General features: G+C 37.6%; 1 protein-coding gene across 5 annotated transcripts; it reads right to left on the minus strand.

Annotated features, from left to right (window-relative positions):
- Positions 1 to 1,511: 1,511 nt before the first annotated feature.
- Positions 1,512 to 116,971, minus strand: LOC149537243 (uncharacterized). Of its 5 annotated transcripts, none has more exons than XM_089807469.1 (8): positions 116,527 to 116,887; positions 99,807 to 99,919; positions 97,615 to 97,838; positions 93,355 to 93,431; positions 93,115 to 93,157; positions 92,848 to 92,905; positions 91,496 to 91,565; positions 1,512 to 2,883 (listed from the first exon to the last, which is right to left on the minus strand). In XM_089807469.1, the coding sequence occupies exons 3-8, from the start codon at positions 97,826 to 97,828 to the stop codon at positions 1,756 to 1,758; spliced, it is 1,590 nt and encodes a 529-aa protein (XP_089663595.1). In that variant the 5' UTR covers positions 97,829 to 97,838; positions 99,807 to 99,919; positions 116,527 to 116,887; the 3' UTR covers positions 1,512 to 1,755. The 5 variants fall into 5 exon arrangements, with proteins under 5 accessions (XP_089663595.1, XP_089663594.1, XP_089663592.1 ...); XM_089807468.1 differs by having other exon boundaries at positions 116,547 to 116,876; XM_089807466.1 differs by lacking the exon at positions 99,807 to 99,919 and having other exon boundaries at positions 116,527 to 116,971.
- Between the last annotated feature and the right edge of the window lie 27,208 nt (positions 116,972 to 144,179).

Raw genomic sequence — 144,179 nt, forward strand, 5'->3', positions numbered from 1 at the left:
AAGCTCTAACTGAATACATATAGATGGGCATGTCATTTGATTTGAAGATGGCAAGGTGCATCACCTTTAATTTCACGTTGAAGGAAAGTCCCCCTATACTCCTTGGATCCATCATAAACAAATAACACCTGCCCTCAGTCGGGGAGATTGATCCAATCCACCAGGAGGTATAAACCTGCTAATTTGCTCCGTGATCATGAAGACAGTTTTTTCTTTATTCAGTATTCAGTCATATTATGTAGTGGAAATGTTCTTTGATCAAGACCTCTAATTGAGTATTTGAATTATGTAAAAAAGCTTAGAATATTGTTCATTTTGTATCTCATGAAATATGTTCAATAGGCTAATGAAAACATAGTATAGTACCAGGAAACATTTGGGAACAAATTGAAGTGTACCTTGCTTCACTTGCTTAACTAAAACATGTCGGTACAAAAAAGGCTATTACCAATCTTGAAGATAATCCATGTAGAACCAATCAGTAAAACTCAATTATAGTACAAACTTGATATTTTCTACACTATTCTAATAGAAACATTTGGGAACAAATTGAAGTATACCTTGCTTCACTTGCTTAACTAAAACATGCTGGTACAATAAAGGCTATTACCAATCTTGAAGATAATCCATGTAGAACCAATCAGTAAAACTCAATTATAGTACAAACTTGATATTTTCTACACTATTCTGTAATTTTGGTCACAAAATAGAATATATCATCTTTGTAAATATCTTCATGTGTATGACAATTTAGCAATACTTTGGTGCTTATATAAATTATTTCAGTTTTATACTAAAATAAATTTTTAAAATTATCAAAAACTTCATGCAGTGTGTAAACTATCCACCGGAACTTGTGAAGTGTAATAAAAATGATTGTTTCCTCTAGAAAAACGGCTACAGTTTTCCTACTATGCCAAGAAAATGGTTTCAATATCCTCAAATAAACAAGGCAACAACACTGCCCTTAATGTTTTCTAGGAATTCAATGCAACTGTGCAGTTCCAAATTAACGACAAGAATAGCATTTTTTAACAAAATGGGAACTGAAAAACTAGAGTAACAAAGCCACATTGGTTATTCAATTCAGACATAAGTTGCCATTTCAAAAATTAATCCAAAGAAAGTAGCTGAGTTGTGAAATATGAACACTAACTTTTACTACGAAATAGCAGTGCTTCCCAGCTGTTAACTTGTTGCGTAATCCAACAAAACTGTGATAATGAACACGTGTGAGTGGACATTCTTCAAAGAAGCCTGAGATATTTTCCAGCTCCAATTAATCATCATTAAAACTGTAGGTTAAACTTTTAAGTTTCCACATTTCTAAAATAGGTCAGATGATTTTGATAGAAACTTGGATTAAAGATATCAGTTTTCCAAAATCCATAATGTTAATAGCTGATGTTTCTGGAAATGATTGTGTGTGTTTTGCATCAAGTTTTCAAATCACAGACTCTGATCAACCATCAAACAAATTTGGGATGCATGAATGCAAAACTCAAGGAGCATGAAAGTCAAGATTATCAACATAATATTTAAGTAATCAGATGTACAATATTTTACTTTGTAGCCATTAAGTCGGAAATCTTTTGCTATGAAATATAATAAATTTGCAGAAAAGGGCTGACTTTGGCTATATAATGGAACTATACTGCATTTTACACTATAATAGTACAACATGAACAAACATGTCCTCCGTACAATTGACAGACTAATTCACAGACAACAACCAGCATAATAAGGATTCTTGGATTAGGGCAAACTTCCCGGCTGATAGATAAGTGACCCAGAGCCAGGTTTAAGTTGTTGTCCATAGCTTTCTCTTATATCTATAGCTGGACAAAAGTGGTTATTTCCATCAAGTCTTCTAAATCCCATGTTCTGTGCGCCCAAATTATTATGGTTGTTACATCCAAATGATCCCTGATCCCAATGACAAACAAAACCAGTAGGATAAGAAGACATCATATTTCCTTCACCATCAGTTCCCTTAGAGCTTCCAAAGTTGCTTGGTTGAGAAATAAGTGATGCTAAAGATTCTGATTGACCTGTCGAATTTCCATCATTATAACTCGAGCTCAATTCTCTCTTGTGTGTTTCCTCAGCCATGCACTCATCAGGCAACATACAGCTACTAGGAGCCTGAATTGTCTGAACAGGCTGTATAAATTTTGCATGAGACTGCATAAGTGAATTGGAGGAACTATGCTTGACTCTAAGGGGTGCTTGAGAAAGCTGACTTTGATGGGGAAAAGCATGGGAGCTTTGAGATTGATGTGCACGCTGAGTTGAAAGTGGAAAGTCACTTTGCTGAAAACTCGATCCAGAAGGTGCTTGCTCATTCATGTCACTTGAAGGTACATTGGCGTTATCATAATTTACAGAATCATATCTGAAATTCTCAAGCTGCTCAAGATTAAGGCTGTCCATATGTGTCTGTTCAAAATGCTTACCTATTTGATTTGATGATGTGGACAAATTATCAATCCTCGCTTTCTTACATAAATGTTGCCCAGCCCTTGGGCTTTCTGAGGATGAACCATCACAACCTAAGGGTTCTGGTGAAATTTGATCTGGCTGAGGAGAAACTATTCGGGATTCATCATTACTACAGTTTTTACAATCACTGGTTACTGCTGCATTACCAACTATTTTCTCAACAGCCTCATGATGAGGATCTGCTGAAGTCTGAGCTATATGAGACCAGTCTTTCTTGATATCACAGACCTGTGTTGATATGTCCCCAGATGAAGGCATACTGGTTCCTGCTGCTGAAGGATCACAATTTTTCAATACACCACTGAGCTTCTGTTGCTCTTCAATGATCTTTTGCAGATACTTTCCCTGTGCTTCAATACGTAACTGCAAGTGCCTTTGTACCTATACAGAATTGAACTTCCATATAAGGTTCGTAGAATGGTTTGGTCTAAAATAGAAAATGATAGTGTCTGAGATTGTAAACACTTTGTAGATTTCTTGCTTCAAATCCTCAGACAATGAAACAGATCTTTTTGGGGGCATATATACATATTTTAATATTTAAAACTCCATTTCGTTGCCAAGTAAAGAAAAACATCATTTTTTAGCTAACAACAGCAAGATATAGAATTGATTAACTGCTTTTGGGAAACATGTTGACCAGAAACCACATTCCAGATTTAAATGATATCCGGCGTAGACGAACAGTATCAAAGATAAATGAACAGAAACAGAACATAATTGCTCAATGCACATGTATTATCGTAGCAATTAAATTCTGCAACACGTCTATAACTACATTATCTAACACACTCATTCCTTAAAACTAAAAAAGTAACAACTTATGATGTTTAACATGTATTTAAAATTCCATTTCTTGGCTAAAACTCATAAGATGCAGATTTGATCAACTCATTTAGGGAAACATGTTGATCATAACCCACATCCCAGATTTAAATGATATACAGTACTAATGAAATATTGTCAAAAAGCGACAAACAGAAACAGATCGCCACTACACAGAAAAAAGTGGGACAAGTAATCGTTGCCATGAAAATATATATCATATCCATGATTACAAAGTACAAACCAAACTAGACAACATATGATGTTTAAAACTATGTTCCACGGCATTTTCAGACTGGGATGGACAGTAAAGGATGCGTTCCCAGGGCATTTCCTGAAGAGCTAAAAATAGGAGACAGTAGCATACACATTAAATATATATTTGTAATGGCTTAAACTTTATAACCACATGGATGTGTGCCATTTGCACATCTTGTTCCCGTTTAGACTAAGAAACAATTCTGCAACATTCACCCTTTTATGTCACTTGCCAACCCAAACCTTTGCCTAAAATCCACACAAGAAAGCCTTGGCAGCCCCGGACATGTGCGCGCCATTTAGAAGTCCACACGGCGCACTCACGTCCGTGAGTCTGCAGACATGCAGAGAGCGATTTGGGCACTGCAAACCTGCCGCCCTGCAGTTTGTAATGCCCAAAATGATGGATTCCATTCAGGTCTGATAAAAACCCTTCTTGGACATCATTTTGCTCTCCCTACATTCTCTAACTATCTCTACAAGTCTCTAGTTCTTCTCTACAAGCTATGAATCTCACTCACTGTTATTCTAACTCCTCAAGCTCTCACTTTATTAACATTTTGCACTCCATACACCCATTTTGCTACAGGTCCATCTCCATAGCTCACATACTTGGCTCTACATCTTCTATCCACACCCACCTCGACGTTTCGGGGAGTTTTTCTCATTCTCTTTACTTGGTTTCACGTGTCTTTGAGCATATCGGAATTCTATTTCTCTTCTCTATTTACATTATCGCATTTCTAACATGCTATTTTCCCATAGCCATTTAAACTATATTTTAAGATACATCTAAAATCGTAACAGAATGATAAAGTGAAAGTTATAACAGCTACTTTATATGAAAGAGAAATTTAATGAACTCATTCAGATATTGCAATCCATCATTAAAGAATTTAGTAACGAACTTAATCTAATTAACATGAAATACACTTATAACTTCCATATCTATTTCCTTCCCATTTCTAATAAAACCTTTCAGATGATAACATAGGAAATAACAAACTTAAGTAACATGTTTTCATAATAATAATATGCCAAAACAATAAACGAAAAATACAAAAGAATCAAGTACCAGATATGAAGCAGATATCGGTTACTATGTTGAGCAAGCCTTGGCATCTAGTGGAGAGGAGAAGCATTGCCATGGCCTTAACCTCCCAACCACGGACTTTTATTTACCCCCACACAATCTCATCTGAGAAAGGCCCTCCCTACCCTAGAATTAGGCTTGAGGCACCATGGATCTACCACCTAAGCATCCCAGTGTTAGTATCGACTAGACAATAGACAAGGTTGTGGATATCCTCCATCAACTGTGGATATCCTTCATCAACCAACTGTAATATCCCCGTCATAAAATAAATTATTAATCAAACTTTTGTTAATGGGTCGATTGATTTAGTATATCTCGGACACATTTTTGTTTTAGTTTCCGTTCGTAAGTGTTGCCGTCGGCTATCTTTGTACACCCTCGGAAAGTTTTTTCCTAACGAGTATTTAAGCACAACATGTTTGTAGTCGTAGGTATGTGATTTTGATTATTTTCTTTGTACTGCAAATTCTTGTTGGAGTTCTCTGTTGTTCACCATTTCGGAAGTGAAAGATCTTCCCTAATTGGCTAATTCCGATTTCGGTGGGATTCAACCCTCACCCTATTCCATCGCCTGTAATACTTCACTTGGATTTGGCAAATCGGAGCACCATCATATTGCGAATTGGAGAAATCATTGTATTTAATTTGATCAACTCTCTTGTATTGAGTGATTCAATCTCTTTGTTTATCTACATTAAACTTCTCTGTTGTCACACCATCCGTACCACCCCGTTCTCCATTGGTATGCAATCACCGTACACCCCCAAATCTGTACATCACCATGTACGGCCTCCCACCGACATCCATTTTCAGCCACTACCAAGCCTACCATATGGCCTTAGCATCTCAACTCCATGTACGGCCTTAACCGTACAGCCTGCCTATCACCCTCATCACATACCTACGACCTTCAAGTTACTATACGGCCTCCTAGTTTTGACCTACGGCCTCCACATCATCCTCCCAGACACCGTACGACCATACTTATTACTGTATGGCCTCCCTGCAACCCCTTCTATATGGCCATTCAGCGTTCTATAACTTGTAATCAAATACATGGGATGAACAGAACATTACAGTGGTATCAGAGCTTCAATCTTGCCAGCCTATGGACAGTGAATGAAAGTTTATAGCCGGAAGAGAAGAAGATCCCATTCGGTTGATAGAATGGCGGCAGAATCAGAACCCACGGCTGCCGAACTCAAAGCGCTACTAAGAGAACTTGCAAGGAATCGGGCACAGATCAATGGTACTTAGCAACTCATGGAAGACCTCTCAAGAAATTGGCAAACAATAAAGTATTTAGTAAACAAAATGGTCATAGCGTGGCCTCAACGTCAGGTAAAGTAAACCCTCATCCAGCATGCTCACAACCTTCCATGCCGTCTTTTCCCCCACAGACAGAGGCACCACACAGATGAAAACAGCCAACCTTTGAGGAAGTTCAAGAACAGTTGAGAGAAGATTGGAATAATGCGAATTTTGAGGAAGATATATCTTTGTAGAATGTAAATACAAGTCAAGTTCACAGAGTAATGCAAATGATATAGAGTAATGTAATTGATATATACATGAAGCAAACATAGAAGGCACCTTAATACCACAATACCAATGGGCGACGAAATTGTTTAGTTATTGATTATTCATACCAAAAACATCATGAGTACATTGACAATATTCCAAGTACTTCCCTCACGTCCTAACTACCTAGTCCGACTAGCTTTAACAAGTACTAAACACAATAGTTAATTTATTCTGACTAAATCTATCCCCCCCAAACTAGAAGACGTCTTCCAAACGACTACTGAACATGAAAACAACAAAAAGAACTTTGACTTCAAGAAGGATGGGAGGACATCCCTGTGCTTGGGGCTCCCCGTAGCCGTTGCAACTCCCATTCAACTGTCTTTTATTTTGTTCGAACACCTTGCACTACCCTTAAACCATCCATCTTCATGGCTTCTACTATGGCAATCTTGCTTTCCAAGTCAATTTTCTCTATCCTCCCACCCTCCTCCATGGCAACTTTCTCTGCTTTCCATTAATCTTGAAGAGTTTTCCTTTCCAACTCCCATTCCTTAGCCAAGCTTTTTCCCTGTTGGAGTTCCAAGAAAGTCCTCCAAAAGGCAACTTTCATAATTGCAAAGGTCTTCATGAGAGGCGGAGGTTGTTCAAAGATTAGCATGATAATTATTTTATCTTTCTCGGCTGTGCACATCACCTTTTTCAAAGCATGATCCTCTTCCGCTTTCTCCAACCAAGTCTTGCATTCACTTCCTATCACACTTGCAAAAGTCATATTCTCAGTCGTGATTTTCTATGCCATTTTTCCCTTACCTTTTGTTCTCTTCCTTATCTCTTTTTGTGCTTTCAATGTGGCAGGCTTCTTTTTGGAATCAATAATGTTCCCTTTGCTAGGGTTTCCTGTACTTAATTTCACCATTATATGCTAATACCTCACTTCCCAACAAATTTCTTTTGTTTGTATGTGCCAAGTGTGCCAACCATTCGTGTGACGTGTCATTAGGCACCCTTCCGTATGGACCTCTTCCTACATCTGTACAGTTGTAGTGTCTGCCCGTACGGCCAAGGAGTAAATGTCTTTGTACCTGCTGACAATGAATAGTAAATACGGACCTGCTATGGAGTATGGGTTCCATACGGACTCCTTGCCTGGTGCCCTCCTTCGTACAGCCGTACGGAATGCTTGCCAGATGTCTTCCTTACGTACAACAATCTGAACCTCTTCCTTCTGTACGGCAATCTACAAATTTATTGCTCCATGTATGGCTTCCTCCATACACCTTCCTTCCAGGTCCGTACGAGCTAGTTTCATGTTGTTCTCCTTCGTACGGTTACCTGTTCTTCCTCCCGTATGGATACCTGTTTCTCCTCCCGTACAAATGCTTCTTCCTTTTGTGCGGATGCCCCCTCCTACCATACGGCTAGCTCCTCCTAGATTACTTCCTCCTGCCGTACGGATGCCTATTTCTCCTTACATACGGATGCTTGTTCCTTCTGTACAGATACTTCCTCCTGTCGTACGGCTAGCTTCTCCTGGATTGCCTCCTCATGCTATACGAATGCCTCTTCCTAACGCATGGCTACCTTCTCCTTCTATATAGCTATCCCTTTTGCTCCCTGGAACTGCCCTCGTATGACCACTTTTCCCTCTCTCTGTGCACATACGGTTGTTGCTTCTTCTGGGATGTGAAGTCTGCTGTGAATTATAATAGGTTGTGGAGCAACCTTTTTATAGGAATTAGAGTCAAAGTTTTCTTGCTAGTCACTTTTTCCTTTCCTTGTTTATTTCCTCCTTCTGTACTTCTAAAATAACTAGTTACTTGTTTATTCCTTTCTTCATATACTTTTTAACTTAGACCATTTACTAGGTCTCTAATAGGTTCACTCTCTAGAGTAGATAACTTTATTGCGCCATTCCCTTTATACTTTGTGTACCCCTCCGGGTAGCTTCCTTCCAACTGAGATTCTTGTATTTGCAGCATATTACATTCTTCATGGAAAACTTCATAGTCTCCCATTTGCCAGTGGAATAATCCATTACAGGAACTTGTGTCGTTGTTTGAGCATTCTCCTAGTCTGAGCACCCCTTCCTCATCTAATTTCATCCCTTCATAGTTTTCTCCTTCGGAGTTTGATGCCAAGTCCTGACCTACTGACTGGTTCTTGAGATCTATGATGTACTTTCTTCCTTCAGTCTCAATAGATATAGTGTTTTGTTTCCAGTTATGGGTAGCTTTTGCTACGACCAACCATCCCCTGCCTCATAAAGCATCGTACCCTTTCTTCTCTAAAGTGATAACCACAAAATCCAAAACAAATTGTTGTGTACTAACTATGACTTTTTGTCCCATCAAGGTTCCTATACTCTTGATTCCATGTCGTCCGGTTCCCACTTGTTGAAATGTCGATGGCCAAAGTGTAGGTTTCCCTATCTCCTTCCATGTTTCTTCTGATAAAACATTTACACTGGAACCTCCATCAACAATGGTATTTGAAAGCTTGCACCCTAATATCTCCATTCTACTACCACTGGTGTTTTTCCCATTTCATATAGTGAGTAGGGTATTGTCTTCTATCCGTACTTCTCCTTCCTTTCTTTTCTTTGAAGTTGTCCCTTTCAGGTTTGTCCCCTAAGTTAGCGCTACCTGCAATTGGGGTAGTGTTTCTAACAAATCAGAGATTCTTACTAGGATAGTGGCTTCTAGTACTTGCCTCACAATATTTGGTACACCCCTATTGGAAGTAGGCCTCATCTTTCCTTCCTCTCCCATGCTATCTTGAATGTCCTTTGCTTCCTGAAATCTTTCCGTCTCTATAGTAACATCTGGATAGGCTAATTTTCTAGCTTGCATCTTGGTGACTGCAAGAATCTCACATTTTGGATCTTCAATGTCTATCATATTTACCCCCTTCTATTTCGGGCAAGTCACATCCTCATGATTGCTTGGCCCACACTATTTACAAAGCATCCCTCCATTTTGTCCTCCTCCACTCTAGCAATCTCGTGCAAAATGTCCCCATTCAATGCATCTCCTACATTGGATCATAGGCATCCCCTTGGAATCATACTGGATTGGATGTCAAGGTGTGTTGTTATTGTTGTTGTTGTTGCTATTATTATTACTTCCTCTCCTATTATTTATGTATCCTTCTGGTGAGGCTTCCGTATTTGTATTCTTCGGAGGAGTGGAGGGTGTAGTTTGCTCCCCTTAGGTCAGGAATACTTGAGCACTCTGTGTTTCTAAATTGTAGGGGCAATCTTTAATTGCATGCTCCAGTACCTGACAAATCTTGCAAAATGCTTTCTTCGAGCATGCTCCTTTTGTATGTCCTTGTTTTTCACAGTCAGTGCACCAAAGTTCTCTCCCTTCTTTCTTTTCTTCTTTACTCCCTGCCACTGCCTTCATCAATCGCCTCAAGTCTTTTCTCAAGACTTGGATGGTTTTGGATTCTTCTTCGCTTTCTTCGGAACTTTCACTAGCGCTTCCATGCCTTCTTTCTTTGGAATTTTTGCTTTCACTTTCTATGTCCATCACGCGAGTACAAGCATCCCCAAAGGTTGCTGGTGGAACTATTTTCATCTTTTTCCTAAGGGACAGTGTTAATCCTTCAATGAACCATCTTTTCTTTAGTCCATATGTAGGCTTGTTGTCAAGTTTCCCTATTAGCTCTTTTAGCCTTCGACTATAGGTTTTAACGGATTCACTCTTTGCTTGTCTTGTGTTATAAATCTCCATTACTATTTCATCATCGTCCCTCAGGTGTCTGAATTCCTCCTCAAAGGCTGTGCTGATATTACTCCATGTGTTTTTCTTTGCTGCCTCCAGATCGTATACCAGTCAATAGCTATACCCCTTAGTGTGGCAAGGAAATCTTTTAGCCATTCAGCTGGGTCATTTTCTCCATTGGCTTGCCATATTGTTATGCATGTTTTTAAAGTGGCGAGCGGGATCCTCCGAGCCATCCCCTGTGAACTTTGGCAATTTTTGTTTGTCTATTGCCATTATGTGCGGCTTTTTCCCTCTTGTTGAAACACTTCCTCCCGATGGAACTCTTCCTCCCCATGGAACTCTTTGTCCCGACAGAACACTTCCTCCCGATGGAACAGTTCCTCCCGATGGAACTCTTCCTCCCTATGGAATACCTCCTCCCGATGGAACACTTCCTCCTGACGGAACACTTCCTCCCGATGGAACTCTTCCTCTTCCTCCCGATGGAACACTTCCTCCTGATGGAACTCTTCCTCCCGACAAAACACTTCCTCACAATGGAATACCTCATCCCAATGGAACACTTCCTCCCAACGAAGCACTTCCTCCCCATGGAACTCCTCCCAATGGAACACCTCCTCCTAACTGGAAGTTCCATTTCGACAAGGAGTCTGAGTCTGATTCTTGATTATTGGAAGTATCCTCTTCTTTGGAACTTTGCCCCTGTCGGAGGTCTCTTTGTGCAGGTGTCTCTGAATTTTTGTGCCCTAACTTCCTTCTTGGTGTCTCTGAGATGACCAAATTGGCTATACCTTTGATTGTATGCTCAATTAGCCCCTCTTGGATTCTGGTGGAATCCCCTTGTCCTCCCTTCAAGTTACAACGTCTCTCCTCCTGCTACTAGAGACGTAGTGTCCTCAAGGTGACTTCCTCCTTGGTTTCTTCTCCTAGTAACCGCCTCAAATATATGTTTGGAATCAAGGGCATGAATTGGTTTAGTGTCTTCTTTTTTTTGTCCCGGCTCTTTCTTCCTCCACACATAACCAGTTGCGTGCCAACAACAAAGGAATCTGTCCCAGTAGATTGTACACCGTTAGTGCCACCGAAAGTTCATCGCATACCATACCTTTAGGAACCGTTCTCTCACAGGCTCCCTTTGTACGTACTGTTCAACCGCAACTTCCCAGACTGTCATCAGATCGCGTGTCAACGATCTTCCCTAGTTATTTCCTCCTCTTCTATGTCACTATTTGTTACTTGTATACGTGGTAGAAAGGGCCTTCCCATTACTCCATCCTATTGACCTCTAGGTTCGGACTTAGGCAATGACACCAAAAATGTAGAATGGAAATACAACTCAAGTTCACAGATTAATGCAAATGATATAATGTAGTTGATATATACATGAAGCAAACATAGAAGGCACCTTAATAGCACAATACCAATGGGTGAGGAAATGGTTTATTTATTCATACCAAAAACATCGTGAGTACATTGACAATATTCCAAGTACTTATAGAAGGGTCGGTTGAAAACCAACCGACGCATTCCCTCACCTCCTAACTACCCAACCCAACTAGCTTTAACAAGTACTAAACACCATAGTTACTTTATTCTGACTACAATCTTACAAAGACTACGCAAATTTGAGAATGACATATTCAGGAGGCGGAAACCAAGGATATTTTAACGATGATCTCAAAAGGAAGTTGAGTAAAGTAAATTTGTCTCCATTTGACGGATCTGAATCCATATCTGCGCAAGCGTGGGTAATAAAGGTCGATACTTACTTCTAGCTTAATCCTATGCCAGAAGAAGAAGCAATTATATTTGCGGCATTACACTTGGAGGGAGTAGCGCATGAATGGTGGCATCACGGCACCATCACACTAGGGCATGAACAAATAAATACCTATGCGGAATTCACTAAGAGATTGATAGATCGATTTGATGGTAGAGATCCGGAACTTAATTTCAAAGAATTGGCACAACTGAAACAATTTGGATCAGTTGACCAGTACATTATGGAATTTGAGAAACTCTTTGTTTTGGTCATGGACATCTCCGAAAAAAAGACGGATAGTTCTTTTCACGGATGAACTAACAGAACCACTGAAGGGTTGGGTAAAAGGGTTCAATATTGCCACCCTCTCAGAGACCATCAAGAAGGCTTGGAGTATGGCATCATCATCGACATCATCCTCTCGAGGGTACTCACATTCCAAACTGCTGGTTTTTCTGAGGGACAAAGATAATAAACCTTTTCCGAAGAAGCCTTTGTTGGACAAAGCTACCAGACAGGAGAACCGAAGGAAGAAACTATGTTTCAATTGCAAGGGACTGTGGGAACCTCGGCACAGATGCCTTGAGAAAGGAAAAATTCACTACATTGAAGTCGTGTCCAATGATGAGGACAAACAGGAACAACTACGCTCTAAAGACAACCATCCCCACAAGGACACCAATATGGTTAATCTAAACTGTACGGAGAGAATTGCATCTTTGGTACAACGCAAAGGAACTATCGCCTTAGCTGGAAGCCCAAGGTGTACGGTGTTTCGTGTATGGGAAACCCTTCAAAGACAAAGGGTCATGGTAATGCTCAATAGCGGAGCCACTCTAAATTTCATAAACTCATCTTTGGTGAAACAAAGAGGTCTACCTACTAAGACGCATGCAAGATTCTAGGTCAAGATCGCCAGAAAGACACTTTTGCCCTATACGTACCTTGTTCCCCAACTGAGTATCACCATGGCGAACCACACTGTGACAGATGATTTCTTTATAGTACACCTAGATGATATGGAGGTTACTCTGGATATACAGTGGATGGAGACACTTGATGAGTACACTCAAAGCTTCAAACAAATGGACTTCACTTTTGTTGTCGATGGGAAGAAAGTTGCTCTTCGTCAAATGGCCAATGAGGGACCTAAGGAAATTTCAGCACATCGGATGGAGGCAATCTTTCAGCATGATGACATTGCATGGACTGCACACTATTTTGTTTCGGTAGAACCCATAAAAGGACAACGGACACCTCACCAAGAGGACAATCTTCAGAATATCTTGAGTGCTCATGATGAAGTTTTTATGGAATTTCCTCCTAGCATACCCCCCCCTCGTGGGTTTGAACATACTATCGAGTTCGAAGCAGAAGCCAAGCTAGTCATAACCATACCCTACTACCATCCCATGAAATTCAAAGATAAGATCAAAAAGACAATTCAAGAACTGCTTGAAAAAGGATGGATCTGTCCCAATTCTAGCCCTTTTGCATCATTAGTGATATTGGTTAAAAAGGACGGGACGATACGCATGTGGGTGGAGTCTATGGACTATTGTGCATTGAATAAAAAGACGATAAAAAATAGATATCCTATTTCGAGTATCAATGAGTTGTTGGATGAATTACATGATGCAGTTTATTTTTCAAAAATAGATCTTTGTTCCGGATACCATCAGATCCGCATGAGGGAAGAAGACGTGGAAAAGACAGTCTTTCGTTGTCACTACGGGCATTATGAGTTCCTAGTCATGCCATTTAGATTAACAAATGCATCCGCTACATTCCAATCATGCATGAATCGCATGTTCAACAAACAATTGCATAAGTACTTACTAGTATTCTTTGATGATATCCTTATTTATAGCAAGACATGGGAAGAGCACTTGAAGCGTCTGGATTAAGTTGTAAAGATCATGAAAGATCAGTCTTTGTTCACCAAGCGATCTAAGTGTGAAATCAGTATGATAGAAATATTGTACCTAGGGCACGTTGTCAGTAAATATGGAGTACAGGTTCATCAGGAGAAGATTTAGGCTATCCTTGATTGCCCCCCGCCCCCCCCCAATCACTTTTTGAGTTGCGAGGATTTTTTGGACTGTGCAGTTATTATCGGAGGTTTGTAAAAGGATTCTCTCAACTCAGCGCACCATTAATAGATCTAACAAAAAAGGATTCATTCTAGTGGAATGAAAAGATGCAACACACTTTTGATAAGTTGAAGGAAGTAATGAGCACATGTCCAGTACTTGCCTTACCTGACTTCACTCAACCATTCATTCTGGAGTGTGACGCATCCAAAGAAGGCATTGGCGCAGTACTGATGCAAGATTGACACCCCATAGCCTACAAGAGTCGAAAACTTACACAAGCAAGGCGTCTATATTCCATTTATGACAGAGATGTTGGCCATTGTTCATGCACTAACCAAGTTCCAACAGTATCTGGTGGGTGTCAAATTTGTCGTCCATACTAATCATAATAGCTTGAGATATTTTCTTGAGCAACAAGACTTGAACGAAAGACAACAAAAATGGGTGAGCAAGATTCAGGCTTTTGATTTTTCAATTGAATATGTGAAGGGAAAGAAAAATATGGTTGCAGATGCTTTGTCCAGGAAACCGACTCAAATTTCAGCTGACTGGAAAGTACATTTGTTGGTGGAATATTCCAAAAACACATTTGCCTATGAGCTAATGGATGGCAACACTCAGGATGATCGGTACAAAGTGGTGAATGACATCATTTACCATAAGGATCGGATAGTGCCTGAATACAAATTGAAGCAGAAAATCTTGAAGGAAGTACACAACTCAGCCTTGGCTAGGCACCCAGGCTTCCTCAAAACTTACAGACAACACAGGGAGAGGTTTTCATGGAAAGGTCGTAAAAGAGACCTATTATAGTATGTAAGAGAGTGTGCGGTCTACCAGCAAAACAAATCTAAACATACTCTACCCGTCGGGTTACTGCAACCTCTGCCTCAAGGTTACTAGGAGATTGGAGTACTTGGAGACCTTGGAGACTGGTACTGGTACTGGTACGGCTAATTTTCAAAAATAGGAGACGGGGGTACTTGGAGATGTTAATTGTTGTTTAATAAAGAAATAATTATACATCATTGACAAGTCTTTCTAGAGGCAATTAAGCAAATTGATTTGAAAACTATAGTGGCTATCATTATAATTACTAACATATATGATATAAGTAATAACAATTTTTTAAGGGGTGATGATAGAGGATAAGATTTAGGAGTTTTATGATGCCTTATGCTCAATATTTTTGGTGGGAGACATCAATTGTTGGTTGGGGGACTTTGGAGATGGCAACCAAAACCTTTTGCATCCAAACATTTTTGGGGACGTCTCCGGTACCTAGAGACGTGTCTCCGGTACTGGGGGTCTCCGAGACGCGTCTCCAGGTGTAGGAGACAGGTCTCCTGGTAACCATGCTCTGCCTATACCAAAACAAAAGTGAGAAATTATCTTGATGGACTTCATTACTAGACTCCCTAATGTGAACGAGAAGGACTGTATCTTCATGGTAGTTGATAGACTGATGAAGTATGCACATTTTTTGCCATCCCCTCAGATTGTCAAGTTGCACAGGTAGCCAATCTATTTTTCAAAGAGGTTTTTCGTCTACACGAGTTACCCTAAAACATTTTTAGTGATCGGGATGGACAATTTACCAATATCTTTTGGACAGAACTATTTTAGTTGGCAGGAACAAAATTGTCACCAAGTACTAGTTATCACCCTCAAACAAATGGACAAACGAAGATTGTGAACAAGTGGTTGAACAAGTGGTTAGAAGGCTACCTTCGGAACCACATTCCGACACAACAATGGTTGTGGGTCGAATGGATGCACCTTGGGGAATATTGTTACAATACCACCTACCACATGTCCATCAGAATGGCACCCTTCAAAGCACTATACTTTTATGAACGTCTTTCATTCATCGACACAGTATTGGGTGACAGTCGCACACCAAGGGTGAGAGACTGGCTTCAGGAGGGACAGGACATCCTAAGATGCTTGAAGGAAAACTTACAACAGGTCAAAATCAACAAAAGATGTATGTCGATAGACACCAAATCGATAGAAGTTTCAAAGTATACAAATCGGTCTATCGCAGACTTCAGCCATACTAGCAGTCCTCATTGAAGGAAAAGGGGAAAGAAAAACTGAAGACACGATTTTATGGTACTTATCGTGTAGTTCGCCGCATCAGTGAAGTCACCTATGAGTTGGAAATTCTAGAGGGGAGCTGTATTCATAACATTTTTCACATCTCCTACCTTAAGAAAGTTGTGGGACAAAACATCACAGTAGTTGCAGAACTTTTGCCGCTCAATGAAGAAGGGAAGCTCATATTGGAATCGGTCGAGATCATCAAAGTAGGTGAGAAGACCCTGCGAAACCTCACAATAAAGGAATATTTTGTATGTTGGAGACACTTGTTGTTGGACAACACGGCGTGCAAAGGCGAGCACATTCTACAGCATCCGGCATTGCATTTGCTTAACGACAAGCAAAATTTGGGACAGAAGGATTGTAATATCCCCGTCATAAAACAAATTATTAATCAAACTTTTGTTAATGGGCCGATTGATTTAGTATATCTCGGACCCATTTTTGTTTTAGTTTCCGTTGGTAAGTGTTGTCGTTGACTACCTTTATACACCCTCGGAAAGGTTTTTCCTGATGGGTATTTAAACACGGTTTGTAGGTAGTCGTACGTATGTGATTTTGATTATTTTCTTTGTACTGCGAATTCCTATTGGAGTTCTCTATTGTTTGCCATTTCCGAAGTGAAAGATCTTCCCTACTTGCCTAATTTCGATTTCGGTAGGATTCAACCCTCACTCTATTCTGTCGCCTATAATACTTCGCTCAAATCTAGCAAATCAAAGCACCATCATATTGCGAATTGGAGAAATCATTGTGTTTAATTTGATCAACTCTCTTATATTAGGTAATTCAATCTCTTTGTTTATCTGTATTAAATATCTTTGTTGTCACACCATCCATACCACCCCGTTCTCCATTGGTCTACAATCACCGTACACACCCAAATTCGTACATCACCCCGTACGGCCTCCTATCGGGGTCCATTTCCAACAACTACCAAGCGTATTGTACGATCCCCAAATACCGTACAACCTTAGCATTTCACCTCCACGTACAGCCTTAACCGTACGGCATGCCTGACACCCTCATCACATACCATACGACCTTCAAGTAAGTGTACGGCCTCCCAATTTTGACCTACGGCCTCCACATCATCCTCCCAGACACTATATGGCCATACTTATTGCCATACGGCCTCCTTGCAACCCCTTCCGTACAGCCATTCAGCATTTTGTAACTCACAATCAGATACACAGGACGAACGAAATATTACACCAACCCTCTGTCAACTAGAACTCTAACTTCTAGTGATCACAGTGACAAGCATGCCACTAACCTACCTTGGCCAAGAATTTTAGTGGGCTATTAATTATGCCTGATCATCCACCACTCGACTTGACAACAAGAGTTATATATGGGCAACCATGAGCTGACTCAACTATTATAAATTTGTATACATTCATTACTGATTTCATCTTTTTTTTGCAAGGATGTTCTCTCCTCCCACCCTTTATTTTGACCATTTCGATCCCTATGGGTCCTTCCTAGGAGATCCCTTGAGTAAATTCAGTTCCACTATCAATTTACATTCCAAAAACCAAATCATTGTACAAAATCTTTATCATGTCATCAAATGTTGTACTTATCTCAGAGGCATATTGCAACACCTCTATATAAGTTAGGGTGTCTTATCAACATGCGCAGTAAGTACTTTGGTGCTTGAAACATCACATGATAATGTAAAAATTTGGCTTAGCCCAAAATTCACCCAAGACCAAGGAACTCAAACACAAGCACAATAGTAGACCAAAGAGAGAGTATGATCAAGATGATGATATATTCATTCAATATGCCATGTGCAAGTACACTAGGAGTGCCTGTATATAAAGGCCTCTGGAGAGCTTCTAGAATGCATAGAAGTTAGCAATATGATAAGTCATACAACCAGGCACATGTCCACCAGATATGGGTTATCCTCCATTAAGCACAGAAGTAAGTGTGATGATGTGAGGATAAGCCTCCAATGGTGTAGCACACAAATCAGTGGTGTAGACAACATGTGCTAAATTAGGAGTGCGAATAACTGTGTTCTCTACATAACAACTCAGTGAATGATGCAAACTCCAGTGTTGTAGACACCATGTGCTGAAATAGAATTGCGTACTTCTGTGTTGTCAACATGACAACTCAAAAAGGTATACAAACTCCTAAATGTCTCACCTAAATAAATAATAACATAATGCAAAATAATAAAATAATGCATTAACCTAAGTAAACTTCAGTAAGTGTAAATAGTAAATACGTATTTACACCAACACCCCCACTTAAGTGCAACTTAGGGGAATGCCCTTAAGCTTACGAAATCTAGGATGCAATGAATGATGGGTTGCGGCTACTAGGCCATGTTAGGTACCCATGTACATAATGATATGCAATCTCTCATAAAGCGGAGAAAGAGGTAAAACCTCATGGGAAAAAACCTCCCTCAAAAAGAGAGATGAAAAACACATACGATGTATGGATGGATGGAGTAATCAAGACCTCCCCATTACGACATACATCCAGTGTATACATAAGAGAAAAATGAGATGAGGAAGAGAGACAAGATAGGCTCCCCCTCCAAAAAGAAGAATGCCTACCAATGACTGCTTAGATGAAGAAGCTGATCCAAGACTGCAAAATAGTGTTCCTCCCCTTAGGAAGAAACAAGGCCAAAGGTACAAATGAGACGCTTCCACTGTGTGTGGAAAGAGTCCCATAGGTAAGTGATGTCTTTGAAACCTATTCAACTAGCTAAAGAACCTGTCTCAAAGAATTGTTTGTTTGCTCAACTGATGAAGAACCCTTCTGCAACTACTGATCATAAGTACCACAATCACTTCAACCTGTAACCATTGATCATGTAGAGAATGAACAAGAGGGTCAAATGGAGCCCCCGTCACAACTAAAGAAGATATTGTTACATCAAGAAGAAGAGGCGATCATCAATACTGTCCCCCAAATTTGTCACTGAAGCTAGACCTGGAAGATTGGATGTACCCTGTTGTGTTGGACCTATCACTGTGGCGATATATGCATGTGGACTAGACTGATGTAGTGACCTCTCGCTACAACTGTCAATAGAACCCCACGTGTCTGAATCTGTTGAAGCACTATCGCTGGTGTCACTATCTTCCACATGGTATGATGTGCGAAGAGGATTAGAGGACAAGCTTGGTGAACTTGCCTCAGAGTGTACATCCTTCTCCACAAAGATCTATTGTGTCTCTGGATCCAATAGTTTGTATGCCTTCACACCATCTTCATAACCAATGAAAGTACAAAGCTGAGGTGACTGCGCCTTGCAACTCAAGGAAGATGTGTTTGCCCATGCAGGACAACCGAAGACTCTGAAGTGTGTCACAATAGGTTTTCTGCCGCACCATGCCTCAAAAGGAGTCTTGCCATCTAAGGCTGGATGAGGATATTGATTAAGAATGTGAGTGGCACTATTGATTGCTTCAACTTCTAATGTAAAATCAAGAGACTTGGCTTCTATCATGCAACTTGCCATAGATTTGAGAGTCCTAATCCTCAGTGTTGCAACATCGATCTTGTGCGGACTGAATGTTGGTGGATTCTGAAGATCAATTCCCTCATATATGCAAAAGTCTTTTAGTCTTTTGTTCACATACATGCTTCCATTGTCCATTCTTAGAACTTGGATGGGTTTCCTCGATTTTTGTTCAACATGAATCTTGAAGGCTAGAAACTTGTCCAACACTTCATTCTTGCGATGAAGAAAGTAAACCCACGTGTATCTTGAAAAGTCATCAACAAAAGTTAGTATCTAGCGACCTTGGCTGAATGCAAAAGGACCTACTAATATCATGTGAACCATCTAGAGAACAACTGGTGCTCTTGAAGACTTCCCTTTCTGTAACTTCCCTTCTAGATGCATATCCACTGAAGCTGTTGAACATTCATCATGGGAAAGCTTGATTTGAGGTAGACCTTTGACCATTCTATTTGTGCAAATTTGCTGAAGGTAGCGAAAGGAAAGATGTCCAAACTGCTGATGCCATAATTGCATGTTTGAATTGGATTGAGATAACGAGGCCTTTGAAGGAGACTTGGGTACAAAATGGGAGAAAGAGTACAACCTTTTGTTATGATTCACTTTCCCCACTGCAACCAATGAGTCATCTTTTAGACTGTGCACCTTTACTGAGTCTGGAAGGAACTCAACTCTGTGTCCACCTCCAAGGTGAGTGATTTGGTAGATTGATAAGAGATTTGAACTTAGGTTTGGAACATAGAGAACATCTTGAAACTCTCCATTTTCCATTTCCACATTTCCTTTCCCTTCAACTTCCATTTTGGTATCATCTCCCACGAAGATGTGTGGTAACTTTGACTGCTTCATTGAAGAAAAAACCTCCTTTGAAGAACCCATATGATATGAGGCACATGAATCAAGTATCCATTCCTTTGAAGAGTTTGAATTTTCCATGAGTGATTGCCCTTTGCCCTTTGAATCTGAAGAAGACCCTTTATCCTTATAAGCATTAGGCAGTGGAACGTTATGTTTCTTCATGATGTTAGTCAACTCATCAATCTTTTTAAGATAACACTCATGTTCTTCATGACCCATTTTCTTGCAATAGGCACACTTTTTCTTCTCCTTATTGTTGTCCCCCTTCTTGTTGGAATTTGAGGAAGACTTGCCTTGTTAATTCGATTGTGGTGTTGTCTTTTCTACATCCTCTAATTTGTCCTTCTTCCATTTCTTATTCTTACTTTTTCCTTTATTTGAAGACTATCCAGCTGAATTTTGAGAACCATCATTGTTGGCCACCAATGCTTTTGACTTAGGTGAATTGAGAATCCCCATTGATTTCAACTTCTTTTCTTTGGTATCCAACAGATCAGCATATTCATCAAAGGAGACTTTCTTATAGGCAGACCCTAATGTAGTCTTTGAGGTGTTAAAAGAAGAAACAAATGTGGAATACTCCGATGGCAGCTTGTTATGTATGAGATAGATCAATCTGTCATCGTTAATAGAGTTCCCACAATCCATAAGCTTTGTCCTTAGTTCATTCACCTTAATGATGAAATCCTGTATAGAATCAAATGACTTAGGATCTAAGGAGACAAGCTCATCTTCAATTTTGAAAACATCCTCTTCAGACACTTTACCATATAGGTTTTTGAGGGTATCCCAAGCTTCCTTGGATGTAAAACACTTCTTAATTTGATACATGATCTTATCATCAACCCCCAAACATATATCACCTAAGGTTTTCCTATCCATTGCTACCAAAGTTCAAATATCACTTGATGATACATTATCACCTACTGGTTTAGGAAGAGTACCATCTACATATTGAGAAACTCCATTGTGCATTAAATGATACCACATTTTGATGGACCAAGTAACATAGTTATGTGGAGTTAATTTTGGAAACTTAAAATTTCACATAATGCAGAAAATGAAAGAAAATTGCAGAAAAGAAGGAACACAACCCTAAGAACACCCCCCCCCCCCTTTTCACTAAATCAAGAAACCCCCCCAAAATAAATGCTTTTGGCACTTTATCAGTAGTGCGATTGCAATTGCCACTTGCCAATTTTGGCCTTCGTGGACTTCTAATTTTGCTTTTTACAACCTCCTAGTGGATTACAAATCTAGAACTTTACAATGTGCTACAATTTTGAAGCAATACAAAGCAAAGAAAGGTCCTATTTTTTAAAGTGACACTTTCGTCCAAACAACCCTACAATTTGACTACAGATCTAGAAAGTAGACGAAAAATAACGCACTTCCAAAAAAAATGGAACTTGTTTTCAATTCCAGATGTGCCAATACGGAGCATTTGAAGTTGCAAAATGCAAGATTATGCAAGTACAGTCGCTACAAACGCAATTTTTGAAAAGTCCATGCACCAAAACCGAAAAAGAGCTGCACCACTAAAAAGTTTAAAAAATTCTACCCAATTTCAAAAGGATGACTGAGATATGGCCTCTCAAAGTCGGACTACAAAATCAAAAATCACTCTAGAGAGGAGTTACATCAGCAAAAGACGAGGTTAAATTTGATGGTCATACGGCCATCGCAGCAATTCTAATTTGCCTTAAAATGACGGTTAGACAATCGTCAAATTTAGGCTCGTAGAATGATGACGTCAACATCCCTCAAGCCTGTGATGGCATCAGCATAACTACATGGTGACATCAGCATGTACGGAATGGTATGGCCGTACTGTACAGAATGTGCGGACAAGTATGGCAAAAATCGACCTATCTAGTACGCGTGTATGCTGACATGTGCTGATTGGATGTTGTGTCACTGCTGACTATGCAGGCGCTAATGTGGAAAGTCGCCATGTGGCTACACCAAAGGAAGTCCATGTGTCGTAGGTGGAGGCTATGCGCAGCGATCCGCGTGGGCCACTGTAATATCGCCACGTGGCGAAACTGGATTGGGCGCTCATGTCCTACGTGTCAAATGGTTGTCCCTCCACATGTCAGGACTGGATGTTGACAGCGTGGCTGGGCACAATGACGAAGCAGTCCACGTATGCAAGTTGCTAGAGGCTTCAGTGGGCGGAAGAAAATGCAGCAGCTGGAGTTGACTTTCATCACCGAGAAACTTTCGCGTGGCCAATTTTATATTTGGCGTCGACGGGTTTATGTTTTCGATCGTCGAAGAACTCTTATAAATTCCACATTGGTGGCGCAGGCTAACTCAACGGCAAATAAAAGCAACAACTCGCAAGTTGTGAATAAACAATCCCGCCAAAGGGTATTGTGGCCGGGCCAGTGATTGAGCACCGCCGGTTTGGTTCGGCTGTCGGAATTAGTGCTGGTAATGATGGTATGGCTTCCCGCTATGTGGCCAATTTATTTGAATACCGATCACCACTAGGTGTATTATTGATGTCCGCTAGAATAATGTGAATAATACCCTGCAAAATAAAGAATATTCCTTCGAAATTGCAGAGCCGAGGTGTAACTGCCCGGTTCTGCAGAAAAAAATTCTCTGCCTAGCCAACTAACCGGGAAAATTCCAAAAATAGAAATTTGAAATAATAATTGCAAAGATCAAATTAAATGCAAATCTGAAAAACAAATAATCAGATTGATTAAATAACTATACCCAGATTGCAAATCGGTGCTTTTGGGTGCCGGTTTGCAAAAAACATTTGCCTCACGATAAACTTTAGCCTAGCATAGGCAAATTTATAGTCGATCTTCACCGAATCGACATTTTGAAGGCAATGGCGAGGTCAAATCTAGCTCTAGACACTCCCAATTTCTACAGAACTCCAGATTCAGGTCAAGGTGTTGAAGCATAAACGGTCTCAAACAGCTATGTGTAAAGAATCTCCCCGAGCTCTGATACCATGTAAGAATTTGGCTTAGGCCAGAATTCACCCAAGACCAAGGAACTCAAACACAAGCACAACAATAGACCAAAGAGAGAGTATGATCCGAATGACAATATATTCATTCAATATGCAATGTGCAAGTACACTAGGAGTGCTTGTATATAAAGGCCTCTAGAGAGCTTCTAGAATGCATAGAAGTCAACAACATAATAAGTCATACAACCAGGCATATGTCCACCAAAAGTGGGTTATCCTCCATTAAACACAGAAGTAAGTGCGATGATGTGAAGATAAGCCTACAATGGTGTAGCATGCAAATCAGTGGTGTAGATAACATGTGCTAAATTAGGAGTGCGAATAACTGTGTTGTCTATATGACAACTCACTGAATGATGCAAACTTCAGTGTTGTAAACACCATGTGCTGAAATAAAGTTGCGTGCTTCTATGTTGTCAACATGACAACTCAGAAAGGTACACAAACTCCTAAGTGTCTCACCTAAATAAATAATAACATAATGCATTAACCTAAGTAAACTTAAGTGTAAATAGTAAATACGTATTTACACCAACACATAAACAGAATTTTGTAACATATGATGGGCGCATTACTTGCAGTAAAACATTGACAATGTAGGAAGTCATATCTATGATATCATCATTCGATTCCTTCTAATATAATATAAATGAAGGAATAATACAATGCATAACCTGATTGAAGAAAGAGCGATCTCAAGCTATCTTCGTCTAGTAGACGGAAAAGAAAGTCTGCAATAAATGGACTCAACGAGTCTGATATTACAGCGCGTACCTGTTAAAGAGTATGGAACTTGCACACTATACAAGCTGCTTCACTTGCCATAAATGGCTTTTGTCAATGTCGTAAGAATGAATAGGTCATAGAGCTTCAAAAATTGGAAGAGAAGAATGCTTGCAAGTTATGGCAAGAGATATATATAAAAGAGTTTGAATATGCACGCTTGATTACAAGAAAGGCCGAGGTGGCGAACACAGAGAGAGGCATTGGTTCCATAAAGAATTGTATTTTTATTGACTCATCAACAATAAATAAACTCCATCGGTTATAATATATGAAAAGAACATTTGAAGAATAAAAGGTGTTACATCCCAAATTTTTGCCCTAATTTTTAATTTGATCATAACTGTTGGTTTAACTAATTATTTCTTTTTCCTGATCATGTGAAATGAGGTAGTTATTTATATATGTTGTATCAACAGTTAACAAATTATTTCTTTTCATAATCATGTGAAACGAGTTAGTTATTTATATACGATGTACCAACTGATAACAAATTATTCCTTTTCATAATCATGTGAAATGAGTTAGTTATTATAAACGTTGATGAAATGATCAGTAATCTATAACTGATATTAGATAACTAGTAGTTGCTTGATTGAATTAATGATCAATATATTTTTGAATTAATGTTTTGGCGAGAATGTTTTGCTTGGGTCATTGTAGGAGAAGACTGAAGAGAGGGGAAGCATTGCTAAATAGGATCATCGAAATGGAATGGTCGTTTGGTTCAGTTATCAAGATCGACAAGTATGACCTAAAACTCCCTTGGAAAGGATACAAAGACTTGTCCATAGGTTACATTATGGGACCGCATGAGCTATTAGGGAAACAATATAATAAAAACATAAAATAATCTAAATTAAAATACAACTCATACCTCTAGAGAATTATTATTAAATTTTCTTGTTTTATCATTATAATAAACACTTAAATACGAACACATAAATATAAAAATGAAATGGCACCAATAAATTATAATAATATAATTTAATGATGTCACCTCATCAATATAATTATGTGAACGTATATAAGAGCATATTATAACAATAAAATAAGTTTAAAACTCTTCAATTCCTCCTTGTTCCTTCTCCCTCTTCATTTTCTTTTCAAATCGAAATTATGTTGTAACTGATTGGTCATCTTTGAAACCGATAGAAGCCGAGGAGTTTTGGCAAATTTTTATAACAAGTCGTGAATCAACCAATTGCTATGATTTCATTTTAAGCCGTGAGTCTCTTTCTTAGAAAAAGCTTCCATTCGGTATGCACCCATATCATTATGCTCTCTCTCTTGCTCCGCCAACACTTTGCATACCAAGTCTCAAAGTTAGCGAATAAAACAACTCGCCAACAGGGGTTCCGGCCAAGGACAGGAGGAGCCACGTCCAGACTGACTACAATCTCAACTCAAGTCATGGTTAAATGCCATAGTAATTATAGGAAATTCCTTCTTTATTGTGCATATGCCCGACTGTAGTCAGCTATGAGAAATATATTATATGCATTTATGATTCATAGTTCTTCCTTCTTGATTGTTGTCGAATACTTATCGATAAAGCTAAGAATAATGCAAATACTTTTTCATATACATAACTTCTTTCTTTCCTGAACTGAATGTTCAACCATAGCTGGCTATACATTGTTAGGTTGAGATTAGTCTATAATACCTTGCTGTTGATTCCCGGCTTTATATTGAGTTCATTGAAGATCTTCATCAAATCTCCTTGTGATTAACATCAATTATGAAATTCAAATGATAATTGTAAAAACTTGAATGTTTGAATGAACCAACATTGATGACCATGTTAATATAATCAAAATACTTATTGATTCTCTAACACCAAGGAACTCACCAGCAAGATGCCACAGAATGGTGAAGAGGTGTAAATAATATCAGAATGCTCATAATCTTACAACACCGAGGAATTCACCAGCAAATAAGCCATGGAATGGTGAAGAGGTGTAAATGATAACAGAATAATCATAATCTTGAAGCACCTAAGATTCATCAGCAAAGAAGCCATGGATGGTAAAGAGATGGAGTTAACCTGCAAGAACCAAGGATGAAATCAGATATGAATAACCATGTAATGAAAACACTTAATAGCTCATGCATGTCCTGATAATGAAATCTATTGTCAAGTCGAGTGGTGGTGATCGTGTTTACGAACCCAAATGGAAATACTTGGCCAAGGTAGTTATAGGCATATGTGCCAACCTTGAGATCATTTGTTTGTCCATAGATGTCAATTATATATGTATAATTGATAGGGCACTCAAACCACCGGGTAGCTCGAATGGCTGGACTTGAGAACATCCCAAGCCCAATCCCAAGGTAGGGAGGGTCATTCTACTAAGTTAGGATGTGTGGGGATAAGTATGGTCCGAGGTTGGGAGGTTAAGCCTATGTCGATGCTTCTTCTCTCACCAATGCTGAGGCTTGAACAACAAGATAAAGGGATTCCTCCGTTATTTTTGTATGTTTCTTTACACTTTTATCTTTAATCCTTAGTAGAATAATTAGATAGTTTAGTTTTCTATTAGCATAATTTGAATGAATATATTAGTTGATATAGAAGTTAATCGTTACTTTATTTTCAGCTGAATATGTTATCAGTTAGAAATGGTGAAAATGTTAGCATTGCATTTATTTATTTAGCTCATTATATCAGCTGATCATGAATTACAATTAGAATAGAAAGCAGTTACTTTATCATAGTTAATAGAAGTCATTGTCATGTGAAATGGAATCAATTACTTATTAAATCAGATTATTAGGTGTTTTAAATTGGTTATGAAAATTCTTTTGTTACAAAAGGCCCGATGGAAGGTTAGGCAATCGTTCAAATTCATTGGAAACAATAATAATGATAATTATAAAGGTTCTCCCTGCAAATGATTTTTAAATATATTACCATCACGGTCTCTTTGTCACCTCTATTTCTACGTACACATATACATACATGTGCGTAAATTTAATCATATATTTCTTTTGTATCATTATATTGATTTATGCACGCGCACACACACACACACTCATATATATATATATATCATGGTGTCAATATATGAAGTATAACACAAGACTCCACATTGATCTCAAATAGAAAAGGTAACAATTTATATTGTTATTTAAATGCTTAATGTTTTTCTTGATAAGTGTTATGAACTAACTGGTTAGCTCATGGTTGTCCAAGGCATACTCTTGCTTTCCTAGTTATTAAATCATTATCCAAGATGGTTAGAATCCATACCTAATGGCCTGTCAATGGACTTTTGCTGCCCCCAACCCTAGCTCCCATTTTGGCAATACTTTCCCCCCTTCGTCGTGTTCTGCAACAAAGAAGAATTTCCACGATAATAACATATTCCTTAATATAAATCAAGGTAACTATATTTGAAAATGAATTTTCTAATCATCATAACAGCTAACCACCATTTCAAATAAGCAACTAACTTTTCAACTTCTTTGAAATAATAAATATTCATTTTCTGTTAAAACTGTAACGAACAACTAACATGACACCTTCACATGAATTAAAACGAAAAACCATATTTCCATTTCACGTGATCATAATATTCAATTGATTTAACTAGCCAACTAACACACATGAATTACATAGCAGCTATATGATTATTTAATTCGGGAAAAAAATTGGGATGTAACATACCCTCCCTCTTGTGTTTCATCATACCCGATGAACTTTACAATATAAAAGAAACATAACATTCTAAATAAATAAAACAATACAAAGTTCTAGGTTGCATTCCATCAGAGTTTATTCATAGTTCAAGTCCTTGAGAAAAGATGAAATTTCTAGAAGATCTCATCATAGTCTTCCCAAGTAGCATTTTCTACAGTATACTGGTCCCACTGGACCTTGCACTGGGTTATGTCCTGATTTCGTAAGCAAAGCTTAGGCACCTCGAGTATTCTGAGAGGCTCTATTTCCACCATCCCCAGGACTCGTACCTGTAAGAGGTTCCAATCAATTACATGCTCATGATGGGTGATATATTTCTTAAGATATGATATGTTGAATGCATTATGCATTCTGGAAAGCGCTAGAGATGGTACAATTATGTAGGCTACCGGATTTACGACTTCTAACACCTCAAATCGTCCCACATATCTCGGAGCTAGTTTGGCATACTTCCCAAATTTGATAGTATTTTTCTGTGGTTTTACTTTCAGGAGAACTTTTTCTCCTACCAAAAACTCTCAGGGTATCCTTTTTGCATCTACATAACTTTTTTGTCAGTCATTTGCCTCCTTCAACCTTTGACGGATCTTAACTACCTGTTCTTCCATCTCTAAACGCATCTTGAGTCCGACAATGATTTTGTCTTCAATTTGGTTCCAACATACAGGGATTTTGCACTTACGTCTGTTGTTATAGGCAAACCCTACTAAGGAAAGATACATTTCCCACCGGTATTGTCGATCCATGCAATATACTCTTAGAATTTTTGATACCTGATTACCCTTTATGTCTAGCCCATGATAGGCAGAATTGATGTTTAATTTGGTTCCCAAAGCCGAGAACAAGGCTTGCCAAAATATGGATGTTATTCTAGCATCTCTATCGAATATAATTTTATTTGGTACTCCGTGGAGTCTAAAAGTCTCTCTCACAAACTTGTGGCCAATCTCTGGTGCTCCATCTGTTAGATTACCTAGTATAAAATGAGCCACCTTGGTTGGTCTATCCACAACCACTAGGATTGTATTATGTCTGTTCTGGGTCATGGGTAACCCTTGAATAAAATCCATGTAATTATCTGTCACTTCCATTCTGGAACCTCATTTGGATGCAATAGCCCAACTGGATAACGGTTCTCTACCTTGATCTTCAAACATTTGAGGCATCCTGCCATGTATTTTGTTATTTCTCTCTTCATCCCTTTCCAAAAGTAAAAAGGTTTCACATCAGCCAACATCTTAGTCACCCTAGGGTGTCCGGAATACAGAGCAGTGTGAATTTCTCCTAAAATCATCCTTCGACTTTCTAGATTCTTGGATATATACATCCTATCCTTGTATCTCAAGAGTTCATCCTCTTCTAGTTGGTAACCTCCATATCTGAGGTCTTAAGGGTCCTTTTGAAGTGCTTGACTAACCTCGTTATAGAAGTCATCACCAGGTAGACATTGTAGTACTTGTTCTCTAAGCCCAGTATTTATTGCCACCATAGTCGATATATGCCTCTATCGGCTCAAAGCGAAAGCTTGTGCTACCTTGTTTTCTTTACCTTTAATATAATTGATCTCGAAGTCATAGTCTACTAGAAACTCTAATCATCTTCTTTCACGAGAATTGAGGTTAGGCCGAGTAAATATATATTTCAGTCCATGATGGTTTGACCGAAGTTCGAATGATTTCCCTATTAGATAGTGTCTCCACATCTAGAGAGCATGAACAATGGCCCTATTAGATAATGCCTCCACATCTAGAGGGCATGAACAATGGTTGCTAATTCTAGGTCATGCAGGACATAATTTTGTTCATAATTTTTCAATTTTCTAGATTCATAGGCAATAACTTGATCTACTTGCATTAATACGCCTCCTAACCCCTCCACCGATGCATCTGTTATAACTGCGAATTGACCTTCTAGATTATGTGCTCTAATTATTGGAGTGGTAGTTAACTTTTCCTTTAGATATTCAAAGGCTACTTGGCATTTTTCAATCCAAATAAACTTCTTCCCTTCCCTTTGGAGTGAGATGATGGGATATGCAATTCTAGATAAATCTTTGAAAAACTTTTTGTAGAATCTAGCTAAGCCCATAAAGCTCCTAACCTCTGACACATTTTGAGGCATCAAGCAATCTTTGATTGCCTCGATCTTGGCGAGATCTACGGCTATTCCTTGAGCTGATATAATGTGCCCTAGGTACTGAATCTCCTTTTAATAAAAAGAGCACTTGGATAGTTTACCATATCGTTTATGTTCTCATAGTCTCTGCAAAACTATATCAAGATGCCTCTAGCATTCCTCATTTTGGGAATAGATGAGAATATCATCAATTAAAACCAGTGTTACACTAGTGCGGGGGTGTGGCGCTACGGGGGGACGTTAGGACGAGTTTTGGGTGCAGGAAAAAAAAGGGCCTCAATTTGGGGACGGCGGGGGTGTGGCGACGAGGTGCGAAGGGGGTGGGGGGGAGGGGGGGTAGGTTGCAGAGTATACATATATGACTAAAAATGCTAATTATGAAATAATACTTCAATATAACATACCAAATATAGTTGAATATAGAAAATTGAAATGCGATTCACAAACCATAAGTTCAAACTTGAAACTTGAAACTTCATAACCTTTACCAATGACCATTTAACTTAGGAAATTTATAAATAATAAAACTTTTTAACATAATAATGATAATGATAAATGAAAAATATAAACCATACATAGTATTGTGTACCATGTAAGTCAACCATTGACTATCAAATTATCAAATGACGAAAATGAAAGATTCAAAATTCATTGTTCAAATATGAATTAAAAAGGTTCCCATGCTTTTAAAAACAATAAAAAACAAAAGCAAAAAAAAAGATTTGTTATTTACTTTTCATCCAACACACCGCTGCACCCCTCGCATACCCGAGCACACACCCCTGCATTTGAGACGCACCCACGTCCCTGCATCCCACCCGGGTGCTTTGACCGGTGCGGCAGCGTTTTGGCCATGGTGGGGGTACTCGGGTACACGAAGTACCTACACTAAGGACATACGCGCACCCGATGGATGGGGTTTTTGACCCAGGTGCGGTAACACTGATAAAAACTAACACAAATTTGTCCAAACAATCCTGAAGGATGCTATTCATGAGATTCATGAAGGTTGTCGAGGCCTTGGTTAGCCCAAAAGTTAGTACCGTGAATTCATGGTTGACCATAACAAGTTCTCAAAGCAGTTTTCTAAATGTCCTTTCTTTGATCCGAAGCTGATGATAACCAGACCATGTCGATTTCAAAAAATATTGTACCTCCCCTCATCTAATCGAATAGATTCTCAATTTGGGGAAGTGGATACCTATTCTTAATGGTGACCTTGTTAAGCATCCTATAATCTATGCACAACCTCATAGTTCCATCCTTCTTCCTAACAAACAACACTAGAGATCTCCAAAGTGAGACATTAGGTCGATAAGTTTCTTATCTAGTAAGTCTTGCAACTGCACTTGTAGTTCCATTAGCTCAGTAGTGATCATTCAATAGGGCGTTCTTGATATGGGCTCTACCCCAAGCACCAACTCTTTAGTGAAGTCAAATATTCTAAAAGGGGGTTAAGTTGAGGAGTTCTTCTAGAAACACATTGTGAAACTTCTTAAGATATGGATACTTTTCCTCGAAGGATTCTTTTATTTTTTCTCTGATTTCCCTATCTTCAAAGATGTAGTCATTTTGATAAATGGTTTCTAGTGGTTCCCTCGAGTCTTCTATCTTTACAACGAAGATTTCACACCCTTTTCTTCTGCGTCTTTTAAGTTGCATGACTAAGATCTGGTGAGGTTTAACCTCATGTACACTTCCTTGGATGTTCAAAAGGTTTCCCTGATCATCTAGACACTACTGTCTTGGCAGGACAATCTACTTTTGCTTTATGCTCACTGAGCCAATTTATCCTCATAATGATGTCATAGGATCCTAAAGGTGCTACGTACAAATTTACCTATGTAGAGAAGTTCGCAAAGTCTACCCGCGCCTCAAACAAACACTGATCTACCTTAGCCCTTGTCTAGTTTGCATACTCAACAGTCCAAACTTTTGCCATAAATTCAATTCTATTAGGGAATCTACTCAACAGATTCGGGGAAATAAAACATTTTGTTACTTGAGTATCAATTAACATAGAAATAGGGTTTTCACAGATCTTACCCAAAGCTTCTATAGGGCCCAGTTGCTGCTCGGTCTGTCGGATGTTCAAGGCTGCATGTATCCTTTGTTAATATATGGCTTGTTGCAAAAGTAGTGGGGGTCGTGGCAGCTGGTTGGTATTTGGCTTGTTAGGGCACTTGTTGGCATAGTGGTCCCCACCACAAGTAAAACAACCTGACAGTGGTCCCTTCTTTTCATTCCCTTTGTTGCCTCCATTAAAACTAGAGTTACCCTTAAACTCCTTACCATTGTTTCCCTTGAGTTTTGGTTTGCTGGTCTTGAAGTTCTTAAAACTCCTTTTATGCGGCCCTGAATCTGAGCTAACGATGTTCCACTTAGTTTTCCTCTTATTATCTCGAATAGAATCATCCTTTTTGATTTTGTGCTCTTGTCTGATAGCCCTCTCGAGAGCTTCCTGCATGGTTCATTGAGCGAGGACATCCACAACTCCCTCAATTCTATTATTTTAGTCCATGACGAACTTTGTAACTTTTGAGTTTTTGTCTTGCAGATAAGAGGCAACGTACTTTAGCAATCAAGTGAACTTCTCCCAGTACTTGCGCACAAGTCAAGTCCCCTTGCTTAAGATTTTGGAAGTCTAATAGTTTCTAGTCATAGAAGGTCTAGGGCAGCCATCAGCTTTTGAAAATGGAGACGAACTTATCCCATTTGATTTTTGTTGTCTTAATGTTGAGCTCTATTTTGGTTTTTCCCCACCAAGTGGCTGCTTCTTTGAAGAGATGATATATTCCCCATACTGTCTTGGAGATCTCAGAAAAACTTCTGATTTCAAAATATTGTTCCATCCTCAGTTAACCAGGCCTCCGCATCTTCTCCAAACTCGAAGCCTGAGAACCTAGGAGGTTTGATCCTTTATATATTGGTGGATAAGTCCCAAACTATCTCTTGTTTCTTTTGTTTCTCAGTTTGGGTAGGTGAGGCTTGAGTGCCCCTTTCACTATGGCTAGAATCCTCAGGTTCAGTTCTTGGTGGAAGCAAGGAGTGAGTCTCCTCCTGACCTCGCCCAATCTGAGCTGCCATTTTATTCATTCTCTTTTCCATGTTTCTAACTTTGCTTGTGTATCTTGCAAAGCCTGGATCAATAGATCCGAGGAGTTTTGGGGGTTGGTATCGCTGGTCACCTCATTATCTACAGTGATTTCGTTGTTGGCCATGTTTCTAAGTTATAAAGTTTCCATATATATACAAGTGTTTCTTAATCAATCTCATGCTCGTTTACAAAAGTTTATGATTGCTTTAGAAAGATTAAATGCAACAAAAGAAGTATTGCCAATTGCTCATTTTATTATGTTCAACATTATTTGTTGATTGCAACTGCAACTACATTATTTACAAAAATTTCCTCTCCTGAGGACACAACAAAAGAATATCTTAATACAAATCAGACACCCTATTCCCGGGTCTTTTGTCAATTTTCATCTTTGGGCTTATCCTGCCCTTTACATGGTTTGCGATAGATCATAGGACGATTGGTTTGTTTATTGCATAGGGTAAGAAGTTCAACACATGCATAACACGATTCAATTCAAAATAGGTACTTTATTCATGTATGCACTTGCAGATTACAATCTGATTACAATGACTACAATGATCAATGATGATTCCAAAGTCCATCTCGGACGTGTACATATACCTTTCCGAAGGGGTGACTAAAGCATCACGCGCCCATTCGGATACTACTCTACCCGTCGGCTACTTTATACATTTACCGACAACATCACCCCCCCAAAAGAAAAGTCCTCTCCGGACAACAATTACAAAATATCTGAGACAAATTAACAACAAAATACATTAACTAACTACAACAAGATAGATCTATTTTTGTCACATCACTTTCACATTCATCTCATGCCTGCACCAAACTGGTCTCCAAACCACATTGCATCTGTAGCCTCTGCTAACACAATACTGTCTCCTTAGCTGACCTTGATAGCCACCTGTACTGCTTTCCCTGCTTCCAACTCCTGGGTACCCTAAACCAAGTGTCGTTGTACTGCCTTCAACTGGATGATTAGCTCCTCCCGAGCTCTCTACGCATCCACCAAGATAGCCTCATGCCCAAACACCTACTCCGAGTGCCACCTCTAACACACAGACACTCATGCCTACAGTCCCAACTCTAGGTCTCATCAACTGGTCATACTTCTCTTTGGCATCATGCATTACTCATTCCAAACTGTTTCAATCTATCGTTTTTTTTTTTGCTCTTCCACTTCCTCTTTCCTGCAGACTTGCTTCGTGAATCGGCTACAACAATTCCTCTTCCTTTCTTGATACCCTTTGTACGGCTGTCCCAGCTTCTCCCTTGCCATACGTTGTACGACCTTCTTCTTCCCTTTCCTTTGGTCACCAAATCCATACTAACATGTTGTACGGTCTTTTTGTTTCTGCTTTGTTACCGTACGCTATTCCTTACTTATGTTCTTTTTATTACGCCCGGTCACCGTACAGTCATCAATGATTCACCTGCATTTCGAACTTCCTTCCTTGAGACCGTACGGTCCTCCTTACAGCTTATTCCTTCTTTCTGCTTATTCCATACGGTCTTGCTTTTCCTCACCAAAGCCTCGAGGCCGTACAGTTATGTAAAACTTTACTCCGCTTTTCTTCATATTCAATATTTCATTTAATTTCAACATAAGTTCTTTTTGGGGCGTACGGCTATCTAGGGAAGCCGTATGGTCATCTAACCACTTTTCTTTTCAAGGTCATATGGCCTTTTTCTCCAAACTTTTCCCTATTTTATGACTCACTTTATTAATTTTGCTTCTCCTCTATATAGTCTCTGCTAAGGCCGTACGGCAGACTTCTGCTCCCGATTTTTTTTAAAATTTGCCTTTTAATACATTTACTTTATGCTTCATTTTATCACTTCATACTTTTATAGTTTATCACTTGACATTTTAAAACTATATTCGACTTTAGTATTATACATATATACATTATTTACATTATTTACAGACATCTTTTTTTCGTTCAATTATTTGCCCACGGAGGATCCTTCCTTTCCCTATATATTTTCAACTTTGGTCCATTTATGGCATCTGGTATTTCTTTCCTGTCTAATGTCCACAATTTAATTGCTCCGTTGTATCCAACTTCCCATATCTTGTATGGTCCAACCCATTTAACTTTAAATTTTCCAAGCCTTATTTCATTTCGTCCATTATACTTCAGTACCAATTGGCCGGGTTGAAAGTTGTTCAATTTTAGGTGCTTGTCATGCCACACCTTCCTCCTTGCTTGTGTAACTTCGATGGCCCACCGCGCCTACAACCACCGCTCATCGAGTTTGTTCAGATTTTACAGTCTCTCCCGTAAGCTCTCCATGTCGCCTAGTTTATTTTCGATCACTATCCTTAAACTTGACACCATGAACTTTGTTGGCTGCCCCTTCTGGCCGTCAATGACACCTCCACTCCGTACTGCTGCAACTTTTATTGAACCCTTCCTCTTTGTTTCCTGTGTAGACCGAATGATATGTCTTTCTTGCTGCAAGCACCTTTCTACTATATTGTGGTTCGATGTAACACTTTCTTTCTGCACAGTCATACGGTGGAATCTTTCCTTCTTCGAGGTTCATACTGTATATTCTTCCCTTCAGCTTCAGTCGTAACCGCCTTTCCTTCTTCCGCTTCTCTATATTCTTTCGGACATTCATTTCCTTCTTTCTTATCTTCATCAACCCTTAACATATTACAGCTCGGAAAGACCTCATAATCTTCCATTTGCCAATGTAGCAATCCGTTTACTGAATCTAGGTCGTCATCAATTGACCCTCCTTCTAATCTTAGCACCCCTTCATCATCTGGTTCCATCCTTTTTTTCCCTTTGTCGTCATTCTCGCCTTTGCCTTCTGAGTTCGACGATGCTACTTCTTCTCCTACCATTTGTGTATGCAAATCGATTATAAATCTCCTACCTCCTTTCTCCATGGGCAGGGTGTTCCTTTTCCAATCATGCTTTACCTTAGCTTGCACCAACCACCCCCATCCCAGGATGGCGTCGTACCCTCTTCTCTTTAGTGGTATGACCATGAAATCCAATAAAAATGGTTGTGTCCCAATTGTTACCGGCTGTGCCATCAGAGTGCCCATGGGTTTTATCCCATGTTGATCTGCTGTAAGTAACTGAAAGGTGGGTGACCATAGTGTTGGTTGTCCAAGTTTTTTCCAGATATCTTCCGGCAGCACGTTCACTCCTGATCCTCCATCTACTATTGTATCCGTTAGCACTGTACCCAGAATGCCCATCTCCACCACTGCTGGGTGTCTACCTGTCGTAAGTGCTAGTAACATCGGGTCTGTTGCTGCTGCCATGGTTGTTTCCTTACTATCCTTTGCTTCCTCCATCACTCTCGAGGACGGTGTCATATTTATAATGGTCGTACGCAACTGTGGCATGGTGAAAAGAACATCATTTAATTTAATTGGCACTTTCGTTTGCATTATCTGTTTCACCATGTTTTGTTCCGCCAAGTTTCTCTTCGGAGTTTCAGCAGTGTCTTTTACTTGTGACTTCTCCGCTTTCATCTGTTTCTCTATCTCTATTCAGGCTTTTTGTAACCTCTCCTTTTCTTCTTCCACATTCGGATATTCTGCTTTCCTCGCCTGCTCCCACATGATCACCAACACATTCTCATCACTTGTTTCAATACTTAATAAATTTACGCTTTGCTTTGGACATTTTGAATCTTCATGGTCCCCTGGACCACACCATTTGCACAGTAGCTGCGGCGCCTCCTTCGTAGTATAGTCCCTCGAGAAGTGACCCCAAAGATTACATGCTCGGCACTATATCATCGGCCATCACTCGCATCATATTGTATTCTACTTTGGCCTCCATTGTTATTGTTATTGTTTCCACCCCTTCCGCATCTATTATTATTTCGATAGCCACCTGAAGTTGCGTCATTGCCCGTGTTATTGCTATTGTTCGATGCTTCTTGTGTTAGTAACACCTGTTGGTGTCCTTTTGCTTTCAAGTTAAACGAGCACTCTTTCAAGGAATGCCCTGCCACTTGGCAGATGTCACAAAACTGCTTCTTCGAGCATGAACCCTTTGTATAGCCATCCTCCTTGCAATCTGTGCACCACAGTTCTCCTTTTACTGTATCCAGATTCTTTTTCAAATTTTTGAATTCTTTCATCATCTGAAGCATGTCTTTCTATAGTGCTTTCACGTTCTTGTTCGATTTCTCATCACTACTACTTTCCGAAGACGAATCAGAGGATTTATGCTTCTTCTTCTTACTCGTCTTTTGTTCGCTTTCCAAATCCATGGCACGAGTATACACATTAGTGTACGATGTCGATGGTACAATCTTCATTTTCTTTTTAAGAGCCAATTGTAGCCCCTCCACGAACCACCGTGTTTTCAACCCATTCGCTAGTTGACTCTCCATCTTTCCAATCAATTCTTTCAGTCGCCTGGCATAGGTTCGGACTGTCTCATTCTTTCCTTGTTTGGTGTTGTATATCTCTGCCACTATTTTATTATCATCTCGGAGCAATCGAAATTCTGCTATAAATTCTTTTTTAACATTCTCCCATGTATTAAGTTTCTAAGGACTAGTGTCAGAAAACCAATCTATTGCCACACCCCGTAAGGTTGTTGGAAATTGTCTTCCCCAATCATCCTCATCCGTCACACCATTTGCCGTCCATATGGTTTCACACGTTTTACAATGTCTGATAGGTTCTGTTGAACCATCACCGTGAAACTTGGGTAACTTTTCTTTAGGGCCTACCATCGTTACTTTCCTTTGATTCTGAGGTACTTGTGTACCCACGCTATTCTAAGCTCCCGCACTGTTCTGGACTCCCGTGCTGTTCTGTGCTCCCGCGCTGTTCTGGACTCCCGCACTGTTCTGGACTTCGGCGTTGTTCCGGATAACAATCTTGTTTCCAACAACTGCGTTGTCTGGTGAAAAGTCTTCAAGTGATTTTGTTCTATTTTTTGCCTATATCCGTTCGTCCGGTGTATCGGGAACGAAGAGATCACTTCACGCTCGTGCTCCCTCGGCACTCCGAGCCATGCGAGTTGTTTCCCTTCCGTTCGGACACTCTCCCCTCGGTGTATACAGGTTAAGGAACTCTTCCCTTGTTTACTCCACCAAATTCAAGCGTTGTCGAGTTTTTTCCAGTAATTCCTCGGCACTCCTCAGTCTACTAGGTGAGTGCACTCCCTCCGTCTATGCCTCTTCACCCCTTTGGTGCCCTTCGACAATCTGCTGAAGTCTCTGTCTGCGCTCTGCTTGTTGTGTTAAAATTAAAATTTGTTTTGTTGTACTTAGTTTATTTTTATCTTTTACCTTGTTCTAATCCTTGTTTGGAAAATTCGGCATTAATCCTCATTCCTTCATTCTAGGTATGTCTGGCAACAACGCCAAATGTTTACTGCATAGAGTAAGAAGTTCAACACATGTATAACACGATTCAATTCAGAACAGGTACTTTATTCATGTATGCACTTGTAGATTACAATCCGATTACAATGACTACAATGATCAATGATGATTCCAAAGTCCATCTACCCGTCGGCTACATTATACATTTACCGACAACATGGTTTGCCTAGGATTCCATACCTCAATTAGTTTGTTTGTCATTATTAACTTCCTAGAAAAAGTCCATCTGACCCTCTCTTTCTTGATTTGCTGTAATGCTTACACTAAAGTTTCATCATCTTTGGGTGTGAAGCAATAGGAATAGTCATGCTTCAGCATGTTCTTTATTAAATAGAAGAATATGGGATGCCGGGGTTTCTTGCAAAGAGTCATTTGGGTGTACATCCTGCTAACATTTAAATCTATATTTTCAGTTTTCCTAAATTGGATAAGTGTAATGAGCCCAAGGTTCAAAGTTGAACCCAGCGCTCTGATACCATATGTAACATGTTATTTTTTCGTAGTGATTTAAAACTATATTTTAAGATACATCTAAAGTCATAACAGGATGACAAAGTGATGGTTATAACAGCTACTTTATATGAAAGAGAAATTTAACGAACTTATTCAAATATTGCAATTCATCATTAAAGAATTTAGTAACGAACTTAATCTAATTCACATGAAATACACTTATAACTTCCATATCTATTTCCTTTCTATTTCTAATAAAAAATTTCAGATGATGACACAAGAAATAGCAAACTTAAGTAACACGCATTCGTAATAATAATAAGATGCCAAAATGATAAACGAAAAAATACAAAAGAATCAAGTACCAGATATGAAGCAAATAACGGTTACTGTATTCAGCAAGCCTCGGCATCTGGTGGAGAGGAGAAGCATTGTCATGGGCTTAACCTCCCAACCACGGACCTTTATTTATCTCAACACAATATCATCCGAGAAAGGCCCTCCCTACCCTAGGGTTAGGCTTGGGGCACCATGGTCAAGCCACCTAAGCATCCCAATGTTAGAATGTCAACTCAACATCAAACAAGGCTGTGCATATCATCCATCAACCAACCCTCTGTCAGCTAGCACCTGACCTCTAGTGATTGCGATGACAAACATGCCACTAACCTACTTGGCCAAGGATTTCAGTGGGCTTGTAATTATGCCCAAACACCCACCGCTCGACTTGACACCAAAAGTTATATATGGACAACCATGAGCTGACTCAGATATTTAATGCTGTTATAAATTTATATACATTCATTACTAATTTCATCTTTTTCTTGCAGGGATGTTCTCTCCTCCCACCCTTTATTTCGACCATTCTGGTCCTTATGGGTGCTTCCTACAAGATCCCCTGAGTAAATTCAGTTCTGGTATCAATTTACATTTCACAAACTAAATCATTGTACAGAATCTTTATCATAGCATCAAATGTTGTACTTATCTAAGAGGAATCTTGCCAACACCTCTATATAAGTCAGCGTATCTTATCAACATAAACAGTAAGTACTTTGGTGCTTGAAACATCACATCATAAACAGAATTTTGTAAAGTAACATATGACTGGCAGATTACTAGTAGTAAAACACTGACAATATAGGAAGTTCATATGTATGATATCATCATTCGATCCTTCTAATATAATATAAATGAAGAAATAATTTAATGCATAACCTGCTTGAAGAAAGAGCATTGTCAAGCTATCCTCGTCTGGTGGACGGAAAAGAAAGTCTGCAATAAATGGATGCTAGGCACTCGACGAGTCTGATATCACAGTGCCTAGCTCTTAAAGAGTATGGAACTTGCACACTATACAAGCTGCTGCACTTGCTGTAGATGGCTTATGTCAATGCCATAAGACTAAACAGAAAGCAGAGCTTCAAAAATTGGAAGAGAAGGGTGCTCGCAGGTTATGGCGAGAGATATATATATAAAAGAGTTTGCATATACATGCTCGGTTACAAGAAAGGCCGAGATGGCGGATACATAGCCAAGCATCGGTTCCGTAAAGAATTATATTTTCATAGACTCATCAACAATAAATAGACTCCATTGGTTATAATATATGAGAAAAACATTTGAAAAATAAACGGCCTGATGGAAGGTTAAGCAATTGTTCAAATTCATTGGAAACAATAATAATGATAATTATAAAGGTTCTCTCTCCAAATGATTTTTGAATATATTGGCATCATGGTATCATTGCCACCTATATTTCTACGTACACATATACATACATGTGCGTAAATTTAATCATACATTTCTTTTGTATCATTAAATTGATTTACGCACATAGATATATACATGTATGTGCAAGTATAGATGTCACAATATCATGATGTCAATATATGACGTATAACACAAGACTCCACAATGATCTCAGATTGAAAAGGTAACAATTTATATTATTATTTAAATGCTTAATGTTTTTGTTGATAAGTGTTATGAACTGAGTGGTTAACTCATGGTCGTCCAAGGTATACTCTTGCTTACGTAGTTATTAAATCCTTAGCCAAGATGGTTAGAATCCATACTTGATGGCCCGTCAATGGACTTTTGGTGCCCCCAACCCTAGCTCCCATTTTGGCAATGCTTCCCCACCTTCATCATGTTCTACAACCAAGAAGAATTTCCACGATAATAACATATTTCTTAATATAAATCAAGGTAACTGTATTTGAAAATCATTTTTCCAATCATCATAATGGCTAAAAACCATTTCAAATAAGCAACTAACTTTTCAAATTTCTTTGAAACAATAATATTTTTTTCTGTTAAAATTGTAACGAACAACTAATATGTCATCTTCACATGAATTAAAACGAACAACCATATTTCCATTTCACATGATTATAATATTCAACTGATTTAAACATCCAACTGACATTCACATGAATTGGGATGTAACAAATTTATCATTTTTATCATTGTCATCTCATTTTAATCTGATTATCTATCACCCATTATCATATCTTGTCATATCTCTTTGGCCGCTTGTGGAGGTGGAGACACCAAAACAGAGGTTTAACCAAGACAAGCCTCTTAAACGGCCCCAACACTTTCTCTCTTAATTGTGTGTAGGTTCAAGATTTTGTGGTAGCTCAAGAGGATAGCATCATCGACCACCAAATTAGGGTTTATACTCTCCCCTCTTTCCATTTCATCTCTCGTTATGCTTTTACAGTGAATCCATAATCTTTCATTTCATCATTTGTAAATCATCTATGTAGTGTTATTTCATTTTGTTATATCAGTTGTTATTCCCTTTTAGTCATTTTAGCATTAACGGTTGTCCCAGTTATTTTTGGTCCAAACTCGTGACTTTAGAACTCTGTCAGTACAGACTACATCGTGTTGCACATACATCCCTGAGGCACGTAGAAGTCCTCTAGACCCACACATCTATCTGAGAAAGAGCGCTAACCTTTTAGGGATTGATCTCTTCAACGTGTCTATTTGCCCTCTGTGACCAAAATATTCACATTTGTCCAGTAGCATCTTTCATTCAAATATGTACACCTCAAGAACACAAACCCCACATGCGTCCACTTTAACATATTAATTGCTAATTAATTGATCTTCACATAGTTGACTTAACTGAATCGATTTGATTACACACTCAATCAATTAACTTCACACATGTGCACTCCCACTCACTTTGTTGAATCTCTAAACCCGTGATTTTAGAACTTTGTCTGTGCAGTCTACAATGTGTCATGGATACATTCCCCCAGACACACAGAAATCCTCCAAACTCACGCATCTGTCTAAGACAAAGAGCTACCAGTTTTAGAGATTTATCTCTTAAACTTGTCCATTCGGCCTTTATGACCATAATATTCACATATATCCACTGGCATCTTTCATTTGCATATGTACACTTCAAAAACATTAAGACCCCACATACATCCACTTTAACATATTAATCGCTAATTAATTGGTCTTCACATAATTGACTTAACTAAATCAATTTAATTACACATCCGGTCAATTAATTTGACACGTGCACTCCCACTCGCTTTGTTGAATCTCTAAACATCAACTCGCACAAACACTTGTCCATATCTTCCCAACAATCCTACTCAGCTAAGTGAGGTGGTTAAAAGGGAATCACATATCCCTTTGAAACTTAAACCACTCTCTAGTGGTGCATTATTTTCTCCTACACCATTTTGGTGAACCTGATGTGAACAACTCTGTTAAAACCTAGGTGTGTTGAGGCTCTATGAGCTTCACGACTGGGACTATGACAGGATCAGTTGTACATAGGAGCCTCAAACATAGGGTTTGAATTCATCGATATAGTTCATCTAGACTAGGAACTATGTTCTCCAGTAATATGGATATAAATGATCTAAGTGGTTTGCATTTCTTTACAGGACACATCTTCGAACTCAATAAGGACCCAAAGCTAGGATCTAAACACACGACACCGGAAAAGTCTCCACCACAATCCCCTCCTACGATGAATCATGATTTAGCTCTCACAATGGATTTTGAGAAAGTGCAATCCTTAGATGACAACTTAAAGGACTTCAAGAAGTTTCTTAAGGAGAAAGGTGCTTGTCCTGAAGCAACGGACGCAATCTACAACCTAAGGGAGATGTTGATTGTTAATAAGCAAGGCCTGGAAGTTCTTTTTACTATACGGAAAATAGTGAAAGAGGAGGTCCCTCTTCTTCCCCCTCCTCATAGCACACTCTTTAGGCCTCTACAAAGAACATAATGATATGTTCATGCCTCGAGCTTCAATCTAAATGATGGAGCCATTGACGTCTATCTCCACCCCCAGTGCAATCATACCTAGCATATCCATCAACAAGAGCCTCTTTGGACAAGGTCAACCAAAACCTAGGGTGTGCTGGTAGCAAAGGAACTTCTATGGGCAGGACGGATGTCCCTCTTAATGGTCATGCTCATCATCCTCCTCCTCTACCTCCAAGTGATCTCATTCCCAATACTATATTGCACAACATGGGGCAATTGCAGCAACAATTGGTCAATTTGTAAACCGCGACTAATCAAAGCTCTTGTAATGTCCCTGTTTTTGGCAGGTCTTCGCAATTGATGGAGTTTGCTTGTCATAGCGACCCTCGTGAGTTGACAGGGTGTTTTGGGGGTCCAGTTGTAGATTTACTATTTTTAGTAGGTCTATTTTTTGCAATTGCTATTTTTGGCAGTGCAGTGGGTGGCTTCGGCAGTTGGTCGTCACTTGCAGTAAATAAAGTTAATAATTGCTTGAGCTCTTATTTATTCATTACTTATTAAGTTGCATTATTATAATAATGTTTATATTATTATAATAATGACATTAAGTGATATTTCTAAAAAGTGTGTTGGAAAGTTTCTAGTGTTGAGTTCTTTTGGGAAACTTCCACAATTTATGAAGTGGAGTTTTTTAGGAAACTTTGGCCAACGAAGGATTATAAATGAGAGCTCATTTCATTGGGAAAAGGACGCTTGAATATATATTTGCTTTTGTGCCTTTGTGGCTTTTTCCTGTTTTCTGAATTGTATGCCCTTGCTGAAGTATAAGGGTAAGTCTCAGTAGTTCTTGGCAATAGTTTGAAGAATACAATGGGCCAACATTCTCCTATTGTATTTTCTGTGGCTAGGAGAACAATCTAGAATAAAATATTTTCTTGCTCATATTATCTGGCTGAGGGTTTGAAGAATTATTGAGATCTTCTGGATAGTTGTGCTAAGATAAACAATTATCAAATTATCCTACTGTGCCTACTATAGCTAGAGATCCTGATCGTGAAGGTTGACGCATTGCTCAGATTTTGCACTGGTTTTGCTGGACAAAATTAATACTAGGAGATTTGCGAATTGCTAATAGCTGGCAGACGTGACTAATAGCAAGGACAAATTTCATTGTGAGAAAGGATGGCATTATCAAGGAACTCCTACGTCTTTCTCAGTCTAGCATTAGACGGCCGGTGTGAAGCCAACTGGGCCTGAGGTTTATTAATTCTCATATGGAAGACCAAGTCTAAGTCGTGAGTGGAAGTAAGGTCTACAAATTAGAGTCGGTAGCTGTTAGAATTGTTGTGGAGATCAATTTCACATCTGCAGAAGGGAATTGTGAATTTGTGAGTTGGTTAACGGTGCTATTGGAGAGTTTGGGAGCTATTTGAACCATACTTTGATGCCTATGTTCAAGCATGCTCTCCAGTGATTTGTTTTAGAATACCCGCATTTTGCAATGGAGGAGATAACTGCCAATGGACATTAGTACACTTCACACTATTCAGTTCAAGTTTCATTTGTTGTTTAGAATTGTATTGTAATTTTATGCATACTTGTCCATTTTCTCAAATTTAATAAAATTGGCAAGGGATTTTCGGAGAGTTTATGCTTATGCAACTTATGATAATTCAAAAGACAAAGGAACAGATATATGATCCCACAAAATACAACAAATTAGAGAACTATATAAAACAATCAGTTGTGCATCAATATTTAAATTGGGAGCTTGTTCGGGTTTTTATGGTGGTATCAGAGCGGTTTCCTGCCAGCCTGCAGGAATTGGGCTCATTATTATCGATGTTGACTTTGAAGATTTTCAGATTGATTTTGTGATTTGGTTGACAGCATTATGGATGGTGATAGAAGATTCATTCCAGGTGGATATTATACGCGCAAAAAGCATACTTCTTCCCCTAGGGATGCAATGGTAATGAGGGTAAGTGTGTGCGATGATATATCTACAGCTACTTCTGTGATAAATGAGTCATCTAGTGAGGCACTTAGCAGTAGTACGTTAGATGTTCAGGTGTGTGTTGTTAATAGTACTCATGTTATTGATTTCAAGGTTGACAATAATCACTCACCTAAGTGGAGCTAGGCTCAATTTACACCATCTGTAGATACAATTCAGTTTCCTATAGTGGTAATTGGTGGTGTTTTTATATTTGTCGATTCTATTGGGTGGATATTTTGCAACCGACGGTTTCGGGTAAAAATCTAGTCAGAAAATAGAATGACCAGCCACAGCATGTGAGACAAAGTCTCTCCCACTTTAAAAGGAAGGCTCCCCCTTCTCACCATTCCCTGGATCAACTCAAGGTAAGCAAGAAGTCAAGAGATTTTATAAAATGGGTGTTACCAATATCCTTTCTTATCTTTCAAGAAAGAATCCACTTACTCATGGAGCGAGTAATGGGCACAGTGAATCTCTAACTACACTTCTATCAAGCACTGGAAACAGTGATACCGATAAACCTTCACTACCTCGATGGCTAGATGAGAATGTACTAGTTTGGCTGTAAGTATGGTCGTACTTCTATATGAAAAGCTTTACAATTAGTGCGCTCCTTTATCTTGCATAAAGATAAAGATGATTTTTACAATGAGGGGGCACTCCTTTATATAGGCACAGGAGTTGAGAAAAAAGTGGAGGAAAAAGTGGGAGCTACTCAACCAACTTTGACCTAGTCTAACTAGAAGAGAAATTATAGGGTTACATGCAACTCGCATTATATCCTTTTACATACATGTATCTCGCATTACATGTAATTACACTTTTTCATGTAATGCATTCTTTTAAAACTACTAACATGAAATAAAAACAAAAACAACAATCTCAAAGATTGTTTCTCAGTGCCTTGAATTTGACGATGATGTCATGCACTGAGGGAAGATCAGCAATTTCCATGGTCTTTGATATGGCTTCTACTCTCACTGCATTTGCATACGCTGATTGTACAACTTTAAAATTTGTTGCCAAAGAATCCAACAAATGTTTCGTCGAGGATTTATACAAGACAAACTTGTTCATTGTGTGCGAACAAAAGTCTTTAGAATCTACATCAGCATTGACTCTGGTTGTATATTCTGACTTTACTCTTTCTACTACAATGAGATTACCATATTCATCAATAACATGGCATCCCATTTGTTCCAAATCACAGGTAACACTTGTTTCAACTACTTGACAATCTCGAAAGGCCACCTACAACTTTGTACTCAACTTTCTCAATGTTTCCTCTATGTAACCAATGAGCCCTTGAAATCTGAAGAACATTTCACATTACAGAAGAATGTCACATGAGACCAAGGCATCCAAATCAAATCTTACCATTTCATCCCAATTATTGACGGTTTCCTTCAAATTATCCGCTTCTTGAGTCAAAGAAGAAATTAAGTCTCACTCCAGTTCATGCATCTCTTTGATGCGCCTAAGAACTGCAAATGTCTCTGTGATGGCTCGAACTCCTTCAGAAATGATTTCTTGTATCCAAGACTTGGCGGCTTCAATCAGCTTTCTCTCCTTAGATGTTTGAGACATAACAACAACACTCTGAGAAGATTGTTGCCGAATGACCTCATTTAGGCGAGAGACCTCCTGTTTCAATTGATTTTTCTTCTCCCATAACTCGTGATTGCTCTTTAATACATTAGCCAATGCATCTTGACCATCTTGCAAACAACTTAAACATGATTGCTTCCTGATTTCAACCTTAATAAACTTGTAATCAGAACGAGTAAGTTCTTCAACAAGTTTGTCCACCAAGGGCTTAGCAACTTCAACAAATTTGGTTTTCTCTAAATCAACCAAAATCCTTGAAACAATCTTATCTTTCAAAGATTTGAATTCGGTCTTATTAACAGGGAGATTATCTGAAGGAACAACCACTTTTCTCCTCTTTGTTGTTATTTTGCTCAACCATGCAGGTAAGTTGAAACCTTCATTTATAGAAGCAAATATAGTGGAAACCATTGCCATTGATCCATATTGTATTTTTGTCCTAACTGAACAAGATTCAGTCTGGACAGCTGAAGGCATAGGAACACGCTGAGAAGACTTTGTCATGAAAAGCTCAAAACCTGACAAAGATGTATCAAGTTGGGAATCTTGACCACTTGTAACAGTTGGAAAATCCTCAAACACATTTGCTAAATGTTCATATTGTTCATTTGCAAGAATGCGAGAAGCAACAGAAGAAATAGGAAGAGTCATTGCATTGACTTCCGAGACTGGAATAGGAGTGAAAACAGTGGAGAATGAATCCACATTGTCATCTACTTCATGCAGAATAGACTCTTCATTTATAGACGGTGCACAAGCTTGTGCAAGCTTTGGGGGAGATATGATCATGACTTCCCCTTCTTCATCTAAATCTTCTTTATCAGATTCTATCTCCAGTTCTTCTTCTGATTCTTCCTTTGATTCTTGAGTTGGTTTAGAGATTTGAGATGATTTGACTCCTTTTCCACCCTCAATTTTAATTTGAGGGAACCCTTACCATCAGAAGATGAGGCACCATCTTCCAGCTGTGACTTCTTGCTAGGAGGCCCAAAACTTCTACAATCCAAGCCCATCTTAGGATTTACTCTTTTAAGGCCTTTATTTTTCAACCATTTATTGGTATTCACTAAAATGGATTGAAATCTATCCATGACAGACATACCTTCCTTTTGTTGCCACTGAATAGGAAAAGGGCACTTCTTATCAAAGCCAGCTTGATGAAACTCTAGATCAAGGATGTTGCCATCATCTTCAACTTGAAAATCTAAAGGGAATCTCCAACATGTTAAAATCGATTATCTACTACAGGGTTAATCTGCAGTAGTCCATCTTCATGATGTCAAGCTTTGTACTCATATCAATCTAGATGTCCTCGATGCGATGAACATGAGTATAAACTCTTTTCATTTGAGAATTCATCTCTCGGTAATCAAAATCAAATCTGGCTTTGAACTTCTTTAAAGTGATCAACTGCAACTCTACTTCCATGTTCTTTGCTTTAGGTGCAGAATTGATCGAATAGTTGCCAATAGCCAAAGGTTTAGCTAAGGTAATGCCGAAACCAGGCCTATGCATAGCATGTTGATCACTCTGTACATCCATGAGTTGTCTAGCTAGCTCCATTAAGATGATTCGATCTGCAGCATACCTAGGTAAGGTATACGACTCGCCTTTGAAATACCCAACTCTTAAGTATGTGAAAGTTGGAAACTTAATAAAAATACAGCCGCATTGGTTCACCTTTTCCCATGCCGCATCAAATACTCTTTTGACAAATAATTGTTTATTGAACAAGCGTCGGAAATGCTCAAAGAAGGCATCTTGGACTCTTCTGTAATGAAATTTACTATTTGTCAAAGTGATTTGGTCATAGTAATCCCAAATAGGAACCTGAAAAAGATCTCCCTTGGTTGAGAGACGAGAGAAAGATCCCATGGCAGCAGCAATGTAGACAAGATAAGAGTTCATGTAGAATATCTGTTGACAAAGTGCAGTGCTGATTAGTTCTCCCCAAAAGATGTGTTCTCTATTCTCCATGATTTGAAAAATGAACTTAAACATCCATTGCTCAAAATCAATAGAATCTTTGCAACCACAAATGTTGCTGAGAAGGATGATGAGATCCTTATATTTTTGTTTGAAGTTGGACCAATGAACAGTCTTTGGCCATCTTGAGAATTTGTTTCTTTTATTGTCTATTGGTTGACATATTTCTAATAATCACCTTTATTCTCATTCCAGCATGACAAAGATGATTCCTTGGTTAGATGTGCACATCCTGCTTTATGTGGTACCTTGAAGATTTGTTCAATGACCTCAGGATCAAGGCTAATGACAACCTTACCGTCAATGTCCTTGATACTCTGTCTTTGGAGTAGAACTTTGTGCACATTCAAGAACAAAATCAGGTTCTACGGCTGCCATAAGAAATGCAGACACCAAGTGAATGTTACTTCTTTTGATACGCTTCATTTCGTGGCCAATTGAAGTTTTGACTCTCTGCAGAAAATCAGCCACATCCACATGACCAATCTTCGTGTCCATCACGTTATCAAAAATAGATATGACTGATAAGGGAGTTGCATAAGCCAACTCTTTATCATATTGATATTTCAATTTGTCTTTGGGTTTTGATGGTGAGGACACTTCTTGTGCTTGTACTGCAACACAAAAATTTCAAAACATAAATACATCATTAAATGGAATCGCCATACAAGTTGATTTGTGATCAACAACAAAGATTTGAAAACAAATTGGAGACTTAGTAGATCCGACGAAATGATCTCAAAAAGAAATCATATGCATATGCAGTGAATGAAAATGAAATGAATGGAATGCAAAATGAAGTGTTATGAAGGTGAAAAATGGAAGATGGAATGAAATGAGAATGTGTGAAGGTAGAACGCATGAGAATGCGTGCAAATGAAGATTGTTGATTTTCAAACGTGACTTAGGGTTTTCAAGGCATTATTGCAAGAAAAATGAGTATGGGTAAGTGCAACATGTATCGAGAGATGAAAGGTGAGATGAGAAGCAAATGTGGATGATGGATGCACTTTACATGCAAGTGTGAATGGAGGATGAGATGGAAAGTATGGAAAAATGCGGAAACATGTATTTGCTCATGAAGGCGCAAATGCATATGGAGAGACGGAAATGGAAAAAGGAAGAGGGATAATGAGCTTTATAGTCACCTTTGGTAAAAAGATGAAGTTGAAGTACATGAAAGATGAAAATGACATCTTTTTGACTTTTCAAAAAGTGACTTTTAATCAAAATTGGACCTTTTGGATGCAATTACACGTAGGGTTTTTCATGTAATCGTGTCATGCGAGTGGATGCAAAAAGTGAGATGAGTGAAAATGGAATCGGAAAATGGGATTACATGCATATGCGGATGGTGAATGAGATGGAAAACATGTAATCGCACTTGTCAAATGAGATGTGAGATATTGTGGAATGGAAAAGGAATGTGGAACATGATGATGCTTTCGTATAAAATGAAGCAACAAGTTCTTGGGAAAGAATTTGTGACTTCTCCAAAATGGAGAAAATCGGCAAGCAAACACAAAACACGAAAACACAAAAGAAAAACGTACAAAAGGAAAGTGACTCAAACATGCCAAGATGCAAACCACTTCAACACACAAATTCGAAATTGGAACTTGGGAAAGAACCAAAAACATGAAAATAAACAAATTCTTCATTTTTAAAGAAAAAATGCACTTTCTATGGCATAGATTTCAACAAGTGGCAATCATCAAGCAAGTATGTGCATAAAATCAGCAAGATAAGCACAAATTAAATAGCAAGAAAGAAGTCCCCTTACATGAAGATTAAGTGCCAAAAATGAAGGAAAAAAATACTCCAATGTTTGAAAAAATCTCCAAAAATGCTAAGACTTTTTCCAACTTTGCAAATTCGAATGGGAAAGGACAACAGATAAGGCGTTTTGTGTGCTGGATGCCAAAACGTGCCCTAAAAATGCTCCAAGATCCAACATTTTTGAATGCACATGCTATGGGACATTTTTAGTCAAAAACTTTTTTCACCAAGGAGAAAGATCAAATCAATTTGTAGTTTAAAGGGGGAGATTTGTATCACAATGCAATCACTATAAAATACCAAATCGATTCATCCACATGCAAAAACGTTGATCAAAAATAGATGTATTTAGAGTTTTCTTCAAAAACGTGCCCTAGAATAGAGCTTCCAAAAACAATTTTCAGCATGATAAATCCATTCTTGATGCAAGAAAACTCATTGCCAAGCAAAAACGCCTTCAATGAAGAAGATTGCATGCAAATCCACCAAGTAAATCTCTCACAATGAGCAAAATCAAGTTCTTGGAGAGCAAATGCATGCATTCTTTCAAAATCGGACCTTTTGGAGGGCATATGTTAGAACTGTTGTGGACATCAAATTCACATCTGCAGAAGGGAATTGTGAATTTGTGAATTGGTTAAGGGTGCTATTGGAGAGTTTGGGAGCTGTCTGAACCATACTTTGATGCCTACGTTCAAGCTTTCTCTCCAACAATTTGTTTCAGAATACCTACGTTTTGCAATGGATAAAACTGCCAATGGACATTAGTAAGGGTCGGCACTTTACAGTATTCAGTTCAAATTCCATTTGTTGTTTAGAATTGTATTGTAATTTTATACATACTGTTGGAGTAAATAGGTATTTACTATTTACACTTTACTCAAGTTTACTTAGGTTAATGCATTATTTTATTATTTATTTAGGTGAGACACTTAGGAGTTTGTGTACTCTCATGAGTTGTCATGTTGACAACACAAAAATACACAACACTATTTCAACACATGGTGTCTACAACACTGGAGTTTGCATCATTCACTGAGTTGTCATGTTGACAACACAGTTATTCGCACTCCTAATTTAGCACATATTGTCTACACCACTGATTTGCGTGATACACCATTGTAGGCTTATCCTCTCATCATCGCACTTACTTCTGTGCTTAATGGAGGATAACCCATATCTGGTGGACATGTGCCTGGTTGTATGACTTATCATGTTGCTGACTTCTATGCATTCTAGAAGCTCTCTAGAGGCCTTTATATACGAGCACTCCTAGTGTACTCTTGATATGGCATATTGAATGAATATATCGTCATTCTGATCATACTCTCTCTTTGGTCTACTGTTGTGCTTGTGTTTGACTTCATTGGTCTTGGGTGAATTCTGGCCTAAGCCAAATTCTTACATGGTATCAGAGCTTGGGGAGATTCTCTACACATTGTCGTTCGAGACCATTCATGCTTCAACACCTCGACCCGAATCCGAAGAATCTGCAGAAATTGAGAGCGTTTAGAGCCAGATCTGACCTCACCATTGCATCTAGAACGTCGATACGATGAAGATCAACTATAAATTTGCCTATGCTAGGCAAAAGTTTATCGTGAAGCAAAAAAAAATTTGCAAACCGGCACCCGAAAACACCGATTTGCAATTGTGTATGATCGTTTAATTGATCCGATTATTTAATTTTCGGATCTAAATTATTTTTATCTCTGCAATTGTTTTTCCAAATTTTTATTTTCGGAATTTCATTTCTCTATCAGTTGGCTAGGCAGAGGGAAAAAAATTTGCAAAACTGGGTTGTCAGATCCCGGCTCCGCAATTTCGTCAGAATATTATTTATTTTGCAGGGAATATCTTATTAGCGGGCACAATACAGAATTTCCGGGCAGCGGCCGAATCAAATCCTCTACATAGTTTGGGCCATGCCATTTAATCCGACATCAACAAGGAAATCCAGCCCCGGCCCACCTCTCAGCGCCGAACGAGCAACTTCCACCCCCACAGGCATACCTTTCCCGGTGGCTTTACAAACAACCCTGCATTGTTTTCTTTATATATCGCATTGGCAGCGATAACCCCACAAATGTGGGACTTTTAAATATGAATCCAACGACGGAAAACTTGGGTCCGACACGGCAATATTGTCTACTAGCGACCCATAGTCTACCGGCGGCAACGTCTGCATTCCCCAGCCACCCACGAAGTTTTTGGGCGACAGACGATCACTGTTTCAACCGGTCCCCCGCTGCATCTCACTGACATGCGGCTCAATCTGTGTACGCCACCTCACCCGCCTCTGTCACGCCAAGCGACCAATCTAAAGTAGCTACGCGACAAGTCGCAGACCCCGCAAATTGTACACAATCAGCAACAGAATTAAATCTAGCCAGCAACACATCAACATCGACGTAACCGCCCTATCAGCATCCGTACGCTAACTAAGCCACCTGCATCATCATTCCCATCAACAATCTATACGACGACACGCAGGCAGACCGTATGTCCAGTCAACATTCCACATCCGCAAAATCCGTATGGTTCCGTACAATACCGTACAGTCATGTCATCGGTTGATGTCATCATCAGTACGGCTCACATCATCCATGGCCCTGGAGTTGCTGATGTCATCTTTTTGCGATCCTAAATTTGACGGTCGTCTAACCACCATACTAGGCCAAATTTGAACTGCTGTAACAGTCGTATGACCATCAAATTTAACCTTGTCTTTTGATGATGCAACCCTTCTCCAGATTGATTTTTGATTTTGCTGTCTGACTTTGGGAGGCCATATCTCAGTCATCCGGACTCCAAATCAAGTGTGATTTTTTTGAAATTGGGTAGAATTTCCTAAACTTTTCAGTGGTGCAGCTTTTTTCTGATTTTGGTGCACAGATTTGTCAAAAATTGCATTTTTTGGTGACAGTACCTGCATAATCTTGCATTTTGCAAATTCAAACGCTCTGTAGAGGCACATCTGGACTCGAAAACAAGTTCTGTTTCTTTTGAAAGTGCGTTATTTTTTGTCTACTTTCTAGATCCGCAATCAGATTGTAGGGTTGTGTGGACAAAATTGTCACTTTCAGCAATAGGGTCTTTCTTTGCTTTGTATTGCTTTAGAATTGTAGCAAATTGTAAAGTTCCAGATTTGTAATTTATTAAGAAGTTGTAACAAGCAAAATCAGAAGTCCACGAAGGCCAAAAATTGGCAAGTGGCCACTGTAATCGCACTGCTGATAAAGTGCCAAAAGCTTCTATTTTGGGGGGGGTTTCTTGATTTAGTGAAAAGAGGGGGTGTTCTTAGTGTTGTGTTCTATCTTTTCTACACTTTTCTTTCATTTTTTGCATTATGGGAAATTTTAAGTTTCCAAAATTAACTCTCATAACTATGCAACATGGTCCATAAAAATGTGGTATCACTTAATGCATAATGGAGTTTCACAATATGTAGATGGTACTCTTCCTAAACCAGCAGGTGATAAAGTATCGGCAAGTAATATTTCAACTTGGGTAGCAATGGATAGGAAAGCCCTAGGTGATATGTGTTTGGGGGTTGATGATAAGATCATATATCAAATTAAGAAGTGTTCTACATCCAAGGAAGCTTGGCATACTCTCGAAAGCCTATATGGTAAAGTGTCTGAAGAGGATGTTTTCAAAATTGAAGATGAGCTTGTCTACTTAGATCCTAAGTCATATGATTCAATACAGGATTTCATCATCAAGGTGAATGAACTAAGGACAAATCTTACTAATTGTGGGAGTTCTATCAAAGATGACAGATTGATCTATCTCATACATAACAAGCTACCATCGGAGTATTCCACATTTGTCTCTTCTTTTAACACCTCTAAGACTACCTTAGGGTCTGCCTATAAGAAAGTCACTTTTGATAAATATGCTGATCTATTGGATACTCAAGAAAAGAAGTTGAAATCAATGGGGATTCTCATATCACCTAAGTCTAAAGCATTGGTGACCAACAATAAGGGTTCTCAAAATTCAGCTGGACAATCTTCAAATAAAGGAAAGGGTAAAAAGAAATGGAAGAAGGACAAATCAAAGGATGCAGAAAAGACAACACCATAATCCAATCAACAAGGCAAGTCTTCCTCAAATTCCCACAAGAAGGGAGACAACAACAATAAGGAGAAGAAAAAGTGTGCCTATTGCAAGAAAATGGGTCATGAAGAATATGAGTGTTATCTTAAAAAGATTGATGAATTGACCAACATCATGAAGAAACATAATGTTCCATTGCCTAATGCTTACAAGGAGAAAGGGTCTTCTTCAGATTCAAAGGGCAAAGGGCAAGCACTCATGGCAAATTCAAATTCTTCAAAGGAATGCATCCTTGACTCAGGTACCGCCTATCACATGGGTTCTTCAAAGGAGGATTTTTCTTCAATGAAGCAGTCAAAGGTACCGCACATCTTCATAGGAGATAATACCAAAATGGAAGTTTAAGGGAAAGGAAACGTGGAGATGGAAAATGGAGAGTTTCAAGATGTTCTCTATGTTCCAAACCTAAGTTATGTTAGTGTAGTTTTTTATTTTTCCTATTTTGCTAGGTTTTTCCTACACTTTTAATAATCTCGCTTAGGTTAATAAAGCATGTCTTATTAGGTGAATGGTTGTGAGGTGTCACCTTCCTACATGTGAGCATCCATTAGCTATCTTGCGAAGATACTTTGCTATCTTTAGTCCGATAGATTGTTGCTCCTCATTGGTTGGTGTTGCCACCTCCTCCCTCTTCCTAGCCTATATAAGCATGCTACCTGGCTTGTATTTGGATATCTCTTATTTTTGCATCCTCTTAATGCTATTTTGCTTCCAGCATTTGCATTACTCTCTTGGAGACTAACTCTATGATGCTATTTTGATTTTGTATCATTTGCATTCATAGTTTAGATATTTACTCTTTGCACTAGTTTTCTGGGTTATTAATCTTTTCAGATTCTAACAAGTTCAACTCCTATCAATCTACCAAATCACTCACCTCAGAGATGGACATAGAGTTGAGTTCTTTCCTGACTCAGTAAAGGTGCATAGTCTAAAAGACGACTCATTGGTTGCAATGGGGAAAGTGCATCATAACAAAAGGTTATACTCTTTCTCCCATTTTGTGCCCAAGTCTCCTTCAAAGGCCTTGTTATCTCAATCAAATTCTCAAATGCAATTATGGCATCAGCTGTTTGGTCATCTTGACTTCTGCTATCTTCAGCAACTTTGCACATACAAAATGGTCAAAGGTCTACCTCAAATCAACTTTTGCCACGGTGAATGTTCAACAGATTCAGTGGATATGCATCCAGAGGGGAAGTTACAAAGAGGGAAGTCTTCAAGAGCACCAGTTGTTCCATAGATGGTTCACATGGTATTAGCAAGTCATTTTGCATTCAGCCAGGGTCGCTACATACTGACTTCTGTTTATGACTTTTCAAGATACACTTGAGTCTATTTTCTTCATAGTAAGAATGAAGTGTTGGACAAGTTTCTAGTCTTCAAGACTCGTGTTGAATAGAAATCGAGGAAAGCCATCAAAGTTCTAAGAATGGACAATGGAAGCATGTATGTGAATAGAAGACTCACGGACTTTTGCAGACTTGAGGGAATTGATCTTCAGACTCCGCCAGCATTCATTCCACATAAGACAAATGTTGCAACATTGAGGATCTGCACTCTTAAGTCTACGGCAAATTGCATGATACAAGCCAAGTCTCTAGATCCATCACTTGAAGTCGAAGCAATTAGTAGTGCCACTCACATTCTTAACAGATCTCCTCATACAGCCTTAGATGGCAAGACTCCTTTTGAGGCATGGTGCGGTAGAAAACCTATTGTGACACACTTCAGAGTCTTCAGTTGTCTTGCATGGGCAAAGATATCTTCTAGGGGATGCAAGGCACAATCACCTCGGCCTTGTACTTTCATTGGTTATGAAGACAGTTGAAGGCATATAGACTATTGGATCCAGAAACACATCAGATTTTTGTCGAGAACAATGTCCACTTTGAGGAAATTTCACCAAGCTTGTCCTCTACTCCTCTCCGCACATCATACACTGTGGAAACTGAAAGTGACACCAGCAATAGTGCTTCAACAAATTCAGACACATGGGGTTCTATCGACAGTTGCAGCGAGAGGTCACTACATCAGTTCAGTCCACATGCATACATAGCCATAGTGATAGGTCCAGCACAGCAGGGTACATCCAGTCTTCCAAGTCTAGCTTCAGTGACAGATTTGGGGGACAGTATTGATGATCTGCCTCTTTCTCCTGATGCAGCAGCACCTTCTTTGGTTGTCACGAGGGCTTCATTCGACCCTCTTGTTCATTCTCTACATGATCGATCCTCACAAGTTGAAGTGATTGTGGATGCTTATGATCAGCAGTTGCAGAAGGGTTCTTCATCAACTAAGGAGATAGATAGTTCTTTGAGACAAGTTCTTCAGCTAGTTGAACAGGTTTCAAAGACATCACTTATCCATGGGATTCTTTCCACACACAGTAGAAGCATCTCATTTGTACCCTTGGCATTGTTTCTTCCTAAGGGCAAGAACACCATTCTGCAGTCTTGGATCAGCTTCTTCATCGGAGTAGTCACTACTTCTTTCGGGGGGGGGAGCCTATCTTGTCTCTCTTCCTCTTCTCATCATTCTCTTATGTATATACTGGATGTATGTCGTAATGGGGGGGTCTTGATTATTCCATCCATCCATACATTGTATGTGTTTTTCATCTCTCTTTTTGGGGGAGGGTTTTTCCCATGAGGATTTCGCTCTTTCTCCGCTTTATGAGAGATTGCATTTCATTATGTACATGGGTACCTAACATGGCCTAGTAGTCGGGACCCATCATGCACTTCATCCTAGATTTCGTAAGCTTAAAGGCATTCCACTAAGTTGCACTTAAGGGGGGGAGGGTGTTGGTGTAAATAAGTATTTACTATTTACACTTTACTTAAGTTTACTTAGATTAATGCATTATTTTATTATTTATTTAGGTGAGACACTTAGGAGTTTGTGTACTCTCATGAGTTGTCATGTTGACAACACAGAAGTACGCAACTCTATTTCAGCACATGGTGTCTACAACACTGGAGTTTGCATCATTCACTGAGTTGTCAAGTTGACAAAACAGTTATTCGCACTCCTAATTTAGCACATGTTGTCTACACCACTGATTTGCATGATACACCATTGTAGGCTTATCCTCTCATCATCGCACTTACTTTTGTGCTTAATAGAGGATAATCCATATCTGGTGGACATGTGCCTGTTTGTATGACTTATCATGTTGCTAACTTCTATGCATTCTAGAAGCTCTCTAGAGGCCTTTATATACAGGCACTCCTAGTGTACTCTTGATATGGCATATTGAATGAATATATCGTCATTCTAATCATACTCTCTTTGGTCTACTGTTGTGCTTGTGCTTGAGTTCCTTAGTCATGGGTGAATTCTGGCATAAGCCAAATTCTTACACATACTTATCCATTTTCTCAAATTTAATAAAATTGGCAAGGGATTTTCGAAGAGTTTATGCTTATGCAAATTATGTTATGATAATTAAAAAGACAAAGGAACAAATATATGATCCAAAAAATACAACAAATTAGAGAACTATATAAAACAATCGTTTGTGCATCAATAATTAATTGGGAGCCAGTTCGGGGTTTTACAGCTCTCTAGCCTCATTTTATCATCGTAGTTCTTTGACCATACAGGTCTTGAGCACCCTCTACCTCAAGGGGCTCAATCCCTAAAGTTTGAAAGGTAAAATGGAGAAGAGAGAAGGTGACCCACAGACCCACATTGATTCTTTCCTTACACAATGCAATGACTATCACACCATGGACCCTACATTGCTTAAGCTATTTACCCGATTCCTCAAAGGGATAGCAATGGAATGGTATAGTTCTCTCCCTAAGTACTCCATCAGGACTTTCGATCACCTCATGGATGTGTTCCTTACCCGCTTCCAAGCTAACATTAGAAGCAAGGTCAACATAGCTGATCTTGTACACTTTAAGCAAGTGTCAAACGAGAAGGTAATGGACTTCATCTCAAGATTCCAATCTATTTCCACAAGAATGCCCTATGCCCTACTAGATGTTGACCTCCAAAAGATGTTCATTAGCAACCTATAGCCGGCTTTAAGGGAGAAACAATTTTTAAACAAGTATATGAACTCCACATGTTTGTATAGTGCCTTAAACAACTATCAGCACACAATGGACCTAGTTCGGAGGTCCCTCCTCAAACACCTATAGAGGAACCTCCACCCTAGGAGGAAATCACAAATATAAAGCAATGGCCAACGTTATGACCCTACCTCCTACAAGCACAGAGAGGAATTACTTCACAATAGAACCACAGAAGAATTGAGCATTCACTAGGATTGCGAACTTCTATGCTAGCATATTGCAGAAATTGCTCAAAGACAATTTGGTCACTCTTCCTAAAGTGAGACCATTTCCTAGCGAACGACCCTAGCCTAGGTGCTATGACAAGTCTTAAGTATTTTCAATACCATCATGTGAATGGTTAAAACTTAAGAAACTGATGTTACAAAGGACAGGGTTGTCGTTGCACCAAAAGACCAACCTATCAATGCCCAATACAACAAATACTCTAATAGAACCACAAGAGGCAGTTAAGCCATGTCGCGAACCCTATTAGGGACGTTGGCCCATTGCCAACAATCCCCCTCCCAGCGTAACTCCTCGTGGCCTGCGGGATTCAAACCTATGACCAAGCTCTGATACCAATTGTTAGAAAGGACAGGGTTGTCGTTGCACCAAAAGAAAGATCGACCTATCAATGCCCAATACAACCAATAGTCTTATAGAACCACAGGAGACAGTTAAGCCATGTCACGAACCCTGCGAGGGACGCTAGCCCACTGCCAACAACTAAGAGTTGTGTGCATCTTCACCACCTTGTGCAAGATCATATCGATAGAGGCACCATCAAAGTGAATGAGAAGATGTCCAAAACGAACAAGTCCATGGACAAGGCTAATAGAGAATTATAGATCTACACAGATCCCTTTCCACCTCATTCATCAAATTTCATCATGTCTTCTGTCCAGTCTCCTCTATCTTTGGGAGATAGCCTATATATAAACATGGTGACCATCACACCTATCTCTCTACCGACTCAAAGGGTACCGAAGACCACTATCTCCTTCGGGCCTTTAGATGAGTCTTACAGTGGAGAACCCACTCTACTCTACATCTCGACTTCTATCAGCAATATTACTACTAGAGGTGTCCTAGTGGAGCCCACAAGTTGCATCGACCTGATCAAGGAAGATGCCCTCTTTATTAACAGCTTGAACCATGGAAGATGAATGTGATGTCATCACCAAAATGCATGATGGAATGTTACTACCTACAATGGGGTCGATCACTCTAAACATCAAACTAGGTCGCAAGGCTATCCTAACTACGTTCATTGTGGTTACTAAGTTGGACCTCTTCAAGATAAAGGTAGGCATCCCCTGGCTCATGTCCATAGGAGTTGCCCCCTAAGTTGTCCACAAGTGCTTAAAGTTCCCTCACGAAGGGGTCATCCATATGGTCCAAGACACTAGATATTGTCTGTTGGCATCCCATGAGGATTTTCTCTTCATTATTTCTGGTTGAAATCTATCATGCCTTTACGCCCTAGACAAGACATGATGTTTCTCACATATTAAACCTACAAAGATAAGGAGTCGACGCTATGTGCTATGACTACCTTTGGCATCCCTTTTGCTCGTGAGGCTCAGTATGCTTCTTCCTCCCCATGACCCTCTACTAGGGCCCAAAAGAAATATGTGCCTCAAAGCATGCCACCTAGACTGCCAAAGGTTAAGCAACCTGCAGTGGTGCCTCATGTTCCCACATCCACCTCAATGAAGGACAAGGGAAATGCGTCAATGTTGCCTAAACCTAAGGTGCATCCGCCCCCTGTCATTCTCATCATCCCGGACATCCCTTGTATTAGCCTTTTTGGTCAAGACTGGAGGGTCCGCAAGATTGTACAATCACCTCTGGCTTCTCTCACTCAGCCTCCTAGAGCTCCCTCAATTACCCTAGTTGCCCACAAAGCAAAAAGGGGAAGGATGCTCGTGGCAAGCCTACAGTGCCTTAGGTTGCAGTACTAGCTCCTACTCCCACGGTAGAACCATCCACGATGCCTTCCATGATGCCACCAATTCAGCCTATGGAACGGGCTAATACTGCTCTTGTACCACCTCAACCTAGACCCCACCTACGTCAAAACCAGCTTGCACAAGAGCGTGAGCAACGTAGGAGAGAGAGTGCCCTAGCAAGAGGCCACGACACAGGCTTAGAGTGCATCTTTAGGACCCACATCCATTTTTGTGTTGCTTCTACTCTAGCTTCCAACATTGCTTCTACTTCTACTACTGCTCATCCATCTACTCCCTTTGTCACCCTTGCCCTGCATCGAGTGACCATTGGGCCTCATGCTAAATGAGTCCTACTTTTCATCTCTCCCTCGTAGGAGTTGTCGATTATAACTTCTCTAGATGTTTCACCCTTCTCAAAACCAATCAACATGCTACATATGCAAGTTGTTCCAAGTTCTTTTATGCTCACATCTCCCTCACACCATCATCGTTGCATGAGCCGCTCTAATGCCTCAAGGTCATCCACATGGGATAAGAGGTCAGCACCTCCTTACAAGTGCAAGCTTGAGCAATATCCTCTCCCAGAAGCCAAACACCACAATTTTGGATCTGAGGACCCTCTTTTTGGCTTAATACTCGCAATGGAACAAGCCTCGGCTTCTCCCGAGTTCGTCTTCACTCGTCTCACAAAGGTTGGCAGAGCTTCTACTTCATCGCTGATCCCTTGAGAATCACCCCCAAGCATCGATGCGTGCATTTTTATTCCCCAAACGATATTATGGCAGTAATGGCAATCTTTACAAGATCCCTCTCTTGCTATGGTCGAGCTTCTCAATGAGTACGTTTCCAATGCCTCATTTGTAGCCCCGGCTACTAGTGATGCGCCTGGCACCGTCTTGGCAACCATTATGTTGCAATGTCGACCTCCCTCGCCTTATGAACAATATTGGGAGGATAATGATCTATGAAAATTGGGACCACTTCTACACCTATAGATTAGCGATCATACCTGTTCCCTTGTGCATGTGTGATTTTTATTGTTGTTCCCTCCCAGAGGACCCTTGTACTCCATAGGTACCTAGAACCAGGAGGTTTTCTATCGTGAACTTCTATTTGTTATCTCTTCCTAAAATATGTCATGATCTTGGCTTTTGAATTTAGGGACAATGCAAAATATTGGAGACATTTAGGCACCCCTTTCATGTTGACCCAAATTTTTATTTTCTGTTATCATGTGTTCTTCTTCAAATCTACACCATGGATGGCGGTGATGATATATCTCCTGAGAGTGGGAATTTGTCCTTAGTTCTAGGTTCTACTGCAAATCTAATCGGACCCCCTTGTGTCTCTTGTGCGGAATGCGATGTCACCATCACATCTCCTTTACCTTTCTTGGGCAATCTATGCTCCCTCCTGAGCAACCTGGCTTATCTTGAAGATCGATCATGTTTATATATGTGTCTTACTCACTTTTAATTAATCTCATCTCTATACCACAGGACTTTCTATCAAATTATTTGAACACAACTCGCCTTAGTGAGAGCCAAACCACTATCTCACCTCAGTAGGGGCCAAACTATTGTCTTGCTTTAGTGGGGGCCAAACCACCATCTGCGTCTCAGATCCTTCCCTATTATACGCCTATCTAGTTCAATGTTGTGTATCAACAACGACCTTTAGCCTCCCTATAACATACCTATCTACCATTTTGTATGCATGTCAGAGCACTATCAGAAGTCACCCTATCATATGACTCACCATATGTAATGTCTCGTATTCTATCCAACAACATAATTTATTCCTATTACACCCAGAAACTTGTGTGATGACCAATTTTATTGTAATTGTATTAAATGGAGGCAAGGAGGAGGTTGTACGGTGGAAAACAATTATGGGGAAGGAACTCAATGGCAAAACGGGGAAGGAACTCGATGGCAGTATGGGGAAGGAACTTAATGACCATGCATGAAAGGAACTTGATGGCCATATGGGGAATGAATTGGATGGTCATACATGGAAGGAAATGGATGGCTGTAAGGGGAAGGAACTCAATGGTCGTATGTGGGGGGAACTAGATGGTCAATAGTAGATGGCGAATGTCAGATGGTAGATGCCAAATGGCGGATGGCAGATGCCAGATGGAAGATGCCAGATGGTGGATGGCAGATGATGGATGGCAAATGGTGAATGCTAGATGGTGGATGGCAGATGGAAGATAGCAGATGGAGGATGGCAGACAATAGATAGCAGATGGCGGATGGTAGATGGGAGATAGCAGATGGCGGATGGAAGATGGTAGATGGCGGATGGCAAATGGTAGATGGCCAATGGCAGATGGCAGATGACAGATGGCATATGGCAGATGGCAGACAGCAGATGGCGGATGGCAAATGGAAGCTGGCAGATGGAGGAATACAACGATAGTGGAGGTAGTACAGTGGATGGAGTACAGAGGGAGGTAGTACAATGGATGGAGGGAGGACTATAGAGGGAGGTAGTAAGGTATATTGAAGCGGCGGAAAATGGTGAAGATGAGTACAGAGGGACAGTCGTGCCAAAGGAGGGGAAGTGATGTGAGGTGGTATGATTGGGCAAACTCCATAGATTGGGAAAAAGTACTCTACTTCGTGGAAGGCTTTGAGGTGTGAACCAATGATGTGGAAACAAGTATGATCCAATAAATACATCCAATATTCGCCAGATGTAGTTGTGTACACCAAACACAGAGTTATAACAATTTGTTGCTGAAATACAAAATATTATATTCCCAAATGAAGATGATGTTTCGATTTTCCAGATCCGAGAAAAGTATAACAAGCGAGGGTTGAATCTCACCGAAACCAGAAAGCCAAGTAGGGAATATCTTCCACTTCCAAAATGGCGAACAATCGAAAACTCCAACAAGAATTTACAAATACAAAGAAATAATCCAAATCACATATCAATCACTACCTGCATGTTGTACTTAAATACCCCTTCGGAGAAAACTCTCAAGGTTTTACAAAGAATGCGGACACAACAAATACCAATGGATAATTAATAAAAATTTAGGCCCTATATTAATTAAATAAGTCCTTGTGATATTATTTAATTTTTGGAACCATTTAATTAATTAACCTAATTAAAATATTTTATTAAACTCTAACATTTTGTATGCATGTCAAAGCACTATTAGAAGTCGCCCTATCATATGACTCACCATAACACAATTTGTCCGCCATATCGGCACACCTATCACAGATCTCTATTATAGGTGTCATCATCTAGCATGCCCAACATGTTAGATCTAGCTCAACACCACTACAGGGAGTCTTAGCTGAGGGCGACTTTATGTGAAAGAGCTCCCCATAGATAAGTCAAATCAGTTCCCTCACTTTCGCTCCTCATCTCTTCCAACAGATGATATGCTAGCTAAAGTGGGGGCAAAATGTAATGGCTTACAATGTACACCCCCATTGGTGGGTCATTTGTGCATCTTGTTCCACCTTAGCCTAAGACACAATTTTGCAACATTCACCATTTTATATCACTTGCCAACCCAAACCTTAGCCTAAAATCTACGTAACCAAGCCCTGGGAGATGGCAAATGGCGGATGCAGGATGGCGGATGGTAGATGCCATCTGCCATCTATCATCTACTATTTCACATCCACAATCTTCCATCTTTCATCTGTCATCCTACCATCGACCATCTGACATCTACCATCTGTCATCTGCCATCTGCCATCTACCATCCTACCATCTTCCATCTGTCATCTACCATCCACAATCTAGCATTTGTCATTCGCCATTTGTCATCCACCATTTACCATCCACCATCCATCATCTGCCATATGCCATCTTCCATTTGCCATTTGCCATCTATCATCTTCCATCTGCCATTTGCCATTTGCCATTTGGCATCGGCCATCTACCATCTACCATATTTAAATATTTTATTTTATTTTATTAAAATCTACCATTTTGTATGCATGTCAAAGCACTATCAAAAGTCGCCCTATCATATGACTCACCATAACACAACTTGTCAGCCATATCGACACACCTATCACAGATCTTTATATAGGTGTCATTGTCATCTAGCATGCCCATCATGTTAGATCTAACTCAACCCCACTATAGGGATTCTTAGCACAGAGCAACCTTATGTGAAACAGCTCCCCATAGGTAAGTCAAGTCAGTTCCCTCACTTCCGCTTAGCATCTCTTCCAACAGATGTTGTGCTTACTAAAGTGGGCGCAAAATGTAATGGCTTACAATTTACACCCCCATTGGTGGGTCATTTGCGCATCTTGTTGCCCCGTAGCCTAAGACAGAATTTCACAACATTCACCCTTTTATATCACTTGTCAACCCAAACCTTAGCCTAAAATCTACGTAACCAAGCCCTAGTGGCCCAGAACACGTGTGCATTACAGAGGCATCCGCACGGCACGCTAACGTCCGCAAATCTATAGACTTGCAAAGAGTTGTTTGAACATTCGAAACCTACCACCCTATAGTTTGTAAAGCCCAAAATTATGGCTTCCTAAGTGGATTCCATTTGGGTTTGATAAAAACCCTTCTTGGACATCATTTTGGTCTCTCTATATTCTCTTACAATCTCTACAAGTCTCTAGTTCTTCTCTACAAGCTTTGAATCTCAATCAATGTTATTCTAGCTCCTCAAGCTCTCTACAAGTCTCTAGTTCTTCTCTACAACCTTCGAATCTCAATCACTATTGTTCTAGCTCCTCAAGCTCTTACTTCATAGTCATTTTGCAGTCCATAAACCCATTTTGTTGCAGGTTCATCTCCATTGGCGCACATTCGAGCTCACATACTTGGCTCTATGTCTTGTATCCACAGCCTCCTCAACATTTTGGGGAGTTTTTCTCATTCTCTTTAATTGTTTTCACGTGTCGTTAAGCATATTGTAGCTCTATATCTCATTTCTATTTATATTATCGCATTTATCTTTATTATCATTGTCATCTCCATTTTAATCTGGTTACCTATCATCAGTTATCATATCTTGTCATATATATCTCTTTGGTTGTCCCTAGAGGTGGAGACACCAAAACAGGGGTTTGACCAAGGCAAGCCTCTCAAATGGCCCCAACATTTTCTTTCTTGTGTGTAGGTTCAAGCTTTCATGGTAGCTCGAGAGGATTGCATCATCGACCACCAAATCCGGTTTTATCCTCTCCCCTCTTTCCATTTCATCTCTTGTTATACTTTCATAGTGAATCTATAGTCTTTCATTTCATCATTTATAAATCATCTTAGTAGTCTTATTTCATTCTGGTATATCAATCGTTAGTAGTCATTTTAGCATTTTGGGCTTTTTCCTAGTTATTTTCGGCTCCAAACCTATGACCTTAGAACTTCGTTCGTTCAAGATGACAACACATCGCAGATACGCCCCCCCGATGCACAAAAGTCCTCTAGACTCACGCATCTATCGAAGACGAAGAGCTAACCAGTTTCATGGTTTTATCTCTTAAACTTGTCCTTTCGGCCTCTATGACCAAAATATTCACATTTGTCCAATAGTGCCTTCCATTTGCATATGTACACCTCAAACACACTAAGACCCCACTTACATCCACTTTAACATATTAATTGCTAATTAATGGGTCTTCACATAGTTGATTAACTGAATCAATCTAATTGCACATTCAGTCTATTAACTTCATAAATGCGCACTCCAACTTGCATTCTTGAAGCTATAAACATCAACTTGCACAAACCCTTAACCATATCATTCTTACAATCCTAGTTGGCTAAGTGAATCATGTATCCCTTGGAGACTTTAATCGATCTCTAGGGGGTGCATTATTTTCTCCTCCACAATATATATGTGTGTGTGTGTGTATCAGTGGCCTACTACTATTATAAGGGCTATCGGCAGCTAGCCGCCCTCAACTAATCTGATCGCTCTAGCCCCAAACTAATCTGATATATAACAACATTAAGGATAATAGCAGCAGCATAAATCAAAATAGTATAGCATTATAACAAAAGTCTCAAACATCAAAACCATAGTCTATCAAATATAAATATTGAAATCGATATCAAATTTAATATTTTTTATATTTAAATTCTAGAAAAGAAAGATATGTCAATAATTGACAAGAAGATTGCAATATGCAAATAAATTAAGGATTCACGAGTTTGACAACAATGATTTGACATAAAGTTTAATAGCAGCAATATAATCAATAGTATAACAGCATTATAACAGTCTCAAACATCAAAACCATGGTCTATCAAATATAAATATCCTAATCAATATAAAAAAATTCAAAAATTAATATTTAAAATTTAGTCTTTACTTTTATTTTTATTTTCTGTTTTAACTTCCAAGACTCGCATCGAGTCTAGCGAGTGTAGGTGAGTCATGGGTCAAGTCAAGTCAAAATAACTGACTCGGACACAGCCAAGTCAGCCACGTAACGCGCAACTTTGACTCACTGAGCCTGAGCCATCTAACTCGGCTGATCGCAAGCTTGAGTTGGACAATAAAAAAAACAAAAATAAAATACATAAGATTGTTTAACTTTTGATTGGACTTATTTCTTCCTTGCAGCCCTAAAAACATTCAATTTGAGGTGCTAAATCACATCTCGAATGTGAGTGGGTCACTGAGTTTCAATAATATCATCAAATAGAAGCTACGTGAACACCAACCTTCTCTACGGAAAATGTGATTACTTGAGTTCTTGTGCTTTGTTCAATAAGTAAGAGATTTGGCAAGAAGAGATTTTGAATTGCATTTTTGGACTTTATTTGTACTATCATTTACATCTTAAAAATTCAAGAAATTTTTGGCAGCACCAATCATTATCTAAACTCTCGTCATTAGTCTTCCTAGATATTACTTGATGTACACTTGTCATCTAGAAGATGACTTTTTCTTTTAGGGGTTTAATGTAGTCGACATAAAATGCCTATTGTTGTATTTGATAATATTGGTTATTTGTCAATGTATTAATTGTCATCAATGTATCGATGCATATTTATGTATGTGATCAAATTAGCTTCCATTTGATGATGTTATTGTGTCCATATTAAATGCAGAGCAAAATTGCCCATAGCCCAACTTAGAACAAGTTCTCACCATTTGAAGTGTGAAACAAGTAGATGGTTGGTGCCAAAAGAAGAATGGGAAAACAAGACATGCTTATTCTATGAGACGGAGGTGGTAGAGACAGCATCATTTTATCATGGAGTGTCCGACTTGCAACAACATCAAATTTGGATATGTGGAAATTTTAGAAGGCAGCATAAACTACCTATTTGAGGAAAAACAGTTAGGTAGACCAGCAAAGCTGATTTTCTTGTCACATTTTCTACTTTCCCACAATTATTCCCGCTGTTTTTGCCTGCGTTGACTCCCACTAGTTTCTCAACATGAACACCAACAGCTACCTTGGTCACTTGTCTTGCTGTAACCATGGCCACCTGTAGTACCTTTCTCTGGCGTATTGTTCACGGGTTGATTCTATTTGCTGATTTCACTGGTCTTAGTTTTTGTTGTGGCTATTGCCGCAATGTTTCGCATCATCTTTTCTCCTACTTTCACCGGTGTTTGCTTGGTTGCGGGACAAGAGTCTCTGTTATTCGATTCCACACGTGTTCTCTTATTTTCTTGCTTCCCTGCTTGCGGGCGACGCTATATTTCATATCTCTAGACGTACAACGTGTTTTCTCCTTCAATCTGTGACTTTCCTACCATTTGTAGAGCCACACGATCACCTTTTTCCCACATTTTCGCGTATGGGGGTTTCTCTGTTTTCCCTGTTCTTGGTATTCTGAGCTTGCACGGTGTTGTAGACATTCTTCAACCCAAGCTTTCTTGCGCTGGCTTATGTTACGTCACTTGTTGGTGGTTACACAAGGCGTGGAGGACATTTCCTTTGTTTCAATTTCTCCTGCTATCTCTCTCTATGTGATTGTTGTTGGCCTCTCTATGGGGACCTCTGAGTCACTTGTTATGCCTACTTCAATCCTTGCTTCAGCTGCCATCCTTAACATATGAAAAATTTTATAATAGATTGATCAAAGTTGAGGGAGAGAACCTTTGTTTAAAGGATACAGTCCAAACACTTTCGGAGACCATCGCTGCCATTAAAATCCATGTAGATTCCAACATGTCAACCCTTGATAATTTATCTACCACTCTCATTTTCGAAATAACAGACATCAATACCCACTTTGACCCGGTCATAGAACAGCTTGGAGACCTTGACACTTTCAGAGAACAACAGAATGAACTCGTGGTCAAGCATACATCTCTTTTGTCAAAGACTGAGCAGAAGGCCAAATCTTGGGCCTCCGTTTGCACGAATCCTGAGTCCGCTCCTCTGGCAGGTGTGGAAAAGATTGTCCAAGGGCAGATTACCGAGAAGCGCTAGAGACATGCCCATGAACTTAAGCTCAAAATTCAAGGCTTCCCTAGCTTCACCACTAATCCTATGACAGTTGGACAGTCCTTTCTCATAGATCATCTAGGCATCTCAGATATCACTTTAGACAGGTGTTGGGTGGGACCTGATGGTACCCTTTTCCGACGATTCCTCTCACTTTCCGATAGGCTATAGGCTCTTTAATCAAAGAGGAAGCTATTCCCTCTTCCTTTGAAGATCTTTTTGGACAAGGACCTTACTAGAGCACAAATTGCCTGGTTGAGACACTCTAGGGGTTTGGTTGCAGAGGCAAGACAAGCTGAAAAGTGGGCGATGATCTGAAACCTCAACTATTATTCAGGATTTCCCTCCTAGCAGATAGGAACAGAGACTGACTCCTTTAGCCAAATGACGATTTCACCAGTAGTCGCATGGGAGAGAACCTTCCTCCAACTCTCTTCATGTCAACTACTAAAATAGTAATGGCGCTCCTAGGCCATTACTTGGTCTATTTTCGAATGCAGTTGGTTCCATAGATATTTTGGTTGTCATGGAGAGTCATGAGAGTCTAGTCTGTCCTCTCCCAGGGTTTTCTGGGTATCAGTGGCTATTTGTTTGTAGAGAGGAGTTTTAGGTGTCGGGTGGTGTCTGTGGCTCTGGTGGTGCGGCTTGTTCGATCAGAGATGACCTCGTCAGTGCTACAGCGGTGGTTCATTCAAACACCTCAGCTAGATTTATGTGGATCCAAATCAGCCATACTGGTCACTGTCTCAAAGACATCTTTATAGCAGTCTGTTATTTACCGCCAACCACTTCTTCGTATGTCAAACATAGCCCGATGGATGGAGATCCCTTCTCTAATCTATACGAGTGCATCTCCACGTTTTCGAGCTTAGGTGACATCATCATCCTGGGTGACTTCAAAGCACGGACTAGAGATCTTCAAACCCCTCTACATGACCGCATTTCAGACTTGACTTGTACTCAGGAAACGGATCCTACCAATATGGGATTTCAGTGCCACTCTCAAGACTACCTTGAGCCTCTTTCATGTTAGAGTCGTCGTCTCCTCTAGCTTTATGAGTCTTCTGACCTATTGATCCTAAATGGCCTCTCCTGCTTCTTGGGTTCTGAGCTCTTTACTTGTTGGCCCTACTATGGAGCTGCGAGTGTGGTCAACTACATTCTTGCGTCGGCCTCATTTATCCCCTTGTTTAGTCACTTCACCGTCTCCCACCTCCCTTTGGCCAACCATTCCATCCTCAACCTCATTGTCCCCTTCACCCCCCAACCCTGTGCTTCCCCACTCTGTCCCCCACCCTTACTCTCAGGCCTTGCACCACTTCCCGCTTCTCTGAGTGCAACTACTACCTCTTCACCCTCCACCTCAACTTCTCCCCTCTGACCGCTTTTTAGATTCTTCCCATGCTTCATCCTTGTTTAATCTTTTGGCTACCAGTATGTGGGAGCCTAGCCTCCTTTCCATCCCCCACCGCACTTCTCCCTCCCCACTCAGCCTTGCCAGTCGAAAATCCTAGCCCATGAACTAGTGGTATGATGATTACTGTAAGTCTTTCCATCGTTCCCTACGTGCTTCCTTTGCCACTAATTCCCCCTCCTATACCTAGTTGCATTCCTCGTACTACCACCTTCGATACAAGAAGTGGTTGTTCGTGGCTTCACATTATAGATCCCTCTATGAGACGCTCGCTCGTTACCCAAAAACCCTTTGTCGTACCTTGCTCCCTTGCCACCCTCCACCCTTGATTAGCAATCTTCGGCATCCCATGTCTCCACTCTTTACGATATCCCTGGCCAACTGCCCTTCCCCCCTCCACCACTACCATCTTTTTACTCCATCCACCGCCATCTTTTTACTCCATCCACCTTTTGTGAGGCCATAAGATTCATGAGATGCAGCAGAGCCGCCAATGAAGAAGGATTCCAAATAGAGCTTTTTAAGCTCGATATTCTAATTTTGTGCTCCTTTCTTCCAGTGCTCTTCAACGGAGTGGTTGCACTGGGTTCCCTGATTCATGGTCAAGGCATGTGATTTATCCGATCTACAAGTCCAGGTTGGTTTCGGAAACCGGCAATTACAGGACCATTACAATTGGGCATACCTTTGCCAAGCTCTATGTCACAGTCTTGAATACTATTCTTTCCAGACAGCTTGACAAGAGACAGTGTTGTGCTAGAGGGTAGCTTGGGTTTCGTACTGACTTCCAGACTATGGATCACATATTGACACTGTGGGCTATAATTGAGGAGGCTCGACATTGTGCTGACAAAGTCTACTGTTGTTTTGTAGACTTTCGTAAGGCTTTTGACTCCATTCCTCAAGAGGACCTTTTCTAGAGGCTCAGAGACATTGGTATTTCAGATGTTCTTTTGATTACGATTATGAGACAGTAGTTCGCAGATTTAGGACTCCCAAGGGTTTCTCCAAAGCGATTCAAGGCACTATTGGGGTGAAGCTGGGCTGCCCTCTCTCTTCCACTTTATTCGGTGTCTATATTGATGAGCTCGAGGCCTTCCTCAGTTAGGCTTCGCTCCCCAGGGATGGATGCTACTTACACCAAGTTCTAATCTCCATTCTCCTCTTTGTTGATGATGAGGTTCTTTTAGCCTCCTCTACGGAGGGGCTCTAGAGGCTTATTGATGGGTTGGCCTCTTTCTATGACCGACATCAGCTTGTTGTGAACCTGATGAAGACTCGGGTTATGGTCTTCAATTGTTTGAAGACCTCGCATCTTCACTTGAGCTTCCAAGGTCAAGCGATCGATATTGTCTCTTCGTACACTTAGGTCCAAGTCAAATTCTCTAGTCCCCGCTTTAGCATGAGGCCCGCCCAATTGCCCAGATTTGCTAAGGAGATGGGTTTCCTTGCCCTTCTGGAGAGAGTGTTTCCAACATCACTTTCAAGACAGGGTCCAACTTATCCCTCTTGGACTCATTATTCAGATCGACTGTTTTATATGGCTTTGTAGTTTGGGGACCATCTCTTCTTGATTTTGATTGGTCCTCGTTCAATCCGGTTTAGACCCTTCTCCTACATCGGATTATCAGATGTCACTAGTACATCCGCACGGTACTATCTTGGCCGAGTTCGGGGCTCACCCTTTTAGGCTTAGCACCATCTACAATTTGATCTGGTTCATTTACTGCCTCAGGGGCCCTACGAACTTCACGAATGGTCGCCATAGATACTCCTATGCTTACTACTCCTCAGTTGATACTACCAACTCTAATTTGAGGACTAGGACTCATTATTGGTATACCTAGACCACTACCTTATTGAGCTCGATCAGGATTGACATTGTTCATCTCTCGCTAGATGCTCCCACCCATCTCCTCCCCTCGCAACAAGAGTTGAATGGGCATGTTAGACTTGACATATATAGACAGTACATCACCACGACTTGGATTAACCCTCCCAGGGGTCTGCACCTACAGATGACCTTCTACTTGGAGCACTTTCTAGAGACCCGTGACAAGATTATTGCGTGTCCCTTCTACTTGAGTCAGCGTTGGAATCACGCCCTCCGCATCTCTCTAGGGTCTTTCAGAGTCGGTTCCCAGCGGCTTCAACGCTAGACAAATCACCATTTGACCAGAGACAATCGACTTTCCCACCTTTGTACTTTCTCTGAGACTGAGACTGAGATCCATTTCATCTTCCAATGCCCCATTTATTATGAGATCAAAGGCAGGTTCTACTACTTATTTAGAGACTGTAGATTCCTTTCGGCCTTTTACAGTTATTCTGACCAACGGTGCTTAGCGCTTTACCTTCGGGAGACCTAACAACTTTGTGATCTCACTTTACAGCGTATGTTTCCTCAAAGCCAGGCCTCGGATCAGCTCATCGCTACCTTTTTCCCACTCATGTCTCCCTCTAGGAGGATGAAGCGGCCGCTTACTACACCCATCTCTGAGCACACCAAATCTGTTACACCTCATCATGGATTCACCAAACAACAGCACCCTATCTCCATTGTTACTTAGAGACGAACCCGAACCCTTGGTCGCCCTAGGCCTTATCCTTCAATGTTGGATTTCTTTATACTGAGAAAAGATCTTTAGTCCTTCTCTCATCTGTTGTTTTTCCCTTTCTTTTCTTTCTTGTTTGCTCTTTCTGGGACACCGTTTGGTGCTCCTGCTACGACATTTTTCTTCCCTGTTGTATTTTCCAGTCCCTTAGACCCTTTGTTGGTCTCTTGTTGTACATTAATATCATTATCTTATCTTATAGTTGGTTTAAGTTCTCAGACTCTTTTCTAGAAATGTGTGCTAGCATGTGGGTCCTATAGGTTGCTTTGGCCTCGTGGACATTATTAAAAATCTTTCATTCATTCATTCCTTAAAAAATCTCAAAATTGCAAGGGTTTTTTCACTTTGCCGAGACATTAATGAGTCACGAGTCAAGCCAGCCTTGTCGAGTCTAAGCCGAGTCCAACTCCAGGAACCTTGGTTTCAAATTTAATGGCTTTATATAACCAATATCAACTTTAAAAAATGGCACTACAAAATTTCAAATTTTCAATTCCCACTCCTAGCATTAGGGTGAAATGTGGGCTTCTTGAGTTCTCCCGATTTTCAACATTACAAGCTGGGCAATGATAGGCTTAGGCTTCGCTTGCTGCAAAAGGATTTTCGAGGTTTCCAAACTAGGGATTCCTCACGAGTCAAAACTAGACCAGATCGCAAGGAGAAACAAATTAATGTTGGAAGTAATGCGTTGGACGTTGGAGGATTGTTGGGAGTGTCTCTGGGGGGATATTGAGAATTGTGTACAAAACCAATGCCCAATGAAATATGCCAATGCCAAGTGCAAATGCAACCATGGAACAGGGTCATTTCCCTGACCGGCCCCACAGGTAGCTTATAGTTATGCACCAACATTATGAGTGCAAATCGGGGCCTCCTTTGTTTTCTTCATCAAAGTTTGTAACTGTTGATCTAAACATGGAGGCTAAGAAAGAAATAGTGTACAATGTTGCAGTTTTCTCTAATTTGGGCGTGGTTCAATGTTTTAGAGGCTTATGGCCAAGCCTAAACAAATTGCGTAAGTGGATTTATGAACACTAGGAGTTGATTGTTGATGGTTATGTGCAAATTTACCCTATGGAAAAAGGTTTCTTCATTCTTGTTTTTGAGTCCAGTCAAGATAAAAAGATCGTGTGAACATTTTTGCAATTAGAAAGAGAGGTTTCCTCTTATGTTGAAACCCTAGCGCCCCAAATTTTGTCCTGCAAAGAATTTTGACAAATTTATGATCTGGATAAGGCTCCCTAACGTACCTCTACATCTTTAGTTTGATTCTCTTTTATAAGTCGCAGGAAATTCATTGGGTGGATTTTTTAATGGTGGATGAAGGTTATTCAAAACTCTTCCTCTACCTATGATTGCATCTTAGTAGAGATGGATGTTTCAGAAGGGCTCTCTGCTGAAATCTCAATAAAATCTTCAAAAGGTTGGACTCAATCTATTGATTATGAAGGGGTTCCCTCCAGATGTAGACAGTGTTTCAAAATTGGACATGTGGCTGCCCAATGTGGCAAATATACAAAAATAAGAATGCCTCCTAGTGGAAAGATGTCTCTCAACAACACTATACAATTGAGAAGATGGGTGAGAAAAATATAAGTTTTTCACAAGTCTTTGCCAAGGATGTAGTGCAAAAACCTCAAGTGTCTTTTGCTCAAGATGAACAGCCCACGAAGGACGACAACAATCATTCCAAAATTGTGTTGGGCAAGGCAGCGCTTGGTGCTTTTTTGGTTATGACCAGTGTTGAGGCTAATATGGTTGGTCCTTGACATTGTGGAGATTGCAAGTAAGGTTGCTACTATGCCAGACGGCAAAGAAAAGGGTCCCAAGACAAGGTAGATGCACTATAAGATGGAAATCCACTTTAGCATGGTATAAGTTGCTTGGAAGAAGGATGTAGAATTGAGGAAAATTCATTAGCATGGCAAGATGAGGCAGCCAAAGTGGAAGGTGGTTGGGAAACTATTACAAGCAGAAAAGGGAAAAAGAGAAGAAATCCTTTGACATGATACTCCGCTCTCAAAAGAAGAGCGAGGATAAGATAAGACTAATCTATTAATGTCCAACAAGAGACAACAAACAGGTCTAAGCGACTAAAAAGCATACAACAAGGCTGTAGCCGGCAATCGGAACACCAAACAATGTCCACGAGAAGAACAAAAACAAGAAAGCCAAAGGATAGAGTCGGAACACCAAACAGTGTTCACAAGAAGAACAAAAATAGGAAAGCCAAAGGATAGAGAAAGAAAAAACTAAGTACTTCTCACAAGCGATAAGTAATCTAGAACTAGAGGATACGGTCCACGACGAAGGTGTTTATGAGCCTTGGGCGATCTTGAGGATGCGTCGCTGGAGGTAGAGTGATGCTGCCGAGTATACCCTCTGTGGGGTCTCATCGATTTGATGTGACCCAAAGACAGGTCTAGTGATCTCTTTGCCTCCCGAGTAGGAGACCCAACAGTAAAGTAGGTGATGAGCTACTCGAAAGTCTGCCTCGGTGGGAGCTAAGGCTCCAGAGTGTGATTTCAAAGTCATGGCTTGAGATAAAGGGTGAGACACCACTAATTAATGTACCTGAAGAAAGATTACAGACTCGTGCACTCTCTAAACAAGTAGTAGAACTCCCCCTAATCTCATTGTAGATGAGGCAACGAAAAACAAAATGGGTCTCTGACTCTACCTCCCCAAGAGAAAAGAGGCAACAAATCCTATCTTTTCTGAAGATCTGATGGTCTGTTTAAATACATAGTTGATGGGAGCCCACCCTAAAGGACCCTAAAAAGATGTGGAGGGCACGAGTCCAGCAGCGGGTAAGGTACTAAGGGAAAATGATGATCCCGTCCTGGATATCCATGTAGTGCTCAACATAGAAAGTCATCCTCGAGCAAAGCCCCCCAAGAGGGTTACTCCATGTCATGATAATATATTGTCTGTAGTTGTCGGTCTCCGACTTCACCTCCCAAGTGGCAAATCCTATCCTCTTTGTTAATCTAATGGTTTGTCTGAATACGTAGTCGATGGAAGGCCACCCTAAAGGACCCCAAGGAGATGCAAAGGGCATGAGTCCAACAACGGGTGAGGTACTGAGGGCGAATGATGATCCCATCCTAGACATCCATGTAGTGCTTAATGTAGAAAGTCATCCTTGGGTGGAGCCCCTCCAAAGGGATACTCCATGTCGTGATAGTATATTGTCTATAGATGTCGGTCCTAACATACTCGTTCAGCTCCTACAAAGAGAAAAGGAGGTGAGCGAGAGCATCAAGGAAGAATTGAATGGGGGAAAAGCAGTTCATCGCAATCCCAATCGAATCGAGAACAAAGGCCTAAAAGAACCAATTTCAAGCCCTACTGGTGGGATTAGACCTTGCGATCTCCTCAAAAGAAAAATAGGCCAAATAAGAATATTTGTGGCAACCCTCAGAGGAGTCAACGAAGCCCCGAAGTTGATAGAGAAACCAAACCAAATCAAAGATAGTCCCAAGTCTGAAGGGATGAGCACCAAACTCGGCCAAAATGATACTATAGGGGGTGAACAAATGACATCTGATGATGTGCCGAAGAAGGATCTGGACTCTCTCAACCAAGGCCCAATTGAATTCCAGGAGAGAGGACCCCCACACGATAGAGTCGTACAAGATCGTCAATCTAACCAAGGAATCCAAGAAGGTCGTCTTGGTCGTAATATTGTGAAAATGAGGTCTGAAGCACTATCTCTAAAGTATAGCTAGCGAACCAAGCCCTTTATTAACTCGTGGTTGCATGACAAGTCTCAAACTGAACCCGAGTCCTGTTGTCCTGCATTTTGTCATCACAAAATGTTGGTAACAACACGAAACTTTTTCAAGCTAGTTTCGCATTTCTCTAAGTTTGAATTTGATATTCAATTGTTTCATGTTGATCGATTGATCTATTTCAATTCATATATCAAATTGTTTTACTGAAGGCTTTCGTCAAGTCCTTTTCGTTTTGCTTTCTGTCGAGCCTTTGCTTGATTTTTTAAGCCTTCACAATCCGTTCTTTGCTTTTGAGTTTGCATTTGCTTGTTTTTAGTCCTTTGGTTTTGCTCATGTCATGTCTTTCGATTTTCCCTTCAATTCGATCTAACCTAGAGGTCAATCGGAGTTGCTAGTCAAGAGTTATGCCCGTTTTAGTGCCTCAAAAGTGGACATCTTAGGTGCAACAACACGAATTAAAAATATGATGTTATATTTTCAATTTGACATTCACTTTTTGAAAAATATAAAATTATACTCACTTTTTGTTATGTTTTGAAGTTACTTTTACTTTAAATTTATAACTTAAAATGACTATAGTGCACTTTATGTTATAATAAGTTGAGTTACTTTTTAATTTTTCACTTAAAGTAACTATATAACTATATAGTTTCATTTTTAATTTTTTGTTTTAAAAAATCAAATATTTATTTAAATGTCACTTTAAAATGATGTTTATGTATTATATTTAATAATATGATAAATGAGTATTGTTTTTTACCCCATTTGGTGACATTTTTATAAATTTTAAGTGAATTACATGACTAAAAGGCTTTAAAAGTGAACTTTTTATATGCAATTGCATGTAAAAACTATGAAAAGTGGACACTTCTCATGCCAATGCATATAAAATTCACTTTGGAGGACACTTTTCATGTCATTACATTAAGTGTTCACCATAAGTGGACTTTTTTGATGCTATGACATGAAAAGCCAAGTTTTTATGCCTTAGCATGTTAAACGTGAGATATACTTTAAAATGTGTAAGTGACCTCGAAAGGTCCGATTTTACCCATAGGCATATTTTAAAACATGTTATGCACTCCAAAAAGTGTGATTTCACTTAAAGGCATATTTTAAAACATGCATATGACTTCAAAAAGTCCAATTTTGGAGGAGAGTATATTTTAAAATGTGTAATGTCCATGAAAAAGTCCGATTTTGAGAAGGAAATGTGCACTTGCTTCCCAAGAATCCGAATTTGGCCATAACTCAAGATTTTCTTCATGGATTTGCACAAAATCTTTTGCATTCAAGGTGTTTTGGCTTGGTGATGAGTTTGCTTGCATCAAAGATGAGTTTAATGTGCTGAAAATTGTTTTTGAAAGCCCAAATCTAGGGCACATTTTTGTAGAAAACTCCAAAAATCTTCATTTTTTATCAACGTTTTTGCATAAAGATGAATTGATTTGCTTCTTTTGGGTGGATTAGATTGCATATTGATTCACATTTTGGTGTTTAAACACCAAAACGTTTTACTTGGAGATTCATGGTGAAACATGTTTTTTCTAAAAATAACCCATGAGTTTATATCTTTAAAAACATTGGAATATGGAGAGGTTTTAGGGCACGTTTTGGCATAGTGCAACTATTTCTCCTTGTTTGCTGCCCTCTCCCATTCGAATTTGCAAGATTGGAAAAGGTCTCGCCATTTTTGAAGAATTTTTCAAACATTGGAGCATCTTTTCCCTTCATATTTGGCATGTAAGTGGACTTCTTGTAATTTAATTCATGCTTATCTTTGTTGATTTTATGCATGAAATTATTAGATGGTTGTCATTTGTGAAGATCTTTGCCATGGAAAGTGCATTTTCCCTTTAAATATGAAGTATACATTCATTTTCATGTTTTTGGTTCTTTCCCAAGTCCAAATTTCGAATTTGAGCTTTTAAGTGCATTGCATCTTGGCATGTTTGAGTTATTTTCCGAAGGTACGTTGTTTCTTTTGGCATTTTGTGTTTTGTGCTTGCTTGCTGGTTTTTCTCCACTTGGAGAAGTTACAAGTTTTTTCCCAAAAACTTGTTTTTGCTTCATTTCATGCGAAAGCATCATCATATTCCACATTTTGTTTCATGTCTGAACATTTCATCTCACTCAACAAAATGTGATTACATGTTTTTCATCTCATTCACCATCCGCACATGCATGTAATCCCATTTTCCGCTTCCGTTTTCACCCATCTCACTTTTCGCTCCCATTCGCACGACACGATTACACGAAATGTCTTACGCGTAGTTGCATTTAAAAGGTCCAATTTTGATTCAAAGTCACATTTTGTAAAGTCAAAAAAGATGTCACTTTCGCTTCCCGTGTACTTTGACTTCTCTTTTTCCCTAAAAGTGACTATAAAACTCATTATATCACCTCCATTTTTCATTTTCATCCTTTCATATGCATTTGCGCTTTCGTGAGAAAATATATGTTTCCGCATCTTTTCATGTTTTTCATCTCATCCTTCATTGGCACTTACATGTGAAGTGTTTCCTTCATTCGTGTTTGCATCTCATTTTCACCCTCTACCTCCCATTACATGTTGCATTTACATGTAATCCATTTTCCGTGCAATGACATCTTGAAGATCCGAAGTTACATTTGAAAATCAGCAATCTCCATTTGTATGCATTCTCATGCGCCAAGCACTTTACTTTAAAAAGAGAGAGAGAGAGAGAGAGAGAGAGAAGGGGGAGGGGGGGAGAGGGGGTTAAAGGTGTTGATAGAAAGTTGTTTCGAGTTTACATACGAACATCATTGAGAAGGTTTTTCAAAGTGTTAGAAACTCCATTTTGTGTTGATCTACAAAGGAGAATTCATGACAACTTGAGCAAAAAAAAGTTGGATCACATCAAGTTTTCAAATGACGACAGACAATTCATCAAAGTCAGAGGTTACCAAAGTGAATGCAGCGGTACAAAGTAGAGGAACTTCCGATCCTATGATCATTCAGGATTGCATCGTCAAGTACAAGGCCCTTCAGAACAATCCATAGAATTGTTTCCTTTATTTCCGTCTTCTTTCTTCTTCTTTCATGTTTGTAGTTGGAGAGGATGTATTACATGAAGATGTGTAATTACATGTAATGTGAGTTACATGTATTTGAAAAGATGTAATGCAAGTTGCACGTGCACTTGCATGTAACCATATATTTTCTCTTGTAATTAGACTAGGTCAAAGTTGGTTGAGTTGCTCCCACTTTTTCCTCCACCTTTTTCTTAACTCCTGTGCCTATATAAAGAAGTGCCCTCTCTTTGTAAAATCATCATTATCTTTTATGCAAGAGAACTTAGGAGAAATTGTGCCAGCAGAACTTTGTTTGTGTAAGCACTATTTTGAGAGAAAGTGAATACAAAGGAGCATTTGAGACTTAACTTTGATTAAGTGAAATTGTTATTTGTGTGAATTGTAAGCTTTGTCTATGATTCATCCCAGTTGTCTTTGATTCATATTGTCTTGTGTTATTGGTAATTGTTCTAGTGAATTGAGAAACAATTGAAGCCAAAGCTTTGACCAAGAGAAATTGTGAAAGTGTATAGCTAGAAGCTTTGTCTGTAGCTTATATTTTCTTTTTAATTCGCAAAATAGTTAAGTATTCTTACTTTTAGGAGTCTTTGTGCCCTAATTGTAAACCTTTTCATATAGACGAGGACCGGACTTAGAGCCAAACCAGTACATTTTTAACTAGCCTTTGAGTTAGTAAAGGTTTATCAATATCACTATTTCCAGCTCTTGATAGAAGTGTAGTTAAAGATTCACCCTGCCCATTACTAGCTCCACGAGTAAGTGGATTCTTTCTTGAAAGATAAGAAGAAAGGATATTGGTAACACCCAGGTTATAAAAATCTCTCAACTTCTTACTTACCTTGAGTTGATCCAAGGAACGGTGAGAAGGGGGAGCCTTCCCTTTAAGGTAGGAGAGACTCTGTCTCACATGCTGTGGCTGGTCATCCTATTTTGAAACTGGATTCTTACCCAAAACTGTTGGTTGCAAAATATCCACCCAACAGGTTTGAAAAACTTCACCCCCAGTAAATCTAGGAGGAAGTGATCTCAACCTCATCGCCCTGAAAGTAGAAATGCAGATGTGAGGTCTTTAGGAAATTGAAGACCATCACCCAGGTCTTCCCCAAGTTCACGACTAACTACCACGAAACTCAAAAAGAGGCCAAACCATCAAAGAGCCACTAAAGACCCTTCGAGGAAGAAGACAAAAGAACTACGTCATTGGAAAAGAGAGAAATGGATATCAAAACCTGGTGTAAGTAACAACAATCCCTAGGAAGCGAAAAATCCAGGAGGAAAGTCTTGAGCTCATCAATGTAAATATTGAAGAGAGTAGGGGAGAGGAAGCACCCCTGCTTCACCCCAATAGCACTCTAAATATTATCTGAGAATCCTTGCAGAGTATTGAACCTACCCACCACCCTCTCATATAACCTCATGATAGTTGATAGTAGAATTTGTGAAATCCAAATGTCTTTAAGTCTCTAGAAGAGAGTTGTCTGAGGAACAAAATCAAAAGCTTTGCGGAAATCTACAAAGCACTAGTAGATTTTTGTCGAGCGGTGTCAACCCTTAATGATAGTCCATAGGGTCAGAATATGGTCCATGGTTTAAAAATCAATGCGAAAACCAACCTATCCCCTAACCCGACAGTGTCGACGATCAAGCTCCCTGAATAAGATAGTATTCAGCATGGTGGCATACAATTTAGCAAACGAATGCCCAACCATAATGGTCTTGTAGTTGTCACAATCCGAAAAACCCAGTCTTATGAATCAAATAGATAATGCGTTGCGACCAAGAGTTGAGAAAACGAGTACAAACCACCCTATTATAGAGCATTGTGAGAAAGGAGCCCAAAACAATAATACCAAGCTTGAAGAGCTCTGCTTGGAAACCTTCTTCATTCACAGTCCTACTACTGTTCATGTATCCAACTACCTCATTGATGGTGGAGAATGTGAAGACATAGCAACAAGGTGAGGGGTAAGGTGGAGAGGGGGTTGGCCAAAGATCTTGTAGACAATGGAGGTGTGGGAAACCAAGGAGTTGTGACCAAGGGTGGAGGGGGAGGATGGTGAGGGAAAACATTATGCCAGAAGAGCTTTGGAGACTACAAAAGAGAGGCACAGAGGGATCTACACTACATCATGAAGAAAAGTCACTTCTTATGGTGAAGAAGGTGACAGTAGTTGAGCCTCAACTACGAGGACAGGGAAGAAAGGGTGGAGAAAGTTGAGTGAACCGCACAGTGAAAGGACTTGCATTCCTTGTCAAACTACTAATCCATGGGACAGGTACTACAATTGGGGTCACAGAAGAGGGAAAATATGTGGTAGGGAATGGACAGAAGGGCGGACTCCCACAACGCAGAAGCAAGCGAATCAAACATGGAGGGAGCATCCCCAAAGTCAATGAAGGGATCCTGGGGGAGAGTCGTCTAAGGTGGTGGATGAAGAGGTCACAGTCACTTTCAACAAAGCAAAAGGAGGTGCAAGTGGAGGGAGTCACCTCAGGAGGGTGGGGAGCGACGAGGGTGGAAGGGTAAGGGGAGGGAGGGGAGACCTTGAGGGTAAGGCTAAGGATGGTGTGATCAGCCAGGGGAAGGCAAGAAATGGTGAAGCGGCTAATGGAGGGGATGGAGAAAGCACAAGAGAGAGCATAATCAATGATGCTCGCACCACCACAGTGAGGTCAGCAAGTGAAAAGACAAAAACTAGCAAAGCAAGAGAGCCCGTTCAAGATCACCAAGTCAGAAGACTAACATAATTGAAGCAGATGGAAAACATTTCTAGTCAAACTGCCCTTGGAGACTTGTTGTAAACCAAGTGTTCCTAGATCCAACTCAGTTGTACAAACTGAATTCGACCCACGATCCTAGAGGAGGTTGATGGTCTTTGTTTAGTGCATTAAAGTCCCCCAGAACGATGATGTCACCCATGGGAGAGAACCTGATGGTATGCTCATGAAGGTCCTCAAAAGGGTCACCACTCTCTAAGCTATGAACCATGTAGAACAAGCAAGCCGACGGAAAACAACACGCCGCCATGAAGATGTCCCTGCAATGAGACGTCATTCGGCCAATGCAAATCCACATGAATCTAGCAAAGGTGTTGGAATGAGCAACGAAAGTCATGCTGAAAAGGCAGTCTCTAACCAAATAAGCAACTCCACCAAACCCCTGACCCCACCAAACCACCTAACCTCATCCCTACATGCAAACAACCACTAACAGTCGGAGATACCTGGAAGAGGACGGATGGGGCTCTTGTCAGTCCATAACAAGGACAATATCAATAAAACCAATAGCATCCTAAAAGAGACCCAGCAAGGACCATAAAGAGCCATTATTGTTCAAGCATTGCACAAGCAAAGAGCCATTGTGAGGCTCCGCCAATCCAACTACCATAGGGACCATCATTTGGCTACAATTGTTTTTTTTGTTTGTTACTAGTGTGTACCTGTTAATGGGTCTCTTGGGGTTTACTTTTCTTTTGGGGAGGTGGCTCTCGTAGATGTAGCCATCCTTGGTTCGGGCCAGGTCTAACTCGATTCAATCAATAAAGTATAACATATTACCCAGGAAAAGAATCTTCAATTGTTTTTTATTATATGTCTAACAATAAAAGATATTAAATTAACTATAATTATAATATATTTTTATTTTATATATAATTTTGTACCATAATTGTTTTACTTGTTTCTTTCTGGTGTGTACCTATTAATAGATCTCTTGGAGTTTAGTTTTCTTTTGGGAACGTAGCTCTCCTAGATGTAGCCATCCTTGGTTCAAGCCAGGGCTTAACCTGATTTGATCAATAAAATTTAACCTAGTACACCAAGATAAAAGAAAATTCAACTTGAATTGTTTTTTGTTAAATGTCTAATAATAAAAGATATTAAATTTACTATAATTATAATCTATTTTATTTAATATATAATTTTAGAACACACTTTTATTTATTACATAAGACTTTTTATGTTTATTGTGATGGATATTGAAAAATTAAATTATATATTAGATTTCTAATTTTAATTAGTTGATAGGCTATTTATGTGGGGGTTACCCAGCGGAATTCATGATCTTACGCTTGAAACTGTTTTATTATTGACAAGAAAATGTTCTGGACAAGAAAGAACGAAGACGCCTACAACATCCATTCTCAACGGTGGAGCGAAGCACGAGGCAAATGAAGTGGCTTCGCACCTCCATAGAAATCATCGCCTAGCGATTCAAATTAGCATAGTCGCAAGGAATTTGTAACCATTTGAATGCACACACTTGTAGAAGGTTGTAGTTTTCAACTTTTGAGTGGAATTCCAACTTTTCAGTGGCGACATCATTAAACAATTGTGATAAGTTAAAATGGGAAAAAACATGACCAGTAGTCATATCTTTTTAGGGGGGATTTTTAATTGGCATAATCATGACAAGGTAGGGAGTGACGTGGAGGAATATTACAAGGAATTGATCAAAAATAAGAGCAAGACTATCAAAGAATGCTGGGAGCAGGACATGGAAGAGGAGAACAAATTTGCCAAATATCGGAGGAAAGGCAAAAGCGAGGATTGGTTGAGTAGTGAAGACTACAGCTATTAAGCACAATGCCGCCATGATGGTAATTGCATGAGCGTGAGAAGCACGTCGAGCACAATGGGGACCGATATTGCATGTTCAAGTGACCGAGGAAGTTGCCCCAGACATCTGTCTACTGAAATTGTCTAAAAATTTGGAAAGTTTTAAATTAGGTTTGGAGATTCTTCCTTCACAGATCATTTGCTTCCAATTCATAGTGGTTTGTGTGAGTTTCTAATTTTGAATTTTGTCGTTAAGTCAAATGTCTACTATAATTTGCATAATTGGATTCCCCTGATGAATTTCTTTTCCTAGAACGATTTGTCCTTACTGTCAAGCAAGCAATTTGATCCGAAGGATACTTTCGTCAAAATTGAAGTATCTCCAAAACTCCAATAATCAACATCAAGTTAAAGTTCTCGAAATTCTAAATCCAATGCAATTTGAATGGACAGAAATGGAGTCCATATGCAAAAGTTACAGTTAGTCAAAGGTTGGTCAAATTGAGTACAGAGGTCATAAAAAAGGTAAAAAAAATAATCATCTACAAAGTGCACAACAATGGATTTCAAATTGAAGATCTCGTCAAGAGATTTCTAGTGGCGTTCGTTTCATCAAATTTGGAGCCCGTATGTAAAAGATATGGCAGTTTGAAATCAACAAAGAAGTATAAATGGGGATGATGTCAGCATGACCTCGTTCTTTAGCCAAGTCGGCGAGTGGCAAAAAGCTTTATGGGATTCGAAACCTTGACCTCTAGTCTCCAAAGCTTAGCCAATAACCAACTGAACGCAAGCCACATTCAATGATATTAATGCACGATATTGTATTTGACTCTATTTAGCCGCTAATTTCGGATAACAAAGGCCGCCAGTGGTGGGGTTTGAACCGCCCACCACCAGCCATTCAAAATGGTTACCCGCCACTGCGCTATTTTAGCGCTTGGAGATAAGAATGCGCATTGTTTTATTTATTTCTTATCTCAATCCCGCCAACCTTAGTAAAATAAGGTTTTTTTGTTATTTTTAACCCCAAAATTGGTAAAAGCCAAATCTTTTTAAAATGGCTAAAGGGTTATTCCGAGGGGGAAATTAATTGAAGGACCTATTATTGTAAATTTTGTTATAGCCTTATTTTGGCTAATTTTTTGTATAAAAAAGGGGGTTAGGAGACTCTTAGAGAGCATTCAGAAAGTGGAGAGAACGTCCAAGTGCTGAGAGTAAGGGAGATGTGATCAGTCCTGTACTTTGGAATAGCGTTATGCTGTTGTACTTGAAAGGAGTGATTTTGTAAACAATTGTACCTGATATTGGAGTTAATCGGATCAGTCCCCCTATTGGAGCAGGACCCGGAGATGTAGTCCATACGGATGAACTCCGAGATCAAATTGTTTGCGTCTTCTTTCCCTCAATTTCTCTTTTATCAGCTTAATCTTGTTGTTCTCTTATTTCAATTATGTTAATTTGATTCATTAAAGGTTTAAATTAACTTTATGTAATTAGTTAGCATTCCTCTGTAATAGTCCTAGATCCTAATCAGATCACAATTGATGTTATTTAAAGTATAGTGTTAATTACCAGTAAAATTTGAAAATGAATTTTCCCAAAGTCTTCACAAGGTCCCGTCCATCTTTACCTATTGTAAAAGAGTTCAAACACCAAATCGAGTGGTAATTCCTCTGTTCCAAATTGTATCCATTATGTACTCGGAATTTTGGATGATTTAGAACAAAAATATAATTTTAAATATATAAATATATTATATAACTAATTAACTTCTTTTATGTAATAAATTTCTATATATTAAACAAATAAAAATTTGAAAGATACAAATAACAATTCCTAAATTTACTAATATCTATTTAGTTTGATTTTTTCCATTACTCTAGGTTAAAAAAAGAAAAAATAATTTTTAATTTAAAAGTAGAATCATTTTGAATTGAATAGCCAAGGAAAAAGTTGTTTTATGTCTAATTTTAGATGGCTTTATATCATGATAAAGGATCAAATTGTTTGTTACCTGTAGCCTGTACCCATCATAAATTATAGGGCATCAATTGTATTGCACTTAATTAGCAACAACCATCTTATTTTCAAGTAATTATTAGTGAAGAACTAGTTTTTTCTTCAAATGTCAATTTTCAATTTCCCAGTCACTTTTTAAAAAATAAAATTACAAAGTTTAGCACTTAAATGTGCTCATCAAAAGCTCTCTTATTTTTAACCGTGACGAAATAACAACAATACGAATGAAATAGACATATATGGATATAAATGCTTCTATGCTTAGTTGTTAAGAAACTAATTTACAATTTTTCTCAAGTCTAATTGACTTTGGGGTTCATATTTTTTTAAGTGACTTACAAAGTATGTATAATTTCATTATTTTTATTATTTTTACAATAAGTTTATATAGAATTTTTTTGACCAATGCTTTCAATTAATATTTATATCAAATGAAATTTTAAAAAAAAATATAGTTTTAAATTGAAAAATTCAATATATATGTTTGTGTGTTGTATGTATATATATATATATATATATATATATATATATATATATATATATATATATATATATATATATATATATATATATATATATATATATATATATATATATATATATATATATATATATATATATATATATATATATATATATTTATATATTTATATATTTAACATTGAAAGTTTTATTATTGAAGAGATTTAAACTCAATACAAGTGTTTATAGAATCTTAATTTTCACTAATGGTTACATCACCTGGATGCAATGAGTGTCAAGTGCTCCATGAGAAAGCATGACCATCATGTATTATATCTAATTTAAAAAATACAATTTTTTGCTTATAAGCATTACAATATATATTATAAGTAAAATATATAATGTATTATAATATATTTAAAATATAGAATGATACTAACAATATTAGACACCATAACTTCCATATATTATTTAACTATATTTTACTATCCGCATAACCATTGCACCTCCTTTTTGTGCAAGTGCTCGTATTTTCATATATAAATTGATGTATTCATTAGTGGATAAACTAGTCGAAAAGCTTAATTGCTTTGATTACAAGTTCACCAAAATTGAACTTGGAAAATAATCACGGTTGGGGTGTCAACACGATGCCTAGGATTCAATCTCTACCTTGTCAAAGAAGAATGACAGACTCTGGGAGAAAAAGACTCAACTGAAGTTGGAGAATGCTCACCTTCACGAGATCATTCGCCAATAATCTTCACAACCCAAAGTCACCACATCACTTTCAGTTCAGGTGAATCAGAGGGCCAAAGCGACTACGGCTCAGTTCAAGGAAATCATCACAAAGGGAGTCCAATCAATAAAGGAGGCACTCAATCAAGAAAGGTTTCATGACATGCTTGCTTCCTTCAATCAAGAAACAAACACCTTGAAAGAAGATCTGAGAACGTGGGACAAAATGCTAGAAGCTGATTTGGATGTTCTAATCACATATAATATCATTCCATCTATGTACATGTTCTATGAGTATCAGGGACTCATGGGTCACAAGGCGTGGGTAATGGAAAGACAATTGATAGAGGTACGAGAAGCCCTTGAAAGCTGCCAAGCAATGAAAATTGAGATCATGGGTGATCTAAAGTTGATGGGATGCATCATGGTCGCTGAGGATAACCTGTTAGCAGAAGAGCGCATGACTTTGGAATTCATTGATAAGGTCAATGCTGAATTCAAACCAGATGACTTTGGAGCACATACAATGAACAAATTCGCGACATACAAGTTTGTAGCGAAAGACCTATGGGATTCCATTGTAGAGAACTATTGGATTGTCAAAACATGTCACGCTAATGCAGTCAAGGTCGATGCAATTCACAGAAAATGAAAATTTGAACCTTCCGATGCTCGATGACTGTATTGCCAAATATAAGGCTTTTGTTGACAATCTTTGAGATTGATTCCATGTTCTCCAACATTTTCTTTTACTTTTTTTAGCATTTTCAGGTTTGTAGTTTCAGAAGATTGATTGCATGTAATCCATGTGCATGTAATCCGATTACACAGACCTTCAATCATGTAATCCAATAAATCTTCTTTCCTAGTTTGACTTAATCAAGGTGGTTGAGTTTCTGCCCCCTTTTTCTCCTTTCTCTCACTTCTTTGCCTATATAAAGGAGTGTCCCCCTCATTGTAAAAATCATCTTTACTATATGCAAGAGAGCTCTCCCAAACTTGTGCAAGCATAACTATGATTGTGTAGTGCAATTTTGAAAAGAAAAGTGAATACAAAGAGAACATTTTGTTTGAAAGTTGTGTCTAGAAACATATGTGATAGAATCAAATTGGAAGTTGTGACTGTGATTTGAGTCTATTGTCTTTTATTTATAGTAATCTTGTGTGTTTTAGAACATAGTGAGTACGGGAGCAATTGAATTCGAGGTTGTGACTGGGAGCAATTGCGGTAATAGACTAGAAGTTGTGACTGTAGTTTATATTTCTACCTTGTATTCATATCATTTATTAGAATTTTAGCTTAGAAATCGTCTACTTCTGAAAGTTTGTGCACCCCAATGGTAGAGATTTTTCTTATAGATTAGAAATACTAGACATAGATCTAAGCCGGTACACTTTCAATCAGCTTGTGAGTTGGTGTTAGGCATCGATGTCACTGTTTCCAACTATTAGATAAAAGTGTAATTATAGAATCTTGCCTATTACTTTCTCCACGAGTAAGTGGATTCTTTCTTAAAATAAGAGGAAAGAATATTGGTAACACCTCTTTACAATATCTGTTAACTTCTTGCTTACCTTAAGTTGATCCAAGGAATGGTGAGAAGGGGGAAGGATATAAATGAAAGAGACAATCAGATTAGCAGTTCATCACAGAACAAATCAGGATTCACTTCTAGCGGATTATAAGCAATAGGGATTAGAAGAAATACATCAGCATTAGAATTCAATTCCTCTTCACATATTGAGATCAATAGCCAATACAACCAAGTTTCTCTTCCATCAAATGCAATCAAGCAATCCATTAAAGATCAATAAGCATACCCACGAACAGACTTAAGAGTAGAATATCAAATACGATCTCAACCTCTTCAGATTGGAGATAGCAGTCTATAATACTGGGTGTTTACCAGCAGATAAGGAATGCATCAGCTGAAATATTTAGAATCAGCTCAACAGCAAAAGGAATAGGCAGCCAGTAGATATCGAATTAGATAGCAGATCAGAACTTAGTTCTTACCAACTAAATGGAGAAATTCTTAATTGCAAATAAGGAATTAAATCACCCAGCAAATAAGGATTAGATCAAGGACATTCTAATTAGAATGATGTAATTCCTAGTATGGAATTGAGCCAAAGATTATACATCTCTGAAGATCCGTATGTAACGTATTTCCTTTGACTAAAATTTGTGTTTATACTTATGTGATTAATGTATACTTGTATATGCGATTAAATTGACCTCTAATTAACGAGGTTATTGTGTCTTTATGGTTTTTTTACCTGAAGGATTCATGAAACAAGTTTTAAATCCTTAAAAAACTCTAAATTTATTGGGGATTTCAATTTTCTGAGTCTAAAAACTCTGAATTTATTGGGGTTTTCAATATTCTGAGTCTGAAACCTGTAGGGTGGATATTTTGCAACCAACAGTTTTGGGTAAAAATCCAGTCGCAAAATAGGATGACCAGCCACAGCGTGTGAGACAGAATCTCTCCTACCTTAAAGGGAAGGCTCCCCTTCTCACCGTTCCTTGGATCAACTCAAGGTAAGCAAAAAGTCGAGAGATTTTGTAAAAAAGGTGTTACCAATATCCTTTCTTCTTAACTTTCAAGAAAGGATCCACTTACTCATGGAGCGAGTAATGGGCAGGGTGAATCTCTAACTACACTTCTATCAAGAGCTAGAAACAGTGATATCGATAAACCTTCACTAACTCAAAGGCTAGCTGAAAATGTATCAGTTTGGCTCTAAGTCCGGTCGTACTTCTATATGGAAATTTTTTACAATTAGGGCACAAAGACTCCTAAAAGTAAGAATAACTTAACTATTTTGTGAATTAAGAAAGAAGAATAAGCTACAGAGAAAGCTTCTAGCTATATATTTCCACAACCGCTCTCAGTCAAAGCTTCAGCTCCGATTGTTTTTTAAATCACTATGCTCTTTTATTGAACACACAATAATAACATGAATCAAGACAATAGGCACAAATTACAGTCAAAGCTTCTAATTTGCTCTATCACAATTGCTTCCAGTCAAAGCTTCGAATCCAATTGCTTCTTTTATTCACTTTTCTCCCAAATTCATACTACACAATCAGATTTATGCTTGCACAAATGTGGCAGAGCTTTCTTGCATACAACAAAAGATGATTTTTACAATGAGGGGGCACTCCTTTATATAGACACAAGAGTTGAGAAAAAGGTGGAGGAAAAAGTGGGAGCAACTCAACCAACTTTGACCTAGTCTAACTAAAAGAGAAATTATAAGGTTACATGCAACTACACGTGCTACTCACATTACATCTTTTACATACACATGTAACTCGCATTACATCTTTTACATACACATCAAAAGTGTTATTTCCTTCAGCTAAAATTTATGTTTATACTTATGCAATCAATGTATACTTGTGTATATAATCAAATTGACCTCTATTAATGAGATTATAAGGTCTTTCAGGTTTATTTATTAAAGGGTTCATTAAACAAGCTTTAAATCCTTAAAAGTCTCTGAATTTATCGGGCTTTTCAATTTGCAAGGTTTGTGTTAAGTCTTGGCGCTAGGTCTGAAACCAAGTCCAAAATCAGCTTGCCAAGTCCAAGGCGAGTCCGAGTCTTGTAACACTTGTGGTCATGGGCCAAACTCAATGAAGGGTATTCCTCATTAATTTTAAGTGACCTTTCATATCTAACTTTAATATTATTAAATATTCAGGGTATTTTAAGTAGCCGCCATATATTTATTAAAAAGAAAAATAAGTATATTTCATTTCCAGCATTTGTGGGTTCAGAAACAGAAAAAAATACAAAAAAGGTTGGAAAACCACATTTTATGATTTTAATTAAAAAGAAAGAAAATTGTAAGAGTTTTGGCAGACTCCAACAAACATGTGCATATGATTATATGGTTATATACCTCAAGCTGTTCATGAAGGCGTTTCTGCACCTCCATTTGCATCCGCAGTGCCTCTGTTATTTGTATGCCCCTGAAAATGGACAACAGAATAAAAACACCTTATTTCAATCCAAACAATTGATCCTATTATTTCAACGAAAAAATCATTGTTAAGCCATTCAAAGGAATCAATTATCAGGTTCTTAAGCTTGGGTGAGTTCTGAAATGGGTCTCTAGCTTGCTAAAATTCAGAGTCAATGTCTCAAAAAATGGATTCATCAGAATACCTGAAGACTTACAACTAATGAAAAAGAAAGGGTTGTAATTGCTCTAGTTAATGAAGATTTAAAACCAATGGAAAAGAAAGGGTTGAAATTGCTCAGCTGTAAATCCTTACAAGGCTTAAAATATAGAAGTAAAAGACTTTTGTGCATGTGAAGGAGCAATTTTTGTAGCCAGGAAGAAATTGAGCAATCTACAAACTACATAATAAGATTCTTGCGTCTGGTGGGTTCTCAAAAAGGTCTGGGTTGCTAGATCCAGATCCAAGTCCTAAAAAAAGGCAGCAATAAGAAAACTGAAAACTAATGAGATCTAAAAAAATAAAATCCCTTAACTTGATTGTAAACCCTCAAAGCGCTAAACGTGTAGAAGCAACTAAATCCTATGCATATGAAATAATTTTTCACAACCCTATTTTTTATTATGCTTTGAACTTTACATTTCTTTCAAACTCCTAAGAGGGCCTACCTCGCTGCTAAACTTTCAGGTCATTAAGACATTTTTTTCTTCACTTCAAAATTTTATATACTGTTATTAATTTGGCAGTGATAAGTTTAATGATAATTGAAGCTTTATCAATATTTTAATATACACTATCAAGTTGAAGGGGTTGCGTAGTAGAAGACTTCTAAAAAATTCACATAATTTTGCATTGCCATTTAAAAAGCCACTTGGGTTTACCACAGAGATTGCTTGCAAAATGTTTGACGAAATGTCTAACAACTGAATTGTGAAGGAATTTGGTGTTTGATTGGTGTTTGATTAAGTTATAAGTACAACCAATAGGGGTTACTACACACATCCACAACTCCAAGTCTTCAGACTTTTTCATAAATCCGTGACAGTAATGTTGCAAGTTTGCATTGGAAGTCAGTGATAAAATATGTAAAATTAACTTCAGCTACTTGTTCAATGTTAACCAGTCAATCCCCTTCAAAAAAAAACAGCACAGAAGGGAATATATTGAGCTCCATTTAATCAGACTACAACCCTATCATTAACAATGTTTTTCTATTTAAGAGAATCCACTATCTGTGGAATTGATTTGCAGTAAAATGTTAATAAACACAGTAGGTAAGAAATCTACTCACGATCCACCATCCAAATTGGAAAGGATATCTGCAGCATCGTTCTCTTCTGTTTTAGCACCTGTGAAAGACAGAATGGGGCAGCAAAAATTTAGGTAACATCCTTCCACATGGATTTAGAAATTATATGTTCAAAATGTGACCTTGTGATTAATGAAATTGCATGATGTCAATGTACATTTATCATTCTAATTTGTGAAGTTAGTTCACTTGAAAATACCAGGAAGTCAAATAAGCAACTCCCAAGATACATAAGGTGGGCTTAATTACCATCAGCAGAATAATCAGGAATATATTTGGCTAGGCGATATTTCTGCATCAAATTAAAAGCAATAAACTGTAAACCAAGAAAGCCTGCATGCAACTAAGAATATATATTCTATTAAAGACTTGACTTATCAACAAGGAAAAAAATCATTTCTACATGTAGAAAAACTGTACGGTTGGCTCAGACTACTTAGTGCCCCAAACTAATCTTATTGCAAGAAGGTGGAGATGCTAGAATGATACCTGCAAATGACTCTTCACATGATAGATAGTCAGACCTTGTATACCCATCACCCTAAGAACTCCTTTTGGTGTTGCCCCTATAGGCCAAGAAGAGTAACAGAAAAGATGTAAAACAATTGAAAAACATTCTTGGCCATGTCAGATGCTCCACAACTATTGCAAAGCTTTTTATTGAAGAGAAATACATCTTAGTATTTTACAGTACAGAAATCAGCATATACTATATTGTAAGCAAATGAAACAAGCAACTACTTCAAAGGTTAACCCAAAAGCAGTTGTGATATAATCCTTCATAAAGCTCCAAATAGGACAATAAATAATTTATCAGAGTGTCCCTAGCAGAGGTACACCACATGGCTGAAATAGGCTATAACAGAATAACAGTTATAAATTCCAAAACCCCATAAGTGGGCCAAAACAATTGTGAGAAATAATAATTGCATGATGCAGGGGCCTACACTAGAATTGATTGCATATGTACACAGGTATGCCAACCAAGACATATAGTAAACGTGGTACAAAACGATATATTGCAGCTTTTCATTCTACCTGAGCGTGCACAATCAAAATTCTCTCCTAGTGCATTAATAGTAGAACATAAGGATTCAGATCCATTACAGCACTAGCTCGAGTCTTAATGCAAAATGAATTGACCCTGATACTAGCAACTTAGAAGGGAACTGAACTGACCACTTTGGTTTGCTTCCAAAATTCAGTGTTCATAATATTATGCAAATCACATGTCAGGCTTGACGGACGTCATGTTTGCAGTGTATTTACAAGACTAGTGGTCCCCTTTATTTCTTTCATTTTCATATGAAACTGACAATAGAATTGAGTTTGAGCTGCAGAGCCCAACAACAATGATTATTTCATGTAATATACTGCCCCAAAAACTTTTCCCAAAAATTGTACTTTTCGCAAGTTTAATAAATTTCTTCAAACAGTTTACTTCCAGTTGGACTAAATTCGTTTTCAACTTGTTTTAAAGGAATAACATAATTAACATCATTATATTAACTTATGCAATCAAGATATTGATAGTAATTTCATTGTTTAACTAATACTATTAAAAAATATATGCAACAGAAATCATTCAAAAACTGTGTATTGTTGATGTAAGTTGGACTAAATTCATTTTCAACTTGTTTTAAAGGAATAACATTTTTAACATCATAATATTAACTTATGCATTCAAGATATTAATAGCAATTTCATTGTTTAACTAATATTATTGAAAAATATATGCAACAGATATCTTTCAAAAACTGTGTATTGTTGATGTAAACTGATAGACCTAGAAATCTCATAAAAAGTTAATGATATAAACAAAATGGCATATAAATAAAATCATTTTCTGACCTCACAACCTAGCTTGCAACTCTCCAATCAGCAACTCCATATACTCTCTAATAACTCGGATATCCCCACAACAACAGTACGGTCATCTTCAAGTATGATACGACAGCTTTAAATTGATACAGTAGTCATAATGGGGAAGGGGCTCCCCATATGCATGCTGGGCCTAGATTAATCTCTCTTGGTAGGCTGTGTTGGCATTATGTGCCTTCTTTTAGGGATAGGTGAATACATCTGGGATACAGCCGAACAGCTATAAAAAAAATATTAAATTTTTTAAATCATTTTAACATTACACAACACTGTAATGTGGATTGTCTTCTCACTCACACACACAAATTTATTATTTATTGGCAAATCCCAATAAGTTTGTACCTGGAGTTCTAATGCCTATAACTATGAAAAAAAGATTTGCAAAGCTCCTTTGAATCTTGTGCAATCCACCGTTGATTTGATTAAGAAGACAAATTTAAGTTTTAATTTTTTAAAGTCAAAACCTGTGAGGCTATAGGGTTTTTATCCTAAGGTTTAAATGTGAACTCACATTCCAAACTTTGAAAATGGGAGAAATAGAAAAATGAACAACATAACAAATAATCGTTAAGTATGAAAGGTACGATATATGGAATAAACCAATTGGTATCATGAAGAGATGCCATCTCTTAGACATGTCAAAAGACACAAACCCTTCAATCTTGCAAGGTACATGATGAGGATCGAATCTATCCTCTCAAACATCATCAGATATCTTATTTCTTAATTCATCCTATGTGGATTTGCTCCTATTGAGAAAACAGCCACTTGGCTTTTGGATGCATATTTACCAGCAGTACATATCAGACAGCGCCTTTGAAATTGCTATAATTTACAAGATAAATCAGGCGAGCATCCATTTCTGAAGATCATAAATAATCACTACATAATCATCTATCAGCAAACATCCATATATAGATCAAATAGCTTATTAGACCAATACAAAATTTATTACATATCAATCTAGCCAAATCAGACATAGCAATTACCATATCACTATCAGTGATATTGAGGAGATCATTGCACACTTCAAAGACTTTATTCAGAAACAGCAGATCTACATCATCACTATAAGTGATTGAGAAGAGACATAGCACATCGATATATCAGAAAAGGCCACAAACAATTGAGAGATAGCTTGCATCATAAACTACATTGTCAAATCAGGAATAGTCAACTCTTCCCTTGCATATCAGAGATCATCCTTGCACAATTATCATCAATCATATCAGAGACAGCAGAGATACTCTATCCATACATAACATTGATTAGATTGCACTAAGCACAGATATATAGATCAAGATCATCTTGCATACATCATGTGTTAAATCAAAGATATAGTGTCATTGGTTTTTATATCTTCATATTATAAGTGCTATCAAATGGGAATTATAATTTATCAATCTTGCATTGGGTAGTATCAATTATCATCATCTTAAGTGCTACTAGAGACTTTTTTCGGACAAAGTCTCTTGCAATTGATTTTGTGAGTTAATTGTTCCTCTTCCCTAAGTATTAACACCATATCATACCACCAACACCAAGTTGGATGAGATTATTTTGAAGAGAACTGGATTTTTCTCGACATGAAAGTCAGGTTACAGGTTTATAATTTTGCACGAGAGTGGATTTGAAGAATATGTAACCATATGTAACAGGAATAAAGATCCCACATAAATTGCTAGATATGAACACCAAACAGATAGGTCAGAATGTTGTAAAAACATTTCATTGGAAAATCAAGAGGAATGAGATATAGGTGTCCTAACCAACCCTGTATATTTTGGTAGTATTCCACAATGATGTTGCTCAGTGTCACGAAATTTGTGCTAATGAATGATAAAGAATATATAAGTCTGGACACTTATATTAGAAAGGACCTTGAATGTGTAACGAAAAATATAATTGTTTTTTAATTTTCTAAAAAGGGGAAGAGAACAAAAGAAAGGCCAGCTGCAATCATATAGCTCAAAACCATAATGACTGAACCCAAAGAGAGTTGACTTTTGCCACATGATCTTATGAGACATGGGTAGAACCTTTTTAAAATTTCAAATAAGGGGCAAGAAGCATCTGACATTGAGGTTATCCTATGAAAAGACCGCTTTTGACTCTCAGTCATTCATAAGGAACTAAAGATAATACATCATGATGCAAATACAGTAACACTAATATTGTGAATTCCTGTTGCAAGTGAAAGCTATCATTTTCTTTGCTCATAATAATATTGTTCAAAAACAGTTCATTGTGATAGACCGATGAAGGATTGTATGCCAACTGTGAGACATTTGTCAAAATTCTATATTTAGCTAAAACTCTTGGTCATTTGTTGTTACAAGTATATAACTATTTATTGTAACTTTAGTGAGTGCAATCAATCATCTACATTGTGAAAGATCACCAAGCACTACTCCTGCTTGCCCAATTCAAATTATGTCATGTTTCTACTCTTATAATCACTAGTTAGCAATATGCATGATACGTGCCTGTGTAATACAAATTTCCTACACTTAGCTGAAACATATCTTATTTGGCCGTAAGTTAACTCTTTACAGGCAAAGTCCACTGCTGTCTCTATCTAAAATTCTTCCAAGAGATGAAAATACATTCACATGGCAGCTTTGCCTTATTATGTTGGAATAAACCTCACATTATCTATTAAATAAAAGAGTACATGATTCAGCATTCTTACTATAGATAGAAATCCTAAATTATGAAAAATGAAGATAAAAAAGCAGTTTAATCTATACAAATGAAAACTGTGGACCACGGGTCTTAATCATTATTAAAAAACTATATTATTTCCATATCCATTTCAAAACAATTCATCAAAGCAGAAACAATAGTAAATGAGTCATAAATACCCACTATCTGGTCCGCCAAGTTGTGCAATAGCATCAACAAAGCGATCATGGAGATCAGGAGTCCATCGCAATCGGTGTTTTCCAGCACCACTCGAAGAAGTGGGGCTACTGAGTGCAACATGAGTGCCTGTTGCAGCACCACTATCCATTTGTTGCTCAGGAGCCTGCGACTTCTGAGGCACCAGACTCATAGTAGAAGTTCTTTCTGTGTGATACATATTACATGAACTGCACAAACACAGATACAATTCAACCTACGATTTAGAATTCATGACATAGCCAATCATATCAACAAAAGACTACATGGAAGATAAAGATATCAAATGACTTGATCTCCAGAGAGAATATACACAGAACTAGTACCTATCTTACAATAAGTTCTCAGAAATGTAATAAACAGAGACCAGCGAGAGAGAATTCAAAGGAGGTTGCTCAAATATTATAATAAGCAATAAAATTACAAATATAATGTGTGATATGATAAAGATAAACAGTAATCCAAGTTTCCAACACATCATATTTCTGCTCCCAAGCATAATCAGCAAAGCTCCTCAAACCATTTGCAACTTTTCTCTTAAGTATATAATCCATTATTATTATCCAACAGAAAAATAGCTAAACTAATGATCAGAATGTTAAACTTCCACACCAAGCAACACTCCTAGACAAAGGAATATAAGCTTAGAAGTCTACCAAAATTCACAAATTAATTTCAGCACAATGATTAAGCTGAAATTTCCTGAAAACAGTATACAGCTCAATTAAGACTAATAAGATTGGTAATGATGGTTGGCAGTTACAGGCACTACTTAGCATACATTTAGCCAACTCCTTAGCCTTCAAACCAATTGTCGAAATGCCCTACAGACCAATCTCAAGCAATATCTGCTTGCGAGCATCACCCAAACTTCTTCCAAGAATCTTCACCCACCTAGATATGGTAGTGACCTAATCGTGATCATTGTTGTCCTTCATTTTGTCATCACAAAATGGAGGCAACATTACAAAACTTTGCCAATTAAGTTTCAAATTTGTTTCAGTTAACTCATATATGGGTGAACAAAATTGGTCAATTAATCCTTCTCAATTCATATTTTGTGTCTTTTTTTTAAGGTTCTCGTCAAGTTGCTTTTGTTTTTTGAAAGCTTGATCCCCAATTGTCGAATCTGGTGACATATACTGGATTTTTTAGGCCTTCAAAGTCTTTTTTTTGGCATTTTAGTGTGTTTGTTTGATTTGTTTTTAGTCTTTTTGTTTCCTTCAATCTCTTGCTTTCGGTCACACCCTCATTTCGAGCTATCTTAGGACTTAATCAGAGTTGTTAATCAAAATTTATTAAGGTTTAAGTGAATGTGTAATCGGACTTTAGAAACCTTATACTTTGATGTTATGTAGCACTTTTTGACATTTATAATTTAAAATCACTTTTAAATGTGTTTTTGAGTTATATAGTTGCACGTTTTGATCTTTTGAGTTATAACTTAAGTCAATTAAGTTATAAAGTGCACTTTTTAATCTATTTAGACATTATGTTTGCATTTTATGTTATAAATTAAATCACTTAAGTGAAAAGTGCACTTTTTCAACCCATTTACACATGACACATAAAAATGTTGTGTAGTATACAATGGAACCCAAAAAGTGAATCAATTAGACATGTGCAAATTAGAAACAACAAGTTCTTTTAAGTCATTTACATATGTAGTTGATGAAATATGCAAATGCACTCAAAAAGTGCAATTCACCTTGTATTAAATATGTAGTTGCATCGAAAAGTCTGATTTTGCTTGTTCTGCCTCATTTCTAGAAGCAAATCGCACTTTTTTAGGCCAACTGCATATTGCAAATGACATTTCTTAAATATGCAATGTGTATTTCACTCTCAAAACCATGATTGGCTTATTAAAACAACTTGTTTCTCCACCAAAACTACTTGACTAGGTGGTAATGTGCAACAGTTAAATATGTATCTCATTCTAAAAACCACAATTTGTTCATTTGCATGTAAATGCAATACGCAATCCCCCTCAAAAGGTGCGACCAACTCCATACTTGGGCGTTTTATGCAAAGAGACAACATGTAAATAACTTGCAAAAGGGCAACTATGCATTTGAGTGTTTTGTGTAGACTTCCTAGAAAAGTTCCTTGCTATTTACATAACATTTAAATATGCAAGTCATTTCAAAAAGCCTGACCTGCTCTTTCCTTGTCATTTATACATCATTTTGAATGTGCAAATCGCTTGGAAAAGCCCGATCTGCATATTGTCTTCTAACTCCAATGTGTAAGAGGGCACAACAAGTGCAATCTGCACTTAACATAAAGAAGGCAACATGTAAATCAATGCCAAAACTGAGATTGCATAAGGAGATAAAATGAAATATGCAAATGACTTGAAAAAGCCCAATTTGCACTAAGTTCTCCATTCCAACATGCAAGACAGTTGAAAAAGTGTGATTTGCTTTGAGCATTTCACTTGCATACATTTATACATTGCATATACACCATTTTTAAAATATGCAAATGGTCACAAAAACTGCGATTTGCACTTGAAGAGCTCATTTACATCATTTGGAATATGCAATAGCACATGAAAAGTGTGATTTAGGGTTGGGAGTTAGAGATTTTCAAAAACTTTGATCATCATATGCAAACACAATCAAAAAATCCAATTTTGGAGAGTTTTATGCCAACTTCTTGCTCCTATTTTTGCTCTTTGCTCTCCAAGTGTAAGGTGTGGGTTTTGTTTGCATTTCTTGTTCTTGTTGCCTATTTTGTTACATCCCAATTTTTGACCTAATTTAAAAATATAGCCATTGAGGTTCACATGAAGTCAATTGACAGTTAAATTTGTTATAATCCTGCGAAATGGTAAGATGGTTAGTCGTTATAATTTCATGTGAAGATAACATCCTAGTTGATTATTTATCACAAATTCATAGAATTCAAAAAGCAGTTAACCGTTATGATTATTTATAACTTGTTATGATGATATGATTTAACTACGGAGAATTTTCTTGTAGGAAGCACATCGAAGGGGTGGAAGCATTGTCAGAAAATAATTAGGTACAAGAGCATCACCATCACTGGGCAAATAGGTTGAAGACCTAGCAACTTGAACATCAAGATACAATCGATGAAACCGCATGAGCTATTAAATAAACATTTAAAACATAAAATTAATTAATTAAAATATAATACGTACCTTAAAGGTTTGATTGATCTTTCTCAATATTATTTTAATTTAATACCTATGTACGTACACAGAGATAAATATAAAGTGACACCATAATATTATCTTCTTTATAATATAATGATGCCACCTCACAAATAAATCTATGTGTATGTAGATAAATATAAAGAATAATAATTTCAATTTTAAACCTTTAGCTTTCTTCCTTATTTGAAACCGATTGAACACTTGGCATTTTAAATTGGCAAATATTCTTTAAGTTACAGAAGCCAAAGAGTCTTCTTTAAACCTTTTTATATCTTGAATCGAGAAAGAGGCAAGGAGATATTATTTTCCAAGTATCCGACTTCTTTCATTCACCCTTCCATGGTTTCCTAGCAATCGATATCCCTATAGTATATCACATAGTAATGATGGCAGAAATCCCCTTCCACGATATCCTGTTATACTAATGATCTGCTGGAAATCGTGAACTATAATTACTTTGAGAATTGTGTTCAAGATATCTCTTGTATGAGTGAGACGGATTGGTTTAGCGTTCGATCTTTATATTCTTTCCAGGCACCCGACTTCCATATTTTCATGCACTCGACTTCTCCATATTACCAACCACGTCTATCTTGGCACCCAATAGCTCTACCAATTAGTAATCTTGCATTGTTTTTCAGAAAACGTGAACAAGATTCATACTGGAAATAGGCGTTCAAGGCAGGTTGTTGAACTTTCAGCAAGACTCCATTCTTCTTTCAGAATATATCAGGTTATGTGATTAACCTATAACCAAACATTGCAATATGATTTCCTTAATTCATTTGTTACATCAAATCCAAATTGCATAGCAATAAGCTACAGCCTTAAATCATGGTACAAAATATCTTGCTTAATATCATAGTTTAGACTTTCCTTAAATTAGAGTTGTTTATGGCAAATAAATGCCAAGAAACCATGTTATGAAATCATGATTTACTATGCCATTGAAGATTAAAATTCAAATGATATTTTCTGCAAGTCTTAAAGAACATTATCATCAAATCACAGATTGTGATAAGCTAGAATATATATTAATTATGAAACAGTTGAGAATCAACAGAAAAAACTAGTTGTTCTGAGATTCAAACACCTGGGACTCACCTGGCTATATAGCCAAGGAAAAGGGTGAAGAGGTGAGAGAAAGGGATCTACAATAACAAGAAAACAGAATCAAATGTGGTATAACAATGTTTATTATTTTTAGAAGAAATCATTTAATAGTTCATGCATGATTATGTTTATTGTATTCTCCTACTGTTAAGTCGAGTGGTGTGATTAGATACTAGGATGCTAAATGGATGACAAGATGTTCCATGTCTATTCCGGGTAGGGAGGGCCTTTCTCGTCAGAGATTGTGTGGGGTCAAATAGATGTTGCATGTTACATGTAATATGTATTTGCTCCTCCAAACCACAATTTGGCTTGCAAAACCAATAGCTTCTCACCAAAACAACTGGCTGGGCAGTTTTACATGTATTTAAGAACATACATTTCAACTTGCAAACCCCGATTTGCTCTTTGCATGCAATATGCAAACATGCAAATGCATTGGAGAGAAACGATTTGCATATGAAAGCAAACATAAAACAAGTAAATGGTTTTCCAAACCACGATTTGCCAAAATACATGTGTTTTTGAAACATGTAAAAGCCTCCAAGAATCACGATTTGCCTTTGCTCTTGTTTCTAAAACATGTAAATGCATGTCTAAACAATGACTTGCATTGAAAGGTCAATGTGCAAATATGCAACATTCATTGTAAAACTCGATTTCGCCTTGGAAAGTCTATTTTCAATATGTAAATGGGTTTTTGAATCCCCGATTTTCATCATAAAGTGCATATTTAAACATAATCTTTCCTCTCTTTTTGGGCGTTCAAGTAAGGAGTGCATGGCTTTTGCAAAAATGCCATATTTTAAACATGTGATGACATCTCCAAACCCCAATTTATGCTTAGATGTTGGGTTTTAATGCACTTGCGTTAGATATCTTAAATGTTTGTTTGGTCTTGCAAACCCCAACTTGGGCTTTTACGAAAAAAAGTAGCATGTAAAGGGCCTCTTGAAACCCAATTCAATGACAAAAGGCAAAGGTGAACATGCATATCTTCTCCAACATATGTATTTGCTCCTCTAAACCCTGATTTGGGTATTTGATGCAAAAACATTACATGTAATAGGGCTGGGAAACCACAATTTGAATCAAGATCACCATCTTGTACATGCAAAACATTTAGAGAACCATTTTTTTAGACATTGGGAAGAAGAACCTTTTGATGTGAATATTTACATCATTTCATGCACATGCATTTGTCTCTTAAAACCACGATTTTCCTTTGAAGAGGCTGTTTCAAACATGCAAAACATTTGGAGAAGTGTGATCTACATTCGAGAAGGCCATCATTTGCATCATTCAACACATGCATTTGCACTTGGAAACCATGATTTAGGGATAGAGTTTGAATTTTTCAAAGCATTTGATCAACACGTGCAAACAAAAAATTCTAAAACCCAATTTTGGAGAAGAGAGTTGCATTCCAACTTCTTCTTGCTCCAAATTTTACTCTTTTTTCTCTCCAAGTAAGTGTAAGATATTGGTTTTGATTGCATTTCTTGATCGTGTTGCTTATTTGCTGCATTCTTTTTCTCTGTCTTCAATTTGTTTGAATGCGGCCCTAGATTTTTGTTCTATCTTATTTAATAAGTTTAAAACTCTCATTCCTTGCAAATGCAAAAGATTCTTCAAATCAAAAATGAATTTGCATGCAAGATTGAAGTGTTGAAACTTATCAAATTGAGTCAAAGCAAGATGTATGTTCTTCATTTTCGTTTTTGGTTTTTGTATATATTTTTTGGTTGCTTGTTTTTGTTTGTTTTTAGTTTGTTTGAGAAAAAAAGTTGGAATTTTAATCAAAAGAATGCAAGTATCATTCACGTTTCCATCTTCCATATCTAATCCATCTCCAAAATTCATCCAAACTCCACATTCCCAAATATGTAATCGGACTTCTAAAACTCAACTGCATATTTACACAAGGTAAAGATAATGAGTTCTCACCACATGTAATTACATTTCTTAAACCCAATTTTGGGGAAAAGCTCATGTTTGAACACAAACTTTCTTCCATATTCTCCTAACTTGCATTTTTTGTCCATTCAAAGCAAGGCCATATTTTGCCTATGTGCAATCTACCTTGTGAAACCCGATTTTGGCCATTATTGCCCACAAAGAAGTTGTCCATGTCTTTTCCAGCCTTTCTAAGTGTTCAAAAGGTATCTAAATCATACCTAGAACACTTATCCTCCATGGATCTGTCATCATTATTCGAATCTTCAAGCCCTCATGGATTCAATCCCATTAGAAGATGTTTTCGCCCTTTGGAATTCTCGTGTTGCAGCGAACTCTTCAAGTCAAGACATGCCATAATTTCTTCAAAGAATAGAGACATCTTGTCAAGAAGACATGCTTCGAATCAAAAGAAGCGATATTCATTTGGTCTCCACTTTCCCAAGGGTTTTCCTAGAACCTGAGTTCATGTGGGAATTCGCCAAGCTATTTGTTTCAAAAAAAATATCAATTAAAGATGTTGCAGGGAAAGTTGTCATGAGTTTACATTTGGGCATCACTGAGAAGGTTTTCGAAGTGCCGGAAATTCTAGAATGTGTAAACCTGACAAAAAAGAATTCACAACAACTATGGAATGAGAAAATCTTGATTACATCAAGTTTTCAAATGACAACTGGCAATTCATCAAAGAGAATCAGAACAATCAGCACAAGATGCAACACCACAATTATCAAGGTGAATAGAGTGGCACAAAATATAGTAGCTCCCGATCTTGTGATCACCCATGATTGCATCACCAAGTACAAGGCCTTTGTTGAACAGGATTGATTCATCCAGAATCAACAGTTTCAACATTTCCTTCAAGTGTATTTTCAGCTTTTTAGATTCAAAAGATAGGTTGTGTGTAATCCATTTGCATGTAACCCGATTACACATACCTTCATTCATGTGATCCAGTAAATCTTCTTTCTTGTTCGACTTAGTAAATGTAATGTTCCTATTATAAAATAAATTTCAATTAAGCTATTGTATTGGGCCAGTCAATTTAATATATCTCGGACCCATTTTTATTTTTGTTTCCATAGTCTGTGTTGCTGTCGGCTATCTTTGTACACCCTCCAAAAGTTTTCCCCGACAGGTATTTAAGCACGGCTTGTAGGTAGTCATTAGGTATGCATTTTTGGATTATTTCTTTGTACTACAAATTCCTGTTGGAATTCTAATTAGTTCGTCATTTCGGAAGTGAAAGATCTTCCCTATTTGGCTCTTGCAGTTTCGATGGGATTGAACCTTCACCCGATTCCATTGTTGCATATAATATTTCGCTCGAATCTAGCAAATCAGAGCACCATTTCTTAGCAAATATCAATTGAAGGTTATTCATGTTCAAATGTTTATTCTTGTTTGGATTTATTTCATGAATTCGGATCCATAAGTTTTTGGTTACAGGAATTAGCATTCCCCTCCGTTCCGCACATCATCTGTCACTGTAGCTCAGCACAATTAGCCATAAATCTTCCCATCACCATTCCATACGGCCATCTAGGCCCAATGTACAGCCATTTCCTTGTCTCCTGCTTCATCTGCAGCAAGCGTACAGCTTATTCTAGCCATCGTACGGCCCACTCTTTCCTACCGTATGGCCTTGTTCCATACGGCCAACTACATACTCCTCTACCATATGGCAGCCACTTCCTTAACCCACATCGTACAGCCATCGCCCAACTGCATACCGTACAGCATTTGGAGTTCAGCATACGGCTATCAACACACACCGTATTGCTTTGTCTTGTCCCCTTCCAACTAGGTGTAAGGACTCACCTGCATTGTATGGCCATTTCAATAGTCTGAAATCTGAATTACGAATAGAACAAAATCATCTAGTAGAGGGAACATAGGGGAACGGAACATCACAATAAAGGTGGTTGAGTTTCTTCCACCTTTTTCTTCTCTTTTCTCTCACTCCTTTGCCTGTATAAAGGAGTGCCCTTCAATGTAAATAATCATCATTTTTATAATGCAAAAGAGCTCTGCCAAAATTGTGCAAGCATAACTGTGATTGTGTAGCACAAATTTGAAAAAAAAAGTGAATATAATGAGAGCATTTTGTTTTGAAGGTGTGTCTGGAAGCAATTGTGGTAGAACAAATTGGAAGTTGTGACTACAATTTGTGTTTACAATCTTTAATTCTTGTTATTCTTGTGTGTGTATTAGAGCAAAGTGAGTATGAGAAGCAATTGAATTCGAAGCTATGACTGGAAGCAATTGTGGTGATATAGACTAGAAGTTGTGACTGTGATTTATATTACTGTCTTAAATCCATGCAATTTGTTAGAATCAAGTTACTTTCATGTCTGCGAGCTAAAATAACTTACAAGATTATAGTGTAGAAATCATCTATTTCTAAAAGTTTGTGCACCCCAATAGTAGAGATTTACCTTTGAAGAATTGAATAGGAGTCTCTAAGCTTCATAGTTATTCTTATAGTATAGAAAAAATAGACATATATATAAGCCGATATGCTTTCAATCAGCCAATGAGTTGGTGTAAGTTTATCGGTCTCACTGATTACAATTCAAAGATAGAAGTGTAGTTAAAAGGTTCATCTTGCTCATTACCCGCTCAGCGAGTAAGTGGATTCTTTCCTGAAACAAGAGGAATGAATAATAGTAACACCCTTTAAAAGTACCTCTTAACTTCTTGCTTACCTTGAGTCTATCCAAGGAACAGTGAAGGGGGAGCCTTCCCTTTAAGGTAGGAAAGACTCTACCTTGCACACTGTGGCTAGTAACCCTATTTTGCAAGGGAGTTTGTACAATTGTCATTTGCAAAAAATCCACCCAACATGTTTTTTCACACATGCACCAGCAGGATTTTAATAAGTTTGTGAAGATGCCAAAATTAATGACAATAACACTCAAACATGAAGAAATGCCAAGCATGCTATCTATGTAATTGTCTCTGTGTTTCAAAAAGCAATCAAAGCATGTAATTATGATTCAAATGTAATTTGTCCAATGAGATCAGCTCAAATGGTAGATTGGGCTTTCATATTGGAGAGTTGTGATCAAATGCCATCTAAGTTGGATGCTCGTAAGAATAACCCAGCATGAGAACATGAAAGCATTAATTTCCCAACTAATGACCGGGTGGCATCATCTAAAATGAATGCGAAGGTGTTAATTGCTCAACTAAAGACTAGATTGCTGAGGAAGAATAGTAAATGAGAACATGCCTACACTACAGCATAGGGTAGTGGAGACAAAGCGACACTTCATCACATAGTACATAGCTTATAGTGTTATCCATATCAAGTATGAAGACAACTTGAACGAGGACAACAAGACTGCCTCACTTGACGAAGCGGGGCTTGGTAAAATTGGAATTTTTTAATAAGTTTGTAAAGTTGCCAAAATTAATGAGAGTAGCACTCAAACATGAAGAAATGTCAGGCATGCTTTCTATGTAAATGTCTCTATGTTTCAGAAAGCAATCAAAGCATGTAATTATGATTCAAATGTAATTAGTCCAATGAGATTAACTCAAATGGTAGACCATTGGACTTTCATATTGGAGAGTTATGATCAAATGCTATCTAAGTTATATGCTCATAAGAATAACGCAGCATGAGAACATGAAAGCATTAATTTCCCAACTAATGACTGGGTGGCATCATCTAAAAGGAAGGCAAAGGTGTTAATTGCCCAACTAAAGACTAGATCACTAAGGAAGCATAGTAAATGAGAACATGCCTACATTGCAGCATAGGGTAGTGGAGACAAAGTGACACTTCCTCACATAGTGCATATCTTATAGTGCTATCCATATCAAGTATGAAGACAACTTGAAAGAGGACAACAAGACTGCCTCTCTTGAGGAAGCGGGGCTTGGTAAAATTAAAAAGTTTTTTCTATCAAGAATTATAGTAGAAAGTCCAACATAGAAAAGAGTTTGAAAATGTCTTTAAGTTTACAGCTCTTGGTTCCATAAACTGCATGGTTTAGTGGATATTATTGAAGTATTCCAATTCATATATCTGAATGTTAAAATTAATCTCATGTAAAGTACTACACCAACTCTGGATGAGGTGTAACAACTGCATAAGGCCATGACTAAGTATTGAATGATACTTTAGGTAACCTCTAACATCCAATTATGATCATGATGGACCCAATGAACAAGGTTCAAGTTTAAATGTCATCTATTTACCTTGGCCAAGCTACTAAATCCTCTGCATCCCGGTGTACCCAATGGATGAGGCTAGGTGCAATCATTAAATGTGTATCATACCCAATTCTATGTGTAATGTCCCCTCTTTAGTTCGACATGACATTGATCATGGATTTTGCCTATTCCAAACTCTCGTAGGCAAATGGTGTGGAGAGAGAGTCAATTCTGCGGATCAGATGGTCATATCTTGCTCTTGAAGAAGTGTTAAGAGGTTATATTTTATTATTATGTGTTATTGGGGCCTACATGTTATAATTTTAAGTTGAGTTGCACTTTTTATTTTATAAAATTACTTTATTATAGAAAGTGCATTATAATGAGATTTTATAAAGGATGTTTCTAGAAGTTCTAGCAACTTCTTAGAAAAGTGAATAAATAGAGGGTTGGGCCTCTCATTTTGGACATGCTTGGATTTGAGATTTCTTCTACTTCTTCCATTGTGGAGCAAATTTGTAGTCTCTTGGGTCTGCAAATTATTATTTGATCTTTGGGAACGAATCACTCCCTTGAATTGGCGACTTTGAGGGTGTGAAATATCACCTGAATTGTTGCATTTGAGGAGTTGGTAATTCAGCCATCTCATTTGGACTTCATTGAGATTCAGTTATAAGGGTTTATTTTGGTTGGAATAAGGGTTTCAGTTGTGCCCTAGCATTTGTGGATTGATTAACAGGGTTTGAAGACACAGTTGTGCATTATTTTCAGACTGCCAGTCCAGGGTTTGGACCCACGTTTTTGCTCATAACTCCTTATTGGCTTGACGGATGAATTTCATATTTTAGGGGGTTATTCAGCAACCCTAGTCGCCCAGATTCATTGCTTTGGAGTGACAAAAAAACACTGCAATATTTTTATCTAGTGGCCGTACCAGGCCGTACCTGTACGGCCCTGTCAGTTGGGCAGCAGCAGCAATTTTGTGAGTCGGTTTGGGGCAGATTGTGAGGTCTTCGTGTGGCATTAATTCAGCATTCATATCCGGCAAAATTGGAGCTATTCCAGGTGCACAAACTGAAGTTTTGATTGCCAAAATATTGCATTAGAACAGTCAGCACTGTCATTGCATAAATAGTTATTTCCAGTCATTAATAACTGTTGTAAAAGTTTCGTCATTTGCATTCCAAATCTGAACTGGGTTATTGTTCATGTCATAACATTGCATTGTCAAGAGCTTGATGTATTAGAAGTGCATAGTTGTGACAGTCTCTCATTGAAATCAGTTCTATTTGCTGTCATAAAATCAGAATTGCATTGGACTTCATATTTGAGTTTCATATTGTCATCTATCTTTTAGATTGGTAGTGTTATAATCTGGAATTGTTGTTCATACATTATTGGCATCATATATTGAGGTTTCGTTGTACAACAATTAGTAATATTGCAGCCTTATTCGGTTACATGTCAACTGTTTGACAAAATTCCTAAGTCCAGTTTAAGGGTTTCAGTGGCCTTTATAGTAAGGGTCATTACAGTGGTATCAGAGCTATAAGTCCTGCCATCCTGTGGAGGTCTTATAGGGAATTTGGAACAGCTGGATAGAAGAGAAAGTGTTTGACGAAATGTCAAAACACTAAAATCAGAACATTTATGTTTGAGCATGCGACAGAGGCTTTATAATTTCCGCAATACCAAAGCAAGACAAGATAGGATTTCAAACCTGCAGAGCGAACAGTCTAGCTCATCTGTACAGGTGGACATAGAATCCAGTCATACAGACACAGGGGAGGTATTCTTTGATCAAGAATACGACTACAATATGGATAGAGGCGGGAATGTCGGTCCAGATCAGCGAGAGGAAAGATTTTTACAGTTATTAGACACCTTGGCACAGGGACAGCAATTAGCCGAACAAAGAGCACAGGAAGAGAATCAGAGAATGGAGCTTATGATGCAGATGATGGCTTGTCAAATGGGGTTGAACGCTAACATAGGTGGAGGAAATAATCAGAATGGTAACAATCAGAATGAGAATAATCAGGATGGGATACATAATGGAGGCGAACAAATTGGGAACAATTTCGGTCATGCACCCCAGCAAGCTAGGACAGTGAGTTCGAGACCTATGATTCCCACGTTCCTTCCTAGAGCTCCAGAGCAGCCAGTACCAGAACCCCAGATCACTGACATACAGGATCAGCTGAGGAGAGATTGGGAAGCAGGAGGTCCAGATTTTACAGCTGCAATCACCTTTAGAGAGTATATGGATGTGCGGATGAAGCATATGCCCCGTGGACATGACAGGACTCAGAGCTATGAGCTACGAAAGAAAGTAGGGAAACTCCAGTTACCATATTATGATGGCTCGGGGAAGTCTACAGCAAGAGCTTGGGTTCAAAAACTTGACACATACTTTCAATTGAACCCTATGTCTGAGGAAGAAGCTATTAAGTATGCAGCAATTCACCTGGATGGGTTAGCACACGAGTGGTGGCATCATGGTATGATCACTATGGGTCATGCACACATTACCTCATATGTGGAGTTTACGGAGAGACTGATTGAACGTTTTGATAAGAAGGATCCAGAACTCCATTTCAAGGAGTTAGCTCAGCTTAAACAATGGGGATCATTGGAAACATACATTTCAGAATTTCAGAAACTTGCAGTGTTAGTAACAGATGTATCTGAACGGAGGCTATTGGTTTTATTTATGGATGGGCTAGTTGATCCGTTGAGAGGGTGGATTAAAGCTCTCAACCCTCCCACTTTGCAGGAAGCCATTAAGAAAGCTCGTGACATGGATTCCTCTTCAGCTTCTAAAAATAAATTCCAGGCAAAGAGTTTCCCTTCAGGAAAAGATAGGGACAGGAAACCCTTTCATAGAGAGGCACAGCTACCTAAGGAGGAAAGTAAGAGGTTGGACAAGGAGACACTTAATGACTTGCGTAGGAAGAAGCTATGCTTCTATTGCAAAGGCTCGTATGAGTATGGCCATGACTGTCCTATGAGGCCAAAAGGGAAGACCAACCGAGCAATGTGGGCTTATTACGAAGGCTCAGATTCAGATAGTTCAGAACATCATGATGAGGATCTTGATGAAGCAAAGGGAGAGCAAGAGATAGACAGTGCAGGGCAACAGCAGGGAATAGAGCTACATTTACAGGAAGCACGACTATCTAGTATCCAGAGAGAGGGATCTTTCAGACTTCGGGGAGTTTTGGTTGGGTAGAAGGTTATTACATTATTGGACACAGGTGCCACACATAATTTCATTGATGCACGATTCGTGGAGAAGCGTGGACTCATTACTGAGGAGTTCGTGGGACTAAGAGTCAAGGTAGCTGATGGATACACTCTTCGTTGTGACAGGATGGTACGAGACCTACCTTTGCGCCTGAACAACTATGAGTTTAAGGCGGACTATCATGTGGTCAACATGGGTGACATGGATATAGTACTTGGAATGCAGTGGCTACATTCATTGAAGGTGGTTACCCTGAGACTAGAGGATATGGAGATACAATTCGAAGTGAATGGTAGGACTCATGTGCTTAAGGCTATCCGTAATGGAGACATCAGGACTATCTCATTTAGGTGGCTAGAGAGATTAATTAGGCATAATGATATAGAGTGGGCAGCAGTTTGTACTTTGACACCTACACAGGAGGAGCAACATAAGACAGAATATCATCCTGATATTCAGAAATTGAGGATTAAGTACGAAAAGGTATTCAGTGAGATTCCACCAGGCAGGCCACCGGACAGAGGCATTGAGCATGTTATTGAGCTGGAGGAAGGTGCTAAGCCTATCATGATCACACCATATCGACACCCAAAGCGACTCAAGGATGAGATCAAAAGGACCATCGAGGAGTTGCTAGCTATGGGGCACATCCGACCAAGTAAGTCACCTTTTGCATCTTCTGTTGTTTTGGTAAAAAAGAAGGATGGAACTCTTCGGATGTGTGTTGATTACAGGGAATTAAATAAGAGAACCATTAAGAACAAGTATCCCATTCCTCGCATTGATGAGTTGATAGATGAATTGCATGGGGCTTGTTATTTCACGAAAATTGATTTGAGATCAGGATATCACCAGATCAGAGTCCGTGAACAGGATATTGAGAAAACTGCTTTCAGATGTCATTATGGGCACTTTGAGTTTGTAGTCATGCCTTTCGGCCTGACCAATGCACCTGCCACTTTCCACTCCACTATGAACAGAGTCTTCCACCATCAATTGAGGAAATTCGTGCTGGTGTTTTTTGATGACAATTTGATCTATAGCCGATCATGGCAGGAGCATCTAGAGCATTTGGAGACAGTGTTGAGCATTTTACAGAAGGAGTCCTTGTATGCAAAAGAGTCCAAATGTGACTTAGGGATGACCGAGCTGTTATATTTGGGACACATTATTAGTGCAGATGGAGTGCGGATGGATCCTGAAAAGATTCACGCTATTGTTGATTGGCCTCCACCAAAGAACCTTACACAGTTGAGGGGGTTCCTTGGTTTATGTGGTTTCTATCGCAAGTTTGTCAGTGGCTACTCACGACATGCAGCTCCCATGACAGATCTACTGAAAAAAGGGGAATTTGTGTGGACTCAGAAGGCACAGGACTATTTTATGAGATTTAAGGAGATAATGACTACATGCCCAGTTCTAGCATTACCTGATTTCACGAAGCCATTTGAGCTTCAATGTGATGCATCTGGAGAGGGAGTAGGTGTTGTACTTATGCAGAATAAGCACCCCATAGCTTATGAGAGCAGGAAGCTCAGAGGCCCCGAGCGTTCATTCAGTATATATGATAAGGAGATGTTGGCCATCATGCATGCTTTGGCCCAATTCAGACAATATCTTATGGGTAGCAAGTTTTGTATTAAAACTGATTATAACAGTTTGAGGCATTTCTTGGGACTGCGGGACCTGAATGATCGCCAGCAAAAGTGGGTAAGTAAGTTGCAGGCATATGATTTTGACATCTCATATGTCAAGGGAACTCAGAATGTTGTTGCAGATGCTCTTTCTCGAAGGCCACACCTCACTCTTATGGTTCAGATATCAGAAGATTGGCAACACTTGATTATAGCAGAGTATGCCAGGGATACATGGGCCTCCGATATAGTGGAGGGAACAGTGATTGATACCAGATACACACTTGTAGATGATTTAATCATTTACAAGAACAGGATTTACCTAGTCCCAGGATCGAAGGTTAAGCAACTGATTTTGAGAGCATTTCACGACTCACCGACAGCAAGCCATCCCGGGTACTTCAAGACTTACAGGTCAGTTCGAGAGCGGTTCACTTGGAAGGGGCTGAAAGCTGATGTTTTGCAGTACGTTCGAGAGTGTCTTGTTTGCCAGCAAAACAAACAAGAACACACCTATCCGGCAGGGTTCCTACAGCCACTGCCGATCCCTGACAGGAAGTGGGAGTGCATCTCCATGGACTTTATCACAGGTTTGCCCAAGGTACAAGGACGGGATTGTATTTATGTGGTGGTAGATAGATTAAAAAAATATGCTCATTTCTTTCCTATCACCACTACCCACTCAGCAGCTCAGGTGGCAGAGGTTTTTTTTCGGGAGGTTTTCAGATTGCACGGATTGCCTCAGAACATTGTGAGTGACAGGGATAGCCGTTTCATGAGTCATTTTTGGCAAGAGGTATTCCGGTTATGTGGCACGGAGCTTACACCCAGCACTAGCTATCACCCACAAACCAATGGTCAAACGGAGATTGTGATCAAATGGGTGGAAGGGTATTTAAGGAATTATGTGGCAGCTCAGCAGCAAGCTTGGGTCAGATGGATATATCTCTGCGAGTATTGTTACAATACTACATATCACATCACTATACAGATGACACCCTTCATGGCACTTTACGGTTATGAAGCAACTAGTTTCTTGGATTTGTTGTTGGGCGACAGCCAGGTACCCAGTGCAGGAGAATTATTACAGGAGAGTAAGGATATAGTTGCTACTCTCAAAGATAATATTGCGAGAGCTCAGAACTAGCAGAAGCAGTATGCAGACCAAAAGAGGACTGAGCGTAGTTTTGAGGTGGATGATATGGTTTACCTCATGTTGCAGCCATACAGGCAATCTACCCTTAAGAAGAGTGGTGCAGAGAAACTCAAGCCACGCTATTACGGACCATTCAGGGTTATCAGGCGAATTGGTGAGGTGGCTTATGAGTTGGAGCTTCCGGCAGACAGCAGGGTGCACAATGTGTTTCATGTGTCCCGCCTCAAGAAGGCGTTGGGTCAGAATGTGGTGCCTTCCGCAGTATTACCTCCTTTAGACGATGAGGGAAAATTGATTTTAGTGCCAGAATCCATCCTGGAGAGCAGAGAAAAGCAGCTTCGCAGAAGAGTGATCAGAGAATACTTGGTTAAGTGGAAAGATCTACCTGTTGAGGATGCTACTTGGGAGGGGGAAGCTATTTTGCAGCACCCGGCGTTGAGATTGCTTGAGGCCAAGCAATTTCAGGAGGGGTGGACTGTAATGTCCCCTCTTTAGTTCGACATGACATTGATCATGGATTTTGCCTATTCCAGACTCTCGTAAGCAAATGGTGTGGAGAGAGAGTCAATTATGCGGATCAGATGGTCATATCTTGCTCTTGAAGAAGTGTTAAGAGGTTATATTTTATTATTATGTGTTATTGGGGCCTACATGTTATAATTTTAAGTTGAGTTGCACTTTTTATTTTATAAAATTACTTTATTATAAAAAGTGCATTATAATGAGATTTTATAAAGGATGTTTCTAGAAGTTCTAGAGAAAGTGCATTATAATGAGATTTTATAAAGGATGTTTCTAGAAGTTCTAGCAACTTCTTAGAAAAGTGAATAAATAGAGGGCTGGGCCTCTCATTTTGGCCATGCTTGGATTTGAGATTTCTTCTACTTCTTCCATTGTGGAGCAAATTTGTAGTCTCTTGGGTCTGCAAATTATTATTTGATCTTTGGGAACGAATCACTCCCTTGGATTGGCGACTTTGAGGGTGTGAAATATCACCTGAATTGTTGCATTTGAGGAGTTGGTAATTCAGCCATCTCATTTGGACTTCATTGAGATTCAGTTATAAGGGTTTATTTTGGTTGGAATAAGGGTTTCAATTGTGCCCTAGCATTTGTGGATTGATTAACAGGGTTTGAAGACACAGTTGTGCATTATTTTCAGACTGCCAGTCCAGGGTTTGGACCCACGTTTTTGCTCATAACTCCTAATTGGCTTGACGGATGAATTTCATATTTTAGGGGGTTATTCAGCAACCCTAGGCGCCCAGATTCATTGCTTTGGAGTGACAAAAAAACACTGCAATATTTTTATCTAACAGCCGTACCAGGCCGTACCTGTACGGCCCTGTCAGTTGGGCAGCAGCAGCAATTTTGTGAGTCGGTTTGGGGCAGATTGTGAGGTCTTCGTGTGGCATTAATTCAGCATTTATATCCGGCAAAATTGGAGCTATTCCAGGTGCACAAACTGAAGTTTTGATTGCCAAAATATTGCATTAGAACAGTCAGCACTGTCATTGCATAAATAGTTATTTCCAGTCATTAATAACTGTTGTAAAAGTTTCGTCATTTGCATTCCAAATCTGAACTGGGTTATTGTTCATGTCATAACATTGCATTGTCAAGAGCTTGATGTATTAGAAGTGCATAGTTGTGACAGTCTCTCATTGAAATCAGTTATATTTGCTGTCATAAAATCAGAATTGCATTGGACTTCATATTTGAGTTTCATATTGTCATCTATCTTTTAGATTGGTAGTGTTATAATCTGGAATTGTTGTTCATACATTATTGGCATCATATATTGAGGTTTCGTTGTACAACAATTAGTAATATTGCAGCCTTATTCGGTTACATGCCAACTATTTGACAAAATTCCTAAGTCCAGTTTGAGGGTTTCAGTGGCCTTTATAGTAAGGGTCATTACACTATGTGTGCTATGCCTAGTAGATGACGACAGGTACAAGTTGTGGATGAATTTGACGAAAAGAATGCCCTCAGATGGAGAATTTAGAAATAAAAATGCTCAGATATATATTAACCCACAGGTGGGATGGCGACTGTAGTATAAATCAAATAGCCTAGTGAGGATATCCATTTACAAGTACAATTGCATGTTATAAATCCGTACAGAAGTTATAAATGCGCTTTGAACTTTGACAAAAGGCTTACAAATAAATTATTTGTCAGAAGAAACAGAGTAAAATGGCCTCGGTTTGGTGTAAATTATCTCCAAGTAAAATGACAGAAAGTTAACATGGACACTAAGCAAGAAACCACTAAATTTTATTGTCCAACATAACAGCTTCTAGAAACCGAACTCTCACTTTAGGTACAAATAATCAGAAAAGGAAAAAAAAAAACAGAAAACGTAAGAAATTCCTGAACTAAATTTCCTGAAAAAGACTCAAAATGGCACACACATATACCAGTTAAAACTGCAACGCACCCATGAAAGAATCCCGTCGAGAGAATCGTAACCTAACATTCCAAGGCCCCACGGAGTTATTCGTACTTGGAATCTCTGAGCCTCCGGACCACAAAACTTAGTATATATGCTTCAAATTCGGTGAAATGGAATAAACAACAATTGACTTCGCAATTTAGCCGAAATTAAAGACTTCTGACAGAGCTTCTGGGAAATAAGCAGACAGGAACTACTGTAGAGGTAACAATTGGGTTAGAAAACCGTGAGCAGTACTTAAAAATACGTTCATCCGCTCTTCTGCAAATGTTTCTCGTAAAACCAGAGTAACCGCAGTGTTTTTGTGTCTGCGTGCAAAATACGAGGGAATCGTGAGACTGGTTTAACCGGGGTTTATATTTTGACCAGAGGTTGGCTTCCAACGGTAAGAGCGACCTGCGTTGAAACGTGGGATTATTTGGATGGATTTGATAATTGACTTGTAAGGCTGAGAAGTGGGTTGCGCGGGAGAACAGGGACCACGGTCCACAATGGGAACAAACTTGTAGGGCCTACTTTAGTTGTTTCAAATCGTAGATCCCACAATGTAGATGCTTTCAACTGTTTGTTGGTCATCCAAGGGATCATCAACCATGGGGTCAATGGGGTCAATAGGATGCAGTTACTTTTACGAAAGAGTGGGAGGAGAGGATATGTTTATTTTGTAATAAGGGAGTGGCAAAGATTGAGTGACATTATCTCATAGAATGTTTAGCATACAATGACATTTGCTTCGGTTACAGGGATATTTTATGAACATACAAATTCAGTACTTCTTTTAAGAAAACACAGATAGACAGCACAACAAATTTAGTGGTCATGATCAATTGTCAAAGAGCAATCTTAAAGAAGCGGCTTCAAAGGACCTATTGTTCTCACACCCTTTGTCTCGGGGGTGTGCTTTTTTCTCTAGTTGGTCCCACAAGTTGCATTGGCCTCGTGAACGTTACTAAAATCATTTGTTAGAGTAATAAGATATTGCCTTATTAATTAAATCATTTTGATTTAATTATTAAGTCACTTATTATCTCTAGTTTACTCAAGCTAAACTTTAGACATATAATATTTTATTATTTTATTAATTATTATCATGCAACCTAAGTTTGACCTGTTAGGATTTTGATCTCCTTTATAAGGATGATCTCTCTTTGTAATTTATTCATTCACTTTTGATAATAGCAATTTCTCTTTTTGCTCATCAAGAATGTCTCATCTATGGATCTGGCAATTCTAGCCTCCATGGCTTTTTGCTTCTCTCTCTCTCTCTGACAAGGGTTTTCATGCAAGTGATTCTTGAGAGCTATGGGGTTGATCTTTCATCAACCTCAACATCATCTATTCACACACTTTTAACTAAGTTATTTATATTGCATGCATATAATTAGCTCCATAGCCATGTCTATCTTCAACAATTTTGAAATCTCACATAGAAATAAATAAATTATCCTCAACATTGTAAAGATAAAGATATTCAATGAGACAAATCGGTTCACACCTTGATTTTTGTGTTTTTGCCCTTTTCTTGTGTAACTTGACGATGATTGCTCCCATATGTTCAATAGTCCCCTTGTTGAATAAATCTACCCAAGTGTTTACTATCAAGAGAGTGGTGAAACTAACGCCAATATTTTTGCTCTTTTCTAGTATAACTTGATAATGAACACCTCCATTTGCTCAATTGTCCCCTCATTGAACAAATCTACCCAAGAGTTCAATGTCAAGAGAGTAGTAAAATTGGCCCCACTGTCCTTTAAGGCAAAACAATGTTGGAAATAGAACAAGTAGAACAAATTCAACTATATTGAATCTAGAGCAAACTCAAAATGAAAATTGTTTCAAATGATATTGAATTGATGGAAATAATGTTATCAAAGGTTTCTGGATTCGATTGTGTCTATGTGTTTTTTAGCATCGACATTTCATAGCACACTCAATGATCCATCAACACATTTTCTTCTATACATCTCTTGTTATTCATCTTGATGATGGATCACGAAGTGTACTCTGAAACATCGATGCTAAAACACACACACACACACACACACAATCAAATCTATAAACCTTTGATAACATTATGATGGATTGTGGAAATTCGATATCTCTGATCGAAGGAAATAGCCACTTTCTTTTTGGTTGCATTGACAATATTTTGATTAGTAAGCTATTTGAAGAAAATTATTGAGCCATAAGATTATGGAGAAAGAGTTAATTAGAAGGAATAACACATGAATGAAACAAAATAGCAAATAGATAAAGAAATGGGACAATAATATGAAGAGATGCTCAAACACTAATTAGGAAATAAAAAAGTTTGTGAAGGAAAAATCAAAAATAATGTATTGACAAATTTGTATGGGTGAAAAAAAAAACTCATTATATTGTGATATTGATATCAATATTCAATTGTGTAGTTTTTTGGCCAAACTCAATGACCTATGTTTCATGAGTAATGGGTCACAAGAAACCATCTCTTATGAGAATTAATGGAACACTCAACACTCATTGTATTTAGGTGATGCTCATAGAGATGAAGCGTCAAGACTTCTAAGGATGTCACCCATCTAGTACCACTATAGCTCAAATGTACATAATTATAGAGTTCCTCCATGGTTAAACCCACTTTTCTCGCAATCGAATTTGCAAACCTTCAACAAGTGTCGTGCCTTGTGAATCATTCATCATAAAGCCCCTTAATCTTGTTAATTGACACATAGGAGATATTTTCCACATCATGTCAAATTATGAATTTTTTTCAAGCTCAATGACTTGTGTTTCATGAGTAGTAGTTCACAAGAACCCATATCTCATTAGAGTGAATGGAATGGTTAGCATTATTGCATCTAAGTGATGCTCATAGAGGTGAAGCATCAGGACTTCTTGGGAGGTCACCCATCTCAGTACTACTTCAACTCAAGTGTGCTTAACCACTAAGTTTTCTCCATGGTTAAATTCATTTTCCTTGCAACCCCATTCACAAAATCTTCAACGAGTGTTGTGCCTTATGATCCATTTGTTACAAATTACCTTAAGCTCATTAATTGATAAGTAGGACATATTTTTCATTATCTATCAATTTGTGATATTGCTATCAAGATTCAACTTTTTAATTTTGGAGTCAAACTTAATGACCCATGTTTTATGAGTAGTGGTTTATAAGAACCCATCCCTCGTGAGTATGAATAGAACACTTAATGCTTGTTGCATTTAGGTGATGCTCATGGAGGTGAAGCATTGACACTTATTCTAAGTAAAATTTAACCTCAATAGAGATCATGAGGAAAAAATTTCATAGGAGTGAGTTTAATAAGAACACAAACATGTCGATAGCCCATCTAAGGACTAGTTCTCATCACTTAAGATGTAAATAGGGATATGGTTGATGCCTAAGAGGCGTGGGAAAATTAATTGGCCTATTTTAGAACATGGAAGCGATAAAAATTAAATAGCATTTAATCAAGGAATGGTCGTCGTATAAAAAAATTCACATCAAATTATGAGGACATCTTGAAAGCTAATAATCTAAACACATTATTTAGAGATGCGAGGCTAGCAAAATCAACAAACTTATTAATCAAACTTGTTATATAAAACAAACATAAAAAGGAGGTAGAAAAGTGTTCAAGGCTTTGGTGCCTTGTTATTGAAGGGTTTTGTCCTATTTGGTCCCATATGTTGCTTTGGCTATGTAGGCATATTTGAAAATTATTAGAATGTTTGTATACATACAATTGTGCTCATGTTTTTTGCCACCAACATTTCGGATCCTAATCAATGATCTGTTGATGTGATGTGAGAATTCAAGGATGCAAATGATGATAAGATATAGATCAACTCTTAAAAATATAAATAGAGGGAGGGGCAAAGAAGAATGCAAATTATGAGAGAGAGAGAGAGAGAGAGAGAGAGAGAGAGAGAGAGAGAGAGAGAGAGAGAGAGAGAGAGAGAGAGAGAGACGTGAAAGGTGAAAAGAAAAAGAAAAATAGCATACAAGAAACCAAACAAAAGACACCAACAAAGGAAAACCCAAAAATAAAAGGCAATAGAAGACATCCTAACTGAAAAAGGTACAAAGGAAAATCAAACAAAGAAACTAAAATAAAAGTATTGTTGGTAAACATATTTGTCTTCTCAAGAATATCTTATTAGCAAGACTCTATCACCCTATATCCAAAAACAACGTAGGTTCACAACAATTGGGCAAGTTCAATGGTTCACCTCCCTTTGAATTTTATGAGGTACAACTCCCTAGATTGATCTTCAATGAATCAACTAAATTAACACATGTGATTGCTTTTAACCAGAAAGTATGAAAGTTGCCCACCCTATTCTTAGATAAGGGGCATAAATAAATGAAATTCAATACACACACACACACACACACACACACACACACACACACACATATATATATATGTATGGATATATGTGTGTGTATGTATACATATAGATATACATATACATATATATATATATATATATATATATATATATATATATATATATATATATATATATACATATATATATATATATATATATATATATATATATATATATATATATATATATAGACACACACGCACACACACACACATATATACATGTATATATAGATATAATATATATATCTATATATGTATGTATCTATGTATGTATGTATATATATACACATGTATATGTAAATATATATACATGCATATATATACATCTATTTATACATGTATATATACATGTGTATATATATACATACATACACATATATCTATATATACATATATACATATATGTATATATATATATATACATGTATATACACATGTATATATACACATATACATGTATACATATACATGTGTATATATACATGTGTGTATATATATATACCTACATATATATATGTATGTATGTATGTATGTATATACACATGTATATATAGATATATATACATGTATATATACATGTGTGTGTGTATCACTAAAACAAGAAGAGTTCAAAGCTTCTCACATTTTCATGAACAAAAACTATTAAAGATCGCACATTAACAAGTGAATTCATCACAATAGAACACTTCAAGTTAGCAAGATGACATAGGAAGAGAAACATAGTATTCACAAAGAAAGCTTCATTTCCATAATCTAAATTACACAAATTCAGATTTCTCCCATAAACTAACTTTAATTATCTCAATTCAAAGTTCAAGACAAAAACTGTCTTAACAACATTCATCCAAAGATTGATCAATTTCAAATGTTATCAAAAACTTGTTAAGTATTTGTTTTGCTTATTTGTCTAACCCCTATTCTATCTAAGAGTTTAATACTTATAGTTTTAGATTGTAATACCCCTCATTTTCTATCATTGTAGACTTAATTGTTAAAGTTCTATATGATTCTTCTATAGATGTGTTAGCCCTTATTTGATATTTGAAATGCAATACTTTGATATGTTGAGTAATTGATTACATTGGGTTGTAACAATTTTCTACTAGTAGTGATGATGTTTTAATTTCTCTTAGTTGGTTAATGAAATTACTTTTATGATGATGTCATATGGTGTGTCTTAGAAAGATGTTTAGTATGTCCTCACGATGATGAGATATTCATGTTAGAATATGATGTTATTTATATTTAGGATTTACTATTATACTTCCCCATGCTTGCATGTGTCTGATTTTTTATTTTTATTTTTGTGTGTGTGCGTGCGTGCGTGCGTGCGTGCGTGCGTGTGTGTGTGTGTGTGTGTTTGTTTGTTTTACATTTATGTTTGATGTGTCTAATATGGTTGAGGGAGGGAGTCGTAGTCACCTACTAGTTGGGATTGTAAGAATTTGCCTAAGGGCAAAATTCACTTAGGAACTAAGAACTCAAACACAAGCACACAATAGACCAAAGAGAGAGAGAGAGTATGATCAAAATAACAATGTATTTAATAACTGGTTCATCATAGTACACTACGAGTGCCTAAATATAAAGTCCTCAAGAGAGCTTCTAGAATGCATAGAAGTTAGCATCATGATGTGTCATACAACCAAGCACATGTCCACCAGATATGAGTTATTTTCCATTAAGTATGAAAGTAAGTGCGACGATGAGAGGATAAGCCTACAAGGGTGTGACACGCAAAACAGTGTTGTAGACACCATGTACTTAAATAGAGTCGTGTACTCCTGTGTTGTCAACATGACAACTCAAAAGGTGTGCAAACTCCCAAGTGTTTCACAAATAAAAATAATAAAATAATGCAAAATAATAAACTAATGCATCAACCTCAGTAAACTTAAGTAAGTGTAATAAGTGAATACTTATTTACACCAACAGGGATCTACATGATGTACCACTCCCTGCCATTGTTTGTTTAGCTTAGATATATATGCACATGTGTATGCTCGTGTTTTATACATATTTGCAGGTATCGAGCATCGACTGCCCTGAATTGTTAGGATGAGTGTGCCCTACCGCAATAACTCAATAGTAAGAATGAAGAGATAATGTTCAGGTCCAATCACAACCATAGCCTAATTACTTGTCTTGAGAATGAGGACATGTGTTTGACTTTCCACCCTTTTTAAACTCATGAGTTTATCTTTGTCTGTGTTGTTTACTTTTAAGGTTTGGTCACTTTTGGTAATGTTGCTTTTATATGGATTTGACTACATGATTTATTTTCAGTAAATAATTTAATTATAATATTTGGGTTAATCATATAATATTGAAATTTATTAAATATTATTTGATTAAAAAGAAAATATTAAAATATGAGAATATTTAATTAATTTAAAACTAATTAAATATATGTTTTAATTTAAAATACTTAATTTAGAAAATTAGTTAAAGAGAAATTAGAATATGATGATATTTAATTAATTAAATATATTCTTTTGTTTAAAAGATTTAATGTAAAAGTCTACTTTAAGAAGTTGGATAAAAAGAGAATTAAAATTTTAAAAGAGTAAAAAAATTATTATTAGTTTATTATAAATATTTAATTAATAATAATTAAATTAGAGTTGCATTTAAACAATAAGCTTTAATTATTATTATTAATTTAAATAATAAATTATTCTTTAAATAATGTTTGCACTAATTAGGCAAGAGCCTACAACACAATGGTAAATTGTGAGCCTCTAATCGAAGAGGTCTTGGTTCAAATCTACTCACAATCATGCTTAATAAATAATAATAATTAATTACAATACATAATAATTAATCTTGGCTTCGGCCTCTTACCGATCAAAAAAGAAGAAAAGAAAAGAAAATGCTTGCACTAATTAATAAAGTGGAGGAAAATAAAATAAAAGAATATTTTAATTAAAAAGTTATTTAAACTTGCATGAAGGGATTAAATAATAAAAGTTTATTTTAATGAGAGGTCTTTGCATGTTCAAAAATCGAAAACCCTAAGTAGAGTTAAACTCTTTATGAAAAGATTCGAGCTCATTTCTACATGCACAGGGTTTGGAGAGCAAAATTTAGAATTGGATCAAAAGAATTGTTGAAAGTTTTGGAGGGTTTGGATTTGCATGTGTTCATAGATTGTCTTAGATTTTAGCTGTGGTTTTGAGGTAGGGTTTGAAAACCCATATAAAATTTAGTGAAAGATCTATCTACTTCATGTTTTCTTGGGTCCTTGCATAATGCTTATTAATTTATTGTATTAATTTTTAGATAAAGAATTATGTTGTAGATTTTGAAAAAGTCAAACATATTAATCAATAAAACTTGACTAATGAAAATTGACGAAAAATCTAGAAATTTATTAAGATAGTATTATTTTAAAATCATTTTTAATATAAGGATAATTCGATTATAGAAAATTGGAAGAAAACAACAAATTGAATAGCTAAGATTTCAACTTTAAATTTGTCATTAGAATCATGTGATTATCATGATTTTTTAAAATAGAAATAAACATTCTTCTTATGTATAAAATAATTTGGTAACAAAATTTATTGAAAAAGTAAAAGATTAATTGAAAGGAAAGCATGTTGTAACTAAACTTATGCATGCATATGAAAACAAATTTACTGAAGATAGAAAAATAAGTATAATACGGTTGCATGATTGGGGAGATCAAATGCATGTGAAAATACTAATTGTATGTTTATCTTTATTTTATAAAAATATAATTTTTACGATCAATTATTATTTTCATTAATTTATTTTTTTAAATAAAAATAAAATTATTTATTTATTTTAAAAATTAAATAAATAAATATTATTTATTTTCTTATAAGTGGAATTTTAATATCAATTACTTTTAAAATTCTTAGTAAGATATAACTTATTATATATTTATTAATGGAAGTGTAGTTACAAATTAATAAATATATAATTGTGATTTAGTTATATTTTAAGAGAAGTTGTAATGGAGTTCAGTATATAATCATCTAGTTATAAATATTTAATATTAGGAGAGAAATTGTAGATAACTTAACTAAAATTATAATTTCAAGTTTGAGTTATCTCTAGTTGCATCATGAATTAAATGAAAAGTATATATTAATATTTAATCTAATAATATATATTTATGTTATTAATTAAATCATTAATGATTTAAGACTATTTAAAATAATAACATGATAACATTTTATATGCACAAAAATATTTGACATTTAAATCCGTATTGATTTAAATAAGTATTGTAGACACCCTAAAATTGGCAAAGACCTAAACAACACGAGTTTTTATCAAATACCGAAAATTAAAGTCAAAATCAAATAAATAAGGAAAATAATGAACTTTTTCAAATCAATTACAATGCCAAGTCATTTGAGTGGTTGAGTAATTAATTACCTAAACCCTTGATCGAATTCAAAAAGACCAAAATTGCTTATAAAAGAGGAAATCCAATTCATAAAACCAAAAAATAAAATAAATAAGAAAAAGGTAAAGAGAAAAGTTGAAAATAAATGCAACATTTAATAAATAAACTAAAATTATTTTTCCTCTCAAAAGTAAAATCCACTCTTTTTGGAATTTAAAACAATCGAAAATCCCTATTTATTCTCCCAAACCAAGTCTATCAGACTGTTTCTCTTGGGGTTCCGTGAGATATTTTCAGTTTCACTCTTACCCCTAGTCAAAGGTAAAACCCAGATCTTTTACCCAACCCCCTTCTAAAACCCTATAAATAGAAGGGAAAATCAAGAGAAAAAGGACCCAAGTTTTATGTATCCTTACTATAGGCATATTAGAGCTATCATTTTTAATCATCCATTTAGCATTGTTGTTATAGAGATTTCAGTATCAATTTAGCAACATTTTAGTACTATTTTAGCATTATTTAGCATTGTTTAGTCTCATGCATACACTTATCTTTAGTATTTTATGTTATTATCTTGATTCATCTTGCATTTCATAGAGATCTCATATAGATATTCATAGATTTGTACTAATAACATACTCTCATTCTAGAACTGTCACTAAGATGCTGGTCTGAGAGCAATTTTAATAGTTGTAGTTAGAAAAACATGATATGTTCATAGAGGCATTATTTAGTAGTTGTTTATTGGGTCTACTTTAGTTCATCGTTATTCTGATTGCACTCTACACCAAGGTCTCATGAATATGTGATTCCACTGTGTACAAATTGGTGCCCACCATGGGGCTTGGTTTTAAAGCCTCATTATTAGTTAACGTTTCATTCTATTCTTTGAATCTCTTTGTAGATCTACGTGTTACTCTTATTTCATGTGTAGATCTAACTTATTGCAAGTTTAACAACGTTTGGGAAGACTCATAACAGGAGCAACAACCTTTCAAAGACGATCCCAAACTCACAATTACCAAATCTGAGATTTTTCTAACATTCTAGCGCTTTTGAACACTATTTTAACTCTTTTGAATTATCTTATTACACATTTGAAGTGTTTTGTAATGCATCCACATTATCTAATAGCGCATATACAATATTTTCTAGTTCATTTACAATATTTTCTAGGGCTTTTATAAGATTTTGTGACACATTTGAGGAATATTGTAGTGCATATGTGCAGTTTTGTAACGCATTTGTTCATACCTAAAATTTGTCATATTTAACTTGCAGATCTGGTTTTTGGGTGCTTACAGGTCTCTTCATAACCAAACAGGAACTCCCAGGTCTTTGAAGTTATAAGAAGGGAGTGAAGACAATTAAAAATATGCCTAGCATCGAATTAGGTAGGCCTAAAACTCTTGTCAATTAAACTGCGATGTTTCAAGATTTACAATCTAGTTTAAGTAAGAAAATGATTTCTTTGGCCTATTTGGAACTAGGCCTATGCTCTCAACTCTTTGAGTTGATTAGAATGTCAAACCTTCCAAAAGGGTCCACAAGAATCAATTTGGGAATGAACAAACACATAGACTAAATAGGAGCCTCTTGTTCTCCTAGTTTAAAGCCTCATAATTAAACATCTTGTCTGTTGTGTTTCAGAATTTGAAGTTGTAGGGATATGGCCTCGCCCTTTTAGGATGATCAAACTCCCAAACTTGCTTTCAATTTCTGTCTCTCATGCTTTTCTATAGGTAGTTTACTCATCCATAGAAAGGAATACCTATCGAGATTTGCCTTAGCAGGGTTGGTGAGAGGAAAAGTCTTCCAACTTGTATTCCTAATTAAATGCAAGCTGATTATGTTCAAAACATAGCCTTCCTCTAGTAGTCTTGAAAGAGATTGCGCCAAACCTCCCTTGCGTTGGTGGGAAGCTCTCTTCCACAAAGAGGTAAATTTGAACATACTTGAATAAACACTAAAACCTCATAGTCACCAGCCTTAGCAAACTATTGTTAGGAAGCCATTCTTTTGCATTCTAGGTTTGTGAGTGGAATATGTCATTTTTACTATCGCTATGATTGAATGTGCTTATTTTAATATAAGGTAAATAACTTAAGATTAGAATACTTTCAAGAAAATTCAAACATGACTGCAAGCCAACCCTAAATCAGACGTAAACGTTGTTGTATACCTTGAAATAGAAAATTTAAAACCTGAAATAATGCATATGTTTACTTTTATAAGGCATTTACCATCTAAAGCAGCGCATTTACCAACTAAAGCAACACATTTACCAATTAAAACAGTGTATCTGAATAGGAAAACAATGCATTTGAGCACTAGAATAGCTCATATGCATTTAAAAAAACATTTCCACACTGAAGAGAGGCACCTGAAATAGAAATAAATAACACATTTGAGCTATATAATAGTGCATATAAACATTTCTACAACACATTTGAGGAAATTTACAAAACAGTGGCTACTTGCATGCAGTATATCCCAAAATAGATAACATATCTGAATACCCTTTTCCTTCATTAACACTCTACACATCTAAGGAACTCTAAAATTGACCAATATTTTTAAGATCAAGCAAAAAAAAGTCATCCAAGTCATTTAAACGACCCTACCTAGGGATTTTTATCCAACAAACATTATCACTCTAGCCTTGTACATCAAGTCAAACATGAAAGAACAGACACATCCTTTATTGGCAGTGGGCCAATGTCCCTCATAGGGTTCGTGACATGGCTTAACTACCTCTTGTGATTTTATAAGACTATTTGTTGTATTGGGCATTGAAAGGTCAATCTTTTGGTGCAATGACAAACCTGTGCTTTCTAACAATTGGTATCAAAGCTTGGTCACAGGTTTGAATCCTACAAGTCACGTTGAGTGATGCTAGGAGGGGGATTATTGGTAGTGGGCCAACATCCCTCGCACATCCTATGATTCTATAAGACTATTGGTTGTATCAAGCATTAAAAGGTCAATCTTTTGGTGCGATGACAACCTTGTCCTTTCTAACATCCTTTCCTCATGTGACTTCACAAAGCTAAGTCCAATCACCATTGGCATTGCTAGAAAATATTCAAAAGATAGCTTGATACTTAATTCTAACTTAGTCTACAAATTATCCCCACATCATGAAAATGTAGAAGGATTAAAGGGTTCCCATTCACATCTCATGCCACTACGCAAAGCCAATGTAAGTGTTAAACAAAAGGAACAAAAAAGATTGCCCATATGAGTAAGTGCCAGAATATCAAAGCAAACCAAAAGATATGCACAATCCTTGAACACCATTGATCTCATAGTACCCATTGACTACTTGTCAACCACTATTGATGAAGAATCACCCCTGTTAGAACAACAAAATTTAGAACTTTCCAATACAATAGGTTCATCCCAAATCTGGGGCGAGAATAACCTTAAGTCACAAAACTCAAAACTTGTTGATATAATGGAGAGACTCCTCAAAAGACATAAAGAGTGTTCCCTACTGTCATTGGCACAACAAGGTGCAAAGTTGATGTGGGAGCATCCTGGGTTGCATTGATATCTTGTATGTTTGCCAAGTTCCTTAGTTGTTTCTGGGTTGCAATGCCTTGCATTACCTATTTCTCTTTGGTTGTCAAGTTTGCAGTTGATGTTGAGTTCTCTTTGGTTGTTGAGTTTGTAGTTGATGTCGAGTTCTCTTTGGTTGTCAAGTTCGCAGTTGATGTTGAGTTTTCTTTGGTTGTCGAGTTCTCTTTGGTGGTTGATTTCTTTGTGGTTTGTTGAGTTCAAGTATGTGTTGAGCTTGCCGAGTGCTAGTATTTTTTTGGGTCTTCTTTGACTAAGTTGTATGTGTCTGGTTCCAGTTTGGGCTGACCTTGATTATTTAATTTTGTGATGTATATTTGCTAAGAGCCGACTTGTGGCTAGGTTTGCATTTAATTTAAGGGTTTATTTAATTGGTATTTGTAATAGGTCAACTTGTGGTCATGCAAGTATTTAAAAGGGGACTTGGGGAGATAGTAGATGACGAAAAGCAGAGCAAAGTTGGAATGTGAAGCTTATCATTGAAGATTGAAGTTTAAATTGTAATGTTGGTTGTAACCCAGAAGGCCTTATAGCTGGGCATGTATGTTGATAATTTGATGAATCTATAAAGAATTTGTCACTTCGATCTCCTTTGGTTGTTATTTGTGTTGTTTTCTGTTGTGTTTACTCTTGCAGGCAGCTTGGATAGTTGGGTGTGCCTTTGGCCTTGGTTATCTTAGGTTCTCCCTACGTTAGGTGGTATCAAAGATTGAGGTTCATCCTTGTGGAGATTGGATCGTGTAGAACCCTAAGAAAATTTGGTTGTAGGGTTATAGATTTGTAGATCTGACCTATAACTTACAGAGGGTTACGATCTTGAAGGAACTTGATTGTAAAGATGGTTTGAGGTAGAGGAAATGTTGACAATGTCATATTGGATACATTGAGACAAATTGTAGCTAGATTAGATGCTGTGGAGACAACCTAGAGGAGAGGAGTGCACCTTGATGATGCGAGTGATGATGAAGCAGAAACACCAAACCCTAATCTAGAACTTGAAGAAGATCAAGACGAAGCATGATTATTGAGAGTATTATCCAAGGAAAATTTAAAACTTGTTGTAGAAGTTGTTCCTTATGATGGAAAATTGGATACCAATGTTGTGTTGGATTGGATCCCTCAAATGGAGAAGCTCTTTGAGTATGAAAACACCCCTGATAATAGAAAGGTGAAAATTGCAATCACTAGGTTGAAGGGTCATGCTTCACTGTGGTGCGAGCATTTGCAAACTAATAGACAAAGGAGAGGAAAGGAGAAAATTAGGACTTGGCCAAAAATGGCGAACAAGGTAAAGAACAAGTTCCTTCCTGTTGATTACCAAGTTAGCTTATTGAGAAAGATGCAAAATTTGAGACAAAGGGACATGACTGTGAAGGAGTATACTGAGCAATTCTATAGGTTGGACATCATATCTAGACATGTGGATGATGATGTTGAGAAAATTGCAAGGTACATAAATGGATTGAGATCTAGAATTTAAGATGAGATAAGTTTTGTGAAATTGGAAAGTATGGAGGAAGCATATCAATATGCCTTGAAAGCTAAGAAGATCTTGACAAAGAAGCATGAACAAAGACAAAGAGGTAGAGGTGGTAGATTCTAGAGAAGCAGAGGTAGATCTTATGGAGAAGGTGGTAGATTTGAAAGTTTTGTGCAAGATAAGGGAAAATTTGAATGGAAGAATGATGATAAAGGCAAGATCAAGTGGAAAGGTGGTGATTGTTATCAAGGAGGTACTAGTTCTTACCGAGGGAGAGGTAATTCTTATTCTAGAGGTGGTATCGTGGTAATTGTTTCAGATGTGGTAAAGAGAGGCACATATCCTTTGAATGTAGATCTTATGAAAGTGGGCAAGGTGGTAGAAATGTTGTGTTTCAAGGAGACATTAAAGGTTCACCAACTGGACCTGAGGCTAGAGAAAATCTGAAGGTGAGAAGAACCTTATGTAATAAGGGAAGTGATGAGGAACCTGTCCTAAGGTGAAGTCTTTTCAAAACCAGATGTAAGATGGCTAGAAAATGTTGCAAGGTGATCATTGATAGTGAAAGTTCTACAAATTTGGCATAAGAAGAATTGGTTACAAAGTTGTAGTTGTAGAGGTTGAAGCATCCTAAACTTTATCATGTTTCATGGATCAAAGATGAACATAAGATGTTGGTAAGTGAACAATGTATTATGAAGTTCAAGATTGGACATTATTTTGATGAAGTTCTATGTGATATTATGCCTATGGATTGTTGTCATATTCAGTTGGGTAGACCTTGGAAATATGATAGATATATACTCTTTGGGTGAATGAGAGAAAGCAAATATTGTTGCCTTTGATTGAAAGTCCAGATGAGGTTAATTGTACTACTGTAAGAATTTGCATGGTTAATTAAAATAAATTTGAAAAGGAAATGAAGAAGAAGAAAATCTATTTTTTCATAATTCTTAGGAGACCAAGTTGTGTCAGTAGCAATAGAGTATCATAAAATAGTGTTAATCGAGTGCCAGTCAGTAGTGACCAAGTGACAGAAGTTAATGGTAAACGAGTGACAACAAAAACTGGTAGTATTGACCAAGTGCCAGTGGAAATTACAAAATTGTTGAATGAGTATAAAGATATTGTTGCAGAGGATAAATCTGATGGTTTACCTCCTATGAGAAGTATAAATCATTGCATGGATCTGATTCTTGGAGCTAGTTTGTCAAATAAAGCACCATATAGATTGACACCTACTGAAAATGAAGAACTTAACATGCAAGTGCATGAGTTATTGTAGAAACGTTTGATTAGAGAAAGTTTGAGTCCATGTGTTGTACCTATTGTATTAGCACCTAAGAAGAATGGAGAAAGGAGAATGTGTATTGATTCCATAGCTATTAATAAGATCATGTTGAAATATAGGTTTCCTATGCCAAGGACAAATGACATAATTGATTGTTTGAGTAGAGAAATGTATTTTACCAATATTAATTTGAAGAGTGATTATCATCATATCATAATCAGAGAAGGTGATGAATGGAAGACTACTTTCAAGATAAAAAATGGTTTGTATGAATGGTTGGTTACGCCTTTTGGTTTGACTAATACACCTAGTACTTTCATGAGGTTAATAAATGAAGTTCTCAAAAGATTCTTGGGTAAGTTTGTGATTGTTTATTTGAATGATATTATGATATTGAGTAAGACTAAGGAAGAACATCTTGAGCATGTTAGACAAGTATTGTAGATATTGAAGGAGGAGAAGTTGATGATTAATCTGAAGAAGTGTTCTTTTATGCAAGAGAAGATTGTGTATTTGGGATTTGTGGTTTCATTTGATGGTTTGAGAATGGATCCTAAGAAGTTTAAAGAAATTTTGGAATGGCCTACACTTGATAATGTGTGTGAGGTAAGATCATTTCATGGTTTGGCTAGTTTCTATAGGAATTTTATAAAGAATTTCAATTCTATTTGTAATGCTATGACTAAGACAATGAGAGGAGATAAAAAGTAATTCAAGTGGACACATGGACCTGATAATAGTTTAGAGACTTTGAAACAAAAGGTTGTTGAATTACCTGTATTGGCTTTGCCTAATTTCAATAAGGTATTCCAAGTTGAATGTGATGCAAGTGGTAGTGCAATAGGAGTTGTATCAAGTCAAGAAGGTAAACATATTGCTTTCTTTAGCGAGAAGTTGAATGATGATAAAAGGAATTATTTTGTGTATGATCAAGAGTTTTATGCTATTGTTCAAGCCTTGAAGAAGTGGAGACATTATTTGATTCCTAAGGAGTTTGTGTTGAATACTGAACATAAAGCTTTATAGTACTTGGGAAGTCAACATAAGTTGAATCAGAGACATGTGAAGTGGGTTGAATACTTGAAGAGTTTCACATTTGTGATTAAGCATAAGAGTGGAGTCACTAATCGAGTTGTTGATGCATTAAGTAGAAGACATTCTTTGTTGATCGAGATAAAGGCTAAAGTTCTTGCTTTTGATAATATGAAGGAGTTGTATGATATTGATCCTAATTTTTTAGAGACGTGGAGAGAGTGCAGAGCACCTAGTTTGACATAACAACCAAGTAATTTTGATGAATATTTTATTCAAGAAGGTATGTTGTTTAAGGGAATTCAATTGTGTATTCCTAAGAGTTGTATGAGGTTGAATTTGATTAAAGAAAAGCATAGTGGTGGATTGCCTAGACATTTTGGAATTGATAAGACATTAAGTTTGTTGAAGAATAAGTATTAAGCCCGCAAATGTATAAGGATGTTTAGAAGTTTGTAAAGAGTTGTGAAAATTGTCAAGTTGAAAAAGGAGTAAGTCAGAATACTGTTTTATACACCTATTTTTGTTCTTTAGAAACCTTGGGGTGACATCAGTATGGACTTTGTTCTTGGATTGCCTAAGACAATGAAGGGGTATGATTCTATATTTGTTGTTGTGGATAGATTTTCTAAAATGGCTCATTTCATACCTTGTAAGAAGACATCAGATGTCGAGCATGTTGCTAAGATTTTTTTCAAAGAGATTGTTAGATTGCATGGATTACCAAGAAGTATTATTTCTAACAAAGATAGTAAGTTTGTTGGTCACTTCTGGAAGAGTTTATGGAAGAAGATGGGCACTAAGTTGAAGTTTAGTTCTACATTCCATCCACCAAAAGATGGATAGAAAGAGGTTGTGAATAGAAGCTTGGGTAATTTGCTAAGATGTTTAGTTGGAGATTAGCCAAGTAATTGGGAGTTGGTATTGGCACAAGCTGAGTTTTCATATAACAATTCTATGAATAGGAATACAGGAAAAACACCTTTTATGATTGTTATTGGAATGCAGTCTAAAGGCATATTAGATTTAAGGGATGTTGTTGGTGAAGAGAAAAGAAGTGATGCAGGGGAAGAATTTGTTGATTTTATGAAGTCTTTGCATGAGGAAGTAAATTTAAGGTCAAAACAAAATAATCTGAAGTATAAGGAGAATGTTGATAAGTCTAGAAGACATCATGTTTTTGAAGTTGGTGAGGAGGTGATAGTTAATCTGAAGAAAGAAAGATTTCTTGTTGGAACATACAATAAGTTGAAGATGAAAAAGTTTGGACCTTGTAAGATCTTAAGAAAGTTTGACAGTGGTAATGCTTATGAAGTTGAGTTACCTAATGACATGGATATATCTCCTATATTCAATATTGTTAATTTGTATAAGTTTAATGAGTCAAATAATGAAGTTGTTGTATCAAATAATTATCCTAAATAGCAGATTAAAGAGGTTGAACATATATTGGATCAGAAAGTTGGTAAGAGCATAAGAGGAAAAAATTACTACGAATACTTGGTGGAATGGAAAAATAGACCAATTGAAGATGCTGCATGGTTTTCCCAGTCTAAGTTGTATTCAGCTCAGGTTATGACATCTCAATGATTTAGGAGAATCAATTCTTTTAACCCTGGTTGTCTGATGTAGAAGCATCTTGGGTTGCATTTCTATCCTGTATGTTTTTCAAGTTCCTTAGTTGCTACCGAGTTGCAATACCTTGCATTACAGAGTTCTTTTTGGAATTCGAGTTTGCAGTTGATGTCAATTTCTCTTTGGTTGTCAAGTTCACAGTTGATGTCAAGTTCTCTTTGGTTGTCAAGTTCTCATTAGTGGTAGAGTTCTCTATGGTTTGTCGAGTTCAAGTATGTGTCGAGCTTGGCAAGTGTCAGTATTATTTTGGATCTTCTTTGACCAAGTTGTTTGTGTCTGGTTCTAGTTCGGGCCAACCTTGCTTAGTTAATTTTGTGATGTGTATTTGCTGAGAGCCAACTTGTGGCTTGGTTTACATTTAATATAAGGGTTTGTTTAGTAAGTATTTGTAACAGGCCGACTTGTGGTCATGCAAGTATTTAAAAGGGGTCTTGAGTAGAGTCTTGGGGATATAGTAGATGACAAAGAGCAGGAGCAAAGTTGGAAAGTTTATCATTGAAGATTGAAGTCTGAATTATAAAATTGGTTGTAACCCAGAAGGCCTTACAGTTGGGCATGTATGTTGATGATTTGATGAATCTATAAAACATTTGGCTCTTCTATCTCCTTTGGTTGCTATTAGTTGTGCTACTTACTATTGTGTTTACTCTTGTAGGTGGCTTGGCTAGCTAGGTGTGCCTTTGGCCCTAGTTATCTCAGGTTCTCCCTGCATCAAAAGTTACCCATCGATTTTGATATATCTAACCTCAAGAGAGATCAAGAATATTCTCCCTTGGAGGTTGTGACCCAAATACTCCAAGATCTACAAATGAAATGGAGAAGATGAAACGAGGGAAGGTCTAACCTGCCAAATTTAGTCCAGAGAGGATATGTCCTCTCCCATTTGATAGAAGTGTCATCTTGACACCTTTTTCCTAAAATATGCAAATAGCAAAACATGAAAAATATTTTGGTATATCTGACCCATAAGATCATCTTCGTCAATTCTATACTTTAAGTATGGAATTTGTCTATGACACAACCTATCTTATGCACCTATTCCCTAGAAGTTTGGGAGGACAAGCCATGGACTGGTTCTCAAAACTCCCCTCAAATATTAGATTGTTTGATCAACTAGCCTTTGTTTTCGTTGCACAATACTCCTATAACATCGAGAGAGAGGTCACTATGATTGACTTATGCAACACAAAACAAGTTTCAACCAAATCTTTTAAAGTTTTCTTATAAAGATGGTGACATATTTTTTCCAAATACTGTCGAGACATCCCAAACAAAGAGAAAATTGATATATTTTTAAATAGCCTCTCCAAACCTATGAATTATTGGCTGCAACTGTAAGGTCCTAAAGATTTTTAAAAAACATTGGAAAATGCAACCAAAGTTGAAGAAACCCTACTAAACAATGATATCATTAAATTATTGAAAGATGGCAAAGGTTTCTCTAATAATTCTTCACAAAAACCCACCTCATCTAATCAATCAAATGATAAATAGAGATCATGGTGAAAAAATAATAACAAAAATATGGTAAATAATGGAGTGGTAGAAGAAAACAACATCAAACCACAACTTTACTCCTCCCAAAATCAACAATATCCATAAATAAATAACACCAATGTGCCTGCTCGTTGAAATGCACAAAAGCAAGACAATGCCTGTCCATTCTATCGATGAAATATGGCTACTTTGCCAACACAAAATACTCCCAATCGACAAATGCTATACAACTAAGCCCCTCCACCAAAAGGGTATAATTCCACCAGTACACCTAGAGTGTACATTCTTATAGGTGAAACATATGAAAGAGCTTTGCAAATGCTCTTAGTTGATGAGCTTATTGTGTTACCAGAAGCTAAGCCTTATGAACCACGAGTCAAACTTCCATGGTGGAATGAAAAAAAATTTTGTACTTATTATTGAAACTGGGGGCATCTCACCAATAACTGCTATGCCCTTAAGGGATCCATTAAAAAATTGATTGATGACAAAACCATCAAATTTCATACTCTTCATCCCAATGAGGATCATATGGCCTTTAAAAATCCCTTCATGAGTCATGAGAAGGGTGAATCTTCCAAAAATAACCAAGCCAAATTTTCCAATAACAAGGTCAATTATGCTCACAGTTATAATAATACAATCAACATGATCTTTGGCTTCAATGACATCGTCAACGTTATTGTTGTCAAAGATAAGCACAAAAAACAACCCTTGAATGGCATCACCCAAGGTCAAGCCTTTAAAGTGGTCATGTTGGGGGTAGCCAGTAGTTCAGACCTAGCAACCACAAGCACTGCCATTTCTAAATACAATTTGGTTAATTAGCTATTAAAAACCCTTGCTTATATCTCCATCTTTGAACTGTTACAAATATCTTCAGAGCACAAAGAGATTCTAACCAAAGCCTTAGTACCAAATTATGTTGATGTAAATAGGTTCTAAAATATGGTAAGAAACCTTGTTGCACCCCACTGTGTATCCTTCTCAGCATAAGATGACATGTCCTTCGCCCATCCATAAAAATCTCCATTACATATTGAAGTCTTTGTACATAGAAATAAAGGAAAGAGAGCTTTGGTTGATGGTGGGGTTGGTTTAAACATTCACATACTAAACTTGGTAAAAACACTAGGGTATATAGAAGATGTTGTTGACCCCAAGAAAAAAATTATAATTAAGCTTATGATGATGAGGAAAGATCCTCTAAGGGCATGGTCATTTTGACAATAAGAGTTGGCCCAGTCATGAAAGAAATTGTTTGTCAAATTTTGGACCTAAAGATAACTTACAACATCCTATTAGGAAGGCCATGAATCCATGACATGCAAGCGGTTCCCTCTACTTATCATCAGTGTTTGAAATTTCCATATATGGGTCAAGAGGTAACCATACCCGAGGACGAAAACTACACGCAATATTGTAATTCCCTTGTTCCTCATAACAAGGAAGAAAACACCATCCCAACAATAAACGCCAACCAATCTATACTAGTAGAGGCTTCAACCTCCACTAGTCAAGACAATAACCACTTTTCCACAACAACTAAGGGAAAAGATAAAGTGGTTTGTTCTGATTCTTTCATCCCATCACCGCTTCTACTGAAAGACTCCAAACAAAAACATCATGAAGAAATGAGTTGTTTAATGAGAGAGTTTGAAAGAAAGTGCAAATTTCAATGCAAAAGGGTAGGAAATTATTCAATTTCTTTTTTTGACCTACTGATATCTCTAAATCTCATGGTAGACTGACTTCAACTACTATTCCTAGACCCTACAATGAACACTTTGCCAAAGGAAGCAGTATACCTCTGAGCACTAAAGAAGAGGAAAACAAGAGAATTGTAAAATGTTGACATTTCCCCCCACCTTTTTAGAAAGGGTTATAACTTAATGAAGAAAATGGGTTACCTGGGTGAAGATCCTTTGGGAAGAGGCACAGGTATTGTTGAACCACTAGCAACACATTTCATGCCCAGTAAACCAAAGACAGGGGTAGGCTATTTAGAACAAGAAAATGAAGGTTTTTCACTCTATCTTAAGCCACCACATCTTGATAAGTCACAACCTAAATATGGAGATTCCTCCTCCTCCACTTTGGTTTGGGTACCAAAAGAAAAGGATGTCATTGATCAAAGTGCATCCAATCTAAAGAATGTAAACATATATTTCCCTAATCTACATGTGGTAGAAGAACCATTCATGGATGTCATTAATAATGAGAATGATGATGATTTCACCAAGTGGAAACTTAATCTATTATCTAACAAATATACCCTTGATAAAGAATGTGATATAATTCACATTTTGGCACAAAGAACTACCATAGAACAAGAATTTGCTTCTAGCTCAGACCCCACTTCACTACAAAGAGTCAATTCATGCCAGAATGATTTAGAGACAAGTATAAAAAACACATGATCTTCCATCGCATGATGAACCTAATGATGGATTTTAGTTCCAGACCCTATTTCCAAATTTTTTTCGACAGAACTTGAAAATGAGGATAGTGAGCAACTCGAAGACTCTAGTTTCCTATATAACTTAGAAGAAGTACATGTCATAGACTTACTTGATACAATGTATTAGCCATCATACGAGGTCGTGTATTTGAACCTAGCTAAAACATATCCATACCTTGAGTCATTACCCTTCATCTATCTTGAGGTTATCAACTGACATGATCGAGCTTCACGCCATCCCTAACTTTGACACGGACTGAGACATCTTCATATACCTCAATGCAATTGAACCATCTCCAAGACTAGAACCAAATGAAGCATATATGGATGGGTCAAGCATCAATTATCTCAGTTACACAAAAGGGGTCAAGCATATAAAAAATCTAGCGACCCAAACCATGTTTAGGCAAGTCTTGATGAGAAAATAGAAAAAAATTGAAGTGACGCATCTAAGGGTGAAAACCCAATTGTGGAACCCAATGATAAGATAACTGGCACTTTACGTTCAAGTATTCAGAAGAGAGGTCATCTACTCTAATCGAGCCAACAGAGAAAGTCAACATTGGGATACGGGAAAAACCCATAATTATTCAGCTAGCTCAGTCATTAACTTCAATTGAAAGAAGTGAATTCACTCACTTCTTCAAGGAAAGACAAATAAATTTTGCATGGTCCTATGCCAACATGTCAGGTTTAGATCCTAATCTGATTCTTCATCATCTCAATATTTCTCCAAAGGCTAAACCAGTCAAACAAAAGCTTAGAAAAATGTATCCTCATATAGTATTATTAGTCAAAATAGAGTTGGAGAAGTTACTTCATACCAAATTCATCAAGCCATTGGCTTGTGCTTCATGTATCTCAAAAATTGTGCCTGTTTCATTAAAGAAGGATGGTAGCATATGAATCTACATTAATTTTTGTGATGTTAATCAGACATGTCCCAAAGATGGGTTTCCCTTGCCAAGAATTGATGTCATTGTAGACCTAACAATGAGACATTTTATGCTCTCTCTGGTTATAACCAAATCTAGATAACACCCAAAGACCAAGAGAAAATAACCTTCACTTGTGCATGGAGAACATTCTATTGGAACGTCATGCCCTTCAGTTTGAAGAATGCAGGAGCCACATATCAACGAGCTATGACCACATTATTTCATGACATGATGTTGTTCATCTCTAAGCCTATGTTGTTAATTAGTGATCAAACACTTAGTCATTTGCAAGTCATTTATCAGGAAAGATTACAAGGTCATCACTATGACCAAGTTATCTAGTAAAGGTCAAGCAAGTAACACTTAGACTGAGTAGAACAATGATTGTTGAGCATTCAATAAAGACTGAGCATATATGTGAACCGAGGAATATAGTATGAGTCGAGTAATATAATGATGACCAAGCATATTGAGAAGTTATCAAGTGTCAAGCACACTAACTTAAAAAATCCAAGGAACAACATACATGACCGAGCGTCAGAACACCCAAGTGCCAAGAAATGCAGTTTTGATATGTGACTTTGTAATGGCACAAACTCATATGTGAATCATTTTATCTGAAATTTCTATGAGATTTAATATCTGTAGAGATAGATTAAATTATGATTACATGTCATTAGCATAAGGTAATGATCCCTAGGCAAACAATTCAACAAATCAGAAAAAAGGGATATAAATGGAAAAAGATGATGAAGTTTAGACTATTGATTAAGATCTAGAAGCTTCACAAGAAGTCTATTTAAGGAGGATTCTAACCCTAGAATCAATACATTGAGAGAGAGAGAGAGAGAGAGAGAGAGAGAGAGAGAGAGAGAGAGAGAGAGAGAGAGAGAGAGTGGACAGATGAAATGCAGAAAGGATATATGTATGTGAAGGAGTTAAAGAGACAGATCCAACAAAGAGAGAAATCATAGCAGTGAAGGACTGAAAAAATTTATTAGATTAAGAGAATTAGATCAAAGATAGAGGAAAGAGGAGACCCAACATCATCTTGTAGAGAATATTGAGGGTCAGGTACTGAATCAATTATTTTTGTAATTGAGACAGGGTAAATATCTTAACAGAGTCATCCTAACAGGTCTATGTAAATCTCCTAATAGATTCCTTACTTTATTGAAAGTGTTTATGGGTAACCAAATTAGTGTGTTATGTGTTGAACTATTATGGATGTGATGAACTTACTTTATGTTATATCATTACGATTTTAACGATGAATTAGGTTTGATTTAATAAAATTGATTTTGATGTCCAAATTTTAAGATCCTGATTCACCACCCCCCCCTCTCAATATCTTGTTTCCCATATATATATTCCAACAATTGTTATCAGAGCTCAATTCTCTTGTGAGGAAGTTTAACATCTTGAGAGGAAAAGATCATACAGATGGAAGTATACAAGATGAGAAAGATCATTGAGAATTAGATAATTGAAATCTAGGTTGGGTTGCAACAATTAGAGACAACTAAAGAAGAGTTGAGAAAATCCCTCAAAAGGAGAAGAGAGATGGGTATACAACTTAATGACACTCAATACATAATACATAGAAGTTGATACAGAAGGATTGTTGGACAATGGAAGGATTGGTAAGAAGGATGAAGCAATGACAAAACTACTAGAAAAGAATAGTGCCCCAGTGAAGGAAGCAAAAGATCTGAAGACAGAACAAGAAATTCAATCTGTCACACCACATGAAGCCATTGAACAAAAGAAGAAAACAATAGAAGATAAGCTCATAGTCGAAGAAGACAAAATGTAGATAGCTAGCAGACTTGAAGAAATATCATTTGAAGTTTAGAAGCTTGCAAATACTCAGCTTGAAATGATAAATCAATTAGTAATTGCAAATCAGGAAGCAAACGGAAAAGATTTGGAGATCACAAATCTAAAGTTACAAAATGAGCAATTGAAGAATGAGTCAAGGCATGAAAAGGAACTCATGGAAAGGATGAACAAACCAAATGAAACAATCATAATATTTTGAAGATATGATGAAGTCACTGAGAGCAATAGACACATCAAGACTTGGATACAAGCAATTTTAAACTACTAAAGAAGGAGAATCATCCAAAAATGGAGAACAAAGGAAAGCAAAATCAAAAGGCAAACCTACATGTCATTACTATAGAAAGATTGGACATACAACAAATATTTTCAGAAGAAAAAATGGTAAGAAAACTCCAAAACCTAATCCAAGTGGTAATTATTTTAAATCTAAGAAAGTAGGACATCAAGCTTATGAGTGTAGGACAAAGAACACAGATACAACTAGAAAGGTATCTATGTTCCAAGGTCACTACTAAAATTGTCAAAAGTATGGATATAAGGCTTATGAGTGTAGACTTAAGAAGAAATCACATTGGTCACCTTGAAAATGGACTCATGTAGCAAAGAAAGACAATTCCTATGACTGGGATTATAACACATGGTACAGTTGTCACTATTATGCAGAATATGGACACATTCTAGAGAATTTCATCAAGATGCATTTCGGAGGAAATTGCAAGAAATGGATAAATGGTGAGATAGTATGTTTCAATTATCTTAAAGAGGGACACATCAGTAAGAATTGCAAAACCAAGACACTTTTGCACCAACACCAAGAAATGATAAGACAAACTAGAAAAGAAGAAGACATGGATAGAGGTAGTAAGAACTAGAAGAAACAAAGTAGAAGAAAGTGTGATCACCCAATCTGATGGATCTAGTGATTACACCACATCTCACTAAAAGGAAGAGGTATGTAGGAACTGTATACTTGAAAGCTATATTTTACCTTAGTTCCTAGCATTAAAGTGATGAAAAGATATATCTATGTAAGTGGAGATGCATTGGGAAATATTAGAAATGAAAATTTTGCAAGTACTGAGCATTAGTGGTACATTCTATATTGACCGAGTCTTGTAGTATAGACCAAGTGATCGAGAAGGATTACATACTGACCAAGTAAGTTGGTTATGACTGAGTGCATAACTTTGATCCAACTAAAGTTAAGGTTGAGCCCAGTTGTCATACATTATTCGAGTATGAGGGAATTAATTACAGACTTAAATTGAAGGATCAAAGGTATATATCAAATTTGAATGATTATTTTTCTTACCCAATGATCAAGGAGCTCATGTAAAAATTCAAAAGCGATCTCAACAACCAGAGCAAAGAATCGTGCAAAAATTTATAATCAAATTTGTGAAGAGAAGTAAGTATTACTCTTATTGCCAAGTAAGGTATTTTGTGAAAATATTTTATTGAAAACCCAATTCCACAATGGCATCTGAAAGTGAAATGTCAAAGGATAACAATGCACATCAATCTCCACCAAATTTTAGAAACATAGTTAATAGTGAAACCCTTGTTGATAATTTTAGAGCATTGTCATCTATTCTACCTAGAGTTTTGACTGTGAAAGACATCAGATCATGTTATCAATGTAAGATTGGAGAAATTGGGGATTTTGAAATCAGGACATCTTATGACAAGTTATGTGTAGATGGAATTTTGAAAGATGAATTCAAAATCATTGTGGATAAAAGGCTGACTCATGCCCTAGATTTTCCTAAAGTTTTAAAGAGTGAATGGATAAAAAATGTTTTAAGCCCAGTTCGTGACATGAAAGTATGGTTGGAAGGTGTTCCAATAAAAATCAATAAGGCAATAATTCAAAGAGTAACTAGGTATCCTACATTGGATTGACCTAAGAGCATAAGGAATAACACATGGAATGAAATTGAAAACCTAACCAAGGTGAAGAGGAATGGTCGTGGAATGTCAATAGACAACATTGAGGATCCACTAATTGAATTCATTGTTCATGTGACTGCACACAAGTATTATTAATCTAGTAGATTGAATAGTGCGTCGTGCATTGCACTTGATTTGGGATACAAAATCGTGAAGAAAGATCATGCATATGATCTTGCTAATCTACAGTTACAACAACTTACAGAGAACCTAGAAGCAATAAGAAGAGCTAAGAACACATCGTGTAAGTTTGGTTCCCTATTAGTTTGTACATTTTTCTATGTACATAACTATTTTCCTACTGTTGGAAGGGTAACATTGGATAGAAACAAGATTGTTTTAGATCACTTGAATGACCTAATAAAGAGGTTAGGAGATAATTCTGAAGCAGTCATGGACAACTATTTTGAAGAATTCAAAACTAAAATGAAGAACAACTTGAGGATTCCAAAATCAGTTGTAGATAAATATTATGATGAAGTATGTTTCATTATGGACACATATTTTGTGTATGCACAAGCAGTATTACAGAGGGTAGCATGGTTGAGGCCTATGTCCTATGAGGTAAATGTTGATGACATATCAGTAGCAATCACTATATTATTGGCTGAAGACATAGATGCTAGTATCAACCAATTTGGCACATAATGAAATTGTTATTGTTGAGCTGATTGTTGAAGCTGGCACACCTAAGGTAGGAAAGAAAGGAAAAATAAAAGTTGCTAAGCATAGTAAAGTTGAACAAGGAGAAGGGTTAGGTCAACCCTTAGAGGCCAAGGAAGGAAAAGGTAAAGAGCTTGCAGTTGTGAAGTAGAAGGCCACAAAAAAAGGAAGGTTGTCATAATTGCAACCAAGGTAAATGAAGACCTTCAAAAATATATGCAAGAAAAAGGAACACCATCAAGGGCAAAGGGCAATGTTATCATTACAAGAAGGAGGTCAACACAACCTACTGTCGAGCTACTACCAGGAAGCCCATCAAAGAAGAGAAAGCAGGTAGATGGGCAAGTAAAACCAAAGAAGAAGCTAATAGTTGGACAAGAGGAGGAAGAAAAAGAAATGATAGAGTCTAATGAAGCCAACAAACTACAAGTTGTAAAGAAACTCCCAGTGACTGTAGACTAGGTATGTGAAAAATTGATAGAAT

The sequence above is a fragment of the Cupressus sempervirens genome, chromosome 10, assembly GCF_028749045.1.
Source record: "Cupressus sempervirens isolate cs-2001-9-10 chromosome 10, ASM2874904v1, whole genome shotgun sequence".
Lineage (NCBI taxonomy): Eukaryota > Viridiplantae > Streptophyta > Pinopsida > Cupressales > Cupressaceae > Cupressus > Cupressus sempervirens.

Bases quoted from the DNA above. Each gene is read 5' to 3' on its own strand.
- LOC149537243 (XM_089807466.1), bottom strand. From the start codon at position 116,585: ATGTTAGGTTACGATTCTCTCGACGGGATTCTTTCATGGGTGCGTTGC. The intron at 91,566-92,847 runs GTGAGTAGATTT...GTCCATTTTCAG, and splicing joins TCCAATTTGGATGGTGGATC to GGGCATACAAATAACAGAGG. The intron at 2,884-91,495 runs GTATATAACCAT...AATTCTGTATAG, and splicing joins GCCTTCATGAACAGCTTGAG to GTACAAAGGCACTTGCAGTT.